The sequence below is a fragment of the Myotis yumanensis genome, unplaced genomic scaffold, assembly GCF_028538775.1.
Source record: "Myotis yumanensis isolate MYYU_CA2020_CCGP unplaced genomic scaffold, mMyoYum1.0.hap1 SCAF_15, whole genome shotgun sequence".
In the NCBI taxonomy this organism is placed as follows: domain Eukaryota; kingdom Metazoa; phylum Chordata; class Mammalia; order Chiroptera; family Vespertilionidae; genus Myotis; species Myotis yumanensis.
The window spans coordinates 1297957-1440268 of NW_027223766.1; the positions used below are offsets into that span (position 1 = coordinate 1297957).

Consider the following 142312-nt stretch of genomic DNA (forward strand, 5'->3'; position numbering starts at 1 on the left):
TGCAGCATTATTCATCACAGTAAAAACTAGAGAGAACTTAAATGTCTATAATATGGTTAAACTATGAAAAATATTATTTGACTGTAAAAAGAAGCATAAAATAGATGTTGATGTTAGTACTGGAGCAGTGACCTTGGATTAAAAATAAAAAGTTACAAAGTAAGATAAAGACTATAGTATTTTTTCTGCAAAACCAAATAACAACATGTGTCACACACATATGTCATGGTGTGTTTGCAGGAGCATGAAGCTTTTGACACTGATTCCCGGCGCGAAGGCACCACGTGACTAACAGCAGCTGTCCCTCCCTCCCCAGGAGCCGCTCCACGTGGACATGAAGAGAAGGGAAGAGAGCTTGCTGCTTGCACACAGCTCCCCACGCCCCCGTGTCACCGCCTGGACACGCGACATGGAAGCTCTGAAGCAGCCTCAGAGACTTGGAATGGAAAAGTGATGAGTTTTCATATGCGTCTTTTTCTGATTTTAAAAAGTTACCACATAATATTTTTGGATCTTAATATGAAACTCTAAAAAAAGTCGTGGTGGATCTGCTTAGGAGCCACTGTGTGTGAGGTGGGGGTGAGGGCAGAAAGGAATTGGTGTAATTACCAAGAAGAATAGGGTGTCGTCCCCTTCCCAGCAGCTTGCCATGGTCCCTCTCTGGCCCTTCTGGCTCCACTGCACCCGAGTCCAGGCACAGCTCGCTGTGAGCACGGGCAGGGTCAGCCGCTCCGCCAGGGGTCCCCTGTCCGCGCGTCCTCAGCCTGGTTCCAAGGGTGACCTTAGCGTTTGCTTCCAAGTCCACATGCACCATTTCCCACCCAAAGGCCCTGCTGTGCATGAGTGCAACACAGGCCTTCAGAGAAGTTCTTTTCCAGGAGCTGCCTGAACACTTCTCAAAACCAACAACCACTAGGGAGGGCGCTTGCTCTCAGAGCCAGTCAGTGGTTCCAGCCTCAGCACCCTGCACGCAGACAGAGCAGGAGGTGTGTGCCAGCTCCATCCTGCCCAATGTCCTGCTGGGTGGGCTGGCCGTCATCCCCATGAGTCTAAGCATTTAGCAAGCACGGGCCAGGCCTCTTCTTCATTGTTTTCAGTGTCTAGCAGACTGCTTGGCATAATAAGTACTAATAAATGTTCATTGCATGACTGAAAACGTAAATAATGGAGCATTTAATGACTACCTATTTAGTACAAGAACACAGTTTATCTACTTTTGAGTAAAACAAGAACAAAAGTATTGCTCTGCATCACAGCTTGGAGACTAAACGTGAGCCTCAGAGAAGGTAACTGAAGCGCGAGTAATCTGTGTAGTGCGAGTCTCATGGAGAGAGAACGCTGTTGCAACGTTGGTGAGAGACCAGCTGTGAAATGACAGGTCTCTGAGAGAAGTGCCGCTCGCCCACGGCTGGGAGAGCCCTGTCTCAGGAGCGCAGGGCTGAGGGTGCTCAGACTCAGCCACCAGGACAAAAGCAGAGCTGGGTGAGTGCACTTTATGGCTGTGCTCACTACATTTGGGTTTTCTCTTGTGCCTCCACTTTGATTTTGTTCCACTGTAATCATAAGGCACATCCTCAGTGGACCTCAAAAGATTAAAAACCAAATACTACTTTAGAAGTAGTTATGTAAATAAGAAATCATCTGAATATATCATTTGTTACGTTAAAATACACAACATGTATTTCCCAACCCTGATGGTAACTTCCAGTTTCTCAAAAACTCTTTAACAGGGATGCTCAGCTCTGACGGGGCCTCAGCTGGTCACTGGCCCGTAGGCATGGTGCTTGGACCAGATGCTTGCTTTCTCTTTGCTTTCCTTTCTTTTTCCAAACTCAAGGAGGTAGGCCGTAGTATCTCCAAGATCACTCCCTTCTCTAACATGTTAAGATTTTGTCATTTAATTCTATTACTTTCCAATTATAATTCTACTTCAAGCATAAAATAAAACCACCATAATCCCGCTATCTCAGGTCAGCACAGCTTGTTCATATAAACCAGCTTAAGAGAGATTCGTAGGACGACCTCGCGGGCACAGCATAGAGTGGGCGCTATATCAACAACTCCACTGTGCTCGCTAATCACATCAATCTAACGGCTGCCAAGCTCTCACCTGAATGCTCACATGAACACTCAGATGTCCACGCGCCCATTCGCCGAGGGCATCAGCTTTCCTCCTCCACCGGAACGTGGAAACCTGTGCACGTCCGTGGTTTTACTGTAATTCTCAGGAATGAGATGCTTTCCGCACCCGGCGAATGTGGGGATGAGTGCGAACCCCCTGGCCTGCTGCTTCCCGGGTGGGCTGAGGACCGACCGCCACGGGCGAGGCTGTGGGATGATGGGCGGGGCGGCGCGGGGCTGCTGTGGGCGGGGCTATGGGCCTGACAGTGTGGCTGTGGGCGGGGCTTGGGCGGGGCCGTGGGCGGGGCGGGGCGGGGGATAAAGGCTGGAGCCCGAGCGGACCGAGCGCGAGCTGAGCTGAGCGGAGCTGAGCGGAGCTGAGCAGCACCGCGGACAGCGCCCGGCCCGCTGCTCCTGCGCACAGATCCACTCGTCCTGACACTCACTCCGCTGCGCGATGGCAGAGTCCCACCTGCAGTCGCCCCTCATCTCGGCCTCGCAGTTCTTCGAGATCTGGCTTCACTTCGACGCTGACGGTGACTATCTCCTCTCCTACCTCCATCCCCCCGTCCGTCCCTCCCCCCAGCCTCCAATCCCATCCCCCCGCCCCCAGCTTCTTTTCTTTACTTCTCCCTCCTCCCGCTCCCCAAGCTTACCTCCAGCCTGGCGTAACTGTGAACTTGGAAGTTTAGATATTGCGTCTACATTATTCTGAACCGTAAACGTATTTCTCTCCAAGAAAGTGGGGCGCAGGGATTGGGGAACACTGCTCCTCAAAGGTCCCATGGCCATGCTCAGCACCCCCACACGGGCAACCCAGGTCCCGGGGGGATGGAACCTCTGGGGTGGCCAGAAAGACACCTGCCCGGGACACTGTCTGACACCTGGCGCCTCTGTCTTGCAGGGAGTGGGTACCTGGAAGGCAAGGAGCTGCAGAGCCTGGTCCGGGAGCTCCAGCAGGCGCGGAAGAAGGCGGGGCTGGTAGGTGGAGTTCAAAGGAGGAAAATACAGATGTTCCACATTCGCATCAAGGGACAGCAGGGCCCAGGTTTCTAGGGCGTGTGAATTCTATTGACTGAGGAAGGGGCAGAAGAGGGCCTTTCCGAATTGTGTCGGGTGAAGAGGAGAGACAGACAGAGAGAGAGACAGAGAGGGGGAGACGGAGAGACAGACAGAGAGACAGAGGGAGAGAGAGCGAGAGACAGAGAAACATAGATATAGATAGGGAGAGATACTGAGAGACAGAGTCGGAGAGAGAAAGAGTCCCTAAAGGGAAAATCCGTGCAGACTCAAACCAGAGGGTTGAAGTCCAGCTTCTATGCTTGCACCGCCTTCTGGTGCCTAAGAGGCAGGTGTGCGTGCGAGCCCTGCGGGTCTGCGCCCGGGACTGGGTTGGGTTAGGTAACTCCCAACTCCCCTCTAACTGCGTGAGCAGCCGGGTAGACAGCCAGTCTGCCCCTCCGCGGTCAGCAGCAGACCTGCAGATAAGGTTCTGTTTCTATTGCCAGTTATGGTTGTGGTGGGGATGTGGTTGGAGAGATCGCAAAATGACCGCTCTCCCTGGGGAAAGTGGAACAAGTTGCAACATGATAATGAGCAAAAATTTAGCAAGAAAGGTGTTCATCTCTGCCCAAAGGGAGAAACCCAAAAGTTAGAAATGTAAAAAGTAAAGAAATTTTAACAATTCAATGTTTTTAAAGTGATGCTCTGATGGTAAGCAATTAATGGCATTTTGAAAATAGCTGTAATTGTAATTTAATCCACTAGTTAATTAAACAATTCTTACGAATTCTGAATGCCCTCCTTTGGTCATGCTGTTAAGAATATATGTTGTCAGCATAAAAACAAAGTGCCCACCTTTAAATCGCAGATGAGATGACTGTATAAAGGAAAATAGGTTAAGAATTTTACTCATCTATTGGGATTTATGGAAGACTGCATTTCAGAAGCAGTGCTGGGTGGGCTGTTAGCTATACTCTTTGGCTATTTGACTACCACTAGAAAGAGATTGTGTATGCAAGGTGGGGCAAAAGTAGGCTTACAGTTGTTTGTATGAAAAATAACACAATAATTAATACGTAATATAAGAATAAACTCTATGTTCTGTGTACTCATGGCTATAAACCTACTTTTGCCTCACCCTGTATATATATTTGGAGGAAAATATAGGTGTGTGTGACTCTTAGCAGATCACCACCTCTAGCTTTGAGTTATATATAATTTAAAAATTACATATGTATGTATAACTTACTAATAGAGTTACATTTTGTTCTATGTGTGATACACATCTATGTTCAACATGTTCAAAAAGAATCCCAGAGGACTCTAAAATGCAATGCATCACAGAACTATCAGTTGCTAAAATCATTGACAGAATCAACTTAAAGCCAGACAACATGCTGGGGATTGTCTCACCCAGATTTAGACTGTATAACCTGGAAGTATAACTGAACGGGATCAAGTAAAATAGAAACTGTTTTACATTCTTTCTCTCCCCCTCCTTACACATTACCATGAAAATAAATTTATGCAATACTATCATTACAGCTCTATGTATCTTTTACTAATAAAGCAAAAACAAGTCTCTTCATCATTCAAAATATATATTTAAAATATTTGCTTGGAAAAAATCTTACTTGTTAAAAAATTTCAAATTGAAACCTTGTAAGATGCTTCCAGCAAATAAATGAATATATTTTAATTTTTCTAGAAGTAATTTTAAAATTGAGATTTATTTTTATCTTAGAAATTCAAATATTTAGAAACTATACATTTCTTCAGATTTTTCTTTTCCTCTTCCCATTTTAATATTTGTACTTTTTTTTATAAATACTGACTTTATGTTAGAGGTTTGGAGGTTTTAGAGCATAATTTTCTTTTTCTACTGCCTAGGCTCCAATTTTAGAATCCTGGAAACTTTATTGTTAGATTATAACCCAACAACACCAAGTCTGAACAGACACAGGATGATAGCAAGGTGCTTGGTCCCTTGATCATTGACTCTTTTTTCTAAGATGATTTTAAGATTTAAGAGCAAATGCTTTGTTCTCTGTGTACTCTAAGAATGTACATTTGAATGGATAGTCCCACCACGGTCACTCTCACTTTTTAAAAAATATTTTTTTATTGATTTCAGAAAGGAAGGGAGAGAGAGATAGGAACATCAATGATGAGAGAGAATCATTGATCGGCTGCCTCCTGCACACCCCACACTGGGGATTGAGCGGGCCAGCCAGGCATGTGCCCTGACCGGGATCAAACCCTGACCTCCTGGGTTCATAGGTCAACCTTCAACTGAGCCATGCTGGCGGGCCACTCTCACTTTCTTACAGTTGTTGCTATAGTAAATTTAATAAATACAAGTTAAAATTAATCCGTACAGGAGGAGTTTTTGTTTTAAATATGCTTTTATTTATTTTTAGAGAGAGAGGAAGGGAGAGGGATAGAAAGATAGAAACATGGATGAGAGAATCAAGTGCAGCCCGGGCATGTGCCCTGCCAGGAATCCAACCAGTGACTTCCTGGTTCATGGGTCACTGCTCAGCCACTGAGCCACATGACTGGGCTAGAAGAGTTGTTTGTTTGTTTGCTTTTTTGTTGTTGTTTTTTTTTTAATATATTTTATTGGGTTTTTTTACAGAGAGGAAGGGAGAGGGATAGAGAGTTAGAAACATCGATGAGAAAGAAACATCGATCAGCTGCTTTCTGCACACCCCCCACAGGGGATGTGCCTGCAACCAAGGTACATGCCCTTGACCGGAATCGAACCTGGGATCCTTCAGTCCGCAGGCCGACGCTCTATCCACTGAGCCCAACCGGTCAGGGCATGTTTGTTTGTTTTTAAGACTACATTATAATTAAATTGCTTAATTACTATCTGCTTCTTCAGTTCTACCAACAATATTTACTTTGGTTCAGAAAGGATTTTGTAAACTTGTAGTCATGATATTCAGCCTCAAAATAGCCCTTAGACTATACTAACTGGTCCATCCCTAGAGCAAATGGCTGCCTCTTTCTAGTTATGACAAAAACTGAGACCTTAATTTGTTTTGCAAGAACATAGAATGTGCAGCAGTAAAGGCTGACCTATTTTAAACAGGCTGTGACGACTTCAGCAGGGTTGTTTCCAATGGCTACATTCAACTTCCTGAATACTAGCCAAGTATCATAGTGCCTAGATCTCCCTCCTGTCAAAAGGGAAGAGACTGTAAGCAATAGAACAGATTGGGGGAAGCCACGCAATGGATGCATTCAGCAAGTCACTCACACATGTCTTATTGAACTGAAGTTCATTTAGTTCAGAAAAAATGGAGACAAGGAAGCGCTGGGATGCAGGACCCATGACCAGTGGCTTAACATCAGATCATCAGCATCTGTCTCTAGTGAAAGGACAAGTCAGTTTTTATCTGACACATATTTTTCTGATGTTTAATTTTTTTACTTATTTAATCAATGGATGCCACATTCCTGCTTTGCTCTACTGAAAACATGTAGAATACCTCCCAGGGGCAAGAACGTTCCGCACAGCTGGTGCCGCACTAGGGGAGACTCTCCTCTGAAGCACATGTAAAGAGATCATTATCTTTAACTCAGGAAAGCTCATCAACTCAACAATGCTGATGACATTTTAAAGGATAGTATATTCCCAAAACTAATAATAGAAGAAAAATCATAGCAATCGATTCAGAAATGATCATGATAATTATAACTCCTTCATTGAAAACCAGCATATACTGTTTATCCGTTGTCTTTAATTTTCATGAGAATAGTTCATCAGTATGAGTAGTTCTAAATGGTTCCAATCCCAGTTTTTCTTTGCAATAAGTTATTAACACAATCACAAGCATGACTGGGTTTGGGTTTTATTCTCACAAACTTTTTACTCGCTTTTATATAATTTCAGGAGCTATCATCTGAGATGAAAGCTTTTGTGGAGCAGTACGGGCAGAAAGATGATGGAAAAATAGGAATTGTAGAGGTAAGAGCCATGTTTTTGAGATACAGTTTGAATAAATGGCCTTCATGTTGTAGCCATATCCAACTCAGATATGATATGGCAAGACCCTTTAGGGAGGCTTATGTTGCCTAAGTATCAGGTTATCTTCTGTTCAGAAATATAAAATAAAACATTGGAGTCCTCAGCCTACATTTAGATGAGACACTGGGACCAGGGCCTGGGAAGAGATCTGCCCACACAGGCCAAGTCCCCGACATCCGGGCTCACTCCCAACCAGTGAGTGTACCTGCCTCGCTCGGTGTGACACCTGCCATGTGCATGGCCGTGGGCGTTTCTTACCATTCAGCACTGTTAAATATAAAGTCCCTGCGACGGTGTCAGAGCCACAGCCTGGTTTCTGAGATTCTATTTTGAACTGGCAACGGGCGTGTTAAGCTCTGTTAGAGGTCCCTGGAAGTTCAAAACACGGTGCCAGATCTTAACTTTTGATGATGACTTCTGCCTGTGAACCAAGGAGGCAAAACCGTCCCACATCAGTGCTCTGTGCCCCTCACTCAGTCTCCCAGAGGCTGGTGCCTCAGGGGCTCCGTAAACCTCCCCACCTGTTTCTGTCTCTATTTCCATGAGAGAAATCGCGTGCACAGCCTTCAGAAAGTTCATACGCTCCTTTTTTAAAAGACACCACATCACGAGGGTCCTTATGTTCTTTATGTCATGTCCTTAGTCTACTGGACTGTGACATCCTGAATGTTACAACATTTAGTCATAATTTACCTTTGATTCTGAGAACTAACCTGGTTTTCAAGTAGTTGATCTCACAGGACAGCTGCGTGTCAGTGTGGAATACACTTCCTTTTAAACCGCTAGTACAGATCGAGTTACAGAAGGACGTACTATTATTATCTTTGTAATTAAAGTATTTCCCTGGAGTCTGCACTCCCCTCTGCCGACATGTAACGCATTGCTATCTGAAGAGATGGATGTATAGCAGCAGGGCTTGTGACTGAGAACGAGGCCAGCAGGTGCAGGGGGCGCGGTGCCCACGCAGAGGCTCACAGGTCAGCGAGGCAGAGTCAGAGGGAAGGAGGCTCCTGCGATGCTTTAGGAGGCTCAGGGGATCCCACACGTGGAATTTTTGCAAGATGGGACCCTTGGGAAAAAACTAGCCAAAATCCTCATTTTCATGATGAGGAGACTGAAGCCAAAAAGGTTGAATGATGCATACAATGCCCGCAGGAGTGATAAACCCTGGATCTGGCTCTGAGTTCCAGCCCCGGCTCAGGAGTGGGGGTGCTGACAGGTGGGGAGGGAGGAGCCGCCGGGAGGTTTCTGTGAATGTGACTTCTGCCCAGGGTGTCCGTCGGTGCAGAGGGAAAGGAGAGGTTCTGATCATCACTGGGAAAGAGACGGTGAAGCGGCTGGAGGAGTGAGGAGCCGGCAGGACGAGGTGCCCTCTCCTGTCACAGGAAAGGGGCAGTAAATCAAGTCCATCCCTGCTGGTTCCCACCCTGACACAGGTGGCACCTGCTAAGAAACCCGACATATAACACGGGGCACAACACAGACCTCCCAGCCGTGAGGGAAGGAACCCGCATGGGCCCGAATTAGCATGCACCCACCCACGCGCCACCTGCTGCCCGGTGGTCACAGAGAAAGGCTGGATTTGTCTAAATGCTATGCCCACTTCAGAGGTGACTAAACCTAATCCGGGTAAACCAAACGCCGTCAGGCCCCGTCTGCTCTCAGACTGTGGGGCTGTAACTGGAACGTGGGTGGGAAAGATCCGAGACACAGGCCAGTTTCCGTCTCCACAAAGGTGACCACCCCCTCCAACAGCGTGGCTTTGACACCTGGACACACAGGCGCAGTTCCGTGATCGAGAGATTGTTAACATGACGTCAGAACAGGGGAATTGGATTCCCAGGTAATTTAACAAACACCATGGCAGTCAAGGGTGCTCTAAGTTGGACTGAGACGAAGGACTCGATTGCAGAGAAGGCTGGTTCGAATAAAGAGGGAGACGAATGACTCAGGAGATGACGGAAATTCTCCTTGGAGCTCCCCTGGTGGGAGGCGGGTCCCCGAGCTTGCGCCTGATCCTGGTCATGAGCGGAACCCGCCCGCTCTGCCCCTCGCTGCATCTGTCTGTCCAGGTCACTGCGTCCACTGCAGAGATAGATCTAAAAGCTATTTTAGTCTCATAACTGCAGCAGCCTCTGAGGGAAGCCGGCCTCTCTAGCCGTCCCCTCCCTCCACAGCGGGGAGCGGGCTCAGACCCGGGATGCAATGTTCCGGCAGCTGCTCTTTCATCCGAGACCTTGGGGGAGTGATGGACAGTGAACTATGATTTGAAACTGCACTCTGGATAGAATTTTTAAATGGTTTATTAGGAGAACTTTTTGACTGAGGTTTTAATTAAGGGTGATGATGGTAAGGGACCAGGGTCTTAAAATCGAGAAAGTCAGGCTGTCCAACTTCTGATCTGGCTCAAGCTAAAAGCTGTGTCCACACAGCCCATCTGTCCAGAGCCTCTGTCTCCTTGGCTGTGAACGGGGGTGACGTCTCAGTAGCAACATCAAATGTGACACATGTGCCAAGCACATAGGTAAACCCTGGCACACTGTGAACCTCATAAATACATCAGCTACTGTTATTCCAAATAGAAAGGACTCGCTGGGAACCCAGCACACCCCGCTGAACGCCGCGCCTCCCCCACTTCCTGCACAGCTCGTCATGTTCAAATTCAACCAGACCTCAGTGTAGAGGCGATGGTTCGCCTCCCATTTCCTGGACGCACCCTCGCTGCCTAGGAGTCATCCCTCTGGTTCCCAAATGAAATCAAAGGCTCCAGGATTGCCGAGGGGTCAGCACACGGCTGTCTTTGGCCTTGGGCTGCCCATCGCTGGCAGGGTCTCCCTCGGTGCTGCCCCTGGGCGTGCCCTCCTCCTGGTACCGCTCTCTCGCCCTGTTCACCTCCTGCTTTGACTCGCCTGCCCTCTGGAGGCTTCCTAGGGGACTGAGTCCCCAGCCCCAGCTCGTGCTCACAGCATAGCCCGGGTTCACAACAGGAATTTGGGCAACTGCAACCACACAGCAAAGGCTGGGCCGCACCAGCACGATGAGGCTGCGGGCCGCGGGCTCCCTGGGAAGCAGGCCTGCCCGGGAGCGGTGAGGAGGTTTGTTGGCAGGGCTCTCGGGGTCAGTTCCTATCAAAGGGGAAGGACAGAACAGGACTGGGCAGAGGGACCTGGGCTGTGACAGCCCCCGAGACGCAGCGGGCCCACAGTCACTCAGGCTGGGAAGACCCTGCCGAGGTGTCCCCGGTGTTGAGTGAGAGGACGGAGCCTTTGCAGGTCCACGTCCTTGGGGACACAGCTCCTTCAGCCCAGGTCGCCTCCCGGACCTGCCAGCTGAGGCCACAGCAGCCCGGCTCCTGGAAGCAGGTCTGAGGGTGCCTCAGGCCCCCCCCCCCCCCCACGGGAGGGTCTGCCCAGGAGCAGCCTTCACTCCCTGGGTCAGGTTGGCTGCAGGCGCTGGGCCAGGAAACTGTGAGGCCCAGCCCATGTGCCCCAGGGGTGTGCACACCAGTGGGCAGTGGGGAGGTGTGAGAGGTTCCTCCGCTCAGTGACAGGCCCTCCTCACAGGTGAATCTGTGTGGCCACAGCTACCCACCTCCCTCTCCCTGCCTCCACGTGTCCACCTCTTCTCCGGCACATGAAGTGTTTTGGAGCTAGAGGACTAGGAAATGACCAGTCATCTTGGGACAGGCAGCAGGACACTTCCCTGGCCCGTGAGACTCAGGGCCACACACGGCGGCACCTGGGGGAGGCGCTGCATCCCAGGCACGGTGCCCATGCTACCCACACAATGTCTCTCTCTCTCTCTCTCTCTCTCTCTGTTAATCCTCACCTGAAGGTATTTTTCCATTGATTTTTAGAGAGAGTGGAAGGGAGGGAGGGAGAGAGAAAAACATCAATGTGGGAGAGACACATCCATTATCCATTAGCTGTCTCCTGGGTTGAGCCTGCAACCAAGGTACATGCCCTTGACCAGAATTGAACCCAGGACCTGTTACCAGGAAACCCCCGGTGGGCTCGGGCTGCCTGTCGCTGTGTCCAGTAACGAAGGCCGGGTTGAATCACGTAAGGCGTTTACTGAGCAGGCCAGCCAGCCAAGAAGACAGGGCCCTTACAAGCATCATATCCTGCCTCCCAGCAGGTGCAGGGGACAGGTATAAAGGGGAAGGGGCTGGGGTGAGGCTGGGAACCGAGTGCAGCCACATGCAGCCCTGGGGGTCCGCAGACGTCAGCTATTGTCCTTGTCATCAGGCGATGAGATGATGTGGATGAGATGATGTTTTGGCTCCTGGTGGGTCGGCCTGACCATGCTTATCGGGTCTGCTTGCTGGATTCACAGCTGAGTCACCTCCTCCATTGCTTTGTACAGGCCTTGGAAAGGAAACTTAAGAAAAATGTAACCCCTCTTCACATGTAAGAAACTTAACCCCTGTTCACATAGGTGTATGTGATCTAAGATTTAAAATGATATGATTATTTTTCAGATGAATTCGGGTGCTCTATCTATCAGATTATAGGTCCCCTATCAGACCCTTCAGTCTGCAGGCCGACACTTTATCCACTGAGCCAAACTGGCCAGAGCCCTGCTTCTCTCTTAACAGCTGGTGTGTCTCATTACCTTCTACATGTTTACAATGTCTGACGGCTGTAAAATAGGATGGTGCTGTATTCAGTTTAACATAACAGTTCAGTGAAATTAAAAGATGGAATATGTTGCACGTAGATGTTTTAAAAAATTAATTAAAACAAGTAGGACGAAATGGAATGGGCAAAGAAATTTACACTAAAATGAAGAGTGATTTTGCCATCTCTGTGTTTGACTTCCCAGAGATCTCTGAACTTCATGCAAGATATATGAATTCTAATTTTTGAAGCCAAGATTGTTAAAATTTTCCTAACTTTACCCTTGGTCATTGCTTACTAGCTTTTTCTTTTATTTTTTTGGTTTAATGTTTTTATGTACTTAGTGGATTTTGATAAGTAGAATTTAAGAAAAATTATTCTTTTCTGTTCAAAACAACACACAATAATTATGAAAATCTAAGCAATTAGAAAATGACGGTGAAGATAGTAAAAACAAATTATTCACCATAAATCACATTAAGTGGATATTTTTATGAAGTAAAATTATCAGCCAGTGCACAGTCTATGTCAGGCACATAGGGGCTGAGCGTCTGGGGGACAGAGACCAAGAATAATATCTGCCCTCAGGGTGGACAGGCTCTGGGCGTCCACCCACACCTCGCAGCGTCTCTGACAAGCCCGAGCCAGCGGGCGCAGGGAGGGCCCTGGCTGTCCCTGACTCCTAAATGAACGCTATGTTAATGCTCAGCCACCTTGCGACCTTCCTTCAGAGTCGATAAGCAGCTGTTTCCTGGCTGAGCCACACTAACATCCTTAGGGACTTCGGTCCGTCCCCCGGTTTCAATCCCCGTGCCCTGCCTCTAAACGCATGTTCCAATTTGAGATAGGATCTCAAAGGTCTAAACCCGGCAAGTTAGAGGGCATGTTATGCGGCACAGAGAAGCTGAGGTTACCTGCGTGTCAGGTAGAATGATACCGATTATGTTAAATTTTAAAATTTCAGTGGACCTAAAAGGATGAAATTTGTTAAAAGTGTGAGAGTCTTTTCAATAGTTTGGTAGAACCTTGGACCCCAAGCTGACCTGAAGGTTCCTCCGGAGCCTGGTTCCTGGTGATTTCGGACGGGGCTTCCCACATGGTGGGAAGGAGGTGAGGTGCATTCCTGTGCTCGATGCAGCCTCCTCCCCACCCCACCCCCCACCCCGCACCCCACCCCAGGCCCGGCACCCACTGCACGCAGGCACCCCAGCTCTATTTCGGCACCTCTCAGTGGTGAGGATGGAAGTGGCCGGAGGCCTTGGAACCACAGCTAATTAGCAACCGAGCAGGAATAGAACCGGCTGTGCTCGGCCATCAATCCACCTCCCTCCCGGCCCCAGAGATGGAGCATGTTCACCCTGGAATGGGAGCTGGAGCCCCCTTTAATTTTTTCCAAAAAAAAAAAAAGCATTTAAGTTTTGAAATGAGATCTAAGGAAAAATGTCACAGCGTCATGAAAGGGAAATTAGAAAATAAGTCCAAGAGCTGTCTTCAAGCAGAGGACATCCACAGCAGTCGTTGGTGACGACCGCTGATAGGGGCTGTCTTCTCACCTCATTCCAGAACCTTCCAATTGTGTTGGGCTCATCTTCCTTCTCGGCCTTGAGGACCCGCTTCTTCCCAGCCTCCTTTCCTCACATCACTCTCCTGCCTCTTCCCTGCAGTGCACGCCCTGCCTCTTCCCTGAAGTGCACGCCCTGCCTCTTCCCTGCAGTGCACGCTCTCCCCCTGCCTCTTCCCTGAAGTGCACGCCCTGCCTCTTCCCTGAAGTGCACGCCCTGCCTCTTCCCTGAAGTGCACGCCCTGCCTCTTCCCTAAAGTGCACGTCCTGCCTCTTCCCTGAAGTGCACGCTCTCCCCCTGCCTCTTCCCTGCAGTGCACGCCTTGCCTCTTCCCTGCAGTGCACGCCCTGCCTTTTCCCTGAAGTGCACGCCCTGCCTCTTCCCTGAAGTGCACGCACTGCCTCTTCCCTGCAGTGCACAGCCTGCCTCTTCCCTGCAGTGCACGCCCTGCCTCTTCCCTGCAGTGCACACTCTCCCCCTGCCTCTTCCCTGCAGTGCACGCCCTGCCTCTTCCCTGAAGTGCACACCCTGCCTCTTCCCTGAAGTGCACGCTCTCCCCCTGCCTCTTCCCTGCAGTGCACGCCCTGCCTTTTCCCTGCAGTGCACGCCCTGCCTTTTCCCTGAAGTGCACGCACTGCCTCTTCCCTGAAGTGCACGCACTGCCTCTTCCCTGAAGTGCACACCCTGCCTCTTCCCTGCAGTGCACGCCCTGCCTCTTCCCTGCAGTGCACACTCTCCCCCTGCCTCTTCCCTGCAGTGCACGCCCTGCCTCTTCCCTGAAGTGCACACCCTGCCTCTTCCCTGAAGTGCACGCTCTCCCCCTGCCTCTTCCCTGCAGTGCACGCCCTGCCTCTTCCCTGCAGTGCACGCCCTGCCTCTTCCCTGCAGTGCACACTCTCCCCCTGCCTCTTCCCTGCAGTGCACGCCCTGCCTCTTCCCTGAAGTGCACACCCTGCCTCTTCCCTGAAGTGCACGCTCTCCCCCTGCCTCTTCCCTGCAGTGCACGCCCTGCCTTTTCCCTGCAGTGCACGCCCTGCCTCTTCCCTGCAGTGCACGCCCTGCCTCTTCCCTGCAGTGCACACTCTCCCCCTGCCTCTTCCCTGCAGTGCACGCCCTGCCTCTTCCCTGAAGTGCACACCCTGCCTCTTCCCTGAAGTGCACGCTCTCCCCCTGCCTCTTCCCTGCAGTGCACGCCCTGCCTTTTCCCTGAAGTGCACGCCCTGCCTCTTCCCTGAAGTGCACGCCCTGCCTCTTCCCTGAAGTGCACACCCTGCCTCTTCCCTGAAGTGCACGCTCTCCCCCTGCCTCTTCCCTGCAGTGCACGCCCTGCCTCTTCCCTGCAGTGCACGCCCTGCCTTTTCCCTGCAGTGCATGCCCTGCCTCTTCCCTGCAGTGCACACTCTCCCCCTGCCTCTTCCCTGCAGTGCACGCCCTGCCTCTTCCCTGAAGTGCACACCCTGCCTCTTCCCTGAAGTGCACGCTCTCCCCCTGCCTCTTCCCTGCAGTGCACGCCCTGCCTCTTCCCTGCAGTGCACGCCCTGCCTCTTCCCTGCAGTGCACGCCCTGCCTCTTCCCTGCAGTGCACACTCTCCCCCTGCCTCTTCCCTGCAGTGCACGCCCTGCCTCTTCCCTGAAGTGCACACCCTGCCTCTTCCCTGAAGTGCACGCTCTCCCCCTGCCTCTTCCCTGCAGTGCACGCCCTGCCTTTTCCCTGAAGTGCACGCCCTGCCTCTTCCCTGAAGTGCACGCCCTGCCTCTTCCCTGAAGTGCACGCACTGCCTCTTCCCTGAAGTGCACACCCTGCCTCTTCCCTGAAGTGCACGCTCTCCCCCTGCCTCTTCCCTGCAGTGCACGCCCTGCCTCTTCCCTGCAGTGCACGCCCTGCCTCTTCCCTGCAGTGCACGCCCTGCCTCTTCCCTTCAGTGCACGCTCTCCCCCTGCCTCTTCCCTGCAGTGCACGCCCTGCCTCTTCCCTGCAGTGCACGCCCTGCCTCTTCCCTTCAGTGCACGCTCTCCCCCTGCCTCTTCCCTGCAGTGCACGCCCTGCCTCTTCCCTGCAGTGCACGCTCTCCCCCTGCCTCTTCCCTGCAGTGCACGCCCTGCCTTTTCCCTGAAGTGCACGCCCTGCCTCTTCCCTGAAGTGCACGCCCTGCCTCTTCCCTGAAGTGCACACCCTGCCTCTTCCCTGAAGTGCACGCTCTCCCCCTGCCTCTTCCCTGCAGTGCACGCCCTGCCTCTTCCCTGCAGTGCACGCCCTGCCTTTTCCCTGCAGTGCATGCCCTGCCTCTTCCCTGCAGTGCACACTCTCCCCCTGCCTCTTCCCTGCAGTGCACGCCCTGCCTCTTCCCTGAAGTGCACACCCTGCCTCTTCCCTGAAGTGCACGCTCTCCCCCTGCCTCTTCCCTGCAGTGCACGCCCTGCCTCTTCCCTGCAGTGCACGCCCTGCCTTTTCCCTGCAGTGCACGCCCTGCCTCTTCCCTGCAGTGCACACTCTCCCCCTGCCTCTTCCCTGCAGTGCACGCCCTGCCTCTTCCCTGAAGTGCACACCCTGCCTCTTCCCTGAAGTGCACGCTCTCCCCCTGCCTCTTCCCTGCAGTGCACGCCCTGCCTTTTCCCTGCAGTGCACGCCCTGCCTCTTCCCTGCAGTGCACGCCCTGCCTCTTCCCTGCAGTGCACACTCTCCCCCTGCCTCTTCCCTGCAGTGCACGCCCTGCCTCTTCCCTGAAGTGCACGCCCTGCCTCTTCCCTGAAGTGCACGCCCTGCCTCTTCCCTGAAGTGCACGCACTGCCTCTTCCCTGAAGTGCACACCCTGCCTCTTCCCTGAAGTGCACGCTCTCCCCCCTGCCTCTTCCCTGCAGTGCACGCCCTGCCTCTTCCCTGCAGTGCACGCCCTGCCTCTTCCCTTCAGTGCACGCTCTCCCCCTGCCTCTTCCCTGCAGTGCACGCCCTGCCTCTTCCCTGCAGTGCACGCTCTCCCCCTGCCTCTTCCCTGTAGTGCACGCCCTGCCTTTTCCCTGCCCTGCACGCCCTCTTCCTGCCTCTTCCCAGCAGTGCATGCCCATGCCTGTGTCCTGTGCCAGAGTGGAGCTGTGAGGCACATGGAGATCAGGCACAGTCTTCACCTGAGGGCTGATGCCCTGGTCAGAGGACAGTCCAGGGGATAACAGTGGCTCTTCAGGAACCAAATAGCGGGAAGGGAAAGGTGGTTCCAGGTGTGGTTCTCCTGGTTTTCTAGGCAGTGAAACTGCCCCAGTGAGCATGTTCAAGGAAAGTGGAGAGGCAGCAAGTGCTATCTTGCTGTTGGCTCCTCACCCTCTGCATCTCTTGCAGCTGGCGCACGTGCTGCCCACAGAAGAGAACTTCCTGCTTCTGTTCAGGTGCCAGCAGCTGAAGTCCTGTGAGGAGTTCATGAAGGTGAGAGCAGCTGCCGAGCAGTCCCCGTGCGCTTGGAATGGGAGGAGCTGTCTAACCTGTGGTTTCCTTCTCCTCACAGACATGGAGAAAGTATGACACTGACCACAGTGGCTTCATAGAGACCGAGGAGCTGAAGGTAAGCAAGGACTCACCTGAGTTTTTTCCTTTCAAATGCAGTTATGAACTGTGTAGCTTTTTTAAAACCTCCCACAAAAGAAGCTAACATTGAGCAAGGGCACATTATCACCTGCATTTCCACACTGTTGATGAAGAACCAGCTCAAAGAAGAGACCTCAAGCACTTCTGTTCAGCAAAGCCAGGAACTAGCATTTTCTGTGTGGACACCAATTATTCTATGACATAGATAAATATAATGAACTAGAGGCCTGATGCATGAAGATTCATGCAAGAATGGCCTTCCTTCCCCTGGCTGCTGGCACCGCCTTCGCTCTGGCCCGGAGCCGCCTTTCCACCTTCCCACGCTGCCCAGAGCCCAGAGCTAGTGCGAAACACGTGGGATGATGCAAGCGTCCTGCTCTGCCCCTGGCCACTAGGCGCCTGCATATGCAAATTAACCCACCATCTTTGTTGGGTTAATTTGCATACTCACTCCTGATTGGCTGGTGGGCATAGCAAAGGTACGGTCAATTTGCATCTTTCTCTTTTATTAGTGTAGATACTTGGCCTTTTCACTGAAATGTGATAGTTTATACATTGAACATCTATATAAATAGATTTCTCTTTCAAGAGAAAGATGTTAACAATTATTGGACACAGACTATCTGCCAGGTACGTTACCTACTACCATGTCCAGTGTCTGGGTGAGCTCGGGGGTCCTTTTACCCCCGTGAGGAGAAGGTGGGAGGTAGAGTGAGGTCCTCAGGGCCTCACAGAAATCAGACGCAGGGCCTGGGGGTGGACCCAGCTCGTCGGCCTCTGGCTAGGACCTTCCACACACCCATTCCTCTCAACAGCAAAGCCCTCAGCTGTACCCCATGTCTAGCTGGTCAGGCTGCTCAGAAATGAGCCATGAAGTGAGCGTGTTTGCCCCTCACACAGGCTGTGGGAGGCTGGTGAGGCGCAGGGGCAGGAGGGAAGGCCAGAAGCCCCAAACCGCCCTCCTCTGGACAGCCTTTCCATCACTCTGCTGGTGCCCACATCCGCGTGAGGACGGCAACAGCGCCTTCCTCTCGGGTCATTGTGAGCACAGGCAAGATGTTGCACACAGAAGACTGGCTGGAATGCAAGGCGCAGCAGCTCTGTCCTTCATAACCCCCAGCTGACTGGCCTTTCAGAACACGACGCATCTTTCCTTCGACCCCAAGCCTCCCAGCAGGAGGCCGCTTCCAGGATCTGCAGCGTGTGACTCAGGGAAGCACACGTGTTTACGAGCCTGCGCGGTGGTGGGCACAGGACGAGGTGTTTGCACATGGAATCCCCTCCCCGCTCCCTGGAGCTTTTCTGAGCAGATGCTATTGTGCCCATTCTACAGAGAAACTGACGTTCAGGGATGTTGGAAAATTTCACGTTTTCACAGCTGCCAGGGGAAAGAGCCAGGTGTGTGCAGTGACGCCCCGACATTCTCAGCACTGCAGGCTGTCCCGGAACTGCGGAACTGCGAGCAGGACGTGCTCTCGGTCATGCTGGACGTGGCGGGAGTCGCACCATCTTATTTAATTTCATCTTTTAAAAGGTTTTAAAATTAAGTTGATTGGTCAACATGATTCTGTAGGTCCGGGTGTGGGTTCGATGATGTCCGATCTGTATATTGCACTGTGTCTCATCACCCAATCTAATCTTCTCCTGTCACCATATGTGAGGACCCTGGAGAGGGGCCTGGGCCGCGGCCAAGTCGCTAAGACATATCCGACCAGCGCCTCTGGGAAATGTGAACATTTTTAAGTGAAATCACAAGAGACAATGTCGTTGGCACACGTGCCGTTCAGCAATGTAGAGGCCGCAAGGTGACAGCTAAGCTATTGTGTTTTTATCCCATTGAACCAAAAAAATTCTTTTGAAAATTACTTCAGGTTCATTTCCAACCTCAAAATACCCTAAAGGCCTCCTTCTTTGCTCTAAATCTTCTTCTCAGGAAGAGACGCTGAGTAGAGCCGTCCTCTCGGGGGCATCTCGGAGATCAGCTGGCATCCTTCTAATGGCTCTTTCCAGAAGCTAATTTAAGACTGTAATCGAGTGAAGCGCACTTGCTCTGGGGCTCGCGCGGAGCCTGTCCCGTGCTGGCTCCGGGCTATTTTTGTGACCATCATTTTTGTCTCTGGTGAGGACTTTTAACCCAATTAATCTCTGACAAAAGCCTTCTAAGGCTCAAAATAAAATTCACCCCTACCAGATAACTTTGAAGTTTCCATCTTCACTTGGATTGGAGTGGAATGTTGGAAGTGGAAATAATTCATCAGCCCCAGTCTCCTGTGAAAGAAGGGAGCACGGGACCCAAGCAGGAGAGTGGCAGAGCCAGACCCCCTCCCACTCCACGCGCAGACCTCTGTTCCCGCAGCCCTGCCTTTCCCAAAGGAGATGGGGAGAGCCAGCAGCACTAGCCGAGCACCAAAGGCTGGCATTTGCTCACCCAGCGCCGCTGTCGTTTCTATGGGAACTCCTGTGAAGCTTTTACCTGTTTAAAGGCATTGACGCTCACTCCTCACCTCTGCCTGTGACACAGACAGTCACCTCTATCACCCTCCCTGCACCCCTCTGTGTCCGTGCGATCACGTGTCCTCAGGAATGAGACGCATGGGGTGCCCACCTGCATTAGGAAGTCGGCCCGGCCCGCGTGCCTCCCGACCTGACGCTCATGGCCAGCCCTGGGAAGGAGCTTCGTGCTGGCCATCAGGGTGCCCTGACCTCACCCATAGGCTCTCCCCCGAGGCGAGGCCCGGAGGGGCCGTGTTCCCGCTGAGTGGCGTGAGCGTGGGTGAGGGAGCCTAGAAACTCGTCCACTGAGCTGGCTGGTTCATGAGGTTTTGCTCAGATTCCTGCACGTACACAGTCCAGGTACTCCTTTCCCTGAAACCCTAAAAGCAAGTGCCTCGCAGCCAGGAGAGCTGGTGCGGGGGAATCCAGGGCCTGTGGCTCCCCTCTGCTCCTCCCACACGCCCCCCTCGGAGACACACTTCCGCCCCCCTTACTGATGCAGGTGTCTGTGTCTGTCCTAACAGAACTTCCTGAAGGACTTGCTGGAGAAAGCAAACAAGGCGGTGGACGATGCCAAGCTGGCCGAGTACACAGACCTAATGGTGAGACGCCCTTAGGGGCTGAGCCAGGCCCGCTCACCCAGGCTGTGGTGTGAGCAGTGACGGGCGGCCTCGCTCACGTGGTGTCGCTCACATGAAAAGCTGACTCCCCTGGCCCTGGCCTCGCGGCTGTGCCGCAGGCGCCAGATGAGCAAATCTCTTCTCGTGCAGTTGCCAATTTTGTCTCAAAAGATCACTTGTTCTTCTTAAAAGCCAGTGTATTGCATCACTAAATTCTGTAACTCAGATATATGTAAGTCACATTATAGATATATACATTATATCACTAAATGTCATTCATTATAGAAGTTCTGACTCAATTTTCATCATGACTTAGGAAAGCATAGCTTTTGTTAGAGTTTAGAGATAACGTATAGCCACCTTACTCATTAGAGACTACGGTAAAAATGGGCATTTCTGTCTCTGCCTTTTGATTTTTCTTTTTTTGGAGCCTCATCTTGGGTGAGGAAATCCAAACATACCTTTATTCGAATGCCATGGGGAACAGTGTGAGCGAGACCTACGGTCAAACGCGGAACATGGAGCTGAGAAAACTGCTTTACACACAGGCACTTCGTGCTTAGGAATGAATGTGAAATACATTATGAAGCCCAGATAGAAGCATCCTCCCTGCGAGGTTAACTAGTTTCCGGGGGGTGAGTGGGCTCACGCTGATTCCTCAGGACCCGGGCACTTTTCCTGAACTGCTTCAGCTGTGGGCAGCACTGTTCTAATTGTTTACCTCTTGGAGTTTAAAGTTTTATTATTCAGTCAGCATGAGTTTGTGAGGTCGCGGTGAACTCTTACCGCGTGGATGTAAATAAATAACCCATACAACGTAAGTGCGTGTTATAAACTTGTGTTATGTTAGATGGGTTAAGAAGTTATCCTCTTCAGGTATCCTGAGAAATAACCTTGTAAAGGGTCTGATTATGTTTAAGGTCACTGAGGTCGGCTCTCAGCCTGCCAGCCTACTTTTATGAGGGGAAATACCTCCAGAACGTAGCTGTCGCCATATTCACTGCACAGCGTATTTATTATAAAGTGGGACTAATATCTAGTTTCAAAACAAACCATTCTCATGGTGTCCTCCTTGCACCGCACCTACCAAAGCTCAGCACAGAACTGTGTCACCGAGGGCCACCCGGCACCCACCTCTCGGAAAGGGCAATAACCTACTTTCACCAGCTGTCCTTGGTGCCGATCTTAAGGGATATCTATTTAGGGTAAAGACTTCTCTCCAGGTAGAGCTCTGAGCGGCCTTTTAAAGCCACTCAAATGGGAGTTTGCATATCTGATTAAATGTCATAAACCAGTTCAAATCGGAGAAGCAAATTAATCAAGAACTAATTAACATTTAAATATATTTGTGGGGAAATATTTCCCTGTGGGCACTAATCCATGTGATCTGGTGTCCAGGGCTTGGTGCCGATATTAGTGCGACAATATCAGATCTTATGGCCAACGAATTATAAAGTGTGTCAGCATCAGACCCGGACCATCTGCCTCCCCCAGACACACCTTCCGTCTGTCCCCAAAGAGGCCCCATTCTACTGCATTCCTTTATGAACAAAAATAATGCACTTCTCCACACATGTAGTGTACGTGTTTGCCCTATTTCATACACAGCTCTCCTATCTGCTATTGCACAGCAGCGTTCCTACCTGCCCCGAGCGGTGCGCAGGGTTTCCAGGTGTGTCTGCGGTGTGGGGTGTGTGCGTGCCGTGGGCGGGGTGTGTGCGTGCTGTGGGCGGGGTGTGTGCGTGCTGTGGGCAGGCTGGGCTTTACAGCGTACCCAGCATGCAAAGGAAATGAAAACAGTTCCAATTACTCAAAACTTCTGTTCTCCAAGGGTTATTCATAGTGTCTGCCTGTTGCCGCTGGGTGTCCCCCATTATGCTCCTGAGAGAAAAGCGTTTCTTTTCACACCACTGCGTGGAGTCAGGGTGTGCTCCTCTGCAGACAGCCCTCACACATCTGAGACACCTGTGCACCCCTGTGCGGGGAATCATGGCAGGCTTCCGGGAGTGCAGGGAGCCCGCTGCTGCTTGACTGCTCTCAATTGTTCTGAGGAGACACTTTGGCAATTGTACAAGTTACAGAACTGAAAACCCTGCACCAATAGTTTAATAAATGCTACTTTCTACAACTTTGCTGTCTGTATAAGTAATTCCTAACTCAAACTACTTTAAGTTGAATTTTCTTGTCCTTCATGCAATAAACCATTATTCAACGACTACAATAATGACTTTTTGTCTTTCAGCTGAAATTATTTGATTCAAATAATGACGGGAAGCTGGAGTTAACCGAGATGGCCCGGTGAGTGAGGGCTGCGCAAATACTAACTGAAGCTGATCCTTACCAAAAATGCTAATCCATTAACGTAATGTTTTTCTCTCAAAAGGCTACTACCAGTGCAGGAGAATTTTCTTCTTAAATTTCAGGTATTTCTCTTTTTCTCTACCATAGATGGTATTTTCCTTGAACAGTTACAATATGGGAGAGTCACTGAGGGAAACTCCATAAAGCTTACCAGCAGCATTTTAACCTTTGCTCCTTCTCTACCCTCCAGGGCGTCAAAATGTGTGGGAAAGAGTTCAATAAAGCTTTCGAGTTATACGACCAGGTAAAAGTTTGTTCTTATCTATAGTTCTTCAGAATTTGGAAAATGCTGAGGGGAAAACCCTCAGGCTCCAGGCTCCTATGAAAAGCAACATGAACTATTAGAGTCACCCAGCTGTCTCCTTCTCACCCAGGAAGTGTATCGTGGTGTGTCCCAAATTAGGCAAATCTTGACACAAATCCCACACTCTAACTGAACTGCTATGAGGCTTTGAATAAGATACCAAAGTCCTCTGAGCCTCAGTTTCCTCACGTGTAAACAAAGACAGTCCCACCTGTTCTGCAGGTGGGTGTTGGGGGGGGCGGGGGAAGGGGACTGATCTGGATGAAAATTCCAGCAGTTTCCTCCACCCAGTGAAAGGCTCTGTCATGTGTGTGTGTGTGTGTGTGTGTGTGTGTGTGAGAGAGAGAGAGAAAGGCTGTTTGCAAGGTCACTGGTTAACCTCTTTATTTGCTCTAAAGTCTCTACCCCTGGACCAAATCAGTGTGACACCAGGCGGGTCACATGGCTTCCTCAGGCCTCCATGTCCCACTCCTATGAGCACGTTAGTGACCAGTCACCTCCACAGGAGGTCATGTGACATGAAGTGAAGTGTTAAATGTGAGGCTCTTTGAAACGTTCATGTTACAAATGTAAGGTGTGGAATGAGAGGCGACTCTGGAGCAGTCAGACATGGCGGGGTCCGAGGGGTCAGGGTGCTCCCGGGACGGGGCCTGAGCAGGTCCTTCGTGTGTGTTGCCGCATTGCCATGTGTCGGAGACCAGCTCTGCTTCTCCTCCCTCAGGATGGCAATGGCTACATCGACGAACACGAGCTCGACGCTCTGCTGCGGGACCTGTGCGAGAAGAACAAGCAGGTAACGCCTTCCCGCTCTGGCTTCCCAGGCGGGTGCACGGGCCATCCGGGGCAGCCACACCCATGTCTGAACTTGAAGCATTTAGGGAGGGCAGGAGTAGCTTTCAGTTCTTAACCTGACTTGGCAACTGGGATCAATGGATTTTTATTTATTTTATTGTTTATTAATCCTCACCTCAGGAGATTTTTCCATTGATTTTTAGAGAGAGTGGAAGGGAGAGGGACAGGGAGGAGAGAGAGAGACATTGATGTGACAGAGACACATCGACCGGTGGCCTCCCACTCGTACCCTGCCGGGGGCTGGGCATCAAACACGCAACCTTGACTGGAATCAAACCCATGACCCTTCAGTCTGCAGGCCAACACTCTAACCACTGAGCACACCAGCCAGGGCTGGGATCAATAGATGTTACAACCACTTGTGATTACCCAGCTCCTCTCTGGGACCTATGTAAGGGGCACCCCTACACACCCTCTCACCCAGCCACGCCGACCCCTCCCACGTTAACCGGGCGCATGCCCGCTGTGCTCTGTGCAGGACCTGGACATGAACAACATCCCCAACTACAAGAAGAGCATCATGGCCTTGTCCGACGGCGGGAAGCTGTACCGCACGGACCTCGCCCTCATTCTCTCTGCTGGGGACAACTAGAGCGTAGCCCGGCCACTCACTAGCGGCACACCTTACCTAAAAGCTCCTGCGCGTTTCCTGTCACAGCTGTACATCTAACTGCCTACGATAACTGTCCCGGTGTGTGCACAGTCCTTCCGCTTGTGTCTATCTGCTTGTAATGTACAGTTTTTGTAACCACAGGACTGAAAAGATTGTCTATGCTTAAGCCAGTCAATACACCCATTAAACATAACCTGGCACATTCCCGCTTTTGTACATGGAGTTGGACAGCATTTCCCTAAAAAATTCATCAGGATTAATCTCTACAACTTTAGTCACTGATGTGTTAATGCAAGTTTTTCACTGAAGCATTCTTAATTCAGACAATCACAGGTCAATCCCACAAAATCGTTCTAAGCTGTATCTCCAGTTGCTGGGAGGACTGTGCTTTCGCATCTAGAATACCCACATGTCCACCCGTAGTTAGTTAATGGGCCCCGGGAGCAGGATGTAGTCCGTGAGCCGCACGTCTCCTGCTTGACCTCACCACGTGCTGGTCAGGCGATTTGGTGACAAGACAGTGCCCGGCAGACGCCACACTGTCTGATCCATGAGCGTCTCCCACACACTTGTTTCGGAGGACGGCCTCAGCCCACTTTCTAAACGGTTTGCACGTGTTGGGGATGACAATTATTCTAGAAAATGCTGTTTGATGTCGTGTCCTGTCCCCTCCAATTAAATCCCACATGCCGAGCAGCCTGGTGTCTAGTTTGTGTCCTTCCTGGACCTTCTTCCCACGCAGAACTTCTCACTCGGGTGGGTGGAGCATCTCTGCTGCCTCCCAACGGCCCCTGTTCTCACTCTCCTTTCCCGACACCATGAGTCCCAGCTCAGCCCAGGCCGGCGGCTGAGGCACAGGGCGCATGTATCCGGTGACTTCGTCTTCCATGCTGAGATGAGCATTCGAAATAATTGTCTTTCTGTCTGCAAATAGTTTCAAGTGAGTTGAAATAACCCGTGAAGAGAAATGCTGTGGGACCCGTCTGGTCATAGGGAGAGGCGAGCATGGCCTGGCCGCACAGGCCGCTCCTGCCGCGGGCACCGCTGCACCCCCGGGCCCACTTCGGGGTCCGTCCTGAGCTCAGCGCCGACTTTCTCAGTGAACAGAAATCACAGCAGAGAGTGAGTGTCCCTTCCCCGCAAGAATGGAGTGAGGACCTGCACCCAGGAATGGAATTTCCGGGCCAGGCGGGCGGGCTGCGCGCTGAGGGTGGCGCTGAGGGTGGCACTGAGGGTGGACGGAGGAGAGGGAGAGAGGCCCCTGCGTCTGTGTGGACACCTCCTCCCGGGTCAGCAGGTGGGACGCAGGCGCTCAGACAGCACATGTCACCTGCGACCCGGAGCTGCCCAACTCACAGAAGGAATACACACTTAGGGGTACACACTTAGGGGTACACACTTAGCGGTACACACTTAGGGGTACACACTTAGGGGTACACACTTAGAGGTACACACTTAGGGGTACACACTTAGGGGTACACACTTAGCGGTACACACTTAGGGGTACACACTTAGGGGTACACACTTAGCGGTACACACTTAGGGGTACACACTTAGCGGTACACATTTAGGGGTACACAGTTAGGGGTACACAGTTAGGAATACACACTTAGGGATACAAACCTTAGGAATACAAACTTAGGAATAACAATTTGGAAATGTACATCAAGGGTCCTTAAAAGCTTTATAACCTTTGATTAATAATATTACTTCAGGAATCCATCGTGAGGAAACAATTCCAAATTTTAAAAATGTTTTATACCCAAGGAGTTCTTCACAGGTGTATATATTACACCAAAAAATAAAATAACCTAATTCCAAAAATAAAGTATGATAAATACAAGCAATGAAAGCCCTGGCTGAGTGCTTAGTTTATTGGAGCGTCATCCCACACACCAAAAGCTTGTGGGTTCAACTCCAGGTCAGGCACATACCTAGGTCGCATGCAGGTTTGATTCCTGTTGGGCAGGTACAGGAAGCAACCACTGTTTCTCTCACATGGATGTTTTTCTAAAATCCAATAAAAAATGTAACCTCGAGTGAGGCTTCATATATATATATATATATATATATATATATATATATATAACAGTGAAATATGAAAAAATCATATTTATGAAAAAAACAGGATCTGTTTTATCATGCAATCTCAATTTTTTTTTTAAAGGGAGCGATTATGAAAACATTGGGGGAAAACAGTATTTATAAAGTTATAAAACTGTGAACACAGTATTAATTTAACAAAAATATGGATATAGTTGCACTGGTAGAAGCAGTGGGAGGGAGGAGTGCAGAGTCCAGAAGGAGGCACAGCTTCAAGCTGAGATGGTTCCCGCCAGGAGACCTGCAGAGGGGCACCCAGGAGGCCTTGCCTGTCAGTTAGACAAACGATAACTTTCATATCAATAAGAATTCAATGAAAAGGCCGAGGCTGAAAGAGTGTCTGAAAGGACTGACAGAGCCCTCTTTGGGAGTGAGTTCTCGCCCTGCCTATTGTGTATTCTCACCTTGTCCATGCTAACCAGTCTCAGGAGGTCAGGACGTCCACCGTGGAGGCGATACCTCGATGGTGAGAGGAGGGAAGGGGCGCCCAGGGCCAGAGCTGGTGCGGGGGATGGCGAGCCACTTCTCCCCAATAGAGCACACCCGGCTGCGGACACGCCTCACGTGCGACACCCTCCCCTCGGAGGAACTGCAGCGGGAAGCGGGGCCCTCCTGGGAGCTGGGCCGAGGGGACAGGCAGCTGCTGAGCGTGACTGAGCCATTCCTAGGAAAGCAAAACAGTCCTTTTAAAACATAAGCTCGAAATTATAGCAGCAGAGACTTGAGGCTGTGGCTTTCTTATTATTTGATTCTCAGGATGACAAATCCGTCAAGGCACATACGAACTTAAATAAAATGATACACAAGGACACTTCTAAGCTCTGAGCGTCTTCATACAGAGAATCTGGTTTTCTTCTGAGGCGGGGACGGAAAGCGGCCTCCCGGGTTCCCATCTCTGAACTCTGGAGGAGATGAGTCACCTCCCCACACAGTGCCCCTGGGAGTGTGTTCATCACCCACCAGAACTCACTCTTCAGGGGTGTCTATCCTGGCGGCCAGTGAGTTCTAAGGGCAAAGGCTGCAGATCAGTCATACACCGAACAGAAAGCCGGCTACAAAGGGATGTGTCCGAATGAATACTGAGCAACCCAAAGAAGACTCGCAGGCCCATGGAAAGACAACAAGCAGACGGCAGAGTCCATTAGGCCCCCCCGACCTCGACTGCCTTCCTCTCAGGCCCATCCCTACAGGCCGATTTACCTGCCAGCCCGGCCTCCCGGTGCCTCCCACTGCCTCGCACGCCTCACCTCTGTCAGAGCCTTCACTCACTCCCCCCTTTTTCATGTTTAAAATAATTTTGAAGGAACCAGATCCCATCTCATGAATCTTGAATATACAATGCCTACCTACCACTGGCCTGGTACACAGCACACACTCAGTGAATGTTTGTTAATTAACAATTTATTAGACTTGAAAATATTCAAAAGAGTATAGGCAGTTTGTGTCGTTTCCACGGTAACCCAGAGGCAGGCCAGGGTGTCTCAGGAGCCTTTTGTCTTCCTGATCAGCTCTTCCATGGTGTCCCACTGCTCCTTGGTGACCTGACAAGAAAAGAAAGGGCAGCTTAACGTGTCCTCGCATGTGAGAGCTCAGCGTCCAGCTGCTAATAGCAGATGATATCCACGAAATGGCATTACCTTCTGCAGGCTGTTGAATTCTCCTGAGATAAATACTTCCTCCCCACCATCAAATCTAATGACCTGAAAATAAAAAATAAAAACTCTGAAATCAAATCCTTTCTCAAGTTTCTGAATCATTAGCCACTTTCTCATCCTTAGGTCTCTCAATCAAATGCCAAATTTTAAAGACAGACTTGATTAAACCTAAATTGATTTATTTTCCTTAGAATCTTCTTTCCACCATCTCTACAATTTCAAATTGTACCCAATCTTAAAGGCACGTCTACCAGAGTAATTTTTATTTAATAAAATGAATTTGTCAATAAATTGATTCCATAGGCTGAGCAATGTATATTACTACTTGATATTATTTAAAGCTAAGTAACGATTTCAGCCACATTCGTATTCAAGATCATTAGGATCGGTTCCACAATGTGCCTCCCTCCGCCTTCCCCTCCCAGCATGAGGAGGCCTCCGTGCTTACGGCCCCATTGATCCAGGAAGCGTAGTCGCTGCACAGGAAGGCGGCGAGGTTGGCCAGCTCCTCCACGGTCCCCAGGCGGCCGCAGGGGATCCTGTTCACCATCTCCTTCTCAAACGCTCCGGTCGGGTCCAGGCGGCTGAAGGCACCCTTGGCGATAAAGGAAATCATCAGGATGCATTTTTTAATGCCACGCCTTTCCCACTGAAGGAGCAAACTGGCATGAAGTGGCTACCTGTTCATGCCTTAGCTTTGTAAGCAACAGATAATTTTGCCAAATTCTTCCACAATAACTTTAGTTCAAAAGAGATAATTTTGTCTCATATTGACCTTAAAAAAATCACCTGAGAGTATAACCTTTTTAACCTGTTTCCTCAGCTGTAAAATCAGGACGCCTGTCTGGGCTGCCTCACACCATCACCGAGCGCCCCCAGGAGAGGCTAGGACTGCCCTCTGATGCGCACGAGCCCAGGCGGGGCTGGGGCCCCTGTCGCATGGCTTAGCAAACACAGAAAATGCCTCAAATAGCACATATTTAAGAGGACACTCCTTTTCTTCTCCTTTCTTCTCAAATAAGAGGAAAGAAGAAAACAAGTGTGCAGGGATATGAACAAGTAGACCCAGAGAGAGGAAAGCGCGGTGTAGCTTGTCCATCGCCAACAGCCCCTGCCTCCGGGGATGCCGAGGAGCAGATGGGGTGATTGCTGCCCCGGAGCCTGGAGGGGACCCGTCCTCGGTGACAGGCTGCTCCCGGGAGCCGCCGCCACCAGGGCAGGTGTGACGCACCCGGGACACAGAGGGCACCGGCCCAGCCCCGCTCCACTGCACTCACTCGGGAGCTTCTATTCTGTGGTTTCCTCTTTAAAAGGACATGCTTGTGATTCGCACCTCACTACAAACACTGTGGCAGATGCTTCTGGATCTTTCTCAGCTTCCTCAGCACCTTTGCACACAGTAGGCACTCAATCAATGCTGAGTAAATAGTAACATGCAGAGTCCTTCCTGGGTGGAGACCCTGGCGGAAGCTCCGTGACGAGAGGGCTGAGCACAGGGCCACCTGGGCAGGTGCTTGGACATAAGCTTTCGAGTTGCCAAACGAGCTATTCAATGACACTGCACACACTCAGGCGGTTGTCCTGAGCGTTTTCCACCTTTGAAACTGCCAAATACCCAATACAGCCATTTATTTCTGTGTTAACATTTAACACCCAGAACCGCCTACAACCCAAAGACTCCTTAGCATCATCGCCCCACGTGTTTCGAAACCTGGAACAAGTTACCGAGCTTCACCTCAGTCTCCAAACTACATCCAGACCGGGCTTAAGTCCCTGCTTTCCGTGGGAGCCGGTGTGAGGGCGCCGCACCGGGGTCGCGAGGGAGCGTGTTAGCCAGAGGGGCTCACCGGCGGCGCCCAGTGAGTTTGGGGAGTAAACAGGCCCAGACGAGGGTCAGAGCAGTGCTCCCTAGACTGGCCCAGGCCTCCAGGTAATCCCCACAGCACCTCGCAATCCCCTTATTCTTTTAAACAGCCGTCAAAGTCAGACTCTTTAAAACAAAGTAAAAATTAAGAACTATAAGATGCAGCAGAGCATTGAAGCAAATCAGACAAAATGCCACAACTGATGGCAGGAAAGCTCTCAGTAGATGAGACACTGAGTCTCGAGCGGCCTGCCTCCTGCCCGTCTCTCCGCCTGGAGAGTGCGAACCCCTCCCGGACCAGCTCGGGACGCAGGCCTCCCCGAACGGCCCCACACACCGTCAGCACAGACCCCGGCGTCACCTTCACACTCACAGGCGACAAGCAGACCCACCTTGGTCTTTATGGGCCCTGGTTGAATCACGTTGAATCGCATCCCATATCTACCCCACTCCGCTGCAAGAGACCTGAAAATTACAACAAACAACACGACATTTAGACGCCATGTTGAAAATAACAATACCCACCCTCAGGGCCTGCAGAGACCACACCCCGCCGCCGGCGCTGTGACTGCCCCTTGCGAAGGCCGAGGGAAAGGCCAGCGGTGGCCCCGCTGCAGAGCTCCCACCTCGGCTCGCCCAGCGCCACGCCCAGAGCCACACCCAGCGCCCAGCACCACGCCAAGAGCCACGCCCAGCGCCACACCCAGCGCCACGCCCAGAGCCACGCCTGTGCCACCCCCAGCGTCCAGCACCATGCCCAGCGCCACACCCAGCGCCCAGCACCACGCCCAGTGCCCAGCGCCACGCCCAGTGCCACCCCCAGGGCCCAGAGCAACGCCCAGCACCCAGCACCATGACCAGCGCCACGCCCAGTGCCCAGTGCCACGCGCCACGCCCAGCGCCAGCGCCAGCGCCAGCGGAAGCCTTGTGCGGAGGGGCCTCGCTCTGGGCTCAGTCCTGCGTGGACAGGGTAGTTCATGCTCCACGGGAGGAGGGAGGGGTTCGAGGACGTGGCCTAGCTGCCGAGCGGCACGGGTGACTCACTTGTTCAGGGCTTCCACCCCGGCCTTGGCGGAAGCGCTGGGCACCACGAAGCCCGACCCGCTCTCCGCGTAGATGGTGGTGATGGCGAGAAATGCTGCCCCTGGAATGGAAAGGACGGTCAGCAGCTACATCCGCAGGCTCTCACCGCGTCTCTCGGGGCGTGTCTCCTCGGCAAGGGCAGCAAAAGCAAAACTAACGTTGGGGGACCGCATGGAACTAAGCCGCCGGCACAGCAAAGGAAGCGTGAGCAAGACGAAGACAGCCGCTGAGTGGAGAGGATACTCCCAGAGGACATGGCGAATGGGGGTTAATATCCAAAATATAGAGAGAACTCATATAACTTAACCCCAAACCAGCGACCCAATTAACAAATGGGCAGAGACCTTTGTCTAAAGAGGACACAGAAAGCCAACAGACATATGAACGCTGCTCAGTGTCAGGACCATCCAGGAAATGCAAATTGAAGGCACAGGAGGCACCGCCTCACACCTGCAGAATGGCATTGCCAACCATCAGCGAGACAAGTGCTGGCGGGTGCGGGGAGAGAGGGCCTCGGCACGTTCTGTTGGTGGGTGCAGACTGGTGCAGCCACTTTGGAAAACAGTATGGAGGCGCCTCAAAAAATTAAAAGTAGAACTCCCATGTGACCCAGTGACTCCCATTCTAGGAATATATCTGAAGAAAATGAACACACTAATTCGAAAAGACAAACACCCTGTGTTCATGTAGTGCTACTGATCACAGCCGGTGTGGAAGCCGTCTAAGTGGACAGACACCTGGATAAGGACGCCGTGGCACATAGAGACAATGGAATATTAATCAGAATTAAAAAGAATAAAATCTTACCATCTGCAACACTATGGATGACCTAGAGCAGCAATTTTCAACCTTTTTCATCTCATGGCACACAAACTAATTATTAAAATTCTACAACACAGCAAAAAATATATTACATTTTTGCTGGTCTGACAAAAAAGAAAGGTATAATTTTGATTAATTCACACAGGATGGCTACTGCTGTGCTGGCTGTTGTCACTGTTCTATCGGACAACCTAAGCCTTAGGGGAAAGAAGCCAGTGCCTGACCACATAGTCAGGCAGTCACGTTGTAAAGCCCTCGCGGCACACGGGCTGGAAGTCCTGGCCTAGTCACTGGTCTTATGCGGAGTGAAATAAGTCTGACAGAGAGAGACAAATGCCATGTGATTTCCTGTGCATGCGGAGTCTACAAGCAAAACAACAAACAAACAAAACCGAAACAGACTCACAGATACACAGCCAGACTGCGGGGAGGAGGCTGGGGGCCGGTGGGAAGGAGTGGGTTGGAGGAACAGCTCGAAGGCACAGGGCAGTCACAGGTGTGTGCGTGCAGTGCAGGGCACACGTCGGCGAAACCGCGATAACCATGGACAGTGCCGGCGGGTAGCAGACTTATGGAGGTGAGACTGTAAGGTTTAGCTCCTTTCTTTTGATCTAGGGATCAAACATTCAGTATTTATCCTGCCCATGTCCTTTGTGACTAATTCTTAAATAACACCCCATATTAGTCTCTCTGTCAGTCTTCCCTCATTGCAAGTTCTCTCAGCTCTTTAATAAAATGAGGTATTCTTTTTCTCACTGTTTACTGCTATTCACCCTTGACCACGATAGCCTAGTGATGAGTGGGTCGCAGTGTGGTACTTTCTATGTCCCTCCCCAAAGAAGCCGTGCCCTCGCTGACCGTGCCGGGGTGTCTTCAGAAGCTTCCTGTCTCTTGCTTGTTGAGTATTGTTCATTTTGCTTAGAAACCTACTTTTGCCACATCCCCAATGCTGCCCAGCCCCGCTCAGGCCACAGTCCTTGGCCCTCAGGCACGGCCTCCCCAAGTCCTGCCTGCCAGCCATGCCCTCCAGCTGCCAGCACCCTCGCCTCCCACCCTCCTCGGCCCAACCACCTGGATGCTTCTGCTCACAGGTCACCAGCCTGCTGCTCTCGCGGGACCCCGGGGTCCCACACTTTGACATGTTCAGACGCCACCACACCCGCGTTCCTGGGCTGGGGCTCCGCCCAGAGAGACCCTGTGCGCTGAGCTCCACAGGCCGTGGAGCCAGGCCGTGAACCCCATAGCCACAGAAGCTATGACCGACAGGAATCTTGGAAGAGTAAAAACGGGCTTCCATCCTTTGAAAAGTTTTAGCGAATATATTTTTAATGAAGCCCATAGAATTTTAATCCAATGTGAGGAATAAAAATAGATCCGAGTCTGTTTTTAAATGAGACATTAATGAGAGAAGAAAGAAAAGTCAGAGAGAAGGCAGGCTCACCGGGTGGCTGAAGTGTAAGAGAGACAGGGAGACAAGAAACACAGTGATGAGAGACGGAGGTGGGGAGAAACCGAGAACAGAGAAGAGGGCCGAGGGGGGGATGAGTGAGATGTGGAGAAGGTCCGGTGGAGGGAGAAGAGGCCCAGAGACCAAGGTTCTGGGGCAGAAGGGACAGAGAGGGCTCAGCCAGGTGCTGTCTCCCGTCCCCATCACCCATCCTTTCTGAAAAATAAAGTAAAAAATAAAAATCACTCCAACTCCAACCTAGATCACATCCCCTTTGTGTGGGGGAATGGGTGGCCTGGGTTTGAATTTCAGTGATGGCTGGAGAACGTGCAGGAGTTCTCAGCGTGCACACACACACACACACACACACACGCACACACATGCACACACACAGACTTGTGCACACACACAGGCAGCTGAGGCCTCTCCAGCACCTGCTGTCTGTCCCCACACCCCTCCCCAAACTAAACGCAAATGTCTTCCTAGTAGCCCCTGTAAACCCACAGCCCTCAGCCTTCCATGGCTGTCCTCACCCGCCCACTCACCACGCAGAATCCTCATCTGCCCAGTAAGGCCTGATCTTCTAACGTCCTGAATTATCCCGCATCCATCCGTCCACGTGCAAGAAGAAACCAGCCTCCAGTGGTCCCCTCCTCTTGGCCACCCCCATTCCCCTGCCGGGTTGCGATAAGCTTCCCAACCATCCCTCCCTCATGAGGCACTTTCGAGAGATCCAAAGGAAATAACTGTTTCCTTCCGAATCAACACCAATTCCCTTGGCAACACGCCAGTTACACCCAGCGTGCCTCCCCCTCTCCCCCCGCTCTCCCTCCCGGCTCCGACCACCTCTGAAAACCCAGCTCAGCCAGACGGTCATCGGGGGAGAGCTGGCCACTCCCATGGCTCAATGCTCCTGACACGGACCCAGCTCACCCCAGCACAGGGAGGACCCTCCTCTCCGTGAGACAACCTTGTCCCGGGGTGGACACTGCCCTGACTTCTGTCCACGCGGCTGCCCACAAGCCCACGCACAGCAGCTGGGGACGGGGAGACGCGCAGTCCCACCTCGCTGTGCCTTAATGAGCTGCTTCCCCACTTCCAGGGTGACAAAGGCCGTGCCGTTCAGGACTATGTCGGTGATGGTTCTCCAGGCGTTGGGGGACAGTCTCTCCGTGGGAGAAATGAAGTTGCCCGCTGCATTGTTTATCACAACCTAGCAGAGGAGCAAGGCAGTCAGAGACCTGATGAGGGTCGTCACCCTGAAACGTGTTACCCGACGAACACAGTAAGACCAGTCTGCTGGGAACACCGAGATTGAGCCTGTGAAAACCTCCTGTCATTTTCCAAATTTCTGAATCCTACTTCTCTCAAAACCAGGATGCAGTCTGTTATTGAGGACATAAATAGAGGTGAACACCTACCATGTGACTACTTTACTTCAAGGGATCTCAGTTACAATACCTTTAATTTCAGCTTCACTCACCCAGAGACACTCCTGCTGCTGACCTGTGTCTCCTCTGCCTGTGCAGGCCCTGCCTCGCTCCGGGGCAGTGGGTACCATTGCTGTCTGTAACCTAAGAGCCTCCTCGGGAGCGGGGGGCGCCCACCCCTTACCTTCACCCCCAACCCCCGCAGCCTGAGAGCCCGCCCAGGTGAACCGAGAAGCCTGGGCCCGTGGGCTCCTTGTTTGTATTATTCTCCACGACAGACACGACCAAGCTCATTAGGCAACCAAGAGCCCTTTAAGCTACACTGTGCTCCGGCCCAGGGCTCTGGGTGGTCACACTCCGATGAATAGCGGAAGGTGCGGTTTGCTCTGCGGACCGCCCGAAGGCCTGGCAGCGGCGGTTCTGATCGGGCCTGTTTAAGCGGCGCCGCGGCGCTGCGCACCGCATCGCAGGAGTCGGCAGGCGCACCCGCACCCGCACCCACACCCACGGGAACCCCCGCACCCACGGGCGCATCGCCACGCTCACATCAGGGAGGCCCGCCACGCTGATCAGCTCCGACACGGCGCTGCGGACCATGTCAGGGTCCCGCACATCACACTGCACCGCCCGAACCTGCGAAGTAACAGACAAAGGAAGCCGCTCTGATGCCTGAGGCAAGACCGCGCATAGGTTGGTTACGAGACTCCTGAGTCGCGCTGAACAACCCGCTCCCATGTACCTCATTTCCAGTTTGAGAAGAAATGTGCTCTGCAGTGGCTCTCAGAACATCAATCTTCCTAAAAACAAGCACACGGTATCCTTTGCATGAGTTCTAAAATGATGTCACATATTTTTTCTTTTTAATTCCACAAATTAGAACACAAAGACAGTCTATAGCTTAAAGGGATGCATTTTTGAGAATATACAAAAGCTACATATAAATCAGTTTGAATGAATGCATTTTTCTAAAAGTCTGATTCAAACAAATTTACATACTAATGTATTGAATTACATTTAAACCAGTTATTTTATATCTGCTCATAGGTTTAAGATTTTTTCCTTAATTACAATCATTTATATCGGTTCCCAAGGCTGCTTTAGAAAGAAAACACATCCATGTAAATGTAAGCCTACACCACCCTATAGACTAGATTCTGTGAGAGTAGATTTCAGACCAAATGGATGCACATAGTGCATTGTGTGCATTCAGGACCTCGTACTCTTGAAAGAAAGATAAAAAGTAACCGCGAGTGTCGATTATTGTGGGGAAGCAAGGGGCTTGGTTGGAATGTCTGTAAGGAGGATTCTCCAAAAGGTCGGGGCCTCCAGGGGGAGTTGGCTGAAGGTGGCTGCCCTGCCTTGACTTTTCCAAACAAGTCTGGGCCCCGGGTGTTTGCTGGAATCTGTATGCTTAGTCTTCAGACGTCCTTGCTTAAAGGACATTGCAGACACGTGTGTCTTCTCAAGGATGCTTATCCTGCTGATCATATCTAACAGTTCATTTTAGTTCAAGCTGTTGCTACAATAAAAGCCTAAGGAGGCAGGCAAATGGAGCTGTCTGGTCCTTTAGCCAGGCAGTCCCTTAGCCCTCCCTTTCACAGAAATGTGTGTCAGAATAATAAACATCCGTCGCTCAGGGTCTGCTGGTCAGCCCCGGCAGGTTATGTAGTGTTTCAAAAAAGGGTTTGCCACACTTAAAAATATTACAGCATAAACAAAAACAAAAACGGTCTGGCCAATTTGCATTCATCAAAGGCAATTCCTTTGGCCCTTGTAAATTGCACAGCAGCTGTAATCACACTGCAACTACCTCCTCCCAATGTCTGCACTGTTCAAAACAGAAGAGGGGAGGTTTTGCCCATCTCTCAAGCTCTAGACTTACAGTTGGAACAACCAGGGCGGACCTCTGAGAAACTCCTTCCACGTGGCCTCACCCTTCCCACCGTCATCACAACCACAGGTGTGTGAAATATCGTCCATCTGATAGGACACGAAGGACTAAACCCATCATCCCCACACAGAGCTGCCCTCTGAAGCAGTAACTACAATCACTCCCACCGAGAGCAAAGCAGCCTCCACGTGGTACTTTTCAGCTTCACCTCCATGTACAAAAAAAGTTCCCTCCCTGCGGCTGGGAAATGCACTAATCAGCTGCTCCAGGATCCATCATTACCTCAAGCTGTAACAGGCTTCCCAAGGAGACTGACTTAATAACAGAGCGGATGTGTCACAGCAGGTAAGATGCAAAACAAACAACTCTGGCCGACTGTTTCCATCCTGAGGCTGGGAGCCTGCCTCAGGCACCTGCCGGCGACTCACCTGCTGGCTATCACACAGCGTGCCCCCAGGCTGGACAGGAGCGTGGTCATCCCTCGGCCAAGGCCGGTGCCTCCCCCGGTGATGAAGGCCACTTTCCCCTGAAAACTGTTAGGTGGCAGCATCGCTTTTTGAAGGGGTGGAAAGAATTTAGACTGAAAAGCGTCACTGCTTTGATATAATATTTTTGTTCCATAACTGAAAAACTAAAAGAGAAAAAAATGAATTGAAATTTGCATAAGAGGTGAACTTCCAAACACTAACTCTTTAATATTATGCAAATTCCTGGATTAACACAACTCCCTGCTACCATGTTGGCATTGTATTTAATCAATTTTTACTCTTTCCTGTCGGAATGTTTAGTGACATAGAGGCCTGGTTAAAAGCACGGGCTCTGGAGCGATACGACGTAGCACAGGACTTTCTCCCCAGTAGAACAGCCGTCAGCAAGTTATGTAACTTCTTTGCGCCTCAGCTTCTTCTACAAATGGAGACAATAACAGAACCTTCCCCACAGGATGCTTGTGAGGATTTCATGAGTTGATATAAGTAAAATACCTACAACACTGTTTAGCACACACTAAGCACTCTATAAATGCCAGCTTTATTATTGGCGGGTGTTTTACTTAAATTTATCATTAAAAAGCTAACATAAAGCATATATGCCTTTTAACAAAAATATTTTGGATAAAGATCACATACTGCCTTTGAATCACTGAAGACAATCATAAAAAGTTCTTTATAAGGTTTATTAAGTCAAATGCCTCTTCCGATGTAGCCTTCTGGATGATAAATCTAGATAAACTATTTCTGTTATATTTATTTTATCTTTTTTAAAATATGCTTTTATTGATTTTAGAGAGGAAGAGAGAAATGGAAAAATCAATGAGAGAGAAACATCGATTAGCTGCCTCCTGCGCACCCCCTACTAGTGATCAAGCCTGCAACCTGGGCATGTGTTCTGACTGGGAATTGAAATGTGTACATTTTGGTGCATGAGACGATGCTCCAACCAAGTCACACTGGCCAGGGCTCTGCTATATTTAAAATGGGAGGGTGGGGAGGACCAAAACATTTTGAACTAAAAAATATTTGCATTGCCCTCTCTTATAGTTTACAGCTCACACTCTCACATTACTTGAGGAAACCACTGCCATCTTCTCACCTCTATATATATATAAAAGCCTAAACAACCGTTAACAACTGAACAACCAGAAAAACCAGTTGACCAGTCACTATGATGGCACACTGACCACCAGGAGGCAGACACTCAACACAGTCCGTTCCTTCCATGCCAGGCCTGGCGACCGTCATCTTTGGGGTCTGGGCTGGGACAGGGAACCAGAGGTGGGTGGTGGCAGACACGGCCCCTTTCCCGGGGGGCCAAGGGCTGGCTCCCTCCTTGGGGCTGGCAGCAGCCAACCCCCTGTACCCTGTCCCTCCCCCTGGCTGGCAGACCCCGATCGGCCCAGCCCTGATCGGCCCTGATTGCCGGCCAAACCTAGGGACCACATCTGTGCACAAATTCATGCACCGGCCTCTCGTTTAATTATAAAAACAAACTTTAATTGTTGAGCAAATAACAAACAATAAAGAGGCAACACTCTTAGGTGCTTCCCACGTGTCAGAATTAGATATCAAACTGACCAACCTTCCCCACCCGTGAAGCCGGCAGTGCTTTTACCCCATTGCACAGGAGGGGCCCGGATGCAGAAGGAAGATTCCAACATGGTGGATGCCATCGCCTGTGAGCCACCTCTCTCCACTCACTGAGCTCCTATTAAGCTCAATAATCACGCCAAAGGCATGTGATAGTCCCATAAGTATAATTTGATTTTATTGTCAGGGAAAAAATTATTAAAAGACAAAATCTGAGGAGCATAAAATAATTGGTGGAGATACATGTGCAACTCTGGTTTCTTTCCTTTGGCTCCATGTATTGTTTTTTTGTCCGAGCATGAAATCCATGCAGCCCACAGTGATCCTTCTCCACCTAAGTGGCAGGGGGACTGAGGCTGCCACGGCCCAGAGCTATTCCATTAGGATGATGAATCGGGAAATTTCCTTGAGTAGGCTGGTGAGTTTGTCATTACCAAGTGATAATGAAAAAATGGGTTCTCATTTCCCACAGGCTCTACTTATTTAGTGTTGATTTGTATGGGTAATTTGATGTGGTACTATATGAAAGATAAATTAAACAAAATATTTGCATACAAACTTGCTTTTTTTATTTATTGTAAAAGATTTCTCAATTTCCTAATGTGCAGGTTAAAGGCTATAAAGATAAAAATAATAACATTTGATAAAAATAATTCCTGCCCAGCTGGCGTAGTTCAGTGGTTGACCTATGAACCAGCAGGTCACGGTTCGATTCCCAGTCAGGGCTACTGACCCTGACTCCCTTTCCCCACCATGAAAAGTGAAGAAACTGACATGCTACTTTAATCCACATGACCTTCTGATCATTCTCAGCATATATGCTGCTGAGTATTAAATTCAAGCCATCTGTCTGCTTAAAAGCAAGTTGATTTCAACATTAAGATTCAAAGAAATGAACAGACCTCACTGGATCTTGTATCTAATCTCTTCTCCCTACAGAGAAGGATCCTGAATAAACTGAAACAGCATGTTGGCTATTTCACTTGAGTCTTAAAAAGTGAATACAAAGTAGTCTTTTATGGGTTTTCAAATCTCACTGTGGTTTTTCTGGATATAAGTTGTTTTTGAGAATGGAAAGACCACCTTTCCTATCAAGATTGATCTTTAAATCTCTAAAATTCTTAACCCAAGTCTTCCAATTTTGGCAATACAAATTTATATTTTAGTTAAGAGTTCTGAAATCTCCCCAAAACAAGGTTAGCCATCACCTGCCTCCCCACCCACACTCATCTCTCACCTACATCCTGTAAACCGCACCCCCTTCCCCACCCTCCGTCAGCGCCTGGGAGAGCAACCCTGCTTCTCACCCTCAGAGTGCGATCCTGAGAGTCTTGTCTGTCTCTTCCCTACAGGATGAAGGCTGAGACCAACGAGATTTATTCCTAAGTTCCTTAAGTATTTTGGCTTGTCTAAAATGCCTAGAATAAACACTATAATATAGGTACATTGGTGACTCTAGACCACAGGTCTTTTCTTAGGCCTGCCTGTGTTTTTAAAAATTTAAGCCAATATTTCAAAATTGGGAAAATTCAGATAAAACTCAGCTGTTCCAACAGTGAAGTCTACCTTAACCTGGCTGAGACCCCCCCACCCTCACCCCCCACCCCTGCAGAGAGCCCTGGGCCCTAGGGGCCTCCACGGTACAGGGCCTCTGAGACCTGAGACAGGTGAGGTGACTCCTTGTCTAAGAAAAACCCAAGAAACCAATACAGGAAAGAAGGGGGGAATCATGGTGTAATTTTACACCATAGAAAAGTTTCTGAAGTCTCATGTAAAAACATTTCTGTAAACATCACTGTTTAATGTTTTAGGTACATTATTAAGAAAATCCAGTTTCAAATCTGTAAAAACCACATAATCATAGACCCTCGTAAAGTTGTGGATCTAAGTCAATATTTAAATACTGCTTGGCTTAGCTGTTTCCTCATCATTGTTTACTACCAGAGGCCCAATGCATGAAATTCGTGCACTCGAGGGGGTCCCTCAGCCTGGCCGGGGCCCTCTCACAGTCCAGGAGCCCTCAGGGATGTCTGACTGACATCCCATAGGGAGCGGGCCTAAGCCATCAATCGGACATCCTTAGCACTGCGGTGGAGGCGGGCTCCTGCCGCTGCTGTGCTTGCCAGCCATGAGCTGGCTTCTGGCTGGGCAGCGCTCCCCCTGTGAGAGCACACTGACTACCAAGGGGCAGCTCCTGCATTGAGCATCTGCCCCCTGGTGGTCAGTACACATCACAGTGATCAGTTCCACTGTTTGGTCAATTTGCATATTAGCCTTTTATTATATACAACTAGAGGCCCAGTGCATGAAATTCAAAGGGATCAGGCCTAAACCAGCAGTCAGACATCCCTCTCATAATCCGGGACCACTGGCTCCTAACCACTCGCCTGCCTGCCTGCCTGATTGATTGCCCCTAACCACTCCCCTGCTGACCTGATCGCCCCCAACTGCCCTCCCCTGCCAGCCCGATCGCCCCCAACTGCCCTTTCCTGTCATGACCCGCCACCTCTGCTGGGACCCGCCTCCTCCATGCTGCACGGAGCTGAAGGACCCCCAGGCCTCACGGCATGGAGCGGCCACCAGGCCCCGCCTCTGCTGTGAGAGTGGCCATCTTGTGGCGGCCATCTTGTGATGATGTTGTGTGCGAGGGCCACCTAGGCTTTTATTAGTATAGATTGCCTGGGCCTCCACATTAACATCCCTTTCCTCAAAAACATAAAAGTCCTCCAGAATTAAAAATACACAAATTAGCCCTGTCCTGTGTGGCTCAGGGGGATGGGCATTGTCCATGCATGAAAAGGTGGCCAGTTGGATTCCTGGTCAGGGCACATGCCCGGGTTGTGGAGTATATCCCCAATAGGGGATGTGCAGGAGGCAGCCAATAGATGTTTCACTCTCACATCCATGTTTCTCTCTTCCTTCCTCTCTCTAAAAATCAATAAAAATATATTTTAAAAAATTTAACTCATTAGCATGACATTCGAGCTGTTGGACAACATGGCCTCAGTCCTCTCCACCAGGTCCCAGGTAGGGAAGTAATCTGTGTTCCCCAACCCCTCGGCACCCTGACCCTCGCCAAGCACGGTCACCTCCGGCCTTTGCTCCTCCTTTCTTTTCAGCCCAACCTCTCACGTTCTTTCTCAACCTGCGGAGTCAGCCTTCAAAACCAAGCAAAGTGTCAGGAGCTCTGTTGACACTTTAAAACTGGTGCCTCTTTAAAAATGGGTCGAATGACCCCCTCCCTGCACCAGGGTGAAGGCTCTGCCCTGGACTCTGCCACCGGAAGGCGGACGGGTCTCATTCCCTCTGGGCTGGGTCTCTGGCACCAAAGATCGGGCCTCTTTCAGCACATGCTTGTTTGTTTGCTTGTGACACGAATGGCCAGGCTCCAACGCCAGCGGAGCTGGGGGAGAGCAGAGAAGCCAGTCTTAAGCAGCCATGCAGTTCAAACTAGCTCTTTCCCCTGGTTTCAACAAGTTAAAGTAGTTGTTTCCATTGATTTTAAATAACGGCATCTTGAAATTAGTTTACATCTCAGGGAAAAAATCCAATCTATTGATATGAGTATTAAGAAGTCATTTGCTTATAGAAAAACTAGGCAAAGAGCTTTAAAAGATAGTCTACACAAAGAAAATACATACAAGCACACTTATAGCTAAGTACTCACATTTAAGCACAAGAAGATACCTTTTTCTCTTACCAGATTATTGAGGTTCAAGATTTTATAATACATGACACAAGAAACAGCTTATTAAAGTCACTCTTATAATCTGTTGATATACATTGGGACAATTTCTTCAGAGGCCAATTGGCAACATTTATCAAAATGTTAATTATAAATACCCTTTGAACCAGCAGCTCCACGATTGGGGATTTTTCTGACAGATATACTCACTCATTTGGGGGGAGAAAGAAGCAATGTTCAAAGTGACAGGCCAGGGAGGACATTGGCTCAGGCCGACTAGAAAGTCCCGAACGAGACAGTGGCCCCAGCCTCACTGCGTGGAACAGCCTGCGGTCACCCTATTTGACTCAACAGGAGGCAGCTGCACCGAGGGCGAGACAGCAGGCCACCGATCACAACAATCACAACGGCGCCTGCAGCCCACAGCCTCCACGGCCAGCACTAGAAGGGCTGAAGGACAAGAGCTCTTCCAATCAGCTAGGACACCTGAATCCCTCAGCCTCCGCCCCTTGCGGTTTTGGCGCATAAAATTCAACCCCAAGGACAGCAGAGGCTGAGTCCCAGCCTTCCCTGGTTGTGGCTCCATCCCGCCCCCCCCCCCCCCCAACCCTTCCCTCTAATAAACTCCCTCTTGCTCACTGCGTCCACCTAATTCCCTGAGCGACTCCAATCTTACATAGATATCCACTAAGATAAAAATAAAATTAAAATAGCTAGTCTATTTATAATCACATCAAAAAGAACAAAATACTAATATATTTAATTAAAGCAGTGTAAGACTTGTAAAGATACCTGTGTTCATGGATTGAAAATGATCTACAGATTCCATTTCTATCGAAATCCCAGTGGGCTTTTACAAAAGTTGACACACTTATCCTGAAATTCATTACTGTTATTATTTTTTAGGGATCAGATATACAAGGGGCTCAAAGTAGTCCAACATATTCATTAAAGCATCGCTTGTAACAGGAAAGGCTAGAAAACAAATCTGCATTTCCATAGGGAATATAATTAATCAATCAGGACTCAGCCATATAACAAAATCCGGTGCATCTATTAGAAGCTAGAACTCACGTTAATGTAAACATTGTTACATATATATTGTTTACACAATCACTCAACTATTACTTGTTGAGGAAATTCTGTTAAGCAACATGTTCCATTTGTGTGATTTTTTAATGAGGGTCTCTTCATACACATGTTGATATATGCACAGAAGTTGCTGGAAGGACCACAAGAAACCAGCCCTCGGCACCCTGACCCTCGCCAAGCACGGTCACCTCTGGCCTCTGCTCCTCCTTTCTTTTCAGCCTCAACCTCTCACGTTCTTTCTCAACCGGCGGAGTCAGCCTTCAAAACCAAGCAAAGTGTCAGGAGCTCTGTTGACACTTTAAAACTGGTGCCTCTTTAAAAATGGGTTGAAAATAAAATAAAATAAAAATGGGTCACATGACGCCCTCCCTACACCAGGGTGAAGGCTCCACCCTGGACTCCAGGAAGACAGACCCAATGGGGCTCATGGCAGGGCCTCCCAGGGGAGGGGCCTACAGGACAGTCACTGCTGATGCTTGTGTGCTGATGAGTGCTTGATATGCTCATTCATTTTTCATTTAAAAGTTAACAAGCCCTGGCCGGGGGGTGTGGCTCGATTGGTTGGGCATCATGCCATGCACGGAAAGGTCGCTGGTTCCACTTCAGGTCAGGCACATGCAGGGGTTGTGGGCTCGATCCCCAGGAGGGGGTGTGCAGGAGGCAGCCGATTGTTTCACTCTCACATTGATGTTTCTCTCTCTCTAAAAATCAATAAAACTATTTTTTTTAGGTTAAAAAAAAATCTGCCCTATCTGGTTTGGCTTAATGGATAGAACATCAGCCCCCAGATCGAAGGATCTCAGGTTCGATTCCGGTCAAGGGCACTTACCTTGGTTGCAGACCCTGGTGAGGGTGAGTGCAGGAGGCAACCAATTAATGTGTTGCTCTCACATTGATGTTTCGCTCTGTGTCTCCCTCTCCTTCCCACTCTCTCTAAAAATCAATGGAACAATATCCTTGGGTGAGGATTAACAAAACAAAACAAAAAGTTTTAAAAAATCAAATCACATATGCAAGTTCACAATAGAGGAAGGGTAGAGGAAAACGGCATTGTAGCAAGAAAACTGGCCTAGAGGCAGTGTGATGGTAAGGACGCATGACCTATTTGAAGTGTGAGTACTCTCTATTCCACAACTAAGTGTGAGCTATGTTTATAAGACAATGGAATATTACCATATCCATTCTTAAAGTTTCTAACTACCTGTTGGTTTAGGTCAAAATAAATATTTTTCAGATCAAATTTACCCAAACTGATATTCCCATAAGTGAACTTGGCCTTAAATGTCACATAAAAATGGCAGCTTGGTAAAGACCGGACAACTTTATTTCTCAAAGGATGACTTTGGGAAAATGCATATCTTTGCATTCTCAAAGCAACTCATACAGTCCATGCACACAGTGAGCCTCCAGTCACCACCTCCCGATGAACTCTGTCCAGCTGCTAGAAGGCACTGTCTGTGCCATGCATGCCTTCTGTTCACTGCCCAGACCACCGTGGATGGGTCACAGGGGGAAGGGGCCGCTAGAGGAGACCTGCTGATGCTCCACTGCACCGAGGCAGAGGACAGCCCTGCCGAAGGAGGGACACCCCCACTAATGCCGACAGTGTGTAAACATCACAAAATGAAGGAGCCCAATCTGCCCCCGCTCCGGCTCCCCACCAGCCGTGTAGGCTCCGGCTCTGTGCTGAGGTCTGCGCTCCTCCACTGGCTCCTTAACTTAGGGGCTTCCCAGATGTGCTAAGCGTCTGCAGAACACAGACCTCTTGCCACAGCAACACAAAGGCCCAGCCGAGCAAATCTAAAAGGCGGTGAACTGGCCCCTGGCCCCAGTGCGGAGGCTGGGCTATGCAGCTGCTGCGAGTAGCAAGGCTGGACTTACATTGCTGAGTAATGACACATCTTACAGCAACAAACGGGAGGCCTGGGAACAGCAGTTGCCCTGTGTGCAGGGGATACTTGCCGCTTTTTGTGAGTTATCTGTCTGCAGTTAGATGTGCACCGAGCAGATGCTTCGCCGATCCTCCACAATCCAGGGAGATGGAGTCAGAGAGGAATTTGCAGGCAGTTTGAAATTTTCAGCTGGAGTCTCACTCCTTCTGACCTTTCATTCAGATCATCTCTTATTTATCCCTCTCACGTGAGCCAAAACTAACATGACTCTTTTTTGTTAGTCATGTTAGTTAGAAACAGAACTCCTGCTCTTGAAGGGGTTTATTTTGACTTGGGAATGTGCTTATTAAAAAATGCAGCAGCGAACAAACCAGATGAGATCCTTGCCTCCAGGCGGCTTTTATTCTGGAATTTTTAACTGTATAAAGAAAGACTTCTTAGGCTTTCCAGAGAGAAGAGAAGCACAAATAAGGGGGCAAATCCAGCCGGCCTTACACTTCTCCCAACAACATGCGGTACCAGAAGACAATGAACCGATGTTTAGTTCTAAGGGGAAAATAAATGTGATACATTCAAGCCGAATGATGCCTGGACACCAGTCCTTTTCCCTGCAGTCGGGTATCTGGAATGACAGTCACCCAAGGTCACCATAACACCTTATTGTTGTTGTTGTTTAAATTTATTTAACTGTAACACCTGAATTCATATTGACCAGGTATCATTTTCATAAAAATAGTAAAGTTATTACTTTTATGAAAGCAAAAGAAAAAGAAGCATCACAGATACCAAAGAGTGAACTGACAAAGGAAGAATGGCAAATTAAAAAGAAAAGTGAACTTGAGCTTACTGCACGAGATGGAGGCTGGCACTTCCTACCGACTCCAGTTTATTTTTCTGACTGATCTTGCTCTTACACAAATTGATTTTAAGGTGCACTCATGGGTCAGCATCCCTAGGTTAAAACAATACACGGGGCTCAATGACAGGAGGTACCTTTTTCAACACCAAAGAATGCTCAACACTTAGTAGGCACTTAATTAGCATTTCCTGATACACAAGTGGATAAATGAATGTTTTCCTCAATACAACTGAGAGCAGGATTTTAATTCAATTTTTTAAATCTTTGTCCCCAGGGCCAGGCACAGAGCCAGTTCTGAATGTTTGTTTTGTAGCTAACCACACAATTTAACACAGCACCTCTTTTTCTTTTTTTTTAAATCCTCACCCAAGGATATTTTTCCATTGATTTTTAGAGAGAATGGAAAGACAGAGAGAAATATTGATGTGAGAGAAACACATCAATTGCTTGCCTCCTGCAGGCCCTCTGACCAGAGACTGGGCCTGAGCCGGGAGGAGCCTGTGACCCCCAAACACGCCCTCGTCCAGAATCGAACCGAGGACCCTTTAGTCCACAGGCCGACACTCTATCCACTGAGCCAAACCGGCTAGGGCAGCACAGTACTTCTTAAATAGGATGTGTAACAAAAGAAACATTTCTCTTGGTTCTTGGTAACAAAAGTATTCAAATGAGGGGTTTCAAGCTGTGTTTGCACACACATACAATTCCAGCTTCACTGATGTTTGAAGTCCTCTCCCAGGAATTCAAACGGAGGGACCCACCACCCATCGCAACAGGGTTTCTTGCCTCCAAACCCCCATTCTCAACATTTTTCTTAAGTAAAGGAATTTCAGAATTGTCAGATTGCAATTAGTTTTTAAAGGGGTTCATTTTCTCCCTCAGCCTGCACTGTCTAATGGTGTCAGAGAGCTGGGGTGCAGCGTGTGGGAGCTATTACCACACTCTGGGCGGTTGGTGTTGGAGACTTTCCACCAGAGGGCTGCTGGAGGACTGACATGAGAAGGAGTCAGAAATCATTAATTAGCGTCTCTGATTACGACCTATAACCTAAATCTTCACAGGAAGAGGAACCGGTATCAGCAAAGCCACAGCCCTGAGCAGATCTTTTACAAAGAAAGCTGTGTCACTTGGGAGACTCATCAGACCGTTTCGCGTGTTCTCCTTACTTGGGATTTATCCTTTTCCAAGAAAGAACACCAGGGTGCCCCGTTCTATCCAACTGTCAGAAGTGCTCCCACTGGCAGGTTATTTTTTGTGCCTGGCAGGGACCCGGGCCTCTTGGGTTGGTTGAGTCGGGGTTTTGTTTAGTTGGGGGAGGGGCTATCGGACATTCTCCTTTCCCGGTTCCATTCCTCCGCCCCTCCGCCCCTGCCGCCCGCCCTCCCGCGCGCTGTCTGCAGGCCGAGGTCCTGGGTGCACCGGTGCGCGCTGCCCAGCACCGCGTCCGACAGCGGGGTGCTGATCTTTTTTTCCTCTTTTTATGTGAATTTGTTTGTATTAATGTTTTTTAATTATTGATTTCAGAGAGGAAGGGAGAGGGAAAGAGAGATAGAAACATCAATGATGAGAGAGAATCATTGATTGGCTGCTCCTGCAAGCCCCCCACTGGGACCAAGCCCGAAGGAGACCCAGGCATGTGCCCTTGACCGGAATCGAACCTGGGTCCCTTCAGTCCACAGTCCACTGGGCCAAACCAGCGAGGGCTGCACTAATGTTCAGTCGCACAGAAGCACAAGATGGAGTTTCCCTCTTAAGAAAGGGCCTGCTCCGGCCAGTGACCCGCCGCGTGCGCTCGGTCCCTTTGTCCCAGTTGGCACACGCCTGGGAACGGGACGACCCTGAGAACCGCGGCGGGCCCATACTCCTCGCGCCAGGACCCCCGTCCCCGCCCCGGGCCCCGGACGCCGCCCCGAGGCAGGCACAAGCAGGGTGCTCGCGGGGACCCCCCGAGCCGCCCCCTCCAGCGCCGCCTTACCCGCCGAGGACCGCGACCTCGAGCAAAGGAAACCCGACCCAGCAGCGCCATGGCCGGAGCAGGACACGTCGGAAACGCTGCCCGGAGCAGGGCAGTGAACGCGGGCGTGGCCTGAGTCGGGGGCGTGGCTAGGACCAGGGTCAGGGTCGAGGTCGGGGCGTTGCTGAGACCGGGGCGGGGCAAGGAGTGTGTCTGAGACCGGGGGCGGGGCCAGGGGCGTGTCTGAGACCGGGGGCGGGGCCAGGGCTAGGGGGCGTGTCTGAGACGGGGCGGGGGCGGGGCGTGTCTGAGACCGGGGCGGGGGCGGGGCGTGTCTGAGGGCGGGGCGGGGCTGAGCCGGAAGGTGCTGGCCGAGCTGGGGCCTGGTGGACTAGGCTGCGGATGCCCGGCGCCTCCCCGCTCGCCTGAGCAGGTGCTGCGGGGCTGGGCTCTCCGCGATCCTTCGCTCTCTGTAGTTGTACCGGGTGCGGTGCGGGCGGCCTGGCGGTGTCCTCGTAGGGTGCTGTGACGTCACCCTTAGGCTCGGGGGCATGGCCGGAACCCCAGTCAGGTTGGATCCACAGTGTATTGGAGGCTGTGGTGAGCATGTATATCCTCCAGAAAAGTAACAAGAAAACCCCTACAAATTGTTTTGGTCCACAAAATCAGTGAAATTTAGGGATTCTGCAGCCTGGGGCACACTTTTTTGTTTTCTATTTTTAAAAGATTTGCTAATTCTTGCTCATATTTTCTTTAAAAATATTAACTGTCATATTTAGATCTACTATCCATACGGAGGTTTTTTTTGTATGTTTGTGAAATATAGGGCCTGTCTTCATATCTTCTGTAGTGTTAACTAATACCCCCAGATCATGATTGGAAAACAAAACCACACAACACAAGGCCTTCGCACCATTGCTCTGTATTGTTACTTTTGAAAAATTAAATTATACAAGTGGATGTTTTTTGGGTCTTAACTATAACTTACAATACATTTTGTTACATTACAGAATACTTTTACTTTTAAAAACCAGAACTTATATGATCACAAGTGTGCTCTAGGGCAGCGGTCCCCAACTGGTGGTCCACGGACCATAGGTGGTCTGTGAGGTCCGAAAGGTTGGCGACTGCGACCGCTGCTCTAGGGTGCAGGATGTGGGGTGCAGGCTGTGGAATGGATGGGCACAGGAGGGTGGTGAAGGATTAGGGACTCCTGGATTGGGAGCAGAGCCTACAACAGTTAGGTCCAAGTGGAAGTGGAAAGAATTCAGCTCCTGATTAGATGAAAGTGTAACATTATGAAACAGAGGTTGGGAGAGGTTGATTTGAACTTGGAGAAGAATAAAGATAATAAGTTAACGGGTGAAATCCTTATCTTTACCATAATCATCATTACCATCATTAGGATCCATACAAAGGAATGACTGCAATTTAAGAAACTGCAAACCCATGGAATATGTAAGTGGTGTTAGGGTTTTGGGGCCCGTAATGTGGACTATGAAAGAATTCACAACTGCAAGAAGAGACAGATGCACAGAGGAAGTTTATTTTTACTTTCCCCAAGGAAAAGGGCCCCGTGCGTTGCTAATCATAAAAGGGCAAAGAACAAAAGCAGCTCCCCCTTTTAACGCTTTGGCTGCTGTTGCTAGGTGACAAGGAAGGGGGTGGGGCTGAAATTGGACATCAGGGGGGTTGTAGTTTGTTCTTCAGGAGACAACCAAGGCAGATGTCCTAGAGAGATGTCTTTATCAGTATCTCCACCCAAGCGTGTAAAAGATGCTTAGAGTAAAAGTTAGGAAGAGTTCCACAGAGGCTTGTTTGAAGAGGAGGGGGAAGGAAACTTTCTACTAATTAGAGACTTGTTGGTGTGAATTACCCGAGTTGTAAAAAAACAAAACAAAACACACACACCCCAAAACAACAGCAGAGAGGAGGTGTATGCAAGAATGTAGTCTTGAGCGTAACTTATCTTGTCTTCCAATTTGAACAGAGGGGCTGTTTGAGTCAGAGGAGCTAACATGTTGGGGTTTAATTACCAGGAGCTTCCCATAAGTTGTGGAAGGCCTTTTTTCTATTCTACTCAGTGATTAGTATGTTAGTGTCTTTAAGTATGAAGTTTCCTTGTGTTGCTTTGTAGTTAATTATAAAGCTACTTCCCTTTACAACCAGAAAAATGCAGATAACCTAATATTGGCGAACACACTTCCCTAGAGACTGCGCCATCCCCTCCCCGCCACCAGGTGGCGACCGGGCGCCGCCGCCTCCTCCTGCGCAGGCGCAGTCCGCGAGCAGGCACGTCTCGGAGCCCGCCAGTTCGCAGGCGCCTGGACCGCGCCTGACTGGCAGCTGAGGCTGCGCAGCCGCAGGTCGCCCGACACTGAGGCCGGATTCATGTGGAAGCTGCTCCCGGACGCGGGCTCGGCCCGAGGTGAGGCGACAGGGAGGTGACCGAGGGCCGACTTCCCAGGGCCGGGCCACGGGGAGAGGGTCTGAGAAGCGCTTCCGGCTTGACCCCGCCCCTGTCGTCACCTTCCAGCGACGGCGGGAGGCTGTGCGTCGGGCGAGGGGCGGGCGTCTTGGGGGCGGGGCGGGGCGTCTTGGGGGGCGCGGGCCGGGCTCTTGGGGGGCGGGGCGTCGGGCGCGGGGCGGGCGTCTTGGGGGCGGGGCGGGGCGTCTTGGGGGGCGGGGAGCGGGCTGGTCGCTTGTCCCGGACCCATGGTCCTCGCAGCCCTTGGTGCGGCGCAGCCCGCAGGTTCCCAGTTGGCCCGGCCGCTCTGGGGACAGCGGGCCCTGCGGGGTGGCGGCCGCCGAGTGAGTGTCGGGCGTCGGCGGGTCCGGCGTGAAGGGACCGCAGGCGCTCGCTGTGGGAAGCGGAGGTGATGGGACGCTGTCTGCTTGGAACACCCAGGACCCGGTTGTGCTGTGCGCGCCAGGCGGTGGGGAGGGGCACCTGTGGGGACGGGCACCTGCGGGGACGGGCACCTGTGGGGACGGGCACCTGGGGGGACGGGCACCTGCGGGGAGGAGCACCTGCGGGGACGGGCACCTGGGGGACAGGCACCTGTGGGGACGGGCACCTGCGGGGACGGGCACCTGTGGGGACGGGCACCTGGGGGGACGGGCACCTGGCGGGACGGGCACCTGCGGGGACGGGCACCTGGCGGGACGGGCACCTGGGGGGACGGGCACCTGCGGGGACGGGCACCTGGCGGGACGGGCACCTGGCGGGACGGGCACCTGGCGGGACGGGCACCTGGCGGGACGGGCACCTGGAGGGACGGGCACCTGGGGGGACGGGCACCTAGGGGGACGGGCACCTGGAGGGACGGGCACCTGGCGGGACGGGCACCTGGCGGGACGGGCACCTGGAGGGACGGGCACCTGGCGGGACGGGCACCTGGGGGGACCGGCACCTGCGGGGACGGGCACCTGGCGGGACGGGCACCTGCGGGGACGGGCACCTGGCGGGACGGGCACCTGGAGGGACGGGCACCTGGCGGACGGGCACCTGGGGGGACGGGCACCTGCGGGGACGGGCACCTGGCGGGACGGGCACCTGGCGGGACGGGCACCTGGGGGGACGGGCACCTGGCGGGACGGGCACCTGGGGGGACGGGCACCTGGGGGGACGGGCACCTGCGGGGACGGGCACCTGGCGGGACGGGCACCTGGGGGGACGGGCACCTGGCGGGACGGGCACCTGGGGGGACGGGCACCTGCGGGGACGGGCACCTGCGGGGACGGGCACCTGGCGGGACGGGCACCTGCGGGGACGGGCACCTGCGGGGACGGGCACCTGCGGGGACGGGCACCTGGCGGGACGGGCACCTGGGGGGACGGGCACCTGGCGGGGCGGGCACCTGGCGGGACAGGAAACTGGGGGGCGGGCGTGCTCCCTGTGCGCTGCTCCTGCTCGCTCCTGTGTCACCTGCGTTTCATCAGCTGCCTCCGAGTTCCCACGGACCTCAGGTTTCTCGCAGCTGTGTTTCCCCTTTTCCCAGGGGCTGTCCATCCATCGCGTTCTCAGTCCATCGCGCTCTCAGCGGAGCACATTGACCGAGAACCAAGCAAATCGAACCGCGTGGTCGGGCAGGGCGAACCGCGTGTTGGAGCCGCTGCGGGAAGATTGTCGCGTTACATTTTGCCAGGAACGTGGTCGAGCGTTCACGCTGCTCAGTGTGGTTTCCCGGCTAGTTAGCCTTCTGCGTCCTTAAGTGAGACTTACAGGAAAAATACGTTTCCTTTAGGAGCCATTGTTACCATTTAAATAGCAAAATGGAGCTCTTTCATCGAAATAACGCCCTTCCCCTGTACGTAGGGGCGCGCGTGCGCCCGCGTGCGTGCGCGTGTCTCAGTGTCCACCCTTCTCCTAGGCCCGCGCCGCCTGCTGACCGGCGTGGAGTACGTGGTGGGCAGGAAGGGCTGCGACATCCTCCTGGAGAAGGACCCGTCCGTCAGCCGCAGCCACGCCGTGCTCGCCGCCCGCTTCCCCGGGACCAGCCTGGTGCGTTCCTGGCCGTCCTGCTCGGGCTCCGGGGGGTCGGGTCCGAGTGCCTCGCTGTGTGTGGAGGGTCAGCACCTTTTACTTCCTCAGCTGTTAGGTGTTGTTCTTTCATGTTTTTATTCATTTTACAGAGAGGAAGGGAGAAGGGGGGAGAGAGAAACCTCGGTGAGCAAGGAACGTGGCCCACTGCCGCCTACACCGGCCCTGGGGAATAGAACCGGGACCTCTTGGTGCAGGGAGGCCCAACCAACCGGGCCACGCCCGCCGGGGGTAGATTTTTTAATTTAAAAAAATTAAATCCATTCTGGCGGCAGTACCAGTGGTATTTGTTTATTTTGATATTTGAAGTTTCTGTTCCACTATTTGACAGTTTAATGATTTAGAAACTCAGGAAATAGAACATCTTTATATTTATTTACTTAAGCATTCATTGAGTCTCACTGTGTGCCTCGCCTGGGGATGGAGCAGTGAATGCCCTGAGTTGAAGGGTTGTGCGGCCCTATGAACACAGGTATTTCCCTTGCAAGGTGGGTTCGCACAAGGGTCCTGTTATTAGGGAAAATAGCTGTTGCTCATGCCCCACAGCTCCTTTGAATGGCTTTGAGTTTGGGTTGGTTGGTTGTTTTAATTACAACCTTGGGTGATAAAAGTGCTAAACCTATATATAAACAGTTGTGCTCCTTATGCTGGTGGTTAAGAAATAAAAACCATTATTTTAGCAAACACTGCATATCAGCAAGTACTGAATCTATTCAGTGATATTTAGGTTTTGTGTGTCTATTCTTTTTTGTTATCCTCACCCGAGGATATTTTTTCCATTGATTTTTAGAGAGAGTGGAAGGGAAGGAGGGAGAAAGAAGGAGGGAGAGGTGGGGGGGAGAGATCAGTGTGAGAGAGACACTTGGATTGGTTGCCTCCCACATGCCCCTGATGGGGCCAGGACCGGGGCCGGGGATCGAACCTGCAACCCTTCAATTCCAGGCCTGATGCTCTGTCCACTGAGCCACACCAGCCAGGGCTGTCTGTATTCTTATAGGTATAGAAAAACATTATTGTTCAATAGTGACTGAGTTGTAAAATACTAACTTATTTGATTTTTTTTTCAGAGTCAACCACATGAAACCCCTGTATTGACAATAAAAGACAATTCTAAGTATGGTACCTTTGTTAATGAGGAAAAAATGCAGAATGGCCTTTCTCAGACTTTGCAGACAGGGGACAGAATTACTTTTGGGGTGTTTGAAAGTAAATTCAGGTAAGAATTTTAAAAATTGATATAGAAGTGGAGTGCTTTATTTTGCATGAATCAGATTCTAAAGGACACAGCAGTTTTTTCTTGATTGCAACTTCAGATTTAGGTAACAGTGATTTTATTAGTTAGAAATCTTAGTAATACAAAAAAATTAAAATAGCACCTGTTTAAAGCTCTCTACCTACCACAACTTTGTGACTCGTTTTCACTTACAGAGTGGAGTACGAGCCTCTGGTCGCGTGCTCTTCTTGTTTAGATGTCGCTGGGAAAAATGCTTTGAATCAAGCCATCCTGCAGCTGGGAGGACTCACTGTAAACAGCTGGACCGAAGAGTGCACCCACCTGGTCATGATGTCAGTGAAGGTCACCATTAAGGTAGGTCGAATGCCTTGTTGTTATGCTGAAATGAGTTCTGTGAATTTAAGCTTCCCCACTCTACACAGTTGTTTTTAAAGTCATTTACTTTAAACCCATCGGAATTGTTAGTTGTAGATTTATATATGCCAAACCCATGCCTTTGTATAACATTTATGTCAGATTGGCTTTTTGGTAATTTATTTATTATATGGGACAACAGAAGCACCTAAAATTATATTTCACTTTTGGATTTAGCATTTTAAACAATGATTTACATCATCTGTTCACCAAGAAGTTTCTACAGTGTAAGGCTAGTGTTTTCAGCCTGAGAGCAACTGCCAGTCTTCAAAATTAGCATCTCCCACCTCCTCATCCAGTTGTCTTCCTCCAGGCTCTGTCGTCTCGGGCTCTTTTATTTGGTTTAAGGCCCTAATCACAAATACTTGCTAAGTTCTTGTAGTTTAATATTGCCCTAATGTATCTCACAATCGAGATACGTTAGGTATATACTTTTAGAAGATGCTGAAAGTATTCATGAAAACAGTGATGTATTTTGGTATGTTTTCAGGTTTTGCATCTTCATCAGATTTGGTTATGTCCAAACTAACTGAAGAAAGACATTGGGAGGGGACTCATCTCCCTTCATTTATTTATTGTTTTTACTGATTTTTAGAGAGAAAAGGAGAGAGAAAGAGAGAGAGAGAGAGAAGCATCTATGTGAGAGTGAAACTGCCTCCTGTACCCCTCACTGGGGATGGAGCCCACAGCCTGGGCATGTGCCCTGACCAGGAATCGTACCAGCAACCTTCTGGGGCACAGGACAGCACCCAGCCAGCTGAGCCCCACCGGCCAGGGTGCTCATGTCCTTGTAAACGGGCTGGTTGTGGATGTGCAGGATTGCTTTAGGTTAATATCCATAGTGAAAACCAACAAATATTTAGAGTCCTTCTTTAGATGATAGAAAAATCTTTTAATCTATAATTAATTAAGCTGGAATGTGTGCATTATAGCCACCCAGGGTCCTAGAGAAGGGCTTGCTGCTCAGATTGAACCTCAGGTCAAACTTGTATCTTGGGATGATCTCTGACCAAGGATCACGTCATCTTTATGAAATTGATTTATAAATTCAGCAGAGTACTAACTTACGTTAGTACACCCACAGATACTAGATTCATAAATCAGAATGTCCACTATTAGTTTACAGTAGGGATGCACCCTCACAGTGATCAGAATATGTCTGTGTGGACTCTTCAGATATCAAGGTATCTGAGAAACACAAAAGGGAATCATGCCCTTGCTTGGTGGATATGAAGTGGGAGCTGAGGCTGTGACAGTCCCGGGAACTGTCACCATTCACCAGAGCACATGCTAGTCCAGTGATGCATCTGACACCGTGTGTGGCTCTCGACACTAGCGTCCTGGATAGTCACCAATAGAGGCTAGTAGATCCAACCTTCTCAATATCTCTGATCAGTCATGTGCCAAAAAAGAAAACCTTGGCCTTACTTTTTTTTGGTAACATTTCCAGAAGTACAGACAGGTTAGCTTATGTTTTTAAAATCATTGAGTGTTAGAACAAAATAAATCTTAAAGAACATTCAGTTCAGTTTTTATAGGGATTTGTAAATTAAGAAATGACTGAATTGACTTCTACTTTATAGATTATGGTTTCTTTATAGAGCGATGAGAGGGGAAAAGAATAGAATAGCCTCTTTGTAGTCTGTAACTTAAAACTTTTATTTAAAATGAGCTAGCAGGGGTATATGTATTCACATATGCTTTCTTCTTAGACAATATGTGCCCTCATTTGTGGACGTCCAATTGTAAAGCCGGAGTATTTTACTGAATTTCTTAAAGCAGTTCAGTCCAAGACACAGCTTCCTCAGATTGAAAGGTATTTTGTGTACTTTAAATATAATAAAGCATGGCATATGAAGTATGATAGCACTAATTTTATTTAAGTTAATCTCTCTTTATTGACTGTTTCAGGATGTAAGGTTATAGTTCAGTTTTATTAGTGAAGATTTTTTGTTCGTATGTAAAGAAAGGATCCCTGAATTCTTTTTTGGTTGTTTATCTTGGTGAAACAAATGTTATGTGTGTGCTAATATTTAAAGAAAAGCACTGAAGGCTAGTGAACAGCGAGGGGCCATACGCAGAGCGCGTGTGCCAGTGCCAGGTGTCCTTGCTCGACGCTCCCTGGACCGTGTGGTGCAGCAGCTGCCTGTCCGGAGCCACTGGCCCCCGGGGGCAGTCACAGCCCTGGCCTGGAGCGCCTTTCTCCTGGGACTAGCACCTGTCCTGCTGAGGATTTGGGTGTTTAACTGTTGGGTACTTTAAGTAATAGTGTATACAGAGTCCGAGCACATTGCCTGGCATCGTGATAGGGGCTTGCTGAAGGAAATGTTGCTCATCACAGTATCTGTGGAGACTGCTTTATTTATTTATTTAGATGCTTTGCAGAATTTGTGAACCCCCAGGCTAAATGGTTTGGTATTACAGTGTTTGAAGTGATGTAAACTGGTTGAAGAGGAAGTTGGGGTTTTTAGATTGCGTGATTAAAATGCTGTGCTAAAATGGTGGGTGTGTAGTCGTCTTAGCACAAGGGCAGCTGCTTAAAATATGTGTCAGAGATTATAGTCTAAATCAGTGGTTCTCAACCTTCTGGCCCTTTAAATACAGTTCCTCATGTTGTGACCCAACCATAAAATTATTTTCGTTGCTACTTCATAACTGTAATGTTGCTACTGTTATGAATCGTAATATAAATATCTGATATGCAGGATGGTCTTAGGTGACCCCTGTGAAAGGGTGGTTCAACCGCCAAAGGGCTCTCGATCCACAGGTTGAGAACCGCTGGTCTAAATGAAATAATAGATTGACTGCCTTGATAAACTCATAAGACAACTTTGAAGGGTTAAAAAATCTAAAATATGACTCAAGTTTATTATCTTATTACTAATTTTTAAATATCACTTGCTAGTTATAAGGTATTTTGCCCAGTTCAGGGTTTTTAGGGACTATTTATACCTGATAATACGTATCTGCTTTTAAAAGTAACTGAAAAATTTTCCTTTTTGTTTTTAATTTTCATTTGGAAGGTTTCTTGTATTTTATAATCTGGTTTAGCAGATAATGTAATGTTTCAGGACCCTGAAAAGAGGTTCTCATATTTTAAAACAGACGATTCTTCACCTGTTTTGAGTGCTAGATCCTGTGAGGACATGCAACTTCACTTACCCTCAACTAGCACAGTGTTCAACAGAATCACCTTGTCCTCCAAGCCTATCTGTGAACCTCCTTAGGGGAGTTGATAAATCTTATAAATCTTCACTAATGAAACTGAGCTATAATCTTACAACCTGTAGGATCGGCACAGATTAAACTGTTGTGGAATCTAGATCCCTTGGGAGTGGAGGGGCCTGTGAGGCCTCTGCTGCTGAGAATGCGTCTGAAGTCTTAGAGATCCTGGAGTTGGTCATTGATTCCTACCTACTGTTCCGATTCTTGGGTATTTTTGACTTTAGGTTCGACATAATTTTATTTCTGACTTCAGTTTATGACTTTATTAACTTAGATGCCTAAAATAAAACATTTCTGCCGTAACTCCAGATTCATTGTTAGCCAGAAAAGACTATTGCATTAGCCCTTGTTTGATGATGACAATCAGTAATCAAATTGTTAATGTTATTTTAAAATGCATATTTTCCCCTTAATCAGTTCCCACACCTACTGGCATCCATTTGATGTTGTTAAAGACTTATCTGACTCTGTACTCAACTATTTAACAGAAAAAGGGTGACATTGGGAAGTAGGATGGGTTTCCAAAGGGATGTGAAATATATTGTTGTGGCTTTTTATTACATAACTATCTTCTCTCTTAGCTCTGGGAAAAGATCCCACTAGTCCCGGGTTTGAATTGGGAAGGCGCACGGCAGTGCTCTTACCTCACAAAGGACCGTCCTTTTTGGTGGAGCTGTGGCTGCCTCTCTGCACTGCTGTCGGAGACGGGAAAACAGAGTCTAAGCGTCTTGCACCCAACCCCATGGTGCCAGCTTTATCATCAGTGCAACACCCTTGATTACAGTGGCTTTACAGTGAGCCTTGGATTCAGGGAGTGTCAGTGCTCTTAATGTTTCGTCAGCATTGTTGGCTATGCTGGGTCTTTTGCCTCTTTACATAAACTTTAGAGTTGTCAGTATCCACAAAAGAACTTACTGGTAGTTTTATTGGGGTTGCATTGATTTATAGATCAAGTTGGGATGCACTAACAGCTTGACAATGTTGAGCCCCTCATTATCCATGGACATTAGTCATCTTTGCTAGAAGGTAGAGGTAAGCTGAAAGGCTGATCACTTATGAATAGCTATAGCAAAATATCTGAGTGTGTAGAAAGTTGAAACCGGACTGATGAGAGGCTGAAGGATTATGTGTTGATTTTTCCTCTCTTTTCTTCTTTTCCCCCATGCCCATGGATTATAGATGTGTTTATAGCATTTAGAAATTTTATTTAAACTGAACAATAATATGTCTTAATTTCCTGCGCTTCTCCAAAGGGATCCATAACAAAACATTTATAGAAGTTCACAGAATGGAGTCCAGACACTGTTAATGCGCCTGTCCCCAAGCAAGCCCATGGCGATGGAATTTGATGGTTATGGTTAGGTCGCAGCCTTTGTAATTCATGTAACTTGAGTTCTATATACATTTAATTGTACCTTGTTATGAATCTCTACCCTTAGATTATTTCTAGAGAAATCATTTAGATACCTTTAATCATTTTGTCCCAGATAAAAACTTTTTAAAAATCCTATCTACATTCAAGGAACAGCAGCCTCCTGATCACCACACCCTCTGTCTGAGAAACAGCAGCTGTGTGTGAAGCCTCCCCCCACCAGCCAGACGAGCCACCACAGCGGTGAACAGCACGCACCACAGGAGCTGCTGCCAACTGAGGAGCAACTGCTACCACAACCGCCCAAGGAGCAACCACAGCCCGAGGAGCCCCTGCCACCCAGGGAGCAGCCACTGAGCGACTCAACATCTAGATATGTCGGTGAGATCAAACATGGGTAGACAAAGAAACCCCCAAAGGAAAGAAAAGGAGGACTCGCCAGAAAAGCAGCTAAGTGAAACTGAGGCATGCAGCATGACAGAAAAAGAATTCAGATTAAGGTCCTAGAATGCATAAACCTGATGGAGGAAAAAATCAACAACTTATACAAGAAGCAAGAAGAAACAGATGAAAAAATCAATAAATTATGTAAGAACCAAGAAGAAATGAAGAGTGATATAGCTGCAATAAAAAACACCATTGAAGTTTCAACAGTAGACTATGAGAAGCGGAGGACCGAATTAGCGAATTAGAAGACAGGGAAACAAAACACACCCAAACTGAACAGCAATTGGAGAAAAAAATTACAAGACAGGAGGAGAGCCTAAGGGAGCTATGGGACAACATGAAATGAAACAACATACGAATAATAGGGGTGCCAGAACAACAGAAGGAGGAACAAGACTTAGAAAACCTATATGAAGAAATAATATCAGAAAACTTCCCTGAGGTGGGGAAGAAAAAAGTCACACAAGCACAGAGAGTCCCAAACAAGGTGAACCCGAAAAGACCCACACCAAGACACATCATAATTACCATGGCAAATGTTCAGGACAAAGAGAGAATCTTACAGGCTGCAAGAGAGACGGAAAGTTACATACAAGGGATCTCCCATTATATTATCAAATGATTTCTCAACAGAAACACATCAGGCCAGAAAAGAATGGACAGAAATTTACAAAGTGATGCAAAGCAAAGGACTGAATCCAAGAATACTCCATCCGGCAAGGCTATCATTCAAAATTGAAGGGGAAATAAGAAGCTTCACAGACAAAAAAAGGCTAAGAGAGTTTATCACCACCAAGCCAGCAATGCAAGAAATGCTAAAGGGACTGGTGTAAAAAGAAGAAATAAAAAGCTCAGAAAGAAACCAGCAACACAAAAAAAGAAATGGCTACAAACAAGTACCTTTCAATAATAACTTTAAAGGTAAACGGACTAAATGCTCCAACCAAAAGACATCGAGTGGCTGAATGGATAAAAAAACATGACCCATACATTTGCTGTCTACAAGAGACCCACCTCAGAAGAAGAGACTCACACAGACTGAAAGTGAAGGGATGGAAAAATATCTTTCAGGAAAATGGAAATGGAAAAAAAGCTGGGGTAGCAATACTTATATCGGACAAAATAGACCTCAGTGAAGGCCATAACAAGAGATAAGGAAGGCCACTTCATAATACTAAAGGGATCGATACAACAAGAAGATATAACCCTGATAAACATATATGCACCCAATGCAGGAGCACCCAAATACATAAAAAAAAACTCCTGGAAGATATCAAAGGAGAGATCGACAACAATACAATCATAGTAGGGGACTTTAATACACCACTGACATCACTGGATAAATCCTATAGACAAATAATCAGCAAAGAAACAGCAATCCTAAATGACTCACTAGATCAGATGGACTTAATTGACATCTTCAGAACACTTCACCCCAAAGCCACGGAATATACATTCTACTCAAGTGCTCATAAGACATATTCAAAAATAGACCACATATTGGGTCACAAACAAAGTCTCCCCAATTTCAAGAAGATTGAAATCATACCAACCATCGTCTCAGACCACAATGGCATAATATTAGAAATAAACTACAATAAAAACAACCCAAAATACTCAAACACTTGGAAGCTGAATAGCATGTTATTAAATATTGATTGGGTTACCAATGAAATCAAAGAAGAAATTAAAAACATCCTGGAAATTAATGACAATCTAAACACAACAATCCAAAACCTCTGGGACACAATGAAAGCAGTCCTGAGAGGGAAGTTTATAGCTCTACAGGCCTATCTCAAAAAACAAGCAAAAATGGTAGTAAATCATCTAACTCTACATCTCAAAGAATTAGAAAGAGAGCAAAAAGAAAACCCCAGAGTGAGCAGAGGGAAGGAGATAATAAAGATTAGAGCAGAAATAAATGATAGAGAGACCAAAAAAACAATACAGAAAATCAATGAAACCAAGAGCTGGTTCTTTGAAAGATTGACAAACCTCTAGCCAGACTCACCAAGAAGCAAAGACAGAGGACCCAAATAAACAAAATCAGAAATGATAGAGGCGAAATAACAACAGACCCCACAGAAATACAAATGATTGTTAAAAAGTACTATAGACAACTCTACTCCAACAAACTAGACAACCTGGAGGAAATGGACAAATTCCTAAAAAAATACAAACTTCCAAAACTCAATCAGGAAGAATCTAAAAATCTCAATAGGCCAATAACTATGGAAGAAATTGAAGCAGTCATCAAAAAGCTTCCAGCAAACAAAAGCCCAGGACCAGATTGCTTCTCAGGGGAGTTTTACCAAACATTCAAGGAAGAACTAAAACCTATCCACCTCAGACTACTACAAAAAATTTAAGAGGAAAGAACACTTCCAAGCTCATTCTATGAAGCCAGCACCACCCTAATACCAAAACCAGGTAAAGACAACACAATGAAAGAGAATTACAGGCCAATATCCCTCATGAACAGAGATGCCAAAATCCTCAACAAAATCTTAGCAAATCGGATCCAGCGGTACATCAGAAAGATCATACACCATGACCAAATAAGATTTATCCCAGGGATGCAAGGATGGTACAATATCCAAAAATAAATAAATGTGATACATCACATAAACAAATTGAAAGAAAAAGACCACATAGTCATATCAATTGATGCAGAAAAAGCATTTGACAAAATCCAACACCCATTTTTGATAAAAACTCTCAGCAAGGTGGGAATAGAAGGATCATACCTCAACATAAAAGCCATATATGACAAGCCCACAGCCAACATCATACTCAATGGACAAAAACCTAACACCATTTCCCCTAAGAACAGGAACAAGACAGGGATGCCCACTCTCACCACTCCTGTTCAACATAGTCCTGGAAGTATTAGCCATTGCAATTAGACAAGAAGAAGAAATAAAAGGCATCCAAATTGGAAAAGAGGAAGTAAAACTGTCCTTATTTGCAGACGACATGATATTATACATACAAAACCCTAAAGACTCCATCAAAAAACTACTAGACTTAATACATGAATTTGGCAATGTAGCAGGATACAAAATTAACCCCAAGAAATCTAAGGCATTTCTATACACCAATAGTGACCTTTCAGAAAGAGAGACTAAAAAAACAATCCCATTTACCATCGCACCAAAAATATTAAGCTACCTAGGAATAAACTTAACTAAAGAGGTAAAAGACCTCTACTCAGAAAACTACAGGACGTTGAAAAAAGAGATAGGGGAAGACATAAACAGATGGAAGAACATACCGTGTTCATGGATTGGTAGAATCAACATCATTAAAATGTCCATACTACCCAAAGCAATCTATAAATTCAACACACTTCCCATTAAAATACCAACGGCGTATTTCACAGATCTAGAACGAATTCTCCCAAAATTCATCTGGAATAAAAAAAGACCCCGAATAGCTGCAACGATCCTGAGAAAGAAGAACAAAGTAGGTGGGATCTCAATACCAGATATCAAGCTGTATTACAAAGCCACTGTTTTCAAAACTGCCTGGTACTGGCACAAGAACAGACATATAGATCAATGGAATAGAATAGAGAACCCAGAAATCGACCAGAACCAATATGCTCAATTGATACTTGACAAAGGAGGCAAGAACATAAAATGGAGTCAAGACAGTCTCTTCAATAAATGGTGTTGGGAAAATTGGACAGATACATGCAAAAAAATGAAACTAGACCACCAACTTACATCATACACAAAAATAAACTCAAAATGGATAAAGGACTTAAATGTACGACGGGAAACCATAAAAATTCTAGAAGAATCCAAAGGCAACAAAATCTCAGACATATGCCAAAGCAATTTCTTCACTGATACAGCTCCTAGGGCACTTGAAACTAAAGAGAAAATGAACAGATGGGACTACATCAAAATAAAAAGCTTCTGCACAGCAAAAGAAACCATCAACAAAACAATAAGAAAGCCCACTGTGTGGGAAAACATATTTGCCAATGTCATATCGGATAAGGGCCTAATCTCCAAAATTTATAGGGAACTCATACAACTTAACAAAAAGAAGATAAACAATCCAATCAAAAAATGGGCAAAGGATCTAAATAGACACCTTTCAAAAGAGGACATTCAGAAAGCCAAGAGACATATGAAAACAAGCTCAAAATCACTAATCATCCGAGACATGAAAATCAAAACAACAATGAGGTACCATCTCACACCTGTCAGACTGGCTATAATCAACAAATCAACAAACGACAAGTGCTGGAGAGGATGTGGAGAAAAAGGAACACTCGTGCACTGCTGGTGGGAATGCAGACTGGTGCAGCCACTATGGAAGACAGTATGAAGTTTCCTCAAAAAACTAAAAATGGAACTTCCATTTGATCCTGTGATCCCACTTCTAGGAATATATCCCAAGAAACCAGAAACACCAATCAGAAAGGATATATGCACCCATATGTTCATAGCAGCACAATTCACCATAGCTATGATCTGGAAACAGCCTAAGTGCCCATCAGTAGATGAATGGATTAGAAAACTGTGGTACATCTACACAATGGAATACTATGCTGCTGTAAAAAAAAGAAGGAACTCTTACCATTTGCAACGGCATGGATGGAACTGGAGAGCATTATGCTAAGTGAAATAAGCCAGTCAATGAAGGAAAAATACCACATGATCTCACTCATTCATGGATAATAAAGACCATTATAAACTTATGAACAAAAATAGATACAGAGGCAGAGCTGCCTCAAACAGATTGTCAAACTGCAGTGGGAAGGCTGGGGAGAGTAGGGGGGCAGAAGCGGGGGGTAAGAGATCAACCGAAGGACTTATATGCATGCATATAAGCATAACCAATGGACATAAGACACTGGGGGGTAGGGGAGGCCAGGAGATTGTCAAGGGCGGGGGAAAAAAGGAGACATATGTAATACCCTTTGTAATACTTTAAGCAATAAAACAATTTTTAAAATCCTATCTAATAAAAGACAAAAAGGGTAATTGACCATACCTTCACTACGCTTCCCATTGGCTAATCAGGGTGATATGCAAATTAACCACCAACCAAGATGGCGGCCAGCAGCCACACAGCTGAAGCGAGCAGGAGGCTTGCTTGCTCCAGTGATGGAGGAAGCCAAGGTTCTCTGCCTGCCGTGGCCTGGCTCTGAGCTCCGAAAGCAACAAAGTTTCAATTATAGAAGCTAAACAAACCCCAGATATCTGCTTTCAGCCGGCCTTGGCCTCAGAGCTGGAGCCGGCTCTCAGCTCCAGTGATGGCAACAAAGTTTCAATTATAGAAGGTAAACAAATCCTAGAATAAAAAAATAAGAAAAAAAGGAGAGGCTGGGAGCTTCAGTCACTGGCCAGCCTGAAAACGGCCCTCAGCCCCTCACCCAGACTGGCAAGGCACCCCAGTAGGGATCCCCACCCTAAAGAGGATGTGACCAGCTGCAAACTGCCATGAGCCCCTCACCCAGGCTGGCCAGGCACCCAAGCGGGACCCCCACCCTGATCTGGGACACCCTTCAGGGCAAACCAGCCAGCCCCCACCCATGCACCAGGCCTCTATCCTATATAGTAAAAGGGTAATATGCAAACTGACCCTAACAGCAGAAGGACTGGGAATGACTAGTCACTATGACACACACCGACCACCAGCGGGCAGACGCTCAATGCAGGAGCTGCCCTCTGGTGGTCAGTGCGCTCCCACATGGCGGAGCTCTGCTCATCCACAAACCAGGCTGATGGCTTCCAGTACAGCGGTGGTGGTGGGAGCCTCTCCTGCCTCCTCAGCAGCGCTAAGGATGTCTGACTGCAGCTTAGGTCTGCTCCCCGCTGGCAAGTGGACATCCCCCAAGAGCTGCCAGGCTGCCAGAGGGATGTCTGATTGCCAGCTTAGGCCCAATCCCCCGGGGAGCAGGCCTAAGCCAGCAGGTGGTCATCCCCCGAGGGGTCCCAGACTGCGAGAGGGCACAGGCCGGGCTGAGGAACCCCCCTCCCCGAGTGCACAAATTTTTGTGCACCGGGCCTCTAGTAATATGATAATATAATAGTATTATGGAAATCAAACCTTTCTAGTGTCTAGAGAGCTATTCCATTTACCAATTTAATGGCATGTATACAGAGTAGTTTATAATTAGAATATACTTTAATTTTTTTTTTTTTTTTTACAGTTTTTACCCACCAATTGATGAGCCAGCCATTGGAAGTAAAAATATTGATCTGTCAGGACGGCAAGAAAGAAAACAGATCTTCAAAGGGAAAACATTTGTATTTCTGAATGCCAAGCAGGTAATGTTTTAAGCTAAATGTTCCTAAAGAAAACATTACACACGACAAATTAGTAGTGTTCCCAGTGCATTTTCTTTTGAGATTATGTGCAGAAGTGTGACATCGAGTACAAAACTCCCCAGGCACCAGCCCATGTTCATGTATGTGATTATAATGTTCCTTAATATCTGTCAGTTGGCCTATTAAGTTTATACAAATATGTAAGTTGAGGGTAAGGAGAACTGGTTTAAGTTCTAACTTGTGGGTTATTAAACAGGTGTTGAATGTCTTCCATGTGTTGAAGTGGGGTCCAGGGTTTCTATCACAGGGGGAACCCCGCCCATCAGCTGCAGGCAGTGTGGGGTCCAGGGTTTCTGTCACAGGGGGACCCCGCCCATGGGCTGCAGGCAGCGTGCTGTGCCAGGGCCAAGGTGCCTGTGGACCAGGGGTTTCTCAGAATGGAGGCGCAGACGGTCCTCTCAGGAAGCAGGACCGATTGTATGTCAGTTCTGTCCTTTCGCTTCCAAATCAAGTTCTTACAAGGTCTAGAACACACTCAGAATTCATTGTGGTTATTGTATTACTTTTTATTTTTTCCATTTTTAGCATAAGAAATTAAGTTCAGCAGTTGTTTTTGGAGGAGGGGATGCTAGGTTGATAGCAGAAGAAAATGAAGAAGAAGAGAGTTTCTTTTCGGCTCCGGGAACTTGTGTTGTTGATGTAGGAATGACAAATTCACAGCCCTTAATTTCTGACTCTCAGAAAAAATGGATTCACTCAATTACGGATATGCTCCAAAGGTACTTTGTTATTTGTTAGTAAAAATATGTGCAAGCAGGCGGTTTTATATGTGTGAGTTTTGGTGTACTCTACATAACAACGGAAAAGTATATACAATAATTATTGCAAAGATTTTATTATAGACTAGAGGCCCGGTGCACAAATTCGTGCACGGGTGTTGTCCCTCAGCCTGGCCTGCGATTGGGGCCATCTCGCTCAGTCCAGGGGCAGGGACTGTGGGAGGTTGGCAGGCCATTGGAGGTTGGCTGTGGGAGTGCACTGACCACCAAGTGGTCCTGCCCCCTGGTGGTCAGTGCACATCATAGCAACCCGTCATAACGGTCGCTTAGGCTTTTATATATATAGATGGTACTTGTATTTGGTTTAAGAAATATTTTTCTATTCATAGATCAGATTACTTACCTATATTTTTTATTAGTATTTTGATATTTTGTTTGGAAATTTGTTTTTAATCTACCCGGAATGGATTCTGTTTATACCTAAGCTCCACATGCAGGGGAGCAGTTTGTCCTTACCCTCCTCCGTGCATCAACACGCCCTCATGTCCAGCACCGCCTACACCTCGTGTCCACCAGGCCAGGCTCTCGCTCTGCTCTGCCTCAGAAGCACCCTGGCTGTTCTTGGCTCTTCACTGTTCCATGGACATTTTAGAATCAGCTTTTCACAAATCTTGTTGGGAATTTGATTAGGAATTTTATTGAAACCACAAATCAATTTGGGGAGAATTACAGTATTTATAATTTCTCTGTAGAGATCTTAAATACCATTTATTAGGTCTTCCTAGATATTACATATATTCTGGTAGATATTATACCTGTGGTAGGTGAAATACAAGTATATGATATTTCTTTAATTATATTTTCTAGTTGTTTACTGTTGATGGATAGAAATTCAACTCAAAATTTAGACACTGTTCTATCTCACCACCTTGCTGGACTCCCGTTGTATTTCTAATCATCTATAGTCATTTTTTGTATAAACCATATCTGTAAATAATGACATTTCTATCTTTTTTTAATCCTCATGTCTCTGATACCTTCCTCTCCCTGTCTCTCTCTGTGTACCTTCTGGGGCCTCCAAGCGTGTTGTACAGGAGGGCTGCTGCATATCTCACCATTGGCTTGAATGGAAGCTGCCACTGTTTCCCTCCTAGGATGATATAATGTCTGTATAGCACTGTTATTATATGTGCGTTAAAAATGTTTTTATTTTATATAGTCAATTGTTATAACTAATTTTTATAGTATATTTATAGTTTCAAAAACAGTAGGGTAATAAAATGTTAATTTTGGATTGCCACTTGTATACAATACTTTATAAAACCTTTTTTTTAGTATATACTATTAGAATACTATTATAATCGCACTTACAGTAAAACTCTAAGTTAATCCAGTCAGTACATTTAAAAAAACAAATGTTAAAGCATCAAAAAAAGACCTTTTAAACTGCTGCAGCCACTTAAAATATCTTGCAATGAGTATTAAAAGTTTTGTAGTTCTTAAAATTTGAGGTACAGTTTCTATAACATTATATTAAATCGTTTTTGTTTTATAAACTCAGTATTATCCACATTACAGAATAACAGAAGATAGGTTCACCCTAAGATTCCTTTAATAAGATTCTTTAACACATGTAAATTTGATAAAATGATTTGATTTACTGAACTTTAAATCATAGCACACATCAGCCTATCCATAGTTCTTTGTACTTCTCTCCTTCCTTCCCATTCTCCTTACTGCTTTCTCTCTTTTCTGTTTTCTCTTAGGATTTCAGTAATCATAGGTTTGCTTATAAAAATCTTTTTTATTGCTTCATCTTTATTACTGTTTTCTTCTTATTCTGAAAGTTATAGAATTTAGAACTGAAGGATCTGTATTCTTTACTCTAGACCAGTGGTCGGCAAACTGCGGCTCGCGAGCCACATGCGGCTCTTTGGCCCCTTGAGTGTGGCTCTTCCACAAAATACCACGTGCGGGCGCGCACGTACAGTGCGATTGAAACTTCGTGGCCCATGCGCAGAAGTCGGTATTTTGTGGAAGAGTCACATTCAAGGGGCCAAAGAGCCGCATGTGGCTCGCGAGCCGCAGTTTGCTGACCACTGCTCTAGACCTTTACAATTGAAATACCTGAGTTGATAAACGTGGTGGACTTGCCCGGTGTAGCCAGCTCAGTGAGGAAGCCAGCCTCTTGTATGAAGTTCTCTCCATACAGTACATTGCTGGACCTCTTGGGGGAGGGGAGAGTTTCAGTTTGACATCATCTTAATAAATTTGTTAGTCGGAATATATTATCATACTTAAATCATTTTATTCTAATAGGCAGGGTCTTAGACCTATTCCTGAAGCAGAAATTGGATTGGCAGTAATCTTCATGACGACAGAGAATTACTGTGACCCTCAGGGCCAGCCCAGTCCAGGTAATTCAAGCATCGTTTTTATCGACTCTTCAGCAAGTTTGTTTATTATGCAATTGATGGTAGGCTGTATGCACATTCCTAGGTACTTACCCGGAGTGACCATTTCCAATGTCTTTTAAAACTCACCTTCTCCATTTAGTCATTTATCCATTTAAAAAATATATATGTCAGCTGCATACTGAGCACTATTATAAGTGCTGAAGATACAGGATGAATAAAGTGAACAAGTTCCCTGTTATTGTGACTTTATATTCTGAAGGTCAGGATTCAGGCTCTTCTGATAAGTCCTGTGAGGACCAAGCACAAGGAGAAGCTGACCCCGGGGAGTGGCAGTGCCTGGAAGGGCTGTGGGTGGCGGTCAGGGTCTCGCTGAGGATGCAGCACTGGGGTGCCAGGTGTCTGTGTGGTGAGAGGCGGCCACACGGGCAGATCTGGGGGCAGAGTGCCAGGGAAGAGGACCTGAGCACCATCGCTCTGTGCGGAGTATGGATTTCGGGGTCCAGAGTGGGTGGGGATCCGAGGGGTAGCCCTGTGGAGGCAGGTGGGAGCCGGGCCAGGGGCTGTGTGGCAGCTGGAGAGGCGGAAGACCAGTCAGGGTACATTGTGGGGACAGCCTGTAGTTCTTGGCGTGAGTCCCTGGTGGCTCATGCCATTTCTGGGGCGAAGGGGGCATGCGTAGCTCAGTGCTGACTGTCCAAGGCAGCAGCCCTGCCCCATTGTGAGTTACCACACAGTCCCTACTTTTCTTGAAAATAAACTATTGCCTTTACGATGATACATACATTCTTTTCTGCTTGCTTTGGACCCTCCATGTGTTTGTGTGTATTCCCCGAGGAGCTCTCTTTTCTTTGTAATTAGAAGCATTACTTCTTGTATGTACTTATAGTATGACTGTCAGTTTCAGAAGACAGCCATTTGGGGGCAGGGGGCAGGGAGAATGCATGTCTTCTTCCCTCTCCTTTCTCTCCTCCTTCTATAGTCACTCATTTACTTACTCAAAATGTTTATTGAACAGGTGCTAACTACCTCTAATTGTAAACATGTGGAGTAAAGCTGCAAACAGACCCCTGCCCTTCTTGTGTCTTTGCAAGGAGCACATTGTAAATAACCTTATTGTTGACAAACATGTTACTCTGGACATTCGGTTCCATCTATAAATGTTTCTTTTAGTGATTATATAAGCATCCGTAATTATTCTTTTTTGCAAACTTCTGTGCAAGGAAAATGAGTTTTGGGGACGGGGGTGTTGGAGGAAGTGCCTGTGAGCTTCCGCAGTGGCCACGTGGAGAGGGGCAGAGTGTTCGCATGCGGGACTGGGAGTCAGGGTGATGCTATCAGATACGGGGTCGCGAGGAGCTGGCAGTGGTCATCTAGCTTACAACTTAGTAAATGCCACTGAAGAGCTTTTTCAGTTAGCACTTCCATCCCATCACCTATTTCTATTCACTGCGTCCCACACTGCTCAGGGCTGGAGGCAGAGGAGCCAGCAGACCCTCCCTGCCTCAGGTCTAACGGGAAAGCGCAGGCGAGCATGCAGGGCGTGGAGGCAGCAGACACGTCCGCCTGCAGGACAGTGCTGGCTGTGCTCCGTGCGCTTCCTCAGTGCTGTCCATGTGTCAGTTCCTTTTGCCCTCAAAATGGCTCTTGAGGAAAGAATGATAATTCCCCATTTCATAGATGAGGAACGTCTGGCACAGGGTCACTGCTGCAGGTCCCACAGCTGGGGCAAGTGTGTAACAGTTAACAGAGACGCTGGGCGGAGGGCCCACCCCAGTGCGGGAGTTCCGGAGTCAGGTGAGCAGCCCGAGAGTTACCCTGCTGTCCTAGCAACTAAGATGATGGTCATCGTGGTAGTCAAAAAAAATGTCTAAAACTGTGTTCTTTTCAAATAGTATATATCTTCTAAAAATAAAACTTACGTGGACTTTGATTTGTGTAGATAGTAGGGTGGATACACTTTCTGTGAGGAAGAAATGTAATTTTTTGTCTGTTGACTTAAAGCATTATTTGAATTAGAATTTAAGTTGGCCCTAACCGGTTTGGCTCAGTGGATAGAGCATCGGCCTGCAGACTGAGGGGTCCCGGGTTCGATTCCGGTTAAGGGCATGTACCTGGGTTGCAGACACATCCCCAGTAGGGGGTGTGCAGGAGGCAGCTGATCGATGTTTCTCTCTCATCGATGTTTCTAACTCTCTATCCCTCTCCCTTCCTCTCTGTAAAAAATCTATAAAATATATTTTAAAAAAGAATGTAAGTTGATTATTTTTATTTAGGTTGATAATTTATCATGAAGGATGTGATATAGCACTAAGATGATTTAGTGTAGACAAGCTCCTCACAGATGCCGGCAGGCTGTTGATGGGCCGTTTCGTCAAGTATCTGTTGTCTCCACTGACTGGAGACAGTGTGCTGTCCTACCTGCTCACTTCCCTCAGCACGACCAGGGGAACGTGGTGAGCGGCCAGCGGCTGTGTTCCTTCTTTCACGTGTGTGATTACAGGATCCAGGACAGCGACCCCAGGGCCGAGCCAAGGCTTGTCCCTCAAAGAGGAGGTCATGCCCAGTGCCCCCGGGAACACTGTGACCTGCGTGGCCGACACAGCCTCAGAGCAAGCAGATACATGGTAATGCTTCCCTGTCTCATCTGAGTAATAAACACACTTTCATTCTAAATAATCCATAGGAGCTGTTCATACTGAAAGACACCACGTTTCAGTACTCAGACCAGATGCAACTTTTTAAAGAGAAACTGTGTTTCGAAAATCATTTGAATGACAGCTTACTTGTTTGTCTGTGAAATAACAACAAAGGCCATATATATTCATTCAGCCATGCAGTGTGTGTGTGTGTGATATGTATATATTTTTCTGGCATCGAGAGCTGAGTTCTGTTGTAGAGACTCCACCACATCAGTTCATGTCAAGTGCTCTGAATGCCCTATTATGATACCAGAATAATAGGAGATTTGTCTTTTTGTGGTTTTCCATTTTTTATTATTTTTTTGCATGGAAGTAATTTAAAAATTTTAAACCAAGCAAAAATTACACAGGCTTCTCCCCACATTTAGTTCATAGGAGGACACGGGTGGGTGTGCGCTGCAGGGTGAGAGAGGGGCTGGCCGTCCTGGGGCGTCGATGGCACAGGAGAGTAGAGCAGGCTGACAGCGGCTGGGTGTGAAGCTAGTGCTACTTGAAGGCCTTTGTTTCTGGTGAACAAGGCTGTAAGTTGATTGCCTGGCATGCTTTTCTTTTGCTACAGCATGGATCTGAGTGAAAGGCCAAAAGAAATCAAAGTCTCCAGAATGGAACAGAAACTCAGAATGCCTTCACCAGAGACATTCCCTGTGAAGGAACCCCCCAAAAGGAGCTCTGAGCGCACTTCTGTAGGACCAAATGCTCCCGTCAGGGCGGAGACGCCCAGCTATCGGCTCTCCCCAGTGAAGCTGTCCGGTGTCAACAGAGGTGGAGGTGGGGCTTCCCAGCAGCTGCAGACCGACTCCATCCGAAACCACTTCCAGCCTGACCCCAGGAAGAGGTCCGCTCCCCTCACCCTGTCTGAGAAACTGCTGTGGGTGCGGAGTGGGCTCCCGTCTGTGCAAGCTCGGCCTGGACTGCCCCCTCCCTGTGCTCTGGACGACTCACCTCGCCTCTTCCTTCTGCTCCCAGCCATCTCTGCCCTTGGCTGCGCTTGCCCTCCAGCCTGCGGTCCCTGCTGACTCCCTCCCAGCAGTGCTCTCTGCTTCTACCGCCTTGCGTGTCTTCTAGGTCCTCCGTATTCAAGAGCCCCATCCCTTCCTTCAGTCTTGCCTCTACGTGGTTCTTCCTCTTGCTGCGAAGAAACTTCTCAGAAAAAGAGATGGTATCCCTGCTCCCGTTTCTGTCTGAGGCACAGTTCATCCTGATGTGATGTCCTTCAAAGTGGCCATGGACGCATCGCAGTCATGGCTGTTGCTGGCACGCAGCCGCTGAGCCCTCTGCTCACGCCTTTCTCGCTTGTGGCCGCGGTCTGTCCGGCTCTTTCCCTCTCTCACTGGCAGCCTTTGCCTCCTCTTTGAGGCGTTTTTCTTCCTTTCACTGCTTTTTATCCTCTGTGTGATCTACCTGCAGGTTCCATGATGCTGTTACAGATGCTCAGTGCATTTGGCCCTACCCCTCCTTTAAGCTTCACTTTTCCACAGGCATTTCCTGCTGTTTTCCCAAACGATAGTCCTGAAAACTCTCTCCCCTGTGACTGAAGGTGTCCTTTTTTGGTAGTTCAAACTTTGTCAAAATCTTTGACGCTTTCTTCTCTGCCCCCCTCCCCCAAACCAGTCCTTTGGTTCTTATTTTCAGTCTTATAAACTCCTCCTTCCCATCTGGGTGTGTTGCTAGCTCTCCGGCTCAAACTCTGTTATTACAGAAACCGCTTGGTCCAGCATGCGGAGGTGAGATTAGAGTGACTGAAAGGTCACCTGACTGTTCAGTCCAAGGGGAGCCCAGCCCACTCCTGGAGCGCAGGGACTGAGCTCTGAGCGCCTGGGCACAATGGGCGCACACAGTGTTCGGGGCTCGTGGACGCATCGCAGCGTTGTCTAGGAAACCGCAGTCACGTGCTCACGTGGCACTTGTCGGGGTGTCTGTAAAAGTTCTAGATTAGCTCGGCGACGCCTCTCATTAGCCCGGCAGGCTCTGTTCCCGCAGGAGCACAGGGTGGGTCAGTCCTCTCAGAGCCCTAGAGTATTTATGGGTTATGTACTGTTTTCTGATGTCTCTTCTTATTGCCAGTGATGTTGTTACTTAATAAAACCCAAAATATTGTGGATTAAATGTGAGAGGGGTGAAAATGGCCAGACTATTAAATTACTTAGCTGTGCTCATTGTCTGTTTTTATTTTTTTCTCTTCTTTTTTTAAATCTAAGGGAAAGGGATGAAGAAAATCAAGAAATGTCTTCATTTAAGTCAGCAAGAATGGAAATGTCTTGTTCTCTCCTGGAACAAACACAGCCTGCCTCCCCCTCGCTGTGGGCAAGCGGCGGGCAGCCTGCTCCCCAGGGGGGTGCCGCGGGGCAGGAGCCAGGCGGCCTCTTCACAGACACAGAGTCCAAGGCCACTTCGAAAACTCCTGCCAGTAAATCTCTTTCTACAGAAAAACTAAGGTCAGAAAAAAGGAAAATTGATGATTTAGCCATAGAAAATGAAGTACTGGAAGAGTTACTCCGGGACACAAAGCGGGAGTTGGACATGGAGGTGAAGGTGCTGGAACAAGAGGGAGCCGTCCGAAGGAGAAAGGTGCCAAGGCTGGACGTAGAAACAAACGGCTCTTTTCACGATGGGACAGCGCCAGAGAGTGACGACATATCTGTAAGTAACACTTTTTAATGAAAAATACTGCAAATGGAAACTTAGAGTGTTAAAAAGTGTTCGTTTTCGATACTTGTATTGACAGTATGAGCATCCGTTATGTTTCCTTGAAAAAAATTACTGTCTTCAGCACCTGTATTAAGTATAAGAATTTGTGGTTGTAAGGTAGATGTTAAAAATACAGTGACTCTGCTGGTATATAATAAATGACAGCAAATAAAACTGTTATTCATAATTGTTTAATAGATTTCTAGGAAGTACTTTTATATCAGACATTTGGCCATGAATATAAGTATAGGAGATGCCTTAATAGAGGACATGAAGACAGGAAGATAAAGAAAGTTAGTGAAACAGAGTATCTACTAAATACATTTTTTCTTTTACTTTTATTTAATTATTTATTTATTTTTTTAATTTATCTTTATTGTTGAAAATATTACAGATGTCTCTTTTTTTCCCCAATTGACCCCCTCCACCCTGCGCCCACCCCTCCCACACCCTCACCACACTATTGTCTGTGTCCATGGGCTATGCATCTATAATAATAATCTATAATAATAAAAGCGTAATATGCTAATTAGACCGGATGTCCTTCCAGATGACCTTCTGGACAAAGCCACGGTGGCGGGGGGCCAAGCCCTTTGCACAAATTTCTTGCATCAGGCCTCTAGTATATGCATAAATTCCCCAGTTAATCTCTCCCACCCCCACCCCCACCCCTGCCTTTCTTCTGAGATTTGTCTGTCTGTCCCATGCTTCTATGTCTCTAGGTCTATTTTGTTCATCAATTTATTTTGTTCATTACATTCCACATGAGTGAGATCATGTGATACTTATTTTTCTCTGACTCACTTATTTCACTCAGCATAATATTCTCCAGGTCCATTCATGCTGTCTCAGAGGGTAAGAGATCTTTTTTTTTTTTTTTTACTGCTGCGTAGTATTCCATGGTGCAAATGTACCACAGCTTTTTATCCAGTTGTCTACTGATGGGCACTTGGGCTGTTTCCAGACATTAGCTATTATAAATCGGGCTACTTAATATATTCTATCTGTTTGGTGTTTGGGGTCTCTTAGGATATAGTCCTAGAAGTGGGATCATTGGGTCAAAAGGGAATTCCATTTTTAATTTTTTGAGGAAACTCCATACTGTTTTCCATAGTGGCTGCACCAGTCTGCATTCCCACCAGCAGTGCATTAGGGCTCCCTTTTCTCCACATCCTCACCAGCACTTGTCATTTGTTGATTTGTTGATGATAGCTATTCTTACAGGTGTGAGGTGATACCTTATTGTCATTTTAATTTGCATCTCTCTGATGATCAGTGACTTTGAGCATGTTTTCATATGTCCCTTGGCTGTCTGTATGTCCACTTTGGAGAAGTGTCTCTTTAGGTCCTTTGTACATTTTTTAATTGGATTGTTTGTCTTCCTTTTGTTAAGTTGTATGAGTTCCTTATATATTTTGGATATTAACCCTTTATCAGGTGTATCATTGTCGGATATGTTCTCCCATACAGTGGGCTCCTTTTTCATTTTGCTGATGGTTTCTTTTTCTGTGCAGAAACTTTTTATTTTGATGTAGTCCCATTTGATGATTTTCTCCTTAGTTTCCTTTGCCCTAGGAGATGTATTTGCAAACATTGCTACACGAGATGTCTGAGATTTGACTGCCTATAGTTTCTCCTAAGATTTTTATGGTTCCCCGACTTACATTTAAGTCTTTTATCGATTTTGAGTTTATTTTTGTGTATGGTATAAGTTGGTGGTCTAGTTTCATTTTGTTTGCATTATCTGTCCAATTTCCCCAACACCATTTATTGAAGAGACTATCTACACTCCATTGTTGCTCTTGCCTCCTCTGTCAAATATTAATTGAGGGTTATTGGTTGGGTCGATTTCTGGAGTCTCTGTTCTGTTCCATTGATCTATATACCTGTTCTTGTGCCAGTAACAGGCTGTGTTGAGTACAGTAGCTTTGTAGTATAACTTGAAATCTGGTATTGTGATTCCTCCAATTTTGTTCTTTTTCAAGATTGCTGTGGCTATTCAGGTTTTTTGTTGTTGTTGTTCCATATACATTTTTGGAGTGTTCTAGATCTGTGAAGTATGCTGTTGGTATTTAATGGGATTGCATTGAATCTGTTGATTGCTTGGTATTATGGACATTTTAATGATGTTGATCCTACCAATCTACATCCAGCTTCTCCAGCTTGTTAAAATATAGTTGTTCATAGTATTTTTTTAATTAAATCTTTATTGTTCAGATTATTACAGTTGTTCCTCTTTTTTCCCCCCATAGCTCCCCTCCACCCAGTTCCCACCCCACCTTCTGCCCTTACCCCTGCCACTGTCCTCATCCATAGGTGTATGATTTTTGTCCAGTCTCTTCCCGCACCCCCACACCACTTCCCCGCTGAGAATTGTCAGTCCACTCTTTTTCTATGTCCCTGATTCTATTATATTCACCAGTTAATTCTGTTCATCAAATTATTTATCTTCTTAAAGGATACCTTTCAGCATTTCATATAATACTGGTTTGGTGGTGATGAACTCCTTTAGCTTTTTCTTATCTGTGAAGCTCTTTATCTGACCTTCAATTCTGAATGATAGCTTTGCTGGATAAAGTAATCTTGGTTGTAGGTTCTTGGTATTCATCACTTTGAATATTTCTTGCCACTCCCTTCTGGCCTGCATAGTTTCTGTTGAGAAATCAGCTGACAGTCGTATGGGTACTCCCTTGAAGGTAACTAACTGTTTTTCTCTTGCTGCTTTTAATATTCTCTCTTTGTCTTTTGCTCTTGGCATTTTAATTATGATGTGTCTTGGTGTGGTCCTCTTTAGATTCCTTTTGTTTGGGGTTCTCTGCGCATCCTGGACTTGGGAGTCTATTTCTTTCACCAGGTAGGGGAAGTTTTCTGTCATTATTTCTTCAACTAGGTTTTCAATATCTTGCTCTCTCTCTTCTTCTGGCACCCCTATAATTCGGATGTTGGTATGCTTGAAGCTGTCCCAGAGGCTCCTTACACTATCTTCATATTTTTGGATTCTTTTTTCTTTTTGTTTTTCCGGTTGGGCTTGTTTTGCTTCTTTGTATTTCAAATCTTTGACTTGATTCTTGGGATCCTCTAGTCTGCTGTTGGGTCTCTGTATAATATTTTTTATTTCAGTCAGTGTATGCTTAATTTCTAGTTGGTCCTTTTTCATATCCTCGAGGGTCTCACTAAATTTATCGGCGGTTTCTAGAAAATTCTTGAAAAACCTTATAACCGTGGTTTTGAACTCTATATCCAATAGTTTGCTTTCCTCCATTTCTGTCATTTGTGACCTGTTTCTTTGTCTCTGCATTTTTTATGCTTCCCCGTGTTGGTAGAGTGGCTTTGTATGCTAGGTGTCCTATAGAGCCCAGTGGCTCAGCCTCCCCAGTTACCTGAGGTGGACACTCTTGGTACACCCCTTTGTGGGCTTTGTGCACAGTCTTGTTGTAGTTAAGCCTTGACTGTTGTGGGTATCACTGGGAGGAATTGACCTCCAGGCCAATTGGCTGTGAGAATCAGCTGTGGTTATGGTGGGAGAACTTCTGTGCTGGAGACACCCTTCTGGGGCAAGACTTGCTTCAGTGGGGCTTTGGTGCTCACTGAGTCTGCCCCCTGAGTGTGTCCCTTATGGATCTGAGGAGTTGTAATCTGGATGGTCCCACTCTGACCACTGGGTACACTGGCTCTTGGATCTTTAAGGAGGTGCTAATCTAGCCTCTGCTGAGGCTACCCAGCAGGAACTATGGAGAGATCAGCAGATTCCTTTTCTTTGTTTTGAGTTTGGAGGTGCCTAGATGAGGTCCAGCTGTGAAGCAATGCAAGCTGCTGTGGGGCTTTGGGCCTTCTTTTGGATGTTCTGGGTCTCTCTGACCCAGCTGCAGTTTGTTAGGTAATTTTAGATTGCAAAGTGCCAGGGCATTCATATGCAAAAGCCTCTGCGCACAGCTTGGGTGGGGCGGGGTCTCAGGGAATCAACAGGGCGGAGCAAACAGCTATGGCTGATCCTCAGTCCTGCCCTAAGAGGACCCGGGCCTCACTGTTCTGCGCTAATCGCTGCAAGCACCTCTGAGAGAAAGCAGCCCTCGAGTTCTGCCGATGCCAGACAGTCCGTTTCTCCCTGTGTGAGTCTGGGTCCCCAGAGACTCACCCGGAACTGGCATTCAGAGCAGTCGGGAGCTTGAGTCTCCCTCCTGATTGAAAAAGACAACCGTGTCCTCAGTTGTCAGCCCTTTCCGCATGCACCTCCGTACCTCTGCACTTTACTTCCGCACCTCCTCTGAGTCTCAGTGTGCTTTTCTCTTTCCTTCTAGTTGTAGAATTTCCACTCGGCCAGCCTTCCTATGGTTCTGGATGATGTCCGTTTTGTCTTTTAGTTGTTTTTTTGAAGTGGTTGTGCGAGGCAGCTATTTCCGGTATTTACCTATGCCACCATCTTGGTTTTCTGTCTGTTCATAGTATTTTTTACGATCCTTTGTATTTCTGTGGGGACAGTGGTTACCTCTCGCCTTCGTTTCTGATTTTGTTTATTTGGGTCCTCTCTCTTTGTTCCTTTATGAGTCTGGCTAATGGTTCATCAGTATTATTTATCTTTTCAAAGAATCAGCGCTTGGTTTCATTGATCTTTTGTATTGTTATTTTGTTTATTTATTTAGTCTCTATGTCATTTATTTCCACTCTGATTATTTCCAGGTCTATATTCCCTACTTTAGTTTTATTTCTACTCTGGCCCTGGGAGGAGGTGCATAAAGGTCTGCCTATTTGGTTGCCATTTTCTCAACTCTAAATACATATTTAGGATAAAACATGTATAACATCACTAGGAATTTTTTTTTCATTTTGATATTTAACGTCCTATCCTATTTTCATGCATGTTGATAATTGTCTTGCCTACTTTGGTCTAAGAAAAGTCTTCATATTCCTCCCTATTTTATGCATTAGTAAGTAGACAGTTAGCTCATTAGGTGAGATCACAGACCTCATGAAATCAAAATTTAATATTCTCCTCCCCCACCGAGGTCTGTTAGCTCCGGTCTCATTCATGGCCATGTGTGGTCATCCCCTCCTATAAATGGCTACAGGGTGAGGACACGACTTAGAAAAAGGATAAGGCATAAGAGATTGGGAGGTACAGTGGTTGTTGAGAACCTGGTGTGTATCCAGCACTATATAAATGAATGACTACTATTGAAAGAAAAAAGTATACGTCTTATTTAACCTATATATTGGCATCTTCTCGTGAGGGAAAGAACCCTTATTATGTACTTCTTAGGAGTAAACTGCAGATGCCCTGTGCAGAGTAGACTGCAGCTACAAAAAGCACCTGGTGAGCTTTTTATTTTTATTTTTAAAATATATTTTTATTGATTTCAGACAGGAAGGGAAAGGGAGAGAGAGATGGAAACACCAATGATGAGGGAGAATCACTGATTGGCTGTCTCCTACATGCCCCCCGCTGGGGATCAAGCCCACAACCCAGTCATATGCCCTTGATCAGAATCGAGCCCGGGATCCTTCAGTCTGTAGGCTGAGGCTCTGTCCACTGAGCCAAATCGGCCAGGGCCTGTGAGCTTTTTAACTGTGGCTCCCAGACCAGAGCCTCAGCGGCCCTGATGCAGGATGGCCAGTTTATCCCAGAAAAAGTCCCCTCACTGTATGAGGTAGGATTCCTCTGTGGTCTTTAAAGATTCTAAAATAGTGGCTTAAGTAAGACGTGGTTGTTCTTTTTTGTGCCGCGCCAGCACAGCCAAGGGTGACCCTGAGTGTGGGCGGTGAAGGATTGAGAAAAGACAGACAAGAGAATGAAAGCTGGGTCTCAGTGGGACGCTGCTTCTCTGATGGAGAGACAGCGCCACAGACTACAAGCTGTGTCTTTATTTTATAGCCAGATTCCACGAGGCAAAGTAAGGGTGTGGTCAAGATGTTGACAACATTCTCCTGGGTTTCGATCCTACTCAATTACATGCACCTAAACTCTATCAAGTCCACATCACTCAAACACATGGGGCCACGTGTTCAGACCCTGAGTTCAAGCTTACAACCATAGCTGTTGGCTATAATTGTGCTGGGAGGGCTTTGCCCTCCAAGCTGGGACTTGCACGTGGCCACGAGAGGACTGTGCCCTCTCATTAGTCCGAGGCTTGAACCTGTCCAAACACTGTAGCCGCTCTCCACACTTTTCCTATAAAAGAAGCCCGGAGAAGGTAAGCAAAGCTGCTAGGCAGTTCCCAGGACTCTGCTTTCCTGCTCTGTGGGGTGGCCCCTGAAGCCCTCACAGCTTCTATCCTCTGCGGTTACAGACCCTCCTGTGGCCAAGAGCTCCTTTCCATGGAGAAAGCACGGGGAGAGATGGCCTGAGGCCTTTCCATTTGAGTTCTCTCACTTCCTAAGGAGCTTCCTCAGAAACCTACTTGAAGCTTGGATTATTGGCTAGGATTTAGTCATGGCCTATACCACTCCCCACCATCCTTCACTCCCAGGCTCCAAGAGAGTCTGGGAGATGCTTTAAACTTGTCACATGGCCGTCCCCAACGAGCTCATCCTTGTGAGGAAGGAGGAGAATGGATGCTGAGATACCCTCTCGCCAGATTGAGAACTTCAGACAGAGGGGTCCCTTATTGTCAAAGATTGAAGATTAGCTGTTACTTTACCAAGGGATTAATTGAACCAAGTGGTCACCGGTGGCGCCGTTGCCACTGCGGTGGAGAGCTAACTCGCTAATGTGGCCGGCGGTGCCATCCAGGGGTGATGTCCCCCTCCACGCAGGCACGTGCCTTCTGCTTGCACTGAATTTCCATCGTCATGTTCGCATGGCCTGTTCCAGAGCTCTGTCCAGGCCTCTAATGTTACGAGTGTTTAGTCTTTAGAAAGTTAGGTCCCAGTTCTGTTACTGTTGCCACACCTTTGGAAAGGCATTTGCTTTAAACCCTTTCCTCCTGTATTTATTTCTAATTTTTTATGATATGTTTTTATTTTCTTTCTCTCCTCTTGTCCAATTACATGTTAATCTTTTTTATTAGCAGCCTTTTTTTTTTAGTTCTCTCCCAGATTGATCCACTGCTCATAGTGGTCGCAGCCATGTCTGGCAGTGGTTGTGGTTTTAGTCAGAGAACTTTGGTCCATCCCGTGTGGCTGCTAATTACTCTTCCTAAATATCTACTTGGACTGTGCGTTCTCCCTGGGCTTCTGTCACCAAGGAAGTGGGCACTGGAGCCCAGGCTGAGAGAGACAGGAAGTGGCATAGACCCCGTGATGGCGGGACCATTAGACAAGGCTTTTGTGCACCTGAAAAGATCTTTCATTTAAATGCCAAGGGTTAGCCCGGCTGGTGTGGCCCAGTGGTTGAGCATCAACACATGAACCAGGAGGTCATGGTTCAATTCCCAGCCAGGGCACATGCCTGGGTTTTGGGCTCAATCCCCAGTAGCGGGTGTGCAGGAGGCAGTTGATCGATGAGTCTCATCATTGATGTTTCCATCTCTCTCCCTCTCCCTTCTTCTCTCTGAAATCTAAAAACATATTTAAATGCCAAAGTTTACATGCTGTCACATTGTCAGGGGATATTATTTAATTTTGCTCTATAATTTTACAACATGATTTTCTTGTCTTTATTTTACTACTTGAGAATTCATGACATTCTGAATAAAAATACAGTACAAAAATATGTGTACAGACTTTTGGAGAGTGAATGGCAATTTGTGGCATACCTTTGGGTATTTTAAAAGTTAAATCACTGTATTCTAGCACTATAATTTTTTAGTGAAAATCTTGTCACAAAAGTATTTTTACTTTCAATGTAAGATAATTTTTAAACCTTGTTTGTTTTGAGAGAAATGCTGATTCACGTGCTGCTGTAAGGAATTGTATGGAGAGAGCTCATACCCCTCTCACCCTGTCTCCCTGAGGGTGATGTCTAGCATGACTACAGTCCATCTGTCTTACTCAGTGTGTGGTCATTTTTAATTCTTTAGTTTTGTCATTTTTAAGAATTTAAAATGTCGGAAAGTACTTGAGGATGCTCATGGATTAAAGGAATTGCACTTAATATTTCTAGCTACAGAAGTAATTATCAGAAAAAGTATTCCTTAATCCTTTCATTTAAAAGCTTTTTGCAGTTTTAAGAAGGCAGAGAATGTGATACTTCTCGTTGACATTGGATTCTTTAGTTATATTTCAGAAAGACAATGTCTAAACTATGTTGAGGGTAGAACTGCCATTTTCCTATTTGGGGATTGAGATGTGGACTCCAGCGTGTGTGGGGTTTTGTGTAAGCTGGAGTAGGAAGCTGCTGGCTAGATCCTCCCACTGGGGGCTTATTCTGATGTAAATGGCCGCTCTGCCCAAGTCTAGGTCTTACTCTCAGTCTCCCAGCCTCCTTAGGATGCAAACAGGACTTGGCACCCACGCTGTGCACACGTCTCCTTCCCCTCTTTCCACCTCCTGTTGTCAATTACTCTCTCCTCCTTCCCTATGGCTCCAGCACCTCCCAAAGCCCAGTGTGAGAGCCGCCTCCCTGGACACCCCAGGTTTACGGCAGCCCTGCCAGGAAGCCTCCTGTGTGGTGCGCCTGATTAGGAAACTGACGGGAGGAGGTGTTCAGTAACTAGGCAAGGCCCCTTAGCCAGGTTTTGACAAATGGGACAAAAACACAGGTCTCGCCGCTGGGATAAGTCCGATGTCTGGGTGGGTTGTAGTTTGATTCTCTGCGATAGGAAATGAAACCTTGTTTGAGAGGATGAGCCAGTTTGAAGGAGCGAGCACCATGGGAAGGTGTGGGGGGAAATGCTCTCCTTGTGCGAAGCTTCCCGGGCGCTGTGTGCAGCGCAGGCGTGCACGTGGTGGGCTGGGAAGGTAAAACTCTAATCTCGCTGTGGGTAAATACATTCACATTCTTTGCCCTTAAGCAAGCATAGAGTACATTTGTTTTTCTGTCCTTTCCAACTTTCTTACTAAAATGTTCCCAAATTTGATTACTGACTATGAGAAATTTCATGTAAAACAGTGTGCCCTCCATTGTCTCAGAGGGACCGCAGTTTCACTGCAGCCTTAGAAGCCATCTGTGTAAGACGCTTTTCTCTAGAACAGGGTCTGGATACATGAATGTGAAGGAGAGTGTGATTATGTACAAGGCAGACTCCAGTTTATTACAGATAAACATTTCGAATAATTAAAGTAACTTTCTTCTGGGATTACGGATGATTTAAAATTTAATTCTAAACATAAATTTAGATAGACTCCCTTAAAAGTGTTTTTATTTTTAACTCAAAGTAATACATAATGTAGAAATATGGAAAATAAAGAAACATAATGACAATTAGTTGACAAACCCTACTGTCTGCAGAAAACTGTAGTTAATATTTTGGTGTTTCCTTTTTTAAAACATATGTTGCAAACTTGGAATCTATTGTTAATCATCTACTGATGATATTTAGCATATTATGCACTTATGACCATTTCTCATATAAATACATAGTTTTGTTAATCCTCATCTGAGGATATTTTTTCCATTGATTTTTAGAGAGAGTGGGAGGGAGGGGGAGAGACAGAGAGAAACATCAGTGGGAGAGAGACACATCAATTGGTTGCCTCCCACGGCGCTCCAACAGTCCTCAGACCGACACTCCAACCACTGAGCAAAACCGGCTGGGGCCCACTTCTCGTATTTTTAAATGTCCCTTACATGTATGGGTTCAATCCCTGAACCTAGATTGCTTCCAGCTCTTTGCTCTTATGACTAACTCATACTGCAGTATATTTTCTACATATATGTAGTTTCCCATAGTTTCTCTAGGAAAGATGCTTGAAAGTCAGATAACTGGTCAGGAGCATGAATATTGCTGAGGTTCTCAGCAAGGTACCCTTTTATAACTTCTTTGAACAATATATATACTTTCATTTTTAGCAAGAAAATGAAATTGGGAAGAAATGTGAGATCAAGAAAGAATCACTGCCATCAACTAAAGAAGAGCCATCTGTGAGGAAACTTTTTATTTACTTTTTCTAAAGATTTGACTTCTATGGGACTATCATCTCGTCATTTTTCTGTCAGTGTATATTTTCAGAATTGATTCTCTTCCTGCATTTTGGTCTCATAATTGTGCCTCCTCTGGAAATGGGTGGATCATGTTGTAACCATCCTACAGCGAACAGTGTGGAGATTCCCTGCCCTCTACCCTATAGATTGTGACCTCGAACGAGTCATTGTCACATCTGTGAACCTCAGGTCTTTCGTTTATAAAATCACGTTAGCACTTTAACAGGGCTGTTGTTTCTATCAAGTAGAGTAATGGATGTGAAAATTTTCTAAACGCTGAAACACACCAGCAAAGTATGAGGCCGTTGCTTTATTCGGCTCCTGATTGCAATCTGTCGCTCTCCGATGAACCTTTGCTTGTTTCCCATTTTCCTTCTCTCCCTGTCTTTATCTTAGTCCTGTTAGCAACTTCCTTGTGAAAATATACGAACCAGTTTAAAAGCTGAGACATAGCCCTGACCGGTTTGGCTCGTGGGTAGAGTGTCTGCCTGTGGACCAAATGGTCCCGAGGTCCATTCCGGTCAAGGGCACGTGCCTTGGTGGCAGGCTCCTCCCGGCCCAGACCCTGGTCAGGGGCATGCTGGAGGCAACCAGTTGATGTGCTTCTCTCACATCAGTGTTTCTCTCTGTCTTTTCCTCTCTTTTCCACTCTCTCCATTGAATTTGGGATTTACTGCTGGGGTCCTAAAAATCAAGGGAAAAATATCCCCGGGTGAGGATTAACAACAACAACAAAAATGATTAAAATGGAGACGTGGGCCTGGGCAGCTGTGGCAGTGTGGGTGGTGGCTGTTAGTTAATAACAGACGGTGCGGAGACTCTCAGCTGGCCAGTTGGCCAGGAGGGAGGCTCCAGGCTGGTTTAGTAACTGTTAATCCCAAATGAAAAAGGGTCTTTCATTTCAGAAGGTAGTGTGTCTAGAATTAATGATTTTTCTGAGGTGCCAAAAATAATAAAAATTATTGAAAATCCAAGAAAACTTAAATATAGTAGATAAGAACTTGTGGAGTGGAGTGTATATTAATCTTGGAATATGGTTTTATTTGTTTTTATTTTTTTATATATTTTTATTGATTTCAGAGAGGGAGAGAGACAGAGAAACATCAATGATAAGAAAGAATCATTGCTTGACTGCCTCCTGCATGTCCCACGCTGGGAACTGAACCTGCAACCCAGGCATGTGCCTTGATGGTTAATCGAACTGTGACCCCCCCTGGTTCATAGGTCGACACTCAAGCACTGAGCCATGCTGGCTAGGCTAGAGTATGGTTTTAATGAGAAGCAAACAGTACTAAGATTTCTTGCCAAGAAAATATGTATAAGAAGATCAATTATTTATTGAGATGATATTTATTAAAATAGGCTACTAAAATTGAAATACTAAGCTTTTAAAATGCCACATGCCCTCTGTCATAGATTATCGTGTTATAAATGTTTCTAAAGTTAGAGAGTGCTTGAGTAAATACTTTTCTGGTTTTGAAATAGATATGATTTGATTCCAAATACAAAGTTCCGATGCAGAAATAAACCTTTTTAACTGTTCATTCAGCTATTTGGACTTTTTAAATTTAGATTCCTCAATGACAAATAATTTCCCTTTTCTTATCTCCTATCCACCCACTTACCCCGGATAAGAACGAGGACAGGCCCCAGGGTGATGGTGAGATGCCTCTGAGGAAGGTGTTGCTGACAGAGTTCAGGTCCCTGGTGGTGAGTGGCTCTGCCTCCAGAAATGCCCCCAGTGTCAGGGGTGATCAGGGTCCACTGAAGAATTTCAAGAAGTTCAGAAAGGTACGTGTTCCTTCATAAAACATCCCAGAGGGCAGTGTGAAGTGGTTTTAGAACTACTACTGCTACTAACCAGTAGTCAAAGCAGTGCCAGTTGAAAACTGGTGCTATTTCTCCTGCTTAAGACAGTTAAGGCCTGAACTGACAGTCAGTGCGTGGAACACCTAAACCGGAACCAGCCCCACTGAGACGGGACTGCTCACAGTGTGTCCCTGTCCCCCTCGCCCCTCCAGCCCCAGCGGGCGTCTGGCTGCTACCAGGTCCTCTCAGTTCTCATGCTGATCTGTGACTACCCGAAGGGGTTCTGTAACCCAGGACGTTATGAAGATAACAGGTTTGTGGAAAATAATAGCACATTCAGTAAGAAAACGAGGCTCTGCTGGGTGGGGAGGTAAAGCCTCAGGTCCCCTGTCAAGCCCCGCCGGGCAGGGGGGAGTGGCTTCATGTCCCCCGGCCCCTACACAAGGGCACGGCAACCATTTGCATATTAGCTCTTCATTATATAGGATGCATATGTAAAGTAAAATTATAAACACATAGAGGCCCAGTGCACAAATTCGTGCACCAGTGGGGTCCCTCAGCCTGGCCTGTGGGATCAGGCTGAAACAGGTTCTCCGACATCCCCGAGGGATCCCGGGTTGCAAGAGGGTGCAGGCCAGGCTGAGGGACCTCACTGGTGCATGATCGGGGCCATGGAGGGATGCGGAAGTTTGGGCAGCCGGGGAGGGACCGAGGGAGGGCTCCAGGCGAGTCCAGCCCGTCTCGCTCAGTCCTAATCGGCCGGACCCCAGCAGTAAGCTAACCTACAGGTTGGAGTATATGCCCCCTGGTGGTCAGTGCATGTCATAGCGAGCGTTTGAGTGGCCTTAGCATATCATTAGCATATTACACTTTGATTGGTTGAACGGACGCCTGGACACTTAGCATATTAGGCTTTTATTACATAGGACTAGAGGCCCGGTGCACAAAAATGTGTGCACTCGGGGAGGGGGTGTCCCTCAGCCCGGCCTGTGCCCTCTCACAGTCTGGGACCCCTCGGGGGATGACCACCTGCTGGCTTAGGCCTGCTCCCCGGGGGATTGGGCCTAAGCTGGCAATCAGACATCCCTTTGGCAGCCCGGCAGCCCTCAGGGGATGTCCATTTGCCAGCGGGGAGCAGACCTAAGCTGCAGTCGGACATCCTTAGCGCTGCTGAGGAGGCTGGAGAGGCTCCCACCACCACCACTGTACTGGCAGCCATCAGCCTGGCTTGTGGATGAGCAGAGCTCCTCCATGTGGGAGCTCCACCAGAGGGCAGCTCCTGCATTGAGCGTCTGCCCGCTGGTGGTCAGTGTGTGTCATAGTGACCAGTCATTCCCAGTCCTTCTGCTGTTAGGGTCAGTTTGCATATTACCCTTTTACTATATAGGATAGAGGCCTGGTGCACGGGTGGGGGCTGGCTGGTTTGCCCTGAAGGTGTCCCGGATCAGGGTGGGGGTCCCACTTGGGTGCCTGGTCAGCCTGGATGAAGGGATGATGGCTGTTTGCAGCTGGTCACACCCCCTTCAGGGTGGGGGTCCCCACTGGGGTGCCTGGCCAGTCTGGGTGAGGGGCTGAGGGCTGTTTTCAGACTGGCCTGCGACTAAAGCTCCCAGCCTCTCCTTTTTTTCTTTTTTTTTTTTTAATTCTGGGATTTATTTACCTTCTATAATTGAAACTCTGTTGCCGTCACTGGCGCTCCCAGCTCTGAGGCCGCGGCTGGCTGAAAGCAGGTATCTGGGGTTTGTTTGGCTTCTATAATTGAAACTTTATTGCCGTCCTGCTTGCTCCAGCTCTGAGTCCACGGCTGGCTGAAAGCAGGTATCTTGGGTTTGTTTGGCTTCTATAATTGAAACACTGTTGCAGCTCCAGCTCTGAGACCTCAGCTGGCTGAAAGCAGGTATCTGGGGTTTGTTTAGCTTCTATAATTGAAACATAGTTGCTTTTGGAGCTGTTGCTTTCAGGCTCAGAGCTGGGCCGCAGCAGGCAGGGAACCTTGGCTCCCTCCATACCTGGAGCAAGCAAGCCTCCTGTTCGCTTCAGCTGTGTGGCTGCCGGCCGCCATCTTGGTTGGCAGTTAATTTGCATATATCGCTGATTAGCCAATGGGAAGCGTAGCGGAGGTACGGTTAATTACCCTTTTTGTCTTTTATTAGATAGGATACCCTCATTGTTACCATCAGACCTGAGTGCCTCCTCTTTTAGGAACGATTAGATCGTTATTTTGTGCATGTGGTTGTCTGTTCTTTGCTGTCTGCTCTGGGCTCCTGGCTCCACTGTGAACCTGCTCTGACAGCTCTTGCTCATGCGGTTGGTGAGATGCTGGAGGATCTTTTCAGAGGCGGTTTCTGTGGAAACAGGGTTTCTCTGGAATGTGATGCTTGCTGTGACCATGAGGTATTGGAGCTTTGTCTCTCCAATAGCAGCTGCTAATAACGTTTCCCAATTAAATGAGTGGTCTGCCCACTCTGACCGCTCCACAGGGTCTGACCTCCATTGAAGAGGAAGAACTCTTCTGCTTCGAGTGGAAGAGGGGGGTCTCCATCCCAGAGCTCCCTTACCTTCCCACCCACAGCCGGGAGAGCACAGGGGCATCCTTTATCTCTCTTCACCCAACGATATGTCTTTATTGATTTTAGAGAGACAGCAAAGAGGGAAGAGAGAGGGAGAGGATGAGAGAGAGAGAGAAACATCGATGTGAGAGAGAAATTCTCTCCTACTCACCCTGACCGGAATTACACCAGCAGCCCAGGTGTGTGCCCTGACTGGGAATCAAACACACAACCTTTTGGTGCACGGACGACACTTTAAGCACCTGAGCCACCCAGCCAGGGCACAGGGCATTCATGTTCCATACTTCATGTTGAGTGCCCAGTTACAAACCTCGTTGTCAAAATCCAAAAGATGACTTATTTTTTTGTATTAATGAAGTTACCAAAGGAAAAGCAATAATATTCACTGTTGGCACAGGAGTGATGAAGAGATATAAAGCAGTACATATTTCTGGAAAGTAATTTGGAAAAATTTAAAACCCTTAAAAGTATTAATATCCTTAACAAGGAATTTTTTGAGAGTATAAAAGAAATTCAACCCAAAATTTATAGGAAAATATGTTTAATATGATTATCTCTAATGAAAGAACTTGTCTGTTTTCTTTATATATCCAAATCAATGACCTAGTTGTACTTGTGCTCTTAAAATATGCTTAATGATGACATTGAATTTAACTTTCCCTTTCCAGTTCTTGTATTGAAATTTTAAAAGTATGTCCCATAAATATTAAGAATGTATTATTTACTCCCTAAATGCATTATTACCAGTGCACTTGTTATGGGTTTTCACATATTTTTAAGCACTTCTTTATTTGTAAGCAATTACAAAAAAAATTTTCAATTAAAAGTATAAACTGTTGCCATCTCCAACATCTCTTGCTAGGGATGTATAAAACAGAAAGTTTAAACACTTGAATATTTGCAAGTATCAGCAGTACTTAAGCTCCGAAATCTGTAGATCACAGTATTAGACTTTAAATTATAGTGTGTGTGCTCACCTGAAGTTGCTCTAATTGGTGGATGATGTGCTAACGTGATTTTTGAGCAAAACCTCCAAATTAAAAATCTTAAATTCTCTTAATACGTAAATCTAGTTATGTAACTACATCTTGGTATAATAGCCAAACATAGGACAAAAACATGGCTCTAACACAGTTACCACTCTGTCTCACACATTGTCATCCACAGGTTATATACATCTTTGGCACTTATATTACACATGATTTATAACCCTTGCTTTGTTTAAGCCCTTAAAAATGATTGTCTTAATCTGTTAATGCATTTTACCTTACTACTTGACAGGTTGCATTTTCAGGAGCAGGAAAACTCCCACAGATCATTGGAGGATCAGATCTCATAGCCCATCATGCTCGGAAGAATACAGAATTAGAAGAGTGGTTAAGGCAGGAAATGGAGGTTAGTAGAAGTGAGGCCTGGTATCTTGTTTGCTTTGCATTTTGATCCCTTGTGGTTTCCTTAAACTCTTATCTATCTATTTATTTTGTGTACTTTATTTTTATTATTGACACTATACAGATGTCATTTCCTCCTGTTTGCTGCCCTCCACCCAACCCCTGCCCCTGCCTTCCCTCTGTCCATCACACTGTTGTCTGTGTCCATGGGTTATGTATGTATGTTCTTTGGCTAATCCATTCACCTTCCATCCAGTCCCCTCTGACAGCTGTCGGTCTGTCCCATGGATCCTCACCTCTGTTTCTATTTTGTTCGTCAGTTTATTTTGTCCATTAGGTTCCACATATGAGTGAGATCATATGGTATTTGTCTTTCTCTGACTGGCTTATTTCACTTAGCACAATGCTCTCCAAGTCCCTCCATGCTGTCGCAAGAGTAAATTCTTAAGAGCAAACTTAAGTGACCTGAGGTTGGTCATTCAGGAAAATGCCTGAGTTACAGTGCTGCTCATCCATTTATTTCCCTGAGATTCAGCACTGCACTTTGATCTGCAGATGCAGTCTGTTTTATTTCAAGAAAATTTTCTGTTATATCTTTCTAATTCTTTTTTTATTGATTTCAGAGAGGAAGGAAGAGAGACATAGAAACATCAATGATGAAAGAATCATTGATTGGCTGCCTCCTGCATGTTCCACTCTGGGGATCAAGCCCAAAACCCAGGCATGTGCCCTTGACCAAAAATTGAACCATGACCTCCCGGTTCATAGGTTGATGCTCAGCACTGTGCCATGCTGGCCAGGCTTCTGTTACATCTTTCAAAACATTTTTGTATTTTCTGGGTTCTATACATTCAAGACCCAACTACCTTTTATTAGCTCACCTTGACCCTCCACATTCCTTTCTTCTGCATTCATTGTGATTTTTAAGCTCTTTCACTCTATCAGAAATTCAGATTTCAGTGGTGTCTGTTCTGTTTCTTGCCAGCTATGTGACCTTGTGACCTTGGGCAAATGACTTAACTTATGTTGGCCTCCGTTTTATAGTACCTCTGCTTCATAGACTGTGTGTGAGGACTAAATAAGGTTCCACATGTAAAGTATCTGTAACAGTGGAACAGTCAGTCTTAGCTATTTCTAATTTATTTAATTCTGAAATGGTGTTATTATAGTTCTCAGTTTGTTGGCATAGCATTCGTTTCCTTTTAGTGTGTTTTTTTATCATTTAACTTTCTTACTGCTTTTACGTCCTTGTTAATTTGTGTATTTTTTAATCTTAAGTTATTGTTTTTTGCAGATTAGGTTCTTCATCTTCTTTGGCAGGTTCTGTTCTGTCTCCCTTCCCCCTCTAGTATGTGGAGTGGCGTTGCTGTTTTCATTTGTCAGCAGCTGTTTAAAGTGACCTGTCCAGATACGCTCTTTGCTGTGTGAAGTGTCCTGGGCCATCTTACATAGGGATTACATTCTAAAGCCAGTTTGTGAGCCAGAAGTTGAATGTAGTTGAAGTTACTCCCACGCCTTAGCTTGCTCCTAGAGAACAGGATTATCTGGTGGGTCCACACGTCCGTCCCCGTGGCAGGTGCTTGGCAGAGGCCCAGGGGAGACCCGTCTAGTCCTGTAGCCTAAAGACCTGGAGTCGAGGAGAGGGAGGGCTCAGCTGGAGCCTGGGCACTGGTCCTGGGGCTGGAATGAAGAGGGTGCCAGCACAGTGCGTCCTGTCCCAGAGGAGAATTTCCTGGCTCTTCCTGTTTGCTGACATGTCCGGGATGTTGGTCAGTGTCGGTCCCACTGACTCCCCTCCTGCCACCCGTCCCTCCCACAGCCCCCCCGCAGTCCTCTCTTTCCTGCTCAGGCAATTCTTTCCCAAATGTAGGGCATCAGTAAGAAGTCTCAGGTTTGGTCAGTTCTGTAGTACCTTTGAATGGAGTGGGTTAGTGTCAGGAGTCTGTCCCCTCAGTCTCTGGTTCTCTGTGTGGCCACCTTGTGAAGCCCATGTGTGGACCCTGCTCCCCGGACTGGGAGAAGGATGGTGCAGCGCCTGACTTTTTCCTATTTTTTGTTTATTTCGTTAGAATTGGGAGAGGGAGACCTTGTGTTCTAGATTTGTTCCACCGTATCTCTCCTCTTTTTGCTCAAGCAATTTTGGGTGCCCTTGGGAGGATTTGGAGTCTAAGATAATAGAGGTGACTTTCTTCTCCTACGTGGAGCTCTGTCTGTCTCAGCCGCCTGGGCTGTCCGCTGCTCAGCTACATCCCCCACCCCGGTTCTCCCAGCCCTTCTCCCTCTGCTTCTGCTGCCGCCCGTGGCAGTTACCCTGATTGGGAGTCAGCTCCTGAGGTTTTCTTGAATTTAGTATATTGTCACTCTGTGCACTAAACATAATAATTCTTTGAACTCTATTCAACCTGATTTGAATATGGAACGATTGTGAGATGTATTTTTCCCAAACCCTTAAAAAATATCAGTACTACGAGGATTTCTATTTCTTAATACTATTTTATTTAGTGGTTGTACTAAAGTATATAAAATAAAGCTGATTTTCTTTTATTGTAGTACTTTATTTTATTTTTTTAACATTTATTGTTGAAAGTATTACATATGTCCTCCTTTCTCCCCCATTTACCCACTCCAGTTTGCCCTCACCCCCCACCCCAGGCCTTAAGCTCCCTATTGTCTGTGTCCATGGGTTATGGGTATATGCATACAAGTTCTTTGGTTGATTACCTCCTAATCACCCACCTCCCGCACCTTCCCTCCGAGATTCCTCACTCTATTCCATGCTTCCATGTCTCTGGATTCATGCAGTTCATCAGTTTATTTTGTTAACTAGATTCCACATATGAGTGAGATCAGTTGATACTTGTCTTTCTCTGACTGACTTATTTCACTTAGCATAATACTCTCCAGGTCCCTCCATGATGTCTCAAAGGGTAAGATATCTTACCTTCTTTTTACTGCTGCATAGTATTTCATGGTATAAATTTCCCACAGCTTTTTTATCCACTCATCTACTGATGGGCACTTGGGCAGTTTCCAGATCTTAGCTACTGTAAATTGTGCTGCTATGAACATAGGGGTGCACACATTCTTTCTGATTGGTGCTTTGGGTCTCTTAGGATATATTCCTGAATTGGGATCACTGGGTCAAATAGCAGTTCCATTTTTAATTTTTTGAGGAAACTCCATACTGTTTTCCATAGTGGCTGCACCAGTCTGCATTCCCACCAGCAGTGCACTAGGGCTCCCTTTTTTCCACATCCTCACCAGCACTTCTCATTTGTTGATTTGTTGATGTTAGCCATTCTGAGAGGTGTGAGGTGATACCTCATTGTCATTTTAATTTGCATCTCTCTGATGATCAGTGACTTTGAGCATGTTTTCATATGTCCCTTGGCTGTCTGTATGTCCACTTTGGAGAAGTGTCTCTTTAGGTCCTTTGAACATTTTTTAATTGGATTGTTTGTCTTCCTTTTGTTAAGTTGTATGAGTTCCTTATATATTTTGGATATTAACCCTTTATCAGGTGTATCATTGTCAGATATGTTCTCCCATACAGTGGGTTCCTTTTTCATTTTGCTGATGGTTTCTTTTTCTGTGCAGAAGCTTTTTATTTTGATGTAGTCCCATTTGATTATTTTCTCCTTAGTTTCCTTTGCCCTAGGGGATGTATCTGCAAACATATTGCTATGAGAGATGTCTGCTATTTTGCTGCCTATGGATTCTTCTAGGATGTTTATGGTTCCCCAACTTACATTAAAGTCTTTTATCGATTTTGAGTTTATTTTTGTGTATGGTGTAAATTGGTGGTCTAGTTTCATTTTGTTTGCATTATCTGTCTAATTTTCCCAACACCAAGACTGTCTTGACTCCATTGTTCTTGCCTCCTTTGTCAAATATTAATTGAGCATAATGGCTTGGGTTGATTTCCAGGGTCTCTCTTCTGTTCCATTGATCTATATACTGTTCTTGTGTCAGTACCAGGCTGTTTTGAATATGGTGGCTTTGTAGTATAACTTGAAATTTGGTATTGTGATTCCTCCAACTTTGTTCTTCTTTCTCAAGATTGCTGTGGCTATTCAGGGTCTTTTGGGTTCCATATAAATTTTTGGAGTATTTGTTCTAGATCTGTGAAATATGCTGTTGGTATTTTAATAAGGATTGCATTGAATCTATAGATTGCCTTGTGTAGTATAGACATTTTAATGATGTTGATTCTACCAATCCATGAACACGATATATTCTTTCACTTGTTTATATCATCTTCTATCTCTTTTTTCAATGTCCTGTAGTTTTCCGAGTACAAGTCTTTTACCTCCTTGGTTAAGCTTAATCCTAAGTATCTTAATTTTTTGGTTGCAATGGTAAATGGGATTGTTTGTTTAGTTTCTCTTTCTGAGAATTCATTATCCTATATAATAAAACACTAATATGCAAATCGACCAAACAGCAGAACTACTGGTCACTATGATATGCACTGACCACCAAAAGACAGACGCTCAACACGGGAGCTGCCCCCTGGTGGTCAGTGCACTCCTACAGGGGGGAGCACCGCTCAGCCAGAAGCCAGGCTCACCGCTGGTGAGCACAGCGACGGTGGCAGGAGCCTCTCCTGCCTCTGCAGCAGTGCTAAGAAGCAGCAAGCCGAGTGGTAAGGAGCAGCAAGCAAGCGGGCAGTAAGGAGCAAGGGGTCCCGGACTGCAAGAGGGCACAGGGACTCCTCCCCACCACCACCCAGTGATTGAATTTCGTGCACTGGGCCTCTAGTTGGTGTATAAAAAGCCATCGATTTTTGGTTGTTGATTTTGTATCCTACTACATTGCCAAATTCATTTATTAAATCTAGCAATTTTTTGGTGGAGTCTTTAGGGATTTCTGTGTACAATATCACGTCATCTATGAATAATGAGAGTTCTTCCTTTCCAATTTGGATGTCTTTTCTTCTTGTTGTCTGTTCTCTGTGGCTAGGAGTTCCAGTGCTATGTTGAATAAGAGTGGTGAAAGCAGGCATCACTGTGCGGAGTCTGGTTTCTTTGGTTGGCAGAAGTCACTGCAAGGTTTTGGTCAGCATCCAGTAGGGTTGGACCTTGGGAAAGTGCCCTCAGCACAGGGTTTCTTAGGTCCTAACTCTGCAAGGAGCTTTAGTTTGATGAGTTTGAGTTTAAAATTGCTTTGTGGGTGAGGTAACTCAGCAGCAGCTCCTGAGCCCTGATTTGGGACAGCGAGGAAGGGAGCCACTTACCTGGATAGGTGCTGTGGGTGAAGGTGAGGGGAGCATTGCCACGCAGCCCCTTCATCAGTGGTATGACCTCAAAACACTGAAGTTCAATTGAGTACAAGGATTGTGCCTGGGGAAAAGGTTTCAAAGCCCAGCAGGCTAGCAGTGTACATTGTGGTTGCCTTGGGAGACTGGCTGTGGAGGTTGTTTAATTAAAGGACTTTGCAGCAGCAAACAGAAAGGGTCTATTGGCAGGGAGCGGTTAGAGCCAGAACTTGGCATCGGGTGCCCTCCTGGATGTGGAAATCCCAAGACTGGCCACCCAGTATAGCAATTCATTACTGTACATGCATCATTGAGAAATGTTTCAAAGTATGTTAATTTTCACAGGTGCAAAATCAACAAGCAAAAGAAGAGTCCCTTGCTGACGATCTCTTTAGGTAAGTTGAATTTAAGCTTTCTCATGAATCTTAGAGAGATCTATATAAAATTCAGTTCTATTCATAGAGATTAAGTATTTTCCTTCTGTCCTTAGAAATAGAGGCTTCACCTTAATAATGTTTTGTTTTTAACATGTATTTCTTTTTACGACATGAGCACCTCTTAGTTTGGTTACTGGATATAGCTTCAAAGTTTGGGGTTCACTCAGTTGTACTGTACCCCCAGATATTTAAAATATGTGCGGGAGCACTCAGGTCACAGAAGGCTCCCGAGCTTGGCTCGTAAATTTGTGAGATTCTCAACTGGGTAGAGTTATGAATAAATAGGTTTTGAATCAAGATAAGTAAAATACCAGACCATTAGTTGAATTTTAATTGGCACAAGTATAAAAACAAGAGGCTGGATTAGAATTTCAAAGTAGGTTCTTGTGAGAGCTTTAGCAGAGTTATAAGGGGCAATTATAATTTAATTCTGATTTAACATAAATTCAGCATCTTACAGGCTCAACAAACCTTATAATTCACTTTTAAATACTCGTAAAATACTATATTGTATGTAGATACTTGTTAGTGGAGAATAACATTTTCCCAAACTTATTTAAAGGCAAATGAAGGTAATCTATTTTTGAGTCTGTTTTACAGCTGATTTTTTAAATTCCATTATTGACAATATGAGTCATTTGTCAACATGGTGACAGACAGTGTTCATTTCTCATAAGTAGTCAAAGGAGCCAGCCTGCTGCCCAGCTGCCTCTAATTGCTCGGGTAGAAAATGCTGTGAAGTAATTTTACTTTAGGCTCACTATTGCTCTTTTGTGCAAATAGTATATTTTAATTGGGGGTGGGGAGGAACTATGCTAAAAGTGTAAACACATTTATTTTTAAACTGTTGTTTCTGTTAATTATTTAAATGCTTTTATAGATTATTTTTTGTTTTCGATGCTTTATTTTTTACCAAATATTAATGAAAGCAACATCAAAGTGATCAATGAAAGTAAAAATGTCAGTGCTTAATACAGGATGCTAAGGATAAAACTGGCATTCTCATTCTGTTTGGTGACGTGATTATATTTTGAAAACCCTTTAAAAGTGAAAGAAATGTCATCATTTATCTAAATATTATTTAACCCATTTCTTTCTTTGCAGATACAATCCTAACGTAAAAAGGAGAAGATAGATAACTGAGGTTGTTATAAAGAAGCCATGGGAAAACATTTCCTGCCCACATACTTCCTGATTCCTCTGGATTCAGGGGTTTAAGTTACAAATGCTCTGTGACCTGAATTTGTTAAATAAAATGCACAAAACTCCATTTCTTCTGTGTGACAAGTAGTATGGTTTGTTGTTACTGAGCTGGGTGTCCCTCTGCTTTAAGTCAGTTTTTGTAAAGTACAAATGGTAAGAGATGAGTATCTCACCTCTTACAGGTATTTTTTTCATTTTTCAATTTAGCTTTTATTTATTATTGAGTTTATAGTCACAGTTCATAATTCTAAAAAGATAAAAAGGGTAAGGACTAAAAAGACTCCCTTCCATGGAACACTGTCCCAGCTATTGGTTCCTCAGAAAAAAAATCTACAATACTCATTTCTTAGGTCTTTCCAGAGATTTTAATACCTATTCAAATTTCTGTGAATATTATCTTTCAATACTTTCCTACAAAACAATAGCATAACAAGTCCAGTGTCCTGCACCTTACTGTTCCCCACTGCACAGACTGGAAGGCCGTGGGTATATCGGAACGATGGTTTTCTTTTCCATTATGCAGGAGTCGCTCCTGAGCCGACGCCGGAGAGATGACTGCAGATGAGGAGGTCCCCACATAGTCTAGTCTGGGAGATTGGAGACTGCCTCAGGCTCGTGGATTAATCTCACAGGAGGGAGAGACCTGTTTGTGGTCTTACCGAGCTGGGTGTCCCTCTGCTTTGAGATCTAGTTTTTGTAAAGTACAAATGGTAAGACTGTCTTCTTTCTACTTTAAAGGGACATGGTAAGAAAAGAAAAAAAATGGATGTCTTTGCTTTCAAGTTTTGTAATGTAAGAACTTAGCCACACATTAGAATTACGGTACAGTCCTTCCATCCATCTGAGGGTCAGTGTGCATGTCCCAGGAAGCAGAACAGGGTCTTGATGCTCACTGAAAGCTTCCTGGGTCACATCCGTTCTGACACCTCACAAGCCTGCCATCGCAGGTGATAGAGCACAGCCTGGAAAACGACCCAGGAATTAATTTGTGCCATTGCTGGGTCTTCATGGAAGATGGGTAAGAGCAAACTTTTGAGTCAAGCCTTGCCTAGAAACCGTCTTTATAACAAAGTCATTTCAATTTAGCAGTGACATTAAGAAAAACATCCAGAGAAACCAAGATGGCGGCATAGGAAAACACGGGAGTTTGCTGCCTCGAACAACCACTTCAAAAATACAACTAAAAGACGGAACGGACATCATCCAGAACCACAGGAAGGCTGGCTGAGTGGATGTTCTACAACTAGGAGGAAAGAGAAAAGCATACCGAGGCTCAGAGGAGGTGCAGTGCTGAAGTAAAATACTAAGGTTCGGAGTGCATGTGGAGCGGGCTGGAGGCTGAGGGCACGGTTGTTTTCAATCGGGAGGGAGTCTCAGGCTCTGAGCTCCAGTTCCGGGCGAGTCTCTAAGGACCCAGACTCATACGGGAGAAGCGGGACTGTCTGGCATCGCTCAGAACCCTAGGGCAGCTTTCTCTCCGTGGGGCTTGCAGCGACTACTGGGACACTGAGAAGCAGAGCCTCTGAGGGCAAGACTGAGAGCAGCCATAATTGCTAACCCCGCCCTGTTGATCCCGTGGGACCCGCCCCGCCCAAGCCCTGCAGGGAGGCTTTTGCTGGATAGCCTCAGGCAAAGGCTAGATTAGCACCTCCCTAGAGATCCAGGAGCCAGGAAGCCCAGAGGTCAGAGTGGGACCATCCAGCTTTAAGCTCCGTGGAACCATAAAAGACACACTCAGGAGGCAGACTCAGTGAGCACCAAAGCCCCATCGAAGCAAGTCTAGCCCCAGAGGGGTGTCTCCAGCACAGAAGTTCTCCCACCGCAGACACAGCTGATTCTCACAGCCAATTGACCTGGAGGTCAATTCCTCACAGTGATAACTACAACAATCAAGGCTTAACCACAACAAGACTGTGCACAAAGCCCACAAGGGGGTGCACCAAGAGTGTCTACCTTAGGTAATTGGGACACTTAGCACAGAAAGGCACTCTATCGACACAGCGAAGCATAAAAAAATGCCGAGACAAAGAAACAGGACACAAACGACAGAATTGGAGGAAAGCAAACTGTTGGATATAGAGTTCAAAACCACACTTTTAAGGTCTTTAAAGAACTGTTTAGAAGCCCTCGAAAAGACTGGTAAGACCGCCGATAAATGTAGTGAGATCCTCAAGAAATCTAATGAGACCCTCAATGTTGTGATAAAGGACCAACTAGAAATTAAGCATACACTGACTGAAATAAAGAATATTATACAGACTCCCAACAGCAGACCAGAGGGTCACAAGGATCAAGTCAAAGATTTGAAATATGAAGAAGCAAAAAACACCCAACCGGAAAAGCAAAATGAAAAAAGAATCCGAAAATATGAAGATAGTGTAAGGAGCCTCTGGGACAGCTTCAAGCGTACCAACATCCGAATTATAGGGGTGCCAGAAGATGAGAGAGAGCAAGATATTGAAAACCTATTTGAAGAAATAATGACAGAAAACTTCCCCTACCTGGTGAAAGGAATAGACTTCCAAGTCCAGGAAGCGCAGAGAACCCCAAACAAAAGGAATCCAAAGAGGACCACACCAAGACACATCATAATTAAAATGCCAAGAGCAAAAGACAAAGAGAGAATCCTAAAAGCAGCAAGAGAAAGAAAATCAGTTACCTAGAAGGGAGTACCCATACGACTGTCAGCTGATTTCTCAACAGAAACTTTGCAGGCCAGAAGGGAATGGCAAGAAATATTCAAAGTGATGAATACCAAGAACCTACAACCAAGACTACTTTATCCAGCAAAGCTATCATTCAGAAGTGAAGGCCAGATAAAGAGCTTCACAGATAAGAAAAAGCTAAAGGAGTTCATCACCACCAAACCAGTATTATATGAAATGCTGAAAGGTATCCTGTAAGAAGAGGAAGAAGAAAAAGGTAAAGATACAAATTATGAACAACAAATACACATCTATCAACAAGTGAATCTAAAAATCAAGTGAATAAATAATCTGATGAACTGGTGATTGTAATAGAATCAGGGACATAGAAAGGGAATGGACTGACTATTCTTGGAGGGGGGGGGAGAAAGGGGTGTGGGGGTGAGTGAAGTGATTAGACAACAATCGTGCACCTATGGATGAGGACAGTGGGTGGGGAGTGAGGGCAGAGGGTGGGGTTGGAACTGGGTGGAGGGGAGTTATGGTGGGAAAAAAGAGTAACTAATGTAATAATCTGAACAATAAAGATTTAATTAAAAAAAAAAAAAAAAAAAAGAAAAACATCCAATTCATTCAGTGCTCAAAAGAACAGGCCAGCAAGAGTGCTCAACCCAGTGTTCTCAGGATAGTGCACACTTTCCAGTAGAGGTAGCTTTCATATGAAAAGTTACCATTATAATAAACTAAAGCTGCATCTCATCATTTCTAAAATCATTAAACTTAAATCAGACATGATAGCTATCAAAAGTATAAGAATTCACCAGTTTATCTGAAACAGCTAATTGTAGAGGCAAGTATGTTCTAAATGGATTTTAAGGTAAATTATGATCCTGTGAGCATACAACATTGCAAAAAGATGGACAGAAAAATACTAACACTTTAGTCCATTTTCTAATATTAAGAAAAAATAGAATTAGGTATTCAATAAACACATCTACCAAAAAAGAAAGACTAGAGAAAGACTGAGAAATTGTTTGCTATGGAGAATGTCAGAGGACTTTTTCGTCTAACACTAAAATTCTGGGGATTTGTATGGAAATACAGACATTAAGCACATCTAAATACATAAATAAGTGAAGATAAAGCATACAGTTCAGTAAGTAACCTTAGAAATTTGTCATCTGTAAACAAATTTCAAAGTGATCTTGGGAATGGAAGACAAGTTTTAACCTTATTTTCAACTTTAGTCTTTAATAATTATGGCAGTACCCAAATGGTATAACAATATTAGAAGAACTTAAACAGAAATTAAGCCAGTGTTCACACAGGAATAAGTTTCATTCAAAATTTACTGAATTGCAAATTATTATGTTAGTTAAGTAGAGAAATCTCCAAAAAATATCTTGGCAAGTTCCTGGATGTGTAAGTGTATGCCAACATTATTGAACTGTTTAAAGTATTAGCAGCTAAGAATGTGAAGTATGTCAAGTTTTCAATAATAAAAATATTTTTAAAAGATCAGCATATTTGATAATAAATTAGATTTATACAATTGTTAATTTCAAAGTAAAGAAAACCTGAGTTGTAAATGCCGCCTATCCCCACTCTACTTCATCTCCCATGTTGTTTTAGACCCTGTGTCTCAACCTTTAACAAGCATACACATTCCTTGAGAATATCGCTGAGATGCAGTTTCTGATGCACTAAGTCTGTGGTGGGGTCTGAGGGTCTACGCTTCTAACAAGCTACAGAGCGAGCTGAGGCTGGGCTTTGGACCACCTCTGAGTACCAAGATGACCCAATATACAGTGAGGACGATTTCTAGCCTAATGACAGTTTGGTTTTATAGATTCAGGCTATGTTTTGGAATCAATCATAACCAAAAATGACCACAAAAAGTACTTCGTGGAAGAAAAGAGTGTTTTAGTTAAGTGAGAGCTTAAAGTATACCAAATTGGCATGTCTGTCTGATAGTGGCACCTCTGGTACATTACAGCAGTGATTTTTCAACCAGTGTGCTATAAGAATTTTTAAAATATGCATTACCTATTTAGTCAGGGGCACTGGCCTCTTCTCCTTTAGATTGTCAAATTTAAAAATGGTAACAGTCAACAGAGTAGCTTTTCAGTGTGAATGTCCTGTCTTGAACCATAAATATGTAGGTCAGATAATAGAGTTGCATCTTATCAGTCATGTTGCATAATAATGTTGAGTCTGATTTGTTAATTCTTGGTACCAAAAATCCTTACATGCAAGTATAGGTGCCTGATTTTTTAAAGCCACTGTGGAGCCTTGGCCAGTGCTGCTCAGTTGTTTAGTGTGTCCAGTGCACCAGAAGGCTGCAGGTTTGATCCTTGGTCAGGGTGCATGCAGGAGGCCACCTGTCTGTTTCTCTCTCCTCTTCCATTTCTCAAAAAAAAAAGTCACTGGAGCAAAAAGGGGTAGGTAATTACTATTTGTTTTTATAAATCAAAATTATACTTATTTCTCCCCTGCTGGCATGGCTCAGTGGTTGAGTGTGGACCTATGATCCAGGAGGTCACAGTTCGATTCCCATTCGGGCACATGCCCAGGTTGTGGGCTCAATCCCTAGTGTGAGGCATGAAGGAGACAGCTGGTCAATTCTCTCTCATCGATGTTTCTATCTCTCCTGCTCCCTTCCTCTCTGAAATCAGTTTTTTTTAAAAGATATTAAAAAATATATCTACCTATGTTTTTGTCAGATCAACAAAAAATCCATTTTTTGGTGTGCTATAGAATTTTAGTAATTAGTTTATGTGTGCCATGAAATAAAGTTATACCAAGTTCTTGTAACTCTAAAAAATAGTTACTATTGCCTGAGACTCTCCAATGAATTCAAGCCAGTACACGGCAAAAAGTTAAAAATCTTTAATGGTGAACTATCCATATAACTTGTAAACCTGCTTCAAGCTACCCCATCTCCTCCTCCTCTTTCAACAAATAAATGCTTTTTCTTCTGTCTTGTTGCTAAACAGTGTGTAACACCCAGTGCCCCTCCCTTTAAAAATCGAACAAAATTATCTCCAACTAAAGGACCCAATGCAAAAAGGTGGGCTTCTTGAACACACTCGTAGGTGTATGCATCTATCGCCACAGGATTACCCTTACAAGTGATCGGGTGGCCTGAGTCATGGCCCAGGTAACAGCCGTGCTCTTTCAGAAAAGACAGATTGGGATGAGAACCTATCAGCACCACTGCTGCAGAAAGTTTAAATATTTTCTTCAATCCAGAGACACTCTGAAGGATGCACTTCATGTCCGACTTAAAGGAAAGCACATGGTGCTCAGGAAAGCTGGTGTAATCAGATAAAAGATCCGAGTCTGCAGAATATGACTGCGTACACATCATGTGATAGACCTTATGGTATTCTGGATACAGCTTTTTAGGAAGCTGCTTGAAAATTAAACTTGGATCAGTTACTCGTCTGCGAAACACATGAATCACAGGGATGTTGTTGTTGTAAGCACACAGCACTGCATCCGCTGCAGTGAGCCCAGAACCTACAATTAACACTGGGTCCACTTGGCCACGCAACTTTCCTTTGCTTACAGCCGCTCCAAATTCAGGCAGTGAATGAAACACAAAAGGGAAATCTTCCCCTTCAACCTCCAGACGGGCAGGAGAGTCCAATGTTCCCGTTGCCAGAACTACATTCTCAGCAAAGAGACCGAAGGGAACATGGGAGCCATCTGCTACTCGCTGATAGCCCCGGATCTCCCAGTTTCTCTTGATAAACTTGGACTTCTCCAGCTGCAAATGCTGTGCTGGGATAGCTGCATCCTGACCACCATCCTCCTCCCGGTCTCTGTAGAGTCTGGACACAGAGGTAATGTAAGTGTTCTCTCTGAAGTTCTTCTGAAGACCCATGACTTTCACATAATGTTTATAGTAGCGAGCTACTTCCTCTGGCATAACTCGATCCCCTTTTAGGTTCCTGGAGAAGGAGAAGGAAAACATCCTATGAGAACAGGACTTTGGTTCTGTGGTTACTTTTTCATCAGTAAGCTGTTACTGTCTCAGCTATACATGACCCTAACCCAGCCGTGGGCAAACTACGGCCCGCGGGCCGGATCCGGCCAGTTTGAAATTAATAAAACTAAAAAAAAAAAGACCGTACCCTTTTATGTAATGATGTTTTACTTTGAATTTATATTAGTTCACACAAACACTCCATCCATGCTTTTGTTCTGGCCCTCCGGTCCAGTTTAAGAACCCATTGTGGCCCTCGAGTCAAAAAGTTTGCCCACCCCTGCGCTAACCCCTTACAAAGAAAGCAAGCTTTTAGTTAAAAAGAGGAAGCCTCCTGAGGGTGGAGACTAGGTAATGCATCCTGCTCCTCCACTGTATCTTTTCAGATTAGCTGCCTTTATCAATAAACTTTTTAATAAACAAAGGGATTAAAATGTGGATATGTGATCATTAGACTCCTTTACAGTCTGTGTTACAATTGTAATCTAAATTCAGTTTATAGCTCTACTATTTAGTCTTTGTTCTGTACTCTACGTCAGCAATTTTCAACTGGTGTGACCCCCAAATTTTTAAAATATGCAGTTTGATCAGGGGCACTGACCTCTTCCCTCAGGTTGTCAAATAAAAAAAAAAAATGACAGCACCCAACACAACAATAGCCAGTTGATGTGAATGAATCAAAATTATACCCTTTTTTCAGATCAGCAAAACATATTTTTGGTGTGCCACAGAATTTTGGTAATTAGTTTATGTGTGTCATGAGATAAAAAGGGTTGAAAATCACTGCTGTAAGTACAGACTAACTTATTTAATTACAATTGTTGAGATAGTACAGGTCTAACTGTAATACATAGATATACTTGTTAAAGATAATATATACCACTCTGACACAATTTTTAGTAAGGTGCTTTCTATTTTCCTAATGACCAAAAATAAGATCAGTCTTCTATAAATAAAATTAGCTTACATCTAAATAAATAATAGGACATTTCTGTGGTTTTTTTACTCAGAAAGATATATAAATAAAATATTTTAATGAAAAAGTACATTAGTACATCTTTCATTTTCCACTTGAAATCTAAAGCAATGGGCATTAGCACCCCTAAACACTGTGCCCCAATTAGAGATAAATAGCAGGAAAAACAAACCAAATCACTTCACATAATTCATTATAACTTGTTTTTGGAAAAAGTTAATAAAAACAGTTTTCTTCTTAAAGTTTAATGATTATAATATTTTAAGATTTAAAGCGTATTAACCTTTGATATTTACAGAAACCCTATGTCAGTGATGGCGAATCTATGACACGTGTGTCAGAGGTGACCGTGAACTCATTTTTTTGGTTGATTTTTCTTTGTTAAATGGCATTTAAATATATAAAATAAATATCAAAAATATAAGTCTTTGCTTTACTATGGTTGCAAATATCAAAAAATTTCTATATGTGACACGGCACCAGAGTTAAGTTAGGGTTTTTCAAAATGCTGACACGCCGAGCTCAAAAGGTTCACCATCACTGCACTATGTAGTAGTAGTTACTATTATGATCTCCACTTTACAAGCTAGGAAATTGGCAGCTCATTTGTGTGACCAGGGTTACATCCGAAGTTAGAAAGTCAATCTAGAGAGTCAATCTCTAGAGATTTAAGAGTCTTCCTTCTTTTAACACGATGCAAAGGCAGGAACTAAAGGTGATAGTAATTCTGTACTCAATAATCCCCACTTCAGGACAAGCACTCTGGTATAGAGTCATGAAGCTCCTTTCTTACCCACATCACAAAGCAAAGAATGTTGAGCAGTTTTACTTACTGACCTATGAAAATCAGGAACTTGTACAACTTGCCTGATTTTGCAACTTTACATGTCAAATCCATATACAATTCTTTTTTAAAAACCTACAAGGAATATTTGATAGGTTTAATTTCAATTACACATGCTGGTCTAAATTTGTTCTCCTTACATCCTGTCAAAAGGAGGATAATTTCTGTGGATTAACATGGATTCTATGAAGCAGGAAGTCAAGCATTCAAATGGTACAGCCCTGTTCTAACAAAAGTTCAGTAACTTCCTGCTTTCATTTGCAGGAATGAAATGTTTTTGTGAGCAATCAAACTACATAGATTCTCTGCATTAGTAATTCCTATTTAATATTACTATCCTTGAAAACAATAGGGCTTTTCAATTTTTCTTTTTAAATTTTAGGTTCTTTCGCCCAAAATACACTTGTATTCTTCCAAGTTGAGATTTCTTCTCAGTTACTCAGTTGATATTTCCTACTAAAAATTTACCTTTATATCTAAGTAGCCAATCACACCATCGATTCTAGTTTATTCCATCACTCTAAACGATTAATCATATGCACTCCTCTAGTTTGAACGTCAAACACTTTCGGTATGTACACATGACCTATGCATACATGAATTGATATATCCACTCATAAAATAAGTGACTGAGTGTTGAAAGGATATGTGGGAAGATGGTTTAACAGGATGGGATAAGCCCATGCTCAGCAGAGCAGTCGGAACCCAGCCTACAGACAAGCCCCTCCTGACCTCCTGGGAGGGGAACAGCTCAGACTCCCTGCTACAGAGGCTTCTGACGAGAGACACAGACATCTGTATTGTTCATCTAAGACAGGTCACAGGTACCTGGAAATTTGCCGACACTCTTCCCTTTGCAACCAAAGAATTGTAATAGTTTGATCTTTACCTTCGTTTGCTAGTTACCCAGTCTTTAAATTTAAGTCCAGGGAGCTCCATCCAATTTCCAAAGCTGATTGTCAACATGGAGCCTTCCATATTCTATTTGGATAAAAAATGTGCAATCAAAAAACACGTTTAGGTAACATGGGGTTTTTGTGTGTGTGTTTTTTTAACCAAACCCATCTATAAACTTTAGAGCTCAAAGGAGTCCTAAATGGTTATATAAATTACCTCTCAAAGTTTATTCCAATAAACTTTCAAATAATACTTTCATCATTTGGTAGTATCTATCTATATACTTCTTTCATATAGTTATACATTTACAGAACAAATTTATAATATTACCTGGTGCCTACACAATGTTAATAGTTTTGGCCTATAATCAACATGATAATTCAGATGTAGATATTTTAGTGAAACAAATGGATATTTTCACCTTTTAAACAAAAGGAAAGGAGTTAATTTCCAACTATTATTTTTTTAAATGTTTTTATTAATTTCAGAGAGAGGAAGGGAGAGGGAGAGAGACAGAAGATGGAAACATCAACGATGAGAGAATCTTTGATTGGCTACCTCCTACATGCCCCCTTACTGGGGATCAAACCTGCAACCTGGGCATGTGTCCACTGGGATTTGGACCGTGACTTCCTGGTTCATGGGTTGACACTCAACCACTGAGCCATGCTAGCCTGGCAATTTCCACACTTTAGAGGTCTTTTTATTTTAATATTATTAATAATTTTTTTAATGGGCAGCACAACAGCCTCCCCCCATCAATTGTAATTATGAAGTCTAAGCTGGTTCGGCTATAGCAGCATCTCTTTCTAGAACAAGGAAACGCAGCAGTGGTGGCCTGATTAAGAACAGACTCACTGCTAATGCTAATGCCCCCTTTAGGGAAGTGAGCCCTTCAAGCTCCCGTGCCCCTGTCTCACTGTCCTCAATGACCTCTTTTACTAACTCTTTCAGGCTATGGCTTTTTTTCCCTTAACTCTCTCACCCGTGTCTATAGCCTGTATTGGCAATGGCCAACATTTACAGACGCTTGTTAAGTGCTAGGCCTTATGAAGCTAATTTGTGACACATCACCAAGGGAGAGAATGCAGCAAGCTGCCACTGCTTTGAGGCAGGTTGGGCCTGGGACTTGGATCAGAACCAAGATGGAAAACTAGGACCATCAGAAGGGGAGCTGTTAAGAATTTATTATATGTCAGAAGTTATCTGCAGCCACATAATCATCTCATCTTGAACTGAAAAACCTTAAAACACTGTATTCTACTTTCTGTCAACAATCTCTTAACTTTATTCCCACTGCACCAGTTCTTCCAGTTGGTTGCAAGACCTAGTCCCTTGATCTGTTCATTTTTCTCCCAATCAGCTTTTCTTTTATTCCCTATGCAACCTGTATGCCATGATGCCTGCAGTCATGGAGACAGTATATCAAGGGGTACAAACCTGACAGAAGTCCTGTAGGAGCATATAGAAAGAGGCTATTTCTTCAAGGACACAAGCAGAATTTACGGGATGCACTGTTAGAAAGGGAGACTATTCTAGGCAGAATAAGCAAGCTATGTGACTTTAATAAAAAACTCACCAGGGTGCAGAAAAGAATTAACAGGCTCGGACTGCATTAGCCCTGCACATTACTAAGAAAGATCTGTTCAGAATTGGCCCTTGGTCGCCTCCTGGGAGACATCCTCTGACCCTTGGAATATTCCACCTGATGAGTGTTTTCTGCGTGCCAGAGCCTGGGCCATGCCGCACCAGTGGGCCATGCACATTTACCCTAACATGGGATTATGGTGAACCCCACTGTTTGCTCTGGGAGGCAGGGACCAGTCAGAGGCCAATCACATGGGAGCTGCTAGCTTGCATGGCTGAGCCCCCCAAAAATCCCTGGACACCAAGGCGTGGATGACCATCCTTAATTGGCTCCCACTTGATAAATGTAAACAACTTTTAGACATAGCACTACACTAATATAGGAATACCAGAGGCCCAGTGAACGAATTTGTGCACCAGTGGGGTCCCCAGGCCTGGCCTGCGGGATCAGGCCGAAACCGGCTCTCTGACATCCCCTGAGGAGTCCCGGATTGTGAGAAGGCACAGGCCAGGCCGAGGGACCCCACCAGTGCACGATCAGGACTGGGGAGGGATGTGGGAGGTTGGCCAGCAGGGGAGGGACTGTGGGAGGGCTCCAGGGCGTGTCGGCCTGTCTCACTCAGTCCCGATCAGCCAGACCTCAGCAGCAAGCTAACCTACCAGTGAGAGTGTCTGCCCCCCTGGTGGTCAGTACACATCATAGCGAGTGGTTGAGCGGCCTTAGCATATCATTAGCATATTACGCTTTGATTGGTTGAACCAGATGACCAGATACTTAGCATATTAGGCTTTTATTATATAGGAGGATCCAACTGAAGTCTGTACTTAAAATTTGATGTTAAAATTTTCATGAAGTCTGTACTTCATAACATAGCAGATTTATTTAGTATTTATTTATACAACAAATGAGCATTCTCTACACACTAGATACTATACTGGCTGCTAAGGACAGAGTAAACAATAATTATTAGTTGCTGCCTCTAATGAAATGCACTGACTTTTAATATTATCAGTTCTCTAAGCTTCTGCTATGTACTAAACTGTGCCATCTCCAAATTCCATGGGAAGCTCTAACACCCAGTGTGAAGATATTTGCAGGTGGGGAGGTGGGGCCTTTCAGAGGTCATTAGGCCTAAGATGAGGTCATGGGGGGGTGGAGGGGGCTCATGTCATGATTAATGGCTTTATAGGAGGAAGACAGATCATGCTGTCACCACCATGTGAGGACACAGCAAGAAAGCAGCTGTCTGCAAACCAGGAAACTGAGTACACTGGCACCTTGATCCTGGTCATCGCAGCTTCTAAACTGTGATTAATAGTGTCTGTTGTTTAAGCCACCTGGTCTACAGTAGTTTGTTATAGCAGCACAAGCAAGCTAATACAAGTTTATTCTTTTACATTTTTCACTTAAGATCCTGAAGATATAAAGAAATAATGGATATTGGTATGAAATAGTGTGTGAAATTTTGTAAATTCTAAAATAAATAAGTAAAAGTACTTTGACTATGAAATGTTAAAATATTTTCTATATAAATCTTATAAAATAACTAGAGGTCCAGTGCATGAAATTCATGCACTGGGGGGAGGGGAGGAGAATGTCACTCAGGCCGGCCTGCGACCTCTCAGAGTCCAGGAGCCCTTGGGGGATGTCCGACTGCTGCGGAGGCGGGAGAGGCTCCCACCACCACTACTGTGCTTGCCAGTCGTGAGCCCAGCTTCTAGCTGAGTGGCGCTTCCCCTGTGGGAGCACACTGACCACCAGGGGGCAGCTCCTGCCTTGAGTGTCTGCCCCCTGATGGTCAGTGCACATCATAACAACCATTTGATTTGCATATTAGCTTTTTATAATATAGGATATAGAAAAAGTGCTTATTCTAAGACTATAAATAATAAAATTTGGCTTAACTTCTAGTAATTACCCACATCGAATTAAATAGGATTAAAACTCCATATAAAAATTCAGTTAATATATATAACATTATATCATAATGTTTAAGAATCAAAATTGTCTTATTAATAAGATCTATATAATAGCTCATACTGAAATGCTAAGAAAATTGTATACTCACATGCCAAGCTCCACCAGGTGGGCCTTTACCAAGAACTAAGTGAGGGATATAATGATGTTGTTCTAATTTCCAATGCAAAACAGATGGATAGTCATACCCAAAGTCAGCATCTGGATGAAGGAGTGTGTCAAATAGTACTGCAACTGGATTGGATGATCGGCCTTCAAGGCCCTCGGACAAGTATTCTAAGTCCTGAATGAATTTTTAAAAAAAAAGGGGGGGGGGGGGGAAAGAGTTTGAAAAAAGAAAAACACAAACCACTGCTATCATAACAAAAGTGAAGGCCATTACTCTAACCCAGCATTTCCCAGAGAGTGGGCTGCACAACACTGGTGTCCCTTGAGATCTTAACAGATTCTTTGGTCAAATATGGGAAAGGTTGGGTCTCAACAAATCTAATCTGATCCTTTTACTGCAAAACTCGAAGATGACTTTAACATGCTAATATGCCTTAATATGTCTACAGTGACACTGCAGTCATAAAAGGCAGCCCTTTCCAAACTCATTTGAGCATACAACACCTATTAAAACTTTATCAGGAAATCATTGGGAAATTCTATTCTTATCAAATCAGGAAAATAAATAAAAGCAAGCAGAATGTATTTACAAATCTAAGATTAAAATGATAGAAAGTGTTATTAGAAGAAAGGATTTTCAATTAAACACAATGCTTATATAAGCTGAACTAATCTTGTTTCAGTATAAAAAAATTAAAAGGATTGAAATAATACCTGATCAACAAGGGAAAGATGTCTTGCTTCTTGTAATTTACTCTGTAAGATTGTATTTGGATGTATTGCTTCTGATGATAAATATGGTCGGTAGCCTGATAACATGTAAGAAAGGCAGATCCCTGAGGGTCCATTTCCTATTTAAAAAAAAAGAGAAGGTGGAGAGGGTATGCCACGCACCACACGCCTCTTCCTTGGCTCTCCTCCGCCTCCACACGTGGCTTCTTCCTCGCCAATTCTGCCTTCTCTAAACTCTGAAAGCCCAGGAGTCACAACACACTGACTTTCGCCTTCACTCCTGGTTTTTGTGGGGAGTCTCATCTACTCAAAGCTTCAACTCTCTATGCTACCGATTCCCAAAATTAGGTCTCTAGGCTGACCCTTCCCCAAAAATATACTTCACATTTCCATATGCTGCTTCTTTACACCACTTGACAGGCCCACTAACAACTTAATCAAAATGCATTCAAAGCAAATCCATGCGTCCCTTCATTTAGCTGCCCTCTCCTCCTCCTCCACATATGGCACGCGCAAAATCCTAAGCCACTCAGCTTCTGGTTCTACACCCATTTTGTCATCTATATCCATTCGGTTGTCTTTGCTTTTCTCCCGTACTTTCAATCAGAAGGCAAGTCTCCCCCTGCTTCTCCTCCTCAAGTTCACCTGCTCCAAAACCATTCCACACTCAGATGATTTTGGTAACACATGGTCTTCAGCATGTTGCTTCCTCTATTTTAAAGGCCTTAACTGCTTGTTGCTGACTACCCAGTATTCTCTACTTTCTAGGCTCAACCATCCTTCTAGTCCAGCCGTGGGCAAACTACGGCCCGCGGGCCGGATCTGGCCAGTTTGAAATGAATAAAACTAAAAAAAAAAAGACCGTACCCTTTTATGTAATGATGTTTTACTTTGAATTTATATTAGTTCACACAAACACTCCATCCATGCTTTTGTTCCGGCCCTCCGGTCCAGTTTAAGAACCCATTGTGGCCCTCGAGTCAAAAAGTTTGCCCACCCCTGTGCTAGTCCCATCTCCTAATGCTGCTTTCCATATTTTTTTATATGCTTTAACTGAAACCAAACTGCATTTGTCATTGAAATATTTCCATTTCCATAGTTCCCTTAGTCTGGGTTTGCTACCTCTCTATTATCTACATCCATCAAAAATTGAATCACACTGGGACAGCTGCTAGCCATAGGGGAAAAAAACAAAAAACCCTATTCTTCACCTAATATTTTGTCCCAAATAAGCTCAAAGATGTAAATATGAAAAGTAAAATCATAAGAATATTAGTAAAGTGGGTGATACTTCTACTTATAATGCTGGACTGGGAAGCCTTTAAGCATGACATAGAACTCAAAAGACAGAGAGTGAGGTAAACCTTTTGCCCTCATACAAATCACTAACAACTGACAAGCAGTGGGAACGAAGATCTGAGGAAAAGAGCTTATTTCCTTGAATCAAAAAGAGACAAAACTGAAGAAGAGAAGTCATGATAACATCAACAGCTATAGAAAAAGCATTTGACAAAACCCACCACTTAGTCATGATAAAAGCTCTCAGCAAACTACAGAGAGGGGAATTTCCTCCACTTGAAAAGGAGTATCTACAAAAAGCCTACAGCTAACACCATACTCAGTGGTGAGAAATTACGTGCTTTCCCTCTAAGATCAACAACAGGACAAGCATATCTCTTTATACCATTCCTATTCAACACACATCTTGATGGAAGTCCTAGATAATGCTGTAAAGGCAAGAAAAGGAAACTGTGGCCCAAGTCAAGTACCCGCTGAGTCCCACAGAATAATTGTTCTGTGGCCTTGGGGATCAGGAGGAAAGAAAAAAGTTCCCTATGTTCTGGAAGCTTTCAGGACGCTCCCGATAAGGAAAAGGCCTGTGACATGCCCAGCAAGAACACAAGAGAGTGAAATGGAACCATTCCTAAACCTGGGTCACATCTCCTTCCTTGAGTAGCTTGTTAAAATACAGATGGCCAGCCCAGCTGGCATGGCTCATGGTTGAGTGTTGACCTAGGAACCAGGAGGTCACAGTTGATTCCCAGTCAGGGCACATACTGGGGTTGTGGGCTCGAGCCCCAGTGTGGGGCGTGCGAGAGGCAGCCAATCAATGATTCTCTCTCATCATTGATGTTTCTATCTCTCTCTCCCTCTCCCTTCCTCTCTGAAATCAATAAAAAATACAGATGGCCAAGCCGTGACCCCTGTGGTTCAGCTTCAGTGAGCTGGGGTGAGAGCCCAGACATCTGTGTGGTTAACCAGCTAAGCAGGGGGGGGGGGGGGCCGAGGACAAGAAAAGGAAATAAAAGGTATACAGATTGAGGAGGAAGAAATAAAACTCTCTTTGTTCACAATGCCATGATTATCTATATAGAAAATCCCAAAGAACTGAAAAAACCTCCTGGAACTAACAGGCAATTATAGCAAGGTTGCAAGATACAGAAAGAAGGCAGCTACTTTACTATATATCAGCAATGACAAGCGGAATTTGAAATGCAATGCACAACACTGCTTATATTTGCACAGAAAAGAAAAATACTTGGATATAAATCTAGAATAACACATTCAAGATCTATGTGAGCAAAACCACAGAACTGATGAAATTAAAGCATATCTCAACAGATGGAAAGATAGTACATGCTTGTGAATAGTAAGACTAATCTTGTTAAGATGTCAGTTCTTCCCAACTTGAACTACAGATTTAATGAATCCAAATCAAAATCCCCAGCAAGTTACTCTGTGGATATGGCAAACTGATTCTAAAGTTGAAGTGAAAATGTGGAAAATCCAGAAGAGCCAGCACAATATTGAACCATCCAACTTCAAGTCTTACTGTAAAACTAGTCAGCAACACAGTGTGGAAAAAAATAAAAGGACAAAATCAATGGAAAACAATAGAGAACCCAGAGATCTTCACAAGGATAGTCAACTGATTTTTGACAAGAAAACAAAGGCAATCCAATGGTGGTAAGTCTTTTCAATAAATGGTACAAGAACAGGTGTACATCCACACATCAAAATAAATAAATCTGGATATTAACCTCACTAGAGGCCCAGTGCAGGAAATTCGTGCACAATTAGGGTCCCTAGGCCTGGCTGGCAATCAGAGCCGATTGGGGCCTTCCAGCTGCTGGCCGGGTCCTCCCTTCCCCGGCTGCTGGCAGGGGCCTCAATGCTCTTAAAACAGATCACAGATGTAAATATAAGATGCAAAATAATAAAGCTTCTAGAAGATAACATAGGAGAAAATCTAGATGACCTTTGGTTTTGGTGATGAATTTTAATAGGTTTTTAAAAACTAAGCATAGTCTTACCAGGTGATCCAGCAGTTACATTCCTTGTTTTTTTACCCAAATGAGTTGAAAACTTAATGGCCATGCAAAAATCTGCATGTTTATAGCAGCTTTACTCATAATTGTCAAAAACTGGAAGCAATCAAGATGTCATTCAATTAGTGAATGGATAAGCAAATTGTGAAACATCCATACAACAGAAAACCCATACATACATTAAGGGAATTCGCTCTTTACTAGTATCTAGGCTCAGGTTGGTGGTGCTACTGCCAAGAGTAATGCATTAGGTTAAGCTACACTCATTGGCTAGCTGAGGCCAAACAGAAATAGATTGTTTGGGGGGAGTGAGGTGGGCAGGTACGGAGGAAGGTGGCTTTTCCTGACTCTCCTATAGCCAAGCTAGAACAAGAAGCCAAGGTTCCTTGACTCCCAAGATATCAAGGATGGAAACTAGGGTGGGTGTAAGTTGGAAAATGGTACACAAGGTAAGATGCTCAAACCTCAGAGGGAAGATAGGGGGAAAGGTGGGGGTAAGGAGGAGAGATCAACCAAGAGACTTGTATGCATGCATATAAGCATAACCAATGGATGCAGACAACAGAGTGTGAGGGCAGGATTGGGGGGGTGGGGAGGCAATGGGGGGATAACCACACATTTGTAATACCTTAATCAATAAAAAATAACAAAAACAAATTTTAAAAAATATTCTGGATGAGAAACAGTACAGAAACACCTTCATCCTCTGCCCCAGAGGGGAATCTGTATAGAACTAGAGTGTTCTCTTCCTTCCTTCCTTCACTGAGTCTCCCACATGCTGGACAGAGGAGAGGGCTTTTCTCCCTTTCCCACTGACTTTGAAACAAAATATAGGTTGTCTTCATTACCAGGACACTGTCAATAAAAACACCACAACTGATAGTATCTAATCTAATAATAGAGGAATATGCCAATTAGCCGGGACACCGTAACAGCACGACCCATCTACAAGTGGCGGAGAGCTACAGGAAGGCGGGGCAGCGGGTGGAGAGCTACCAGCTGTAGTGGGCGGGGTGGCCAGCTGAGGCAGGCAGCAGCCAGCTACTTGCACACGGATTCGTACTAGTTTTAAAATAATAGAGTAATATCAATCCTTAATGAATGGATGCTGTGCTGCATTCTAACACAGGACCTCAATCAGGTAAACCATTTACTCTCTCCAAAGATTTGGTTATTGGTTGTTTTAAGACATTAAACCTAATAATACTTTTCAATAAAATCCTAAGAACTTGTAACTATGTAACTGTAAATGTATAAAAGTAGTAAGGATCATAACTAATTTTAAGAGATATAGTGCAATAACTTACCTATTACTACCACAGGCAAAGTCACTGATGAATCCTCAAGAAAAGAAGTTTCTTCAACTAAGGGCATTGCTTTCACTTTTCGCCCCAAATTATCACCAAAATACTGAACTAAGGAATTATAAATCTCTCCTTCGGTTTCAGTGTCACCATAGTTTCTTTTTAAAAACAAACAGGGAATAAAAACAAGAGATATATAATTAATACAGCCTTTATAAAAATCTCTCTTTATTCAGATTTTACTTAGGCACCAAAAAAAATTCCAGTTCCATAAAAGGAGAAAATCCTTCTGATTAATGCTTTCAAATCAGTAGCTTAGCTACATGTCAACCTACACCATACTGAATGTCAGAAATCCTCCAAAGCTGCCAATGTTTCTTTATAGGCCAGTCCTACATAAGACAAGTCCCAAATAAGAAGCTGTCTTTAAGATGACCAACGACACAGGTTATATGGAGATTTTTAATTTTCTGAGATCCTGTAGGAGTGGGTAGTTTCTTTTTTACTTTTCTTTCATTAATAGAAAGTACATTAGAGGCAGTATATTTAAAACAAAAGTCACAACTAATATTTTAAGGAAAAGTTACTGTACCTATATTGTGCATTTTGATTTTAAAAAATTAGGTTTATACATTTTTTTCTCAAAGACATACTGAAATATGGAAAGATCTTAATGCTGATTTCCAATCTACCTTCTTTCCCAATAGCCTTCCTAGAAACTAGTTTTAGCATTCTGACATACTCATGCAATAAACGGACTAATGTTAAACACCGTTTCATGTCCTTATTAGCCATTTATACATCTTCTTTGGAGAAAGTCAAATTCTTTGCCCACTTTCAAACTGGGTTCTTTTTATTGTTGAGCTTTAAAAATCCTTTATATAAGTCCCTTTTCAGATATATGATTTACAAATATTTTCTTCCATTCTGTGTGTTGCCTATTCACTTTGTTGTCTTTTTTATCACAAAAGTTTTACATTTTGATCAAGTCCAATTTATTTTTTCTTTTGTTGCTATGCATTTGGTGTCATATTTAAGAAACCAATACTTAATCCAAAGTCACAAAAATTTACTCCAATGCTTTCGTCTACAAGTTTTATAATTCTAGTTCTTACATTTAGGTTTTTCATTCATTTTGAGTTAGTTTTTGGATATGGTGTGAGGGAGGAGTCCAACTTCATTATTTTGCCTGTGGATATTTGTCCTAGCACCATTTGTAGAAGACTATTCTCCTTTGACTAACGATCCATGGAAAATCAAGTGGCCATAAGCATAAGGATTTATTTCTGGACTCTCAATTTTTGGCTGAGTTCCCTGCAATTCCATATACTTTTCTGGGGGGAAAAAGGCAGCTAGAATTTTGATAGGATTGGACTGACTTTGTAGATCAATTGAGAAATACAGCCATCTTAAGCACAGAGTGGGGCAAAAATTGGTTTACAGCTGTTTATATGGTAAATAATATAATACATATAATAAATGCAAGAATAAACTTTTGAGTACTCACAACTGGACGCCTATCCTTGCCCCACCCCGGACAGGAAGGTTCTCGGTCCCCACACAGGGGCTCCTCTCCGCTCTCGGAGCCTGCCTCGGGCTCTCGGATGTGCTGCGCTTTTACACTTCCTTTGGTTAAAGTGCCTCCCACTCACTCCTGCGGGTGTTGCAGGATGGAATCCACTGGAGCTGCCGGGAGGGCCTGGCCGTCAGGTGGGAGCGGCCGCACCTGCGAGGCACCTGCGACCGCAGCACCGGAGCGGCTGCTCCGAGCGGAGTCCTCCGGAGCCTGCGGGCCGAGCAGCGCCCTGGCCGGGCACGGCTGCACCGCGACGCTGGGGGGACAGTCACGGGTGTGACTGTGGTTCTTGCTTTTATTCATCACTGGGTATTAGATTTGGGTTTTTAAAACTCAGCGGAAATCCTGTGGCAGCCTTCTTCACAGCCGAGTTCCGGCACCTCCATCGCACCGGTCCAACTGTAGGACTCTGGACCGTTTTGCGTTTGACAAACAGAGGCTCTCCCGTGGCCATCCCGGGGCTTCGGCCGTGCAGGCGCGGTGCCCGGCCGAGGGACACCCCGGGGGAGACCCGGGCCCCGCTCGCTCCGCATCGGCCGCCCTGTCCCCCGAGTCCCGGCCTCCAGGACCCACGGCCTCGGGAGCGTCCGGGCCGCGGAGCCAGATCGCACCCCGAAAACTTACATCCTGCCGCCCTCGCCCAGGAACTGAGTTTATTCGGTGTTTTAAACGGAAATAAAACCATCCTGAGGGGGCGGGTCGCCACCCTCCCCTGCAACTTCGCAGCTGAGCGGCGCCGGCAGCCGGCCCGCGGGGTGCGCGCGTGACCGTGGCCCGGTCTGCGGGGCTGCGAGCAGCGGGAGGCCGCGGGGGAGGCACCGCCCGCCCGCCCGGCTCCCCGCCCGCCCCCACCCGCGTCCGCCCGCTCCCCCCGCGGGAGTCACCTGAAATGCCCGGCCAGGGAGCAGCGGCAGCACCACACGGGCATGGAGCGCGGGCCCCGCCGCCGCCGCCTCCCCGGCGGGGCCGCCCGGCGGGGTCGGGGGTCGAGGGTCGGGGGTCGCGGTGCCCGGAAGCCACGGCGGAACGGCCGGCGAGGCTGGGCGCCGGGGGTCGGACGCAGCTTCCGCTCCCGCGCGGACCCGACGCCGAGGGGACGCTCCCGACGCCGCGGAGGGCGGGGCGGCGCCTCCTCGCAGGTGCGGGGCCCGCGATTGGCGCGGCCGGGCCGGGGGCGGAGCCTCGGGCGCTGAGGGGAGACAGGCCCCGCCCCCGCCTCCCCGACTCGCCCCTGGGCGCCGCCTTCCGGCCGAGCGACCGGGGCGCTGGGGCTGTGGGCCCCGCCCGCCGCTGCTCCGACCCGGCGGCCGCGGGGAGGCTGGGGGCGGGGCTGCGGGGGTGACGGGCGCGCGGGCCGCGGGCCCCTTTGGTGGGGAGGGGCCCCGGGTGTGCGAGGGCGCAGGCCCGGATGACGCGACCCCAGGTGCTCGCGGGGGCTCCTTCCCCCCGCCCCGCGGGCGCCTCGCCCTCAGAGTGCGGGCGCAAAGGGTGCCCTCCCGTCGGCCCTCCAGGGCCCCGCCTCGCCGCCCGACGGGAGAGACGTGCGCAGCCCACGGTCCGGCCGTGCGCCGCGGGGAGGGCCGCCTTCTGTGCGGGTGCGGGTGCGGGTGCGGGTGCGGGCGGACAGGTGAGGCCCGCGCGCCGGTCCGAGGCCGGTGTGCACGGTGGGTGAGCCCGCGGGGCCGCCTGCAGGGAGCCGGCAGGGGCTGGCGAGGCTGCGCGACGTCAAGACCAGCCGACCTGGGAGACAGCGCGGGAGCAGGGACCCCTGAAAGCACGCGTCGCCCCGCAGGGGGCGCAGCCGGTGGCTGGCTGGTTGGTGGGAGCACCCAAAGGTGGCGGGTTCGCCCTGGCCCATGTGGGTGGGTGGTTGGAGCGTCCTCCGAGCACCGAAGGTCCCGGGCTCGATTCCTGGTCAAGGGCACGAACCTGGGTTGCAGGTTAGCTTCTTGCCCAGGTTGTGGTGGAGGGCGACAGCGGGTGATGTTCCGCCCTCCCTCCCTTCCACGCTCTGAAAAGCAGTGGAAAAAATATCCTCAGGTGAGAATTTAAAAGAGTTGTGGTTCTGGCTGGTGTGGCTCAGTGGTTGAGTGCTGACCTATGAACCTGCAGGTCGCCCTTTGATTCCTGGTCAGGGCACATGCCTGGGTTCCAGGCTTGGTCCCCAGTAGGGGGGTGCAGGAGGCAGCCAATCAATGTTTCTCTCTCATTGTTTCTATCTCCCTCTCCCTGCCTTTCTAAAAAGGTAAATAAATGTGCATTTTTTTTAAAATTTAAATTAAAAAAAAAAGGGTTGCTGGTTTCACCCCAGGTTGAGCTCCTAGGAGAAGCAGCAGGTGGATGTTTCTCTCTCTCAAATCAATCAAAACATAGCCTCAGGTGAGGATTGAAGAATAAATAAATATCCCTGGCTGCTGTGACTCCTGTGCACGGAAAGGTTGCCAGTTTGAGTCCCGGTGGGGGCACACGGAGCACATGTGGAAAGCCGTGATGTTCTGTTCTCACATCGATGTTTTTGTCTCTGCCCTTCTCCCTTCCTCTCACTCTAATTTAATTAATTAAAATTAGAAAAGCACATGTGCTTCTGCAAGGGCTTGAGTCCCTGCCTGCCCTCTGTCAGTGGAGAAGTAGGAACTTCATCCCTAGCAACCTTACCTGTTCACTGTGCTTTTCCTGGTAGCTGTGAAGGAAAACCCCTATTCTGTAGGACTACTGTTTGGAGTTCTCTGCTGTTCTTTGGACGGCCTCTTATTCTAGAAGATAAGTTTGCTTCCTAGCCCATTTTAGCCTGCTTGAATAATGGGGGAGATAGACTTGGCTGTCTGGCCTTGTAGGTCAGTGACTAGATACACCAAATGCCATGCCAGGGGCATTTTTGATTGGATAGAACTGTAGTTTTCAAGGCCGCCGCTAGCAAGCGCACAAAGGGCTGGCTCTTCCATAGAAAGGGAAGTTCTGTTTGTGGCTTTGCTTAGAATTTAAATTCATTTCCCTGGGCCCACCACGGTGAATAAAATGTAACTACAGAATCTTAGAGGAGGACGCTGAATCAAAGATTTCATTCGGGCATAAGACCAGTAGGGAATGTGCTAGGGGCAGGGGCCTGACAAAGAAGAATTACTGAGTAGGCTGAGGGGCAGGGACCATGGGAGAGAAAAATTGCTAATTATTTCTCTAGAAAAGCAATGTGTTATGATTAAACCCAGCCAGGTGTGACCCTGCTCGTAAATTTTATGTAAACTTTTTACCCTGCCAGTACCAGGAACAGCTAATGAACTGCTTGGCAGTGTTTTTTTTTTCTTTTTAAAAAAAAATACTTTGTAGTGTTGCAGATATAAGGTCTTGCTGTACTCTCGATCATCACTGCAAGCTGTGATGCTCCTATGGGAGGGACGTGGCTGCAGTCAGCTGGCCAGCTTAATAAAGGCTCTTAAAATTTAAATTCTGAGTCAGTGGTCTATCTCACTGAGCTAACCCATAACAGTAGCCCCACACCTGACTCCACCCCAGCTTCTTCTGTCCTTAGTTGAAGGTGGTATTTAGGGTGATGACTTCCACCATTTGGTGACTTCCTCAGTGTTTCCCGGTCTCTCCGTGCATACAGGAGGTGCACATGTTATGAAACGTTGATTTATCTGCTTGCTAATCTGTCTCATGCCAATTTGATTGTTAGCCCAGCCACAGCAGCTTGGGATAGAGGAAGACTTCCTTCCCAACAGTTGCCGCTCATTTCTCTGTCTCCTTGCCTGCAAAGTCCACTTGGAAGCTCTAGTTGCATTAGTATAAGAGAAAAGGAGAGAATAATAGTCAAGAAACAAAAAAAATATATATGACAGGGTCAGTCCTACAGAATCGATGGAGGTTTTAACATAGAAAAGAAGTGCCAGAAAGTGAAAATAGAGAAAATGGTTGGATGAAACTTACAAGAGAAAATTTTCAGAATAACGGGAGACACAAGTATACTATATAATAAAAACCTAATATGCAAATTGACCCAATGGCAGAATGACCAGTCGCTATGATGCTCACTGACCACCAGGGGGCAGAGGCTCAACACAGGAGCTGCCTCCAGCTTGCAGGCCCCAGGCCAGCCCGGCCCTGATCACCAGCCAGGCCTAGGGACCTACCTGTGCACAAATTTCATCACCAGGCCTCTAGTAATTGTATAAGACCTAAGTTCTGAGCAGGAAAACGGAAAAAGTCTACTTGTAGGCATATCATGAACTTGTAAGGATGGCAAGAATAAAGAGAAGATTCTGAAAGCTTCCAGATAGCAAATAGAGATCCTCCACCAAGGAATAGGAATCAGCTGGCAATTGGCTTCTCCTCACCAGGACTGGATATTAGGAGATAAACAATGCCCAGAGAGTTCCACAGGGAAATCAATAACTTGAAATTCTGTACCAAGCAAAACTATTGATAAAATATAGGGCAGAATGAAAAAGGAAATGAAATATAAACTGAGAAAGCTTTGTCTCCCAAATACTCTTTTTTAGGATGTTACGTGAGAAAACAAGAAAGTTATCCAAGAAATTGGAACAGGTTGGCTCTATGAACTGTGGAACTAACTCAGAAAAGCAATGAAGCTAAGTCCCAGGATGCCAACTGTGTCGCAGGCCTGAGAACCACCCATCCAAATTGAAAAGTGACCACAGGGTCATAAGAGAACTTCCTGTAGAAAAAAGAGTCAGTAGATGTGGTCAGATCCCAGAAATGTGGGAAGAACCTATTCTTAGGATGTTATAAAATTCAAGGCAAAAGTAAAATGGCTGTTGGGAGTCCAGTAAGGGAAGGGGCATAAGACAAAAGTATATAAAAACCGAGTAGTATAGCCATAGACTACAGGTGCCTGGCCCGGGAGCTATGTTTATGTAGATACTGATTTTCACATTTCTAGTACAACTGTGGACAAAGCAAGAATCCAATATTTATGGTTACAAACAGTTTGTAAATGTTGACCATGATAATGTAAACAAGAACAAGAGAGATGATACAATATTTTTTATTTGACAAAGTGAAGAGATACTGCTTGTAGAAAAACATGAAATAGGAGTTTAAGTATATACAGGGTGACAGGGTGGAGCAAAAGGAGGTTTACAGTTTGTATGGAAAATGACACAATAATCTACACTAATAAAAGAGAAACATGGTAATTAGCATACGACCGCTACCCTTCCCATTGGCTAATCAGCATATCCTTATGCAAATTAACTGTCAGCCAAGATGGCGGCCGGCAGCCAGGCAGCTGGAAGCAAACATGAGGCTTGCTTGCTCCAGTGACTGCAGACTCCAACGTTCCCCACCTGCGCTGCTGGCCTCTGAGCTGGCAGTTTGAAACTTTGTAACAAATAAAGCCTGCCGGGATCTCAGAGCTGGAGTTATACATTGTTTCGATTATAGAAACAAACAAACCAGCAGCGGAAGCCTCAGCTAGAGCCAAAGCTAAAGCTGGCCCAGATAAAAAAGAAAAAAAGGAGCGGTTGGGAGCTTCAGTCAACAACCGCCAGCCTGAAAGCAGCCCTCAGCCCCTCACCCAGACTGGCCAGGCACCCCAGTGGGGACCCCCACCCTGAAGGGTGTGTGACCAGCTGCAAACAGCCATCATCCCCTCATCCAGGTTGGCCAGGGACCCCAGTGGGGACCCCCACCCTGATCCAGGACACCCTTCAGGGCAAACCAGCTGGCCCCCAGGCCTCTATCCTATATAGTAAAAGGGTAATATGCCTCCCAGCACCGGGATCAGCGGAGCCGCGAGGCCTCCTGGCACCGGATCAGCGTGACAGGGTGCAGCGCCCAAACCCCCTGATTGGCCCTGCTCTGTGTGTGACAGGGGGCGGTGCCCCAACCCCCCCCCCCCCACACACACACACACACGGGCCCTGCTCTGTGTGTGACGGGGTAGAGCCATAACCTCCCCATCAGCCCTGCCCTGAGTGTGACAGTGGCAGCGCCCCAACCCCCTTATCGGCCCTGCTCTGTGGGTGACAGGGTGGTGCCCTAACTCCCCTATCGGCCCTACTCTGTGTGTGACAGGGGGGAGCTCCCCAACCCCCTGATGGGCCCTGCTCTGTGTGTGACAGGGGGCGGTGTCCCAGCTCCCCTATCGGCCCTACTCTGTGAGTGACAGCGGGGAGCTCCTCAACCCCCTGATGGGCCCTGCTCTGTGAGTGACAGGGGGCAGCGCCCCAACCCCCATGATGGACCCTGCTCTGTGAGTGACAGGGGGTGGCGCTGCAACCTCCCCATTGACCCTGCCTTGAGTGTAACGGGGCGGTGCCCCAACCCCCCAATCAGTCTATCCTGAGCGTGACTGAGGGTGGCATTGCAACCTCCCGATCCGCCCTGCTCTGTGCATGATGGGGCGCCCCAACTCCCCAATCGTCCCTGCTCTGAGCCCGACCAGGGGCTGCACCTAGGGATTGGGCCTGCCCTCTGCCACCCAGGAGCAGGCCTAAGCCAGCAGGTCGTTATCTCCTGAGGGGTCCCAGACTGCGAGAGGACACAGGCCGGGCTGAGGGACCCCCCCTCCCCCCGCCGCCCCGAGTGCACAAATTTTTGTGCACCGGGCTCCTAGTCTATACTAAAAAAAGGGTAATATGTAAATTAACCATCACTCTGCAACAAAGATGGCGGCACCCATAGCCTCAAAGATGGCGGCACCAGCTGGAGCCATGGAGCCGGCCGGCCTCTGGGTGGTGGCCACGGAGCTGGCCGGAGCGGGTGGGAGGCCTGGCTTCCTTCGGGTGGGACACTGGGCTTCCTTCATTGCCCCGGCGATGAAGGAAGCCAAGCCTCCTGCATGCCCCAGCCGGCTGCCAAGGTGCGGAGCAGCCGGGGCAGGATGCTCTGGGCCAGTGGGCAGCGCACTCAGCCGTGGAGTGGCCGGGGTGGGGCGGGATGCCTGGCTTCCTCACCAAGGTGACAAAGGCAGGTGTCCTGCCCCGCCCTGGCTGCTCCAGGCCAGGCCTGTGGGCGGGGGAGGCGGGCTGGCAGAGGGCAGGCTCTACCCCCACAACATGGCAGCGGCTGTAGCCTGCAGGCCGAGCTGAAGTAGTGCCTGCAGGCCATCAGCGCCAAGGAGTGGCTGCACAAGTCCTGCCTTCTGGCCCAGAAGGTGCACGATCACAGGGACAGCCACTGTGGTGGGCCAGATTGACATCCTCCTGGCCGCACCATGGGGGTTTGTGGATCTGCGCAGCCGCAGGCCTCCGGTGCGTGCATCCTCTCCTCCCCCCTGGTGTGCGAACGTCCCCCAGTGTGCTGTCACCCACGCGCACCTGCAACAGTCCCGGACCATGGCACGCACAAGTTCCCCCCCCCCCCCCCCGGCCCCTCCACCACACTTTCATCAACCCCAGCATGACTGTGTCCCCCACAGGACATGTGCATGTCCCCCCCCCCCCCCCCCCCCCCGCCACCACCAGCATGCTCATGTCCTTTGGAGAGTGTCTGGGTTCTGGGGGTGGGCGCCTGTGAGATGACAGTGAGAGGGCGGAGTGGTGATGCCCTGTTCCCGCAGAGGCCAGTGCAGCGAGGAGATCACCTCTGTGGGGCTAATGCAGGTGCTGAGGCAGGAACAGGTGCAGACAGACACACCTGGTGGGCGCAGGCGGCCCTCGCTGAGGTGCCTTTGGGCAGCGTTCAAGATCTCGAACCCAGAGGAGGCGAGGAGTTCCGTCCTCTTGGTGAAATGGTGGAATAGTCAGGGCAACTGCAGAGGAGGAACGTGCACTTTGGGTGCCAGCACCCATGAGCGAAGGCTGCCCTGACTGAGCCTCGCTTGTGTGGGGCCTAGTGCACTCCTGCCGGGCAGCGGGTGACAGGATGTGCTTTTACAAGTTAATAAGAGAAAACATTGATTCTCCCGCTGCCCGCAAAGGTGGAAAGTGAAGTGGGGAGACATGTGGGGAGTGAGCTAGGTTCCCTGTCTGGGGGTTCCAAATCCGCCGTTGGTTTCTTTCACTGCTGACTAGAGATATACAGGGTGTCCCCCCAAAATGTATACACACTTTGAATACCTACTACTTCCAATGGGTTTAAACATGAAAAGAAACAACAATGGAGCTGTTATCTGTTAAAAGTGCAGGCACAAACCGGCAGTCGAAAATTCCCCGAGGGGTCCCGGGTTGGAAAGGGTACAGGCTGGACTGAGGGCTCCCCCTCTCCCGTTCATGAATTTTGTGCACCGGGCCTCTAGTTAATAAATAATAATAAAAGAATAAACTGGGATACTCACAACTATAAACGTACTTTTACCCCACCCTGTATGTAATCAATGAAAAAGCTAACAACAGTGATATTCCTGATTAGGTGTTGCAGGAAGAGACCATTTAGGGTCCTAGGTTAATTTAGTAAAATCTTTCTCTGTCTTGGCAGGAAGTGAGTGTGCAAGATCTAGCATCGATCCATCCAGAGCTAGCAGCATAAGTGTATTAGAGAGGCAGGTGATGAGGAAGTTAATGCAGTCATCTCGGGGAATAAGATCAGGCGGATTGGGAAGGATGGGCCGGGGCTTGTTTCTTTTTGTGTCCAGCCCACTGGAATGTATTCATTTATCCCTATAACAAATACTTGTTGTGTGCCAACAATGTGCCAGGCACACATGAAATAAAACAAGATTTGGAAAGACAGGATATTTTCTACCATAACAATGCCAAATATGAAAGTTAATACTAGTTTTGTTCTTAAAATTTTTGCCATGCAGCTATTGCCACATTGCTCCCCTCTTCTCTCTCCATTCCTCTGGCATGGTCATTCTCTTAACATGAACTTTTTTGTCACCTGACACCCACACCGTCGTTTGTTGGTGGTGTGGGAGCTCATGAATGGGTGGCAAAGAAGTGTGCCCTGTCCTACCTTTCCCCTCCAGTGGGGTGGCCGGAAAAGTCCCGAGGTTTCTGTGAGGGGATCTGTGGTTTTGGAGTTCCAGGTAGTGATGACACGGAGTGAACAGGAGCAGCAAGGATGATGAGCAGACCGAGCAGATACTTGGGAGCAGGAAGGAGAAAAGCCTTCTCTTTTTCATAAATGCCAGAGTCGTGCTTCTCAGGCATGGCTGCATATGAGAATCACCAGGAGCTGTAATAAAACTCAGTGCTGCCTGGCTGGTGTGGCTCAGCGGTTGAGCATCGACCCAGGAACCAAGAGGCCACTGGTTCAATTCCTGGTCAGGGCGCATGCCCAGGTTGCAGGCTTGATCCCCAGTAGGGGGTGTGCAGGAGGTGGCCGATCAATGATATTTCACTCTCATTGAGGTTTCTATCTATCCCTCTCCCTCTCTCTCTAAAAATCAATAAAGCGGGGAGGGGGCAGGGCGGGGGGATTAAAACAAACCTCAGTGCCCAGGGTCAGCCCCCTCCCTTTCCACCCTCGCTGATTAAATTAAGTCTGTGAAGGGACCTCAGGCACATGATTCAAATCATTAACATACAATTATGCAATTTTTACACAATTGAATTGATGAACCAAATTAGAGCTTCAAGCCACTTTTCAGTCTAACCTAACATTATGACAGTGAAAGTCGGAGAAAGAACTACAGTAGTTCTCTGTTATCCCTGTGGGGTGTGTTCCAAAACCCCCAGTGGGTGCCTGAAACCTTGTATACCCTGTTTTTTCCTGTACATACTTACCTATGCTAAAGTTTAATGCCTTTTCCATCTTAACTAAGCACTTACCACACACTGTGGCTGAAACTTTTATAGTTTGGAAATTTCATTATGCTACGCAGAATGGCACACAATTTAAAACATGAATTGTTTGTTTCTGGAATTTCCATTTAATGCTTTCAGACCATGGTTGACCATGAATAACTGAACCTGTGAAAAGTGAAACCATAATACGTAGTTATAGTGAATAGGAAATGTGTAGCTTATATTTCATTGATAAAGTTAATTCAGTTGTCAAAAGCCCCTACACATAAACCAGTTTACAGTCTCACCTTTTATTCTCAATGTCCCCATGCTGTTCTCTCCAAAGGAGTTTCATTGTCAAGTCCTTCTGCCTGTAACACTCTTCCCACGACAGCCACATGGCGACTCCCTCACCTCCTCAGGATCTACTCAGATGTGGCCTTCTCAGTGAGGCTGACCCTGGTCACCCTGTTTAAAATTTCAGTCTGCCCTCCCAATCTGACCCTGCTCCACAGTGTGCTTTGCTGAATTAAAGATGCCCTTCTCCTTAACATGGAACTTGGTCACAAAGATTTAATGCCTGCTGAATACTTCAACATGATTTCTTTCATTTATAACATTTATTTAATACTTAATTTTAGACTCCTTTAGATTTGAAATTTTATAATTCTAGTGCATTACATAAAAAATAATATGTGAGCAAACTTTTTTATATTCAGAGTCCAACTCCTTTTTGTCACCCTTTCCCTGGGAGTTATGTCCATGCCTTTCTACATAAGTTTGTCCTCTGTGCCATCAGAGGTAAAATGTTATATCCTTCCTTCAGTGTGGGCTTCAAGTGGCTAAAACCCATTTTGTAAATTTTAAGACCCTTGTTTTCTTCAAAATACGAGGAAGTGTCAGTGGGAAGGTTTTAGAGAATAACCAGGACTCTCCATCATTCTTCAGATGGTCCCTAACAGGCTTGCTGACTGAACTGGAGAGGGTCCCTGTTGCCATAGGTGCAACCATCAAGTCCCCACAGATAGAAGTGCTGGCAGGTCAGTGGCTGATGCCCAACAGACAGTGGTATTTGATCCCGTGGGGTATATGTGGCCTTCCAGTTTCACAGGTAGCAAAGTGGGGGAAAGTGTGGACCATAGAACCAGTGAGATACTGTTTGTAACGGTAACAGAATTTTAACTGGTTCTGTCTTTGGATCCTCTTGCTAGGAAAACTCTGTTGCTAGGCATCTACCTTATTTTTGTTGTTGTTAATCCTCTCTCCATTGCTTTTTCAGAGTGGAAGGGAGAATGGGGGAGAGAAACATCAATGTGAGAGAGACACCTCAACTGGTTGCCTCCTGCACGCACCCTAATCTGGGTTGGGGTGGGTGAACCCACAACCCAGGTATATGCTCTTTACTGGGAATCAAACCCATGACCCTTTGGCCAACACTCTAACCACTGAGCAACACCAGCCAGGGCTATAGATATATATATATATACTAGAGGCCCGGTGCACAAAAATTTGTGCACTTGGGGGGGGGTCCCCCAGCCCGGCCTGTGCCCATTCACAGTCTGGGACCCCTCGGGAGATAACGACCTGCTGGCTTAGGCCTGCTCCCAGGTGGCAGAGGGCAGGCCCAATCCCTAGGTGCAGCCCCTGGTCGGGCTCAGAGCAGGGACGATTGGGGAGTTGGGGCGCCGCCCCATCATGCACAGAGCAGGGCGGATCTGGAGGTTGCAATGCCACCCTCAGTCACGCTCAGGATAGACTGATTGGGGGGTTGGGGCACCGCCCCCTGTTACACTCAAGGCAGGGTCAATGGGGAGGTTGCGGCGCCACCCCCTGTCACTCACAGAGCAGGGTCCATCATGGGGGTTGGGGCGCTGCCCCCTGTCACTCACAGAGCAGGGCCCATCAGGGGGTTGAGGAGCTCCCCGCTGTCACTCACAGAGTAGGGCCGATAGGGGAGCTGGGGCACCACGCCCTGTCACACACAGAGCAGGGCGGATCAGGGGGTTGGGGCGCTGCACCCTGTCACACTCAGGGCAGGGCCAATGGGGAGGTTATGGTTCTACCCTGTCACACACAGAGCAAGGCCCGTGGAAGGGAATTGGGGCGCCACCCTCTATTACCCACAGAACAGGGCCGATCAGGGGGTTGGGGCGCCACCACTGTCACACTCAGGGCAGGGCCGATGGAGAGGTTATGGTTCTACCCTCTCACACACAGAGCAGGGCCCATTGGGGGGGGGGTGTTGGGGCGCCGCACCCTGTCACACACAGAGCAGGGCCGATCAGGGGGTTGGTGCGCTGCACCCTGTCACACACAGAGCCGCAGGGCAATCGGGGGATTGGGAGCTCCCCCCTATCAGGCACAGAGAAGGGCTGATCAGGAAGTTTGGGCGCTGCCCCCTGTCATGCTGATCCCGGTGCCGGGAGCCTCGCTGCTCCGCTGATCCCGGTGCCGGGAGGCATATTACCCTTTTACTATATAGGATAGAGGCCTGGTGCATGGGTGGGGGCTGGCTGGCTTGCCCTGAAGGGTGTCCTGGATCAGGGTGGGGGTCCCCACTGGGGTGCCTGGCCAGGCTGGCTGAGGGGCTGAGGGCTGTTTTCCCGCTGGCAGTTGACTAAAAGCTCCCAACTGCTCCTTGTTTTCTTTCTTTTTTTTTTATTCTGGGCCAGCTTTAGCTCTGAGGCCTCGCTGCTGAAAACATGGATACAATGTTGCGGTCCGGGGCTGACTGAAAGCCGGTTTTGTTTATCTTCTAATTTGCAGCATAGTAATAGTTGCTTAGAGTTGCAACTGAGAGGCCGGCGGGGAACGTTGGAGTCCGCAGTTCCTGGAGGAAGCAAGCCTCCCTGTTCGCTTCAGTGCATGGCTGCCGGCCGCCATCTTGGCTGACAGTTAATTTGCATAAGGATATGCTGATTAGCCAATGGGAAGGGTAGTGGTCGTACGCCAATAGATATCTACACTAATAAAAGAGAAACAATAGATATCTACACTAATAAAAGAGAAACATGGTAATTGGCGTACGACCGCTACCCTTCCCATTGGCTAATCAGTGAGTATATGCAAATTAACTGTCAGCCAAGATGGCGGCCGGCAGCCATGCACTGAAGCGAACAGGGAGGCTTGCTTGCTCCAGTGACAGTGAACTCCAACGTTCCCCGCCTGCCGCTGCCAGCCTCTCAGTTGCAACTCTAAGCAACTATGTACTATGTTGCAAATAAGAAGCTAAACAAAACTCCAGAAACCGGCTTTCATTCAGCTGGGCTTCAGCCAGGCGGACCGCAACATTGTATCGATGTTTTCAGCAGCGAGGCCTCAGAGCTAAAGCTGGCCCAGAATAAAAAAAAAAAGAAAACAAGGAGCGGTTGGAAGCTTCAGTCACTCGCTTCCAGAAAACAGCCCTCAGCCCCTCAGCCAGCCTGGCCAGGCACCCCAGTGGGGACCCCCACCCTGATCCAGGACACCCTTCAGGGCAAACCAGCCGGCCCCAACCCGTGCACCAGGCCTCTATTCTATATAGTAAAAGGGTAATATGCCTCCCAGCACCGGGATCAGTGGAGCAGCGAGGCTCCCGGCACCGGGATCAGCGTGACAGGGGGCAGCGCCCAAACCCCCTGATCGCCCTGCGGCTCTGTGTGTGACAGGGGGCGGGGCCACAACCTCCCTATCTGCCCTGCTCTGTGCCTGATGGGGGGAGCTCCCCAACCCCCTGATCGGCCCTGCTCTGTGTGTGACAGGGTGCAGCGCCCCAACGCGCCCCCCCCCCCCCCACGGGCCCTGCTGTGTGTGTGACAGGGTAGAGCCATAACCTCTCCATCAGCCCTGCCCCAAGTGTGACAGTGGCGGCGCCCCAACCCCCTGATCGGCCCTGCTCTGTGGGTGATAGAGGGTGGTGCCCCAACCCCCCTCCACGGGCCTTGCTCTGTGTGTGACAGGGTAGAGCCATAACCTCCCCATTGGCCCTGCCCTGAGTGTGACAGGGTGCAGCGCCCCAACCCCCTGATCCGCCCTGCTCTGTGTGTGACAGGGGGCGGTGCCCCAACTCCCCTATCGGCCCTATTCTGTGAGTGACAGCGGGGAGCTCCTCAACCCCCTGATGGGCCCTGCTCTGTGAGTGACAGGGGGCAGCGCCCCAACCCCCTGATCGGCCCTGCTCTGTGCGTGACAGGGGGCAGCGCCCCAACTCCCTGATCGGTCCTGCTCTGTGCGTGACAGGGGGTGGTGCCGCAACCTCCCCATCGACCCTGCCTTGAGTGTGACAGGGGGCGGTGCCCCAACCCCCCAATTGGCCCTACCCTGAGCGTGACTGAGGGTGGCATCGCAACCTCCCGATCTGCCCTGCTCTGTGCATGACGGGCGGCACCCCAACTCCCCAATCGGCCCTGCTCTGAGCCTGACCAGGGGTTACACCTAGGGATTGGGCCTGTCCTCTGCCACACAGAAGAAGGCCTAAGCCAGCAGGTCGTTATCTCCCGAGGGGTCCCAGACTGTGAGAGGGCACAGGCCGGGCTGGGGGGGACCCCCCCGCCTCAGTGCTCAAATTTTTGTGCACCGGGCCTCTAGTATATATATATACACACACACACACACACATAGCTGTTCACAACAAATGTTTTTTGTATTTATTTCTGGCAACAGAGGAATAGTTAAATACAATATGATAAATTCACTCAGAAGGCAAAACAAATATACAAGAGGACTTTAATTCTCTCTATAAAAAAATGCCCACACTGCGGAGACCTTGTCCACCCGCCAGCACAGGCCCCTCACTTTCACCGCTGCTCCATCTTTGCAGGTCTGCACTGCTTCCAGTTCACTACAATGGCCATGTTGCTGTGCTCCTGGTTGACAATGGCTCCAGCACATGCAAGGGAGGCTTGGGGAGGGCAAGGATGATGCCCCCAGGCCATCTTCCCCTCCATCGTGGGATGCCCGTGACACCAGGACATGATGGGGGCTTAGGCCAGAAGGACTCCTACATGGACAGTGAAGTCCAGAGCAAGAGAGCCATCCTGACCCTGAAGTACCTCATTGAGCACGGCATCATCACCAACTGGGACAACATGGAGAAGGTCTGGCACCACACCTTTTACAGTGAGCTGCGTGTGGCCCCCAAGCAGCACCCCATCCTGCTCACCAAGTTCCCCCGGAGCCTTGAGAAGATGACCCAGATCGTGTTTGAGACCTTCAACATCCCAGCCATGTATGAGGCTGTCCCTGTTCACTTCTGGCGGCACCACTGACAGTGATGGACTCTGGTGATCAGGTCACCCACACTGAGCCCATCTCAGGGGTACGCCCTTCCCCATGCCATCCTGCATTGGGCCTGGCTGGCCGGGACATGATGACTACCTCCTGAAGGTCCTCACGAAGCAGGCTACAGCCTCACGTGACACCACAGCTGAGCAGGAAATTGTGTGTGACATCAAGGAGAAGCTGTTACAATGTCCTCAACTTCAGGCAGATGGCACCACAGCCTCCAGCTCCTCACTGGAGAAGAGCTGTGAGCTGCCCACCGGTCAGGCCATCACCACTGGCACACTGGCAACAAGTGGTTCCACTGCCTCAAGGCCCTCTTCCAGTCCTTCCTCGGCATGGAATCCTGGCATCCATGAAACCACCTTCAACTCTATCACGAGGTGTCGGTGCTGTTTGGTGGGACCTCCATGTACCTAGGCATCGCCAACAGGATGCAGATCGCCGTCCTGGCTCCCAGCACAATGAAGATCAAGGTCATTTTGCCCCCTGAGTGCAAAGACGCCGTGTGGATCCAGGGCCCAACCTGGACTCCCTATCCACTTTCCAGCAGACGGGGTCAGCAAGTAGGAGTGTGAGGAGGCTGGTCCCTCCATCACCCACTGCACGTGCTTCTTGGTGGACTGTGACTTGTTACACCCTTTCTTGACAAAACCTAACGTGCAGAAAATGAGATGAGATTGGCATGGCTTTATTTGTTTTTGTTTATTTGTTATTTTGATTTTTTTGGCACTTGACACAGGATTTAGAAACTGGAAGAGTGAAGGTGACAGAAGTCTGTTGGAGCGAGCATCCTCACGGTGCTAGCATGCGGCCAAGGACTTCGTACAGCGTTCTTAAAATATATATATATTATATATAATTGATTTTTTACAGAGAGGAAGGGAGAGGGATAGAGAGTTAGAAACATCGATGAGAGAGAAACATCATCAATCAGCTGCCTCCTGCACACCTCCTACTGGGGATGTGCCCACAACCAAGGTACACGCCCTTGACCGGAATTGAACCTGGGACCTTTCATTCCGCAGCCGAAGCTCTATCCACTGGGCCAAACCGGTTAGGGCAGCGTTCTTTTCTTTAACAGCCATTCAGGATATCATGAGATGCCCTGTCATGGACATCCCTCGCCTGCCCCAAAGCCACCCACTTCTCACTAAGAAGGACCGGTCTGCACCTGAGCCCACACAGGAGGGTGAATGCATGGCTTTTGTGTAAAGGATGTAAGCCATATTTTTACATTTTCATCTCAGTACTTCTTTTTTAAAAAATATGTATATTTTTAATTTCAGAAAGGAAGGGAGAGGGAGAGAGAGGTAGAAACATCAATGATGAGAGAGAATCATTGATCTGCCTCCTGCACACCCCCAACTGGGGATTGAGCCCACAACCTGGGCATGTGCCCTGACCAGAAATTGAACAGAGAACTCCTGGTTCATAGGTTGATGCTCAACCACTGAGCCACTCATGCTGGGCTCAGTACTTCTTCTTCTTCTTTTTTTTTTTTTGGTTTGTTTTATTTTGAATGGTCAGCAATCATAGCCCCCTTTTTGGTCCCAACTTAAGATGCATGAAGGCTTCTGGTTCCCCTGGAGTGGGTTGGGGTGTGGAGGCAGCCAGGTCTTACCTGCACATTGACTTGAGACCAGGTCAATAGAGTGCACACTTTAAAGGAAAAAAATGCTGAAAACTTAATGTTTGAAAAAAGAAGAAAGTATATAAAAATTCAAAATGTTATCATAAAAATAAAAAATAAAAGTTATCAGTATTAAAATTAGATATCAACTACAATAAAAACAATCAAATACATGAAGGCTAAATAGCATGCTATTAAACAATGAATGGGTTACCAAAGAGATCAAAGAAGAAATAAAACATTCTGGAAACAAGTGAAAATGAAAACACAACAATCCAAATCTATGGGATGCAATGAAAACAGTCCTGAGAGGGAAGTTCATTGCACTACAGGCCTACCTCAAAAAAAACCCAGAAAAACTGGTAATACATTATCTAACCCAACAACTTAAAGAACTAGGAAAAGAGCAACAAGAAAAGCCCAGAGTAAGGAGAAGAAAGGAAATAATAAAGATCATAGTGGAAATAAATGACATAGAGACAAAAAAAAAAAAAAATCAACAGAACCAAGAGCAGTTCTTTGAAAGGATAAACAAGATTGATGAATTTTTAGCCAGGCTCACCAAGAAACAAAGAGAGGACCCAAATAATCAAAATCAGAAATGAAAGAGGGGAAGTAATAACCAATGCCACAGAAATACAAAGGATTGTAAAAAAAAAAACAAAAACAAAAACAAAAAAAAACTACAAACAATTTTATTCCAACAAATTGGACAACCTAGATGAAATGGACATATTCCTAGAAAAATACAATCTTTCGAGACTCAATCAGGAAAAATCAGAAAACCTGAATAAGCCAATAACTACTGATGAAATTGAAGCAGTAATCAACTTTCAGCAAACAAAGGCCCTGATCCAGACAGCTTCACTGGGGAGTTTATCAAACATTCAAAGAAGAACTAACACCAGTCCTCCTCAGACTATTCCAAAATAATCCAAGAAGAAGGCACACTTCCAAGCTCTTTCTATGAAGCCAGCATTGCCCTAATCCCAAAACCAGATAAAGACACTACAAAGAAAGAGGACTACAGGCCAATATCCCTGATGAACATAGATGCTAAAATCCTCAACAATATATATTAGCAAATCAAATCCAGCAATACATTAAAAAGATCATACACCATGACCAAGTGGGATTTATTCCTGGGATGCAAGGCTGGTATAATATCTGCAAATTGATAAATGTGATACATCACATAAACAAATTGAAAGACAAAAACCACATGATCATATCAACTGATGCAGAAAAAGCATTTGACAAAATCCAACACCCTTTTTTGATAAAAACTCTCAGCAAAGTGGGAATAAAGGAATCATATTTTAACATAATAAAAGCCTTATATGACAAACCTATAGCCAACATCATACTCTATGGGCAAAAACTAAAATCATTTCCCATAAGAACAGGAACAAGACAGGGATGCCCACTTTCACCACTCCTGTTCGACATAGTATTGGGAGTGCTAGCCATAGCAATCAGACAAGAAAAAGAAATAAAAGGTATCCAAATTGGAAAAGAAGTAAAACTGTCCTTATTCACAGATGACATGATATTATACATAGAAAACCCTAAAGACTCCACCAAAAAACTACTAGATTTAATAAATGAATTTGGCAATGTAGCAGGATACAAAATTAACACCCAGAAATCTATGGTGTTTTTATACACCAATAATGAACTCACAGAAAGAGAAACTGCAAAAACAATCCATTGCAACAAAAAAATTAAGATACCTAGGATAAACTTAACTAAGGAGGTAAAAGACCTGTACACGGAAAACTACAGGATGTTGAAAAAAGGGATAGAGGAAGATATAAACAAGTGGAAGAATATATCATGTTCATGAATTGGTAGAATCAACATAAATCATCAGTATTTGTGTTAGGATGGTTTGGACTTTGTTTTTGGTGTTCAGTATATTGAATCTTTACATTTCCTTTTCAAAATTACCTATAAATTTTCTAAAAGTACATACTCCTTTTATTTTTCAGTTAATATTAATTGTTGTTTTATTTTTATTTAATGAAAATTATAACCCCATATTATATAGGAGAATTTTAACTGCTGGATTTTCCTTGCTATTACACACTGCAGGCAGTTTACTGATTTACATACCCTGTAAGTAGAAAAATATTTGTCAGAGTGTTTAATATGTCTCTTCCTTTCCAATCTTCAGTTGACCACAAAGAGCAATTCTTGCAGAAACTCAGAATATAACATTTCAGCTCTGAAGCACCCTTGTAAATTGATTCGTTCAGCTGCCGTTTTAGTTCCAAGCACTTGTCCGCAGTGACAGAGGACTAGTAAAGTGGGTTCTCCCTGAAGCATCACTTGCCTGGTCTTGAGAACCCACGAATGACACAGACTCATCCCATGTACTCTTGCCTTTCACTTTTCTATGACATTTGCATTACCACCTTCCCTGGCGCCCCCCCCCTCGCCCCCCAAGTTACAAAAACATCAACCAGATATTTCAGACAATCCTGATTTCAAATCTGTTCTTTTATCCTCATAAGTACATTCATCTCATTTCATGGCCTGGAAATTCCAAATCCATACGTCATGGAAAGGGAAAGGGGCGTGAGGTTCACTCCAGAATCTGGGTGCTCATTACCTATCCTGGGTTTGGGGAACAAGAATGATCAGAATGTTAGCAACATTCATCTCCAAGTAAAGGGATAGAAACACATTCCAAAGTTTAAGAAAACTTTTCTTTTATTCACACTTCGTATTATTCACACTGATGTTGCTTCCCATAGTATGTGAATTAGCTAAACAACAGCTACATGCATTTGGTTAAGGAAAGTGTTGGTGTCAGTGTGGTGTCTGGTTGTGAATCACATGGCAGTTCGTTTCCTCACCTCTGGTTAGGTGGCATCAAGGAGGTCATTTACATTCCCCAAAGCTTGGTTCGCCCAGATATAAAGTGAATAAAAAGATACTATTTACCGGCGGCAGTCCCAGGCCTTTGGGTGGGTGGATCACTACTTTGCATCAACAAAAGCTTGATAAAACATTAGTTGATATTCTTTTGATATTCCACCTCTGATCTAGAAGTTCCACAGGGTGTAGTCCTTCCTGGCTTTGCAAGATTCTTACAAAAGAGACACCTGCCTTATGAGTAAGATAAGAGTTTCCAAACTGGTTTTGCCACGACAGTGCTTGGGCTACTGTGTGTGCTGTCGTAGCTGCAGACATTGTCAGTTGGAAACTTCTGGAAGTGGTCAGGGCACAGTCTGGACTGCGGATGCAGGTAGGCAGAGGCTCTGCCTTCCATAACCCAACATGCATTGTTGCCTTTAGATCGGTGAGAATAGAGCCCCTTTCATAGTTAACCTTTTAGACATTGAGCTTCCAGTGTGAAATTTGATAGCTGTCAGTAGAAATAAAATTATTTTGTGCAGTTTTCTTTGCAATAAGTACTGTCATTATACAAACTTCCAGGTTAATTTTCTTCCCATCTTAACTTGTGTTTACCTTCGGTGGGAATACAAGCTCTTCCCAGATGTCCCAGCAGCAGAACAAAAAGAACAGCCTTGAACATGCTGCTGCTGAGTAAACTATGTATTTGGGTCATAACTAGCATCAAAAATCTCTCAGTTCATTAGTTAAGTCACTTGAAGCCAGACCTTACTCAAGTCAAATCATTCCCAGTAGAAAATATTTGATAAGAGGAAAACAAACTATTTATTTTGCAAAATAGTTTTAAAATCTTCTTAGGTGTCCATTGACACTGACTCTGGGTTCCCGTGAATCCCCTTCAATTTCAAAGGGTTTCATAACTGCCCCTCCCAGCAAAAAAATAAAAAGATTAAGGAAAGGTCCCATCTGAATAGGGGCCCTGTCTGATTTGGGAGTGGACTTTCCCCGTCGGCAGAACCAAGGCCAGTTATCTGGAGTGATGCTGGCAGTGTGGGCAGCCTGAATGGAGGTCTGGCCGCACTTCAGAGTCTGAGTGTAACACAGACAAAGTGACAAGTGGCCATCCCCTGCCCAGGGGAACCGGGTGACCTCGTGGTCCATCCCAACTGTGAGAAAGTTACTCTCAGCTCAGCTGTTAGGAAGCAAGAAAGATTTCTACTTCGTGAAAACTAGCCTGTGGGTTGTTGTTGTTTTTTAGCACTTTTGTTGATTGAGAAAAACTAAAATTTTTCAAAGTGCTTTTTAAAAATATTAGATATTTCTGTATATTCAAAAATTAGTCTTTTTGTTGAGGTGCTTTGTTAAGTACTAGAAGTATGAAAAGGAGTAAAACTTTCCTCAAGGAATGTACGGTTCAGTCGATGTACAGACAAAGGGTGGACAAAAGTAGGGTTACAGTTGTGAGTACATGAAACAATTTATTCGTGTGTTATTTATTTTTTTTTAATTAATATTTTTTTATTGATTAAGATATTACATATGTGTCCTTATACCCACGTTACCCCCTACCCCCCCCGCCCCGCTCATGTCCTCACCTCCCCCCCCCCTTGTCCGTGTCCATTGGTTAGACCTATATGCTTGCATGTAAGTCCTTTGGTTGATCTTTCCCCCTCACCCTCACCCTCCCCTACCTTCCCTCCAAGGCCCCGACAGTCCAATCAATGCCTCTCCATCTCTGGATCAGTCCTTGTTCATCAGTTTATGTTGTTCATTATATTCCACAAATGAGTGAGATCATGTGGTATTTATCCTTCTCTGACTGGCTTATTTCACTTGGCATAATGCTCTCTAGTTCCATCCATGCTGTGGCAAATGGTAAGAGTTCCTTTTTCTTCTTTCTCTTCTTAAAGAATACCTTTCAGCATTTCATAAAATGCTGGTTTGGTGGTGATGAACTCCTTTAGCTTTTCCTTACCTGTGAAGCTCTTTATCTGATCTTCAATTCTGAATGATAGCTTTGCTGGATAAAGTAATCTTGGTTGTAGGTTCTTGCTATTCATCACTTTGAATATTTCTTGCCACTCTCTTCTGGCCTGCATGGTTTCTGTTGAGAAATCAGCTGACAGTCGTATGGGTACTCCCTTGTAGGTAACTGACTTTTTTTCTCTTGCTGCTTTTAAGATTCTCTCTTTGTCTTTTGCTCTTGGCATTTTAATTATGATGTGTCTTGGTGTGGTCCTCTTTGGATTCCTTTTGTTTGGGGTTCTCTGTGCATCCTGGACTTGTAAGTCTATTTCTTTCACCAGATAGAGGAAGTTTCCTGTCATTATTTTTTCAAATAGGTTTTCAATATCTTGCCCTCTCTCTTCTTCTGGTACCCCTATAATTCTGATGTTGGTATGCTTGAAGTTGTCCCAGAGGCTCCTTACACTATCTTCATATTTTTGGATTCTTTTTTCATTTTGCTTTTTCGGTTGGGTGTTTTTTGCTTCTTCATATTTCAAATCTTTGACTTGATTCTTGTGATCCTCTGGTCTGCTGTTGGGAGTCTGTATAATATTCTTTATTTCAGTCAGTGTATGCTTAATTTCTAGTTGGTCCTTTATCACAACATCGAGGGTCTCATTAGATTTCTTGAGGATCTCACTACATTTATCGGCGGTTTCCATAAAATTCTTGAAAAATCTTAGAAACATGGTTTTGAACTCTATATCCAGTCGTTTGCTGTCCTCCATTTCTGTCATTTGTGACCTGTTTCTTTGTCTTCGCATTTTGTCTGCTTCCCTGAGTTGGTAGAGTGGTTTTGTGTGCTAGGTGTCCTATAGGGCCCAGTGGCTCAGCCTCCCCAGTTAACTGAGGTGGACACTCTTGGTGCACCCCCTTGTGGGCTTTGTGCACAGTCTTGTTGTAGTTAAGCCTTGATTGTTGTAGGTATCACTGGGAGGAATTGACCTCCAGACCGATTGGCTGTGAGAATCAGCTGTGTCTGCAGTGGGAGAACTTCTGTGCTGAAGACACCCTTCTGGAGCAAGACTTGCTTCAGTGGGGCTTTGGTGCTCACTGAGTCTGCCCCCTGAGTGTGTTCCTTATGAATCTGAGGAGTTGTAATCTGGATGGTCCCACTCTGACCACTGGGTACACTGGCTCTTGGATCTAAGGAGGTGCTAATTAAGCCTCTTCCTGAGGTTACCCAGCAGGAGCTACGAAGAGATATGCAGATTCCCTTTCCTTTTTGGGGGGTTTGGGGGTGCCCAGATGAGGCCCAGCTGTGAAGCAATGCAAGCTGCTGTGGGGCCTTGGGCCTTCTCTTGGAAGTTCTGGGTCTGTCTGGCCCAGCTGCAATTTGTTAGGTAATTTTCAGGTTGCAAAGGACCCGGGCATTCATATGCAAAAGCCTTTGCAGCAGTCTGGATGGGGCGGGGTCTCAGGGAATCAACAGGGCGGAGCAAGCAGCTATGGCTGATTCTCAGCCGTGCCCTAAGGAGCCGAGAGTCTCAGTGTCCCGGTAATTGCTGCCAGCACCTCTGAGGGAAAGCCGTCCTCAAGTTCTGAGTTCTGCCTGCTGCCAGACCGTCCAGTTTCTCCCCGTATGAGCCCTGGGACCCCAGAGATTTCCCAGAACCGGAGTTCAGAGCAGTCGGGAGCTTGTGACTCCCTCCCGATTCAAAAAGACAGCCGCGTCCTCAGGTACCAGCCCATCCCCGCGCACCAGAGCCTCCGTACCTCTGCACTTTACTTTCGTAGCTCCTCTGAGTCTGTGTCCTCTTCTCTTTCCTTCTAGTTGTAGAATTTCCACTCAGCCAGCCTTCCTGTGGTTCTGGATGATGACTGTTCTGTCTTTTAGTTGTATTTTTGAAGTTGTTGTCGGAGGCAGCAATTTCCGGTGTTTACCTATGCCGCCATCTTGGTTTCTCCGGGATAAGTCTTCGTGTGTTATTTATTACTAGAGGCCTGGTGCACAAAAATTTGTGCACTCGGGGGAAGGGGGTGTCCCTCAGCCCAGCCTGTGCCCTCTTGCAGTCTGGGACCCCTCGGGGGATGTCCACCTGCTGGCTTGGACCCACTCCCTGGGGGATTGGGCCCCAGCTGGAGTCAAACATCCCTCTGGCAGCCCAGGAGCCCTCAGGGGATGTCCACTTGCCAGTGGGGAGCAGGCCTAAGCTGCAGTCGGACATCCTTAGCGCTGCTGAGGAGGCTGGAGAGGCTCCCACCACCACCGCTGTTCTGGCAGCCATCAGCCTGGCTTGTGGCTGAGCAGAACTCCCCCTGTGGGAGTGCACTGACCACCAGGGGGCAGCTCCTGCATTGAGCATCTGCCCCCTGGTGGTCAGTGTGTGTCATAGTGACCAGTCATTCCCAGTCGTTCTACTGTTAGGGTCAATTTGCATATTACCCTTTTATTATATAGGATAGAGGTCTGGTGCATGGGTGGGGGCTGGCTGGTTTACCCTGAAGGGTGTCCCGGATCAGGGTGGGGGTCCTGCTGGAGTGCCTGGCCAGCCTGAGTGAGTGAATGAAGGCTGTTTTCAGACTGGCCACACCCCCTTCAGGGAGGGGGGTCCTGCTGGGGTGCCTGGCCAGCCTGGGTGAGGGACTGATGGCTGTTTACAGGCTGGCCAAGCCTCTCAGAGGGGACCCTCACCCCATGAAGGTGTGGCCAGCCTGGGTGAGTGGTTGATGGCTGTTTTCAGGCTGGCCACAGCCCCTTCAGGGTGGGGGTCCCCACTGGGGTGCGTGGCCAGCCTGGGTGAGGGGCTGAGGGGGCATTTTCAGGCTTGCAACACCCCCTTCAGGGTGGGGGGGTCCTGCTGGGATGCTTGGCTAGTCTGGGTTAGGGGCTGATGGCTGTTTGCAGGCTGGCCACAGACCCCAGCCACCCAAGCTCCCAGTGGAGGCTGGCTGGAAGCAGGTATCTGGGATTTATTTATCTTCTATAATTGAAACTTTGTTGCCTTGAGCAGAGCTCAGGGCCAGCAGGGCAGGAGGGAAGCTTGGCTTCCTCCATCACCAGGGCAACCAAGCCTCCTTCAAAGTCATCAACAACTTTATTGAGTGGCATCATTCTACAAGAATTGACCATTAAAAATTTCAATTTTGCCTTTTCCATTTAAAAAGGAGACCGACAAGTAAAAAATGACCAGGAAAGATAATAACAAAGTCGGTCAATTTGCATGCTTCTCTTTTATTAGATTAGATTGTATTTTTCATACGAACAACTCTAAAACTACTTTGCCCCACCCTGTATTTTATGCATAAAATAAATGCAGTCTCTGATTACCACAGGGCCTTCCTGCAGAGATCTGGCCACGTCAATCATCTATCTTGTCTGTCAAACGAAGACAGTACCAATCTTCCCTCCCTCCACATGTTATTGAGGGGATGGAATTATCTATCAGCAAGTATTTAAACACATCTTTTACTGAAGTTCTCACCTGTGATCTCCCTGAACTGCATCACCCAGAGCAGGGGTCCTTGACAAGAGCAGACCTGCTGTGCTAGCATGTCAGAGCAGGGTCTACATTGTAATAGCGGCCCTCAAAGGATTTTCACGCACATTAAGTCTGAGAAGCTTTGCTTTTTCAAATGTGTTCTACATGGACCAGGATCTTTTTCAGAACTAAAGTTGGGAACAGTAACCTGACCAAGGTACTTGATATGTAGTGGAGAAAGGACCCCAACCTAATGATTTAAAAATCTAGTTCTTGAAAGATAAAAGCATACCAAGAATCAGAGGAGCTGCGGTGCGGAAGTAAAGTACAGAGGTATGGAGGCGCATGCGGAGAGGGCTGGCGGCTGAGGACACGTTTGTCTTTTTCAATCGGTAGAGAGTCTCAAGCTCTGAGCTCCAGTTCTGGGCGAGTCTCTGGGGACCCAGACTCATACGGGAGAAACGGGACTGTCTGGCATCGGTCGGGACTTGAGGGCAGCTTTCCCTCGGAGGTGCTTGCAGTGATTGCCGGGACACTGAGAAGCGGGGCCTCTAAGAGCAGCCATAGCTGCTTGCTCCACCCTGTTGATCCCCTGGGACCCCGCCCCGCCCAAGCCCTGCACGGAGGCTTTTGCATGTGAAAGGCCCAGCCCTTTGCAATCTGAAAATTACCTAACAAACTTGCAGCTGGCCCAAGGCCCCAGGACAACTTGCATTGCTTCA

The 142312-nt window shown here is 46.9% G+C and overlaps 4 protein-coding genes and 1 pseudogene across 9 annotated transcripts; 3 read left to right on the plus strand and 2 right to left on the minus strand.

Moving 5' to 3' along the window:
• Nucleotides 1-2482: 2482 nt before the first annotated feature.
• CALB1 (calbindin 1) lies at nt 2483-24853 on the plus strand. Of its 2 annotated transcripts, XM_070392260.1 has the most exons (11): nt 2483-2657; nt 3026-3102; nt 7025-7099; nt 16672-16755; nt 16835-16891; nt 19932-20009; nt 22270-22325; nt 22411-22450; nt 22579-22632; nt 23414-23485; nt 24023-24853. In XM_070392260.1, the coding sequence occupies exons 1-11, from the start codon at nt 2579-2581 to the stop codon at nt 24134-24136; spliced, it is 786 nt and encodes a 261-aa protein (XP_070248361.1). In that variant the 5' UTR covers nt 2483-2578; the 3' UTR covers nt 24137-24853. The 2 variants fall into 2 exon arrangements, with proteins under 2 accessions (XP_070248361.1, XP_070248362.1); XM_070392261.1 differs by lacking the exon at nt 16672-16755.
• Nucleotides 24854-27643: 2790 nt separating this feature from the next.
• Nucleotides 27644-48145, minus strand: DECR1 (2,4-dienoyl-CoA reductase 1). The gene is made up of 10 exons (XM_070391947.1): nt 48040-48145; nt 36881-37083; nt 35301-35358; nt 35108-35194; nt 34197-34344; nt 30824-30923; nt 30172-30244; nt 28364-28510; nt 27898-27960; nt 27644-27801 (listed from the first exon to the last, which is right to left on the minus strand). Exons 1-10 carry the CDS (start codon nt 48088-48090, stop codon nt 27742-27744), a joined length of 990 nt encoding a protein of 329 aa, XP_070248048.1. The 5' UTR covers nt 48091-48145; the 3' UTR covers nt 27644-27741.
• Nucleotides 48146-50303: 2158 nt separating this feature from the next.
• Nucleotides 50304-96878, plus strand: NBN (nibrin). 4 transcript variants are annotated; one of them, XM_070392778.1, is made up of 16 exons: nt 50306-50446; nt 52392-52522; nt 53629-53777; nt 53990-54149; nt 55922-56025; nt 65426-65543; nt 66129-66322; nt 68642-68739; nt 71240-71363; nt 71998-72273; nt 73637-74078; nt 84013-84084; nt 85780-85935; nt 89805-89918; nt 95517-95566; nt 96713-96878. In XM_070392778.1, the coding sequence occupies exons 1-16, from the start codon at nt 50410-50412 to the stop codon at nt 96741-96743; spliced, it is 2256 nt and encodes a 751-aa protein (XP_070248879.1). In that variant the 5' UTR covers nt 50306-50409; the 3' UTR covers nt 96744-96878. The 4 variants fall into 4 exon arrangements, with proteins under 4 accessions (XP_070248880.1, XP_070248881.1, XP_070248879.1 ...); XM_070392779.1 differs by lacking the exon at nt 89805-89918 and having other exon boundaries at nt 50304-50446; XM_070392780.1 differs by lacking the exon at nt 85780-85935 and having other exon boundaries at nt 50304-50446.
• Nucleotides 96879-102330: 5452 nt separating this feature from the next.
• Nucleotides 102331-117809, minus strand: OSGIN2 (oxidative stress induced growth inhibitor family member 2). Of its 2 annotated transcripts, none has more exons than XM_070392782.1 (6): nt 117663-117809; nt 115206-115360; nt 110552-110688; nt 109821-110012; nt 106157-106248; nt 102331-103412 (listed from the first exon to the last, which is right to left on the minus strand). In XM_070392782.1, the coding sequence occupies exons 1-6, from the start codon at nt 117704-117706 to the stop codon at nt 102383-102385; spliced, it is 1650 nt and encodes a 549-aa protein (XP_070248883.1). In that variant the 5' UTR covers nt 117707-117809; the 3' UTR covers nt 102331-102382. The 2 variants fall into 2 exon arrangements, with proteins under 2 accessions (XP_070248883.1, XP_070248884.1); XM_070392783.1 differs by lacking the exon at nt 117663-117809 and adding an exon at nt 116710-116812.
• A 13664-nt stretch (nt 117810-131473) lies between these two features.
• LOC138993461 (actin, cytoplasmic 1-like) lies at nt 131474-132344 on the plus strand (annotated as a pseudogene).
• Nucleotides 132345-142312: the final 9968 nt, after the last annotated feature.

Bases quoted from the DNA above. Each gene is read 5' to 3' on its own strand.
- NBN (XM_070392778.1), top strand. From the start codon at position 50,410: ATGTGGAAGCTGCTCCCGGACGCGGGCTCGGCCCGAG. The intron at 53,778-53,989 runs GTAAGAATTTTA...TTTCACTTACAG, and splicing joins GTGTTTGAAAGTAAATTCAG to AGTGGAGTACGAGCCTCTGG. The intron at 71,364-71,997 runs GTAATGCTTCCC...CTTTTGCTACAG, and splicing joins TCAGAGCAAGCAGATACATG to CATGGATCTGAGTGAAAGGC.
- CALB1 (XM_070392260.1), top strand. From the start codon at position 2,579: ATGGCAGAGTCCCACCTGCAGTCGCCCCTCATCTCGGCCTCGCAGTTC. The intron at 3,103-7,024 runs GTAGGTGGAGTT...ATATAATTTCAG, and splicing joins CGCGGAAGAAGGCGGGGCTG to GAGCTATCATCTGAGATGAA. The intron at 16,756-16,834 runs GTGAGAGCAGCT...TTCTCCTCACAG, and splicing joins CCTGTGAGGAGTTCATGAAG to ACATGGAGAAAGTATGACAC.
- OSGIN2 (XM_070392782.1), bottom strand. From the start codon at position 117,706: ATGCCCGTGTGGTGCTGCCGCTGCTCCCTGGCCGGGCATTTCAG. The intron at 115,361-117,662 runs GTGACTCCCGCG...GTTTTTAAAAAG, and splicing joins TCCCTGGCCGGGCATTTCAG to AAACTATGGTGACACTGAAA. The intron at 103,413-106,156 runs GTAAAGATCAAA...CTCCTTCTCCAG, and splicing joins TGGGTAACTAGCAAACGAAG to GAACCTAAAAGGGGATCGAG.
- DECR1 (XM_070391947.1), bottom strand. From the start codon at position 48,090: ATGGCGCTGCTGGGTCGGGTTTCCTTTGCTCGAGGTCGCGGTCCTCGG. The intron at 35,359-36,880 runs GTGAGTCGCCGG...GCTTGTTTTTAG, and splicing joins CGCTGTGTGATAGCCAGCAG to GAAGATTGATGTTCTGAGAG. The intron at 27,802-27,897 runs GTAATGCCATTT...TTTTCTTGTCAG, and splicing joins AATTCAACAGCCTGCAGAAG to GTCACCAAGGAGCAGTGGGA.